The sequence below is a fragment of the Nuphar pumila genome, chromosome 3, assembly GCF_984573655.1.
Source record: "Nuphar pumila chromosome 3, dmNupPumi1.hap1.1, whole genome shotgun sequence".
NCBI classification, from domain to species: domain Eukaryota; kingdom Viridiplantae; phylum Streptophyta; class Magnoliopsida; order Nymphaeales; family Nymphaeaceae; genus Nuphar; species Nuphar pumila.
The window spans coordinates 143,150,256-143,294,434 of NC_143251.1; the positions used below are offsets into that span (position 1 = coordinate 143,150,256).

At 36.7% G+C, this 144,179-nt stretch overlaps 4 protein-coding genes across 9 annotated transcripts; 2 read left to right on the top strand and 2 right to left on the bottom strand.

Annotated features, from left to right (window-relative positions):
* Nucleotides 1–9,310: 9,310 nt before the first annotated feature.
* LOC149844202 (ABC transporter C family member 14-like) lies at nucleotides 9,311–32,908 on the top strand. 2 transcript variants are annotated; one of them, XM_090002090.1, is made up of 12 exons: nucleotides 9,311–9,338; nucleotides 10,431–12,567; nucleotides 13,916–14,236; nucleotides 14,833–14,919; nucleotides 16,001–16,642; nucleotides 17,332–17,496; nucleotides 18,201–18,495; nucleotides 19,471–19,685; nucleotides 19,821–20,126; nucleotides 21,502–21,565; nucleotides 22,039–22,278; nucleotides 32,381–32,908. In XM_090002090.1, exons 2-12 carry the CDS (start codon nucleotides 10,486–10,488, stop codon nucleotides 32,479–32,481), a joined length of 4,518 nt encoding a protein of 1,505 aa, XP_089858216.1. In that variant the 5' UTR covers nucleotides 9,311–9,338; nucleotides 10,431–10,485; the 3' UTR covers nucleotides 32,482–32,908. The 2 variants fall into 2 exon arrangements, with proteins under 2 accessions (XP_089858216.1, XP_089858215.1); XM_090002089.1 differs by lacking the exon at nucleotides 9,311–9,338 and having other exon boundaries at nucleotides 10,355–12,567.
* Nucleotides 32,909–40,185: 7,277 nt separating this feature from the next.
* Nucleotides 40,186–69,341, top strand: LOC149844203 (ubiquitin-like-specific protease ESD4). 4 transcript variants are annotated; one of them, XM_090002091.1, is made up of 10 exons: nucleotides 40,186–40,474; nucleotides 40,887–41,908; nucleotides 42,573–42,652; nucleotides 42,755–42,848; nucleotides 42,961–43,059; nucleotides 44,140–44,232; nucleotides 44,335–44,454; nucleotides 68,284–68,387; nucleotides 68,850–68,922; nucleotides 68,993–69,341. In XM_090002091.1, exons 2-10 carry the CDS (start codon nucleotides 40,916–40,918, stop codon nucleotides 69,053–69,055), a joined length of 1,719 nt encoding a protein of 572 aa, XP_089858217.1. In that variant the 5' UTR covers nucleotides 40,186–40,474; nucleotides 40,887–40,915; the 3' UTR covers nucleotides 69,056–69,341. The 4 variants fall into 4 exon arrangements, with proteins under 4 accessions (XP_089858217.1, XP_089858218.1, XP_089858219.1 ...); XM_090002094.1 differs by lacking the exon at nucleotides 40,186–40,474 and having other exon boundaries at nucleotides 41,405–41,528; nucleotides 41,615–41,908; XM_090002092.1 differs by having other exon boundaries at nucleotides 40,186–41,908; nucleotides 69,013–69,341.
* An 11,736-nt stretch (nucleotides 69,342–81,077) lies between these two features.
* LOC149844204 (kinesin-like protein KIN-13A) lies at nucleotides 81,078–109,723 on the bottom strand. Its single transcript, XM_090000401.1, has 13 exons — nucleotides 109,604–109,723; nucleotides 109,168–109,398; nucleotides 108,476–108,697; nucleotides 99,183–99,368; nucleotides 98,142–98,246; nucleotides 95,366–95,443; nucleotides 94,606–94,687; nucleotides 94,143–94,305; nucleotides 84,147–84,443; nucleotides 83,625–83,843; nucleotides 82,955–83,543; nucleotides 82,777–82,842; nucleotides 81,078–81,465 (listed from the first exon to the last, which is right to left on the bottom strand). The coding sequence occupies exons 1-13, from the start codon at nucleotides 109,604–109,606 to the stop codon at nucleotides 81,283–81,285; spliced, it is 2,424 nt and encodes an 807-aa protein (XP_089856527.1). The 5' UTR covers nucleotides 109,607–109,723; the 3' UTR covers nucleotides 81,078–81,282.
* Nucleotides 109,724–127,514: 17,791 nt separating this feature from the next.
* Nucleotides 127,515–133,618, bottom strand: LOC149844205 (putative E3 ubiquitin-protein ligase BAH1-like 1). 2 transcript variants are annotated; one of them, XM_090002096.1, is made up of 6 exons: nucleotides 133,389–133,618; nucleotides 130,547–130,791; nucleotides 130,175–130,429; nucleotides 129,048–129,185; nucleotides 127,947–128,005; nucleotides 127,515–127,870 (listed from the first exon to the last, which is right to left on the bottom strand). In XM_090002096.1, exons 1-6 carry the CDS (start codon nucleotides 133,555–133,557, stop codon nucleotides 127,765–127,767), a joined length of 972 nt encoding a protein of 323 aa, XP_089858222.1. In that variant the 5' UTR covers nucleotides 133,558–133,618; the 3' UTR covers nucleotides 127,515–127,764. The 2 variants fall into 2 exon arrangements, with proteins under 2 accessions (XP_089858222.1, XP_089858221.1); XM_090002095.1 differs by lacking the exon at nucleotides 129,048–129,185 and having other exon boundaries at nucleotides 133,389–133,590.
* Nucleotides 133,619–144,179: the final 10,561 nt, after the last annotated feature.

Here is a 144,179-nt window from a genome sequence, read left to right on the forward strand (position 1 = left end):
TTTATGTTTGACTGCTTATATAAATGAGATTCACTTTCTCCTTCAAATGAGAAAGTGAATCTCATGTTATCCAACCGAACATGGCCCAAATCACATGTGATTCCATCTCATCTGATTTGAATGAGATGCAACCAAACATACTTGATCTCCTTACCCAACTCCTCAGGTTGGGGGCAAAGATCCGTGAATTATGTGCCAAAAAAGAATATCAAAACCAGTGTTGTCAGTATGTGTATCAGCCGATATACGCATAGTATCGGCAGAAAATCGATATGCTTTGCCCTTGAATAGGCTATTTTTTAATAAATATAAAAAATATTTAAAATTAATTTTTTGAATATTATTTTAATGGTTTTAACATGTGTCACGTTCTGATTGACTCATAATATATTTCAATTATTTTTTAGATGATTCAAAACGATTCACTTGAGTATCAGTATTGGCCCATTCACGGTTGGTGAATTTTTTGAGATGGGATCAGGTCATAGTGTGGTCTTATGGTAATACCGTCAGATCTCCTTTGGATGCCGTTGGATGAACGGTATCCAAACCTGTACAAATGAGATGCCCATCACTTGGATGGGACCCACTTCTTTTCCCGATGTCATTCTTGTTTTTGGATGGATGGCGCGCATCTGAATGGTTTAAAATGAACTATTGACGATAATCCTTCTCACCTCTCTCTCTCCTAGATTTACGGGATCTCATCTCGTCTCATCCAAATGGTTACATAAAATATCTCTGTGTATCAAGACGGTTATGAAAACTGTATATCATACCGCTATGATCTTTTCAATTTAGTTATTCATTGTGTATTATAAATATTGTATCCCTAGATGATTCAATAAGAGAAAAAAGAGAGCGACAGTGTTTGCCGTGGATGTAGGTCTAATATGATTGAACCACGTTAATTCCTTCTTGTGGCAAATCATTTTTTATCCATCTGGTACACTGTATAAATCGTTACACAATGATACATGCAGATCGCTTCTGATCTTCAAATCGCTACATGGTGGTGTGAGTCGTCTCTCATAAATCGCTACAAGCTCACAAATTGCTACACAGTGGTAGTTCATAAATCGCTACTCACTTGATGGTGGTAGTTCATAAATCGCTACATGGTATCAGAGCGTAGTTGATCTTTGGCCGCTGCATCCTCGTCAAGCGTTTATGTTCTCTGTGTGTGGCTTCCTTCATGGCAAATAATTCGTCAGAACAACCCCAATCTTCATCATCAACAGAGCAAATCCTCGTTCAGGATCAGGTACCTAATACAAAAATCACATCGATATTATTGAATGGTACAAATTATCTTTCTTGGTCCAAATCGGTTTCTCTGTACCTGAGCGGTAGATCTAAGCTCGGATATATTAATAGAGAAATAACTAGGCCAAGCATAAATGATCCCAAATATCATGATTTGAAGTCGGTCAATGATCTTGTTATGTCTTGGCTTCTTAATTTGATGGAAAATCGAATTGCTGAAGGTTTCTTATTCTTAAATACCGCTCAAGAAATATGTATCACTGCTAAAGAAATGTATAGTGAGCAAAACAGTATAGCTCGTATATATCAGTTGTCCTGCGAGATCCATAATCTCAAGAAGGATACTCAAGGTGTTTCTGACTTTTTGGGGAAAATGAAGCGTCTATGGGATGAATATGAGTCATATACATCCATCTGCATGGATATGATCTCTTTCAAAAATCTTCGTGAAAAGGAAAAAGCATTCCAATTGCTCGCTGGGCTAGAGAATGAATTTGATCAAGTTCGAAGTCAGATCTCGTTATCAACCGAATTACCATCAGTTAACAATATATGCTCTACCATAATGAAGGAGGACACTCGTCGTCTAGTAATGAATGTAAAGAAGTCTCTCCTTGAAACATCTGATAGAGCTCTTTTTTCTGATGCTATAGCTTGTGCAGTAAAAAATTATGAATCATCCGGCCACAAAACAAGAAACAAAATTTCTTGTACCTTTTGTAAAAAAATTGGACATACCCAGGATAGATGCTGAAACCTTCACGGTAAACCAGAAATTGCTTCTGCTCGACGTCCCCATGAAGCCGCACCATCTAATCATGTGGCTACCACTTCCAACCCAAATGAAAGAGTTAGTTCAGAAGATTTGTCTACTCAATTGAAAAATATTGTTGAGCTGCTTAAAACCGTTTGTCAGAAAAATGATCAAGTAGCTATGACTGCCTCCACATCCTCTCCTTCAAATCCAGGTAATATTTTTTATCATCACAATGATAAAAATTGGATCATTGATTCAGGAGTAAGTGAACATATGTGTTCCACTATAACCGATAAATCCAGGCTAAAATCAATTTGTGATTGCAAGCATGTTGTCATTGCGAATTGAACAAAAGTTGAGGTAACAGGTATTAGTAGATTTCAGCCATTTGGTCGTGCAAAAGAACTGGATGCTATGGTAGTCTCAAGCTTATCGGCCAACTTATTATCTGTGTCAAAAATTACAAATGAGCTTAATTGCAATATCACTTTCTCACCATATAATGTGATTTTTCAGGACAGGGCAACGAAGAAAGTGATTGGTGAAGGAAAATTTTTTGATGGCCTTTATGTGCTTGGAAGACATGAAAGGGCTATGCTGGCTGGAAAATATGAAGGATGTTTGTGGCATAAACGCCTAGGACACCCATCAAGACAGTCATTAAACACTTTGTTTCCTGACTTACAATTTGATTGTCATTCATGTGATGTTTGTATATATGCTCGAATGACTAGACTTCCTTTTCCTAGAACAAATAATATTGCTGGAAAACCTTTTTATCTAATTCATACTGATGTATGGGGACCTTCTCTTGTGACGTCTTACTCTGGTTTTAGATATTATCTAACATTCATTGACGATTTTTCAAAGGCTACTTGGATCTATTTACTTAAAACCAAAGATGAAGTCCTTGGTAAATTTAAAGAGTTTTTCTCCATGGTAGAAAACCAATATGATACAAAAATCAATATTCCAAGATCTAACAACAGCACTGAGTATAAGAATACTCAGTTTGACGAATTTGAAAAACAAAAGGGTGTAAACCATCAATTTACCTGCGTAGGTACTCCTCAACAAAATGGAGTAGCCGAAAGGAAAAATCAATATTTGCTTGAAGTTAATAGAGCCCTGTTATTCCAAATGAATGTTCCAAAAATGTTTTGGAGTGATGTTGTTCTGACTGCTTGCTATATTATAAATTGTCTGGATAGCTAAAATTTAGAAAAACACTCTCCTCTTGAGATTCTAAAGGGACAAAAACTCAATTTAAATCACATGAGAACCTTTGGATGTGTGGTATTCACAGTCAATCAAGGGTCGGATAAACTTAGTAGTTGTACTTCCAAATGTGTCTTCTTGGGGTTTTCTACATCTCAAAAGGGATATAAATGCTATAATGTAGAAGTGCAATGCCTTTTTATCTCCAGGGATGTCGAATTCAACGAAAATATTTCATACTTTCAGCAAAATCAGTGTCAGGAGAAGACAACATCTAAAGACATATTTGAGAAAGATTACTCTTAGGAAGAAGTAGTTATGCATGCAACCGACTCATATGAGGAAACTGCAACCAGCATAGGAAGAACTTTGGACTCATCTCAAGAGGCAAACTCTGAAATAGAAAATCAGTCTTTGCTAAGAAGGTCAGAGTGTCAATTTAGAGCTCCTGCTCATCTAAATGATTATGTTACATTCTCAGTCATGTATCCTATTGAAAATTATATTGGGTAAAACAAAATTAGCAAGACTCACAAAGCCTACATCAGTCGCATCTCTCAAATTAAGGAGCCATCCACATATGAGGAAGCTAGAATTGATCCAATATGGGTTCGAGCTATGAATGAAGAGCTACAAGCTCTTTATAAAAATAAGACCTGGGAAGTTGTTCCTTTGCCTCTTGAAAAAAAGGCAGTTGGATGCCGTTGGGTATATAAGATAAAACATAACAGTGACTGGACTATAGAGAGATATAAGGCCAAGTTGGTGGCTAAAGGATATACTCAGACTCAAGGTCTTGATTACGATGAAACATTTGCTCCCGTTGCCAAAATGAATACTGTCAGAATTTTGCTTGTAATTACAATTGGCCTCTCTATCAATTAGATGTTAAAAATGCTTTCTTGCAGGGAGACTTAAAAGAAGAAGTGTATATGAAACTTTCACATGGACATTCTGAAGAAGAAAATACTAATAGAGTATGCAAATTACATAAAGCCATTTATGGCCTGAAACAATCTCCCAAGGCGTGGTACCATCGATTGAGCAGTTGTTTGGAATAACATAAATTTGTCAAAAGCAATGCTGACAATTCTATGTTTGTCAAAGGAGAAGGTAATCACTTAGTTATTATCTTGGTATATGTGGATGATATCATTGTAATAGGTACAGATGATAAAGGCATTCAAGAAACAAATAAGCTTCTGCATAACACCTTTGACATAAAAGATTTGGGCAAACTTTGCTACTTCTTAGGCATTGAAGTAGCTCATTCAAGAAAGTGTCTGTTTTTATCTCAAAGAAAATATACTTTAGATCTTCTTAAAAGTGCAAGAAAAATCGGGTGTAAGCTCGTTGAAACTCCGGTGTAGAGCGGACAAAAATCTATTATCTCCCCTGATGATGTAACCGTTAATAAGGAAGGATACCAGAGATTAGTTGGAAAACTAATCTACTTAACCATTACTCGACCAGACATTACATATGTTGTCAACCTCGCAAGCCAATGTATGCATGCTCCCTAGGAACTACATTGAAAAATCGCAAATCGAATATTGCAGTATTTGAAAGGAACGCCAGGCGAAGGATTATGGTACAAGCGGAATGAATGTCACCAAATTCGAGGGTTCATTGATGCAGACTGGGCAGGAAGTTTAGACAGAAGGTCTACCACAGGATATTATGTATTTGTTGGTGGCAATATGGTTACCTGGAAAAGCAAAAAACAAGGGGTGGTTGCCAGATCTAGTGCAGAAGCATAGTATAAGGCCATGACAACCACTATCAGTGAAATAACCTGGGTCAAAACTCTCCAAACAAAAATTAAGATGTCGATCGATCTACCTATTTTCATATTATGTGACAATCAAGCAGCAATACATATTGCGGCAAACTCAATCTTTCATGAACATACTAAACATATCGAAATCGATTACCATTATGTTCGTGAAAAGGTTCAAAGAGGAGAGATCTCTACTCCATATATTAAAAGTACAGAATAACTTGTTGATGGATTCACCAAAGGTCTGAGTCGAGATCATCATAGTGACCTTCTTGACAAGTGGGATTATGCAAACATCTACACCCCACTTGAGGGGGAGTGTTGACGATAATCCTTCTCACCTCTCTCTCTCCTAGATTTACAGGATCTGATCTCGTCTCATCCAAACGGTTACAGAAAATATCTCTGCGTATCAAGACGGTTATGAAAACTGTATATCGTACCGCTATGATCTTTTCAATTTAGTTATTCATTGTGTATTATAAATATTGTATCCCTGGATGATTCAATAAGAGAAAAAAGAGAGTGAGAGTGTTTGTCGTGGATGTAGGTCTAATATGGTTGAATCATGTTAATTCATTCTTGTGACAAATCGTTTTTGATCCATCTGGTACACTGTATAAATCGTTACACAGTGATACATGCAAATCGCTTCCGGTCTTCAAATCGCCACATGGTGGTGTGAGTCGTCTCTCATAAATCGATACAAGCTAACAAATCGCTACATAGTGGTAGTTCATAAATCGCTACTCACTTGATGGTGGTAGTTCATAAATCGCTACATGAACGGCTCACAATTAGCCTTATTCACTGTTTGATGGATGTCGTTCATTTTCAAGATCAACGGCATCTATGGCGCCTCTGCCCTGATCTTCTCTCGGATTTTTTTATAGTACACTTGATTGCCGTAAGGCGCCTCAATGAAAATTCTCATTATATGGGTGTCCAAAATATTTTCGGATTAGGTCATGGATCAAAGTGTGTTCAAGACACGATACCCACAACAGAAGCTATAGGCAGGGCTAGGAGCAGTGATCAAATTAAGTTACTAAGGGCTTGACCCATCAAAAACTCATTTGAGTTTTACTTATTAAGCTAACGATGCAAGCTCAGACAACACTGGAGCGTTTGACGCCCAGGGCACCTCATCCAGGAAGAAAGTGTCTGTACAAAAGACTGGCACAGGAGTGCAACTCTTTTGTCCTACCAAATTGGGATACAAGGGCCTTACATTTGATGGGACCCATGGGTTCACACGGGATGGGACAGAACAGTCCATGTCGAATATTGACTATCTGCTAATCAAATGCCTTCCACAGTGGTACAGCCACATACTGGCCGCCCACCTTGACCCGAAAGTTGTGCCTCCCCCAAACCCTCTCTCTCTCTCTCTCTCTCTCTCTCTCTCTCTCTCTCTATATATATATATATATATATATATATATATATATATATGAGCGTGAGCACTCAGTCTGACATTTGTGCCCACCCTAATTTGGATTTCTGGCTCGGCTTAAGGATCTTAGAACCCAAGGTCTGATCTGACATAGGGCCCACGCCAAATCCCTAGTTTTTCAAACAAAAGATCTCCAGTCCTTCATTCTGGGATCCTCAAAAGTCTCCAAGTACACAGTTTTTGGACCCAAAAAATTAAAATTTGAGATTATAAGATCTCAAATCCTAAGCTCTCATATCACATCAAATCTGAGATCCGAGGCAGCCAAACACACTCTTAATTTCTTAAGTATGGGATTATTGAGTCATTTGGTGGCTTGTAAGTCTGGTGTGAGATGATGCAACAAACTGATTTTCTCCGCTTTTGGTTCAAGAAGTTACCAAGAACCATCAAGATTTCCATTGTTAAAAGCTGGGTTTACCATAAACTCAGCTTACATGTGCAAAACTTGTTTCTTGAAAAATCATTTTGAAACCGAAACCATGTCTTTCCAAAAGTTGTGGGCGTTTTTCTTATTTGATAAACTTGTTTCTGCATTTTTTTACAAGTTGTTCTTAAATAAGAAAAAAAATTCAATAAAAAACTGAGATATATGTGTTATTCAGAATTATAATTACTTGCTTTAGTTGTAATTGATATAATCATATATTTTATAAAAAAATATATTAATATTTACTATTTATCATAATATTTGTAAAAAAGTAAAGTTTTATATAAAACTTATAATATTATTCATCCATATTGTAGACATTTACACTTTTGCTCTACACACAATATATACAGAGAGAGAGAGAAAGAAATGGGTAGATGTGAAATTGATAGGGGATAAATGGGTTTTTCTGCCTTTTTGATATTTTTTCTGCAGTTCTGACCCCATAAATGTGTTGGGCATGGTCTATTTACGAGGAATTCACACCTGGATTATGGGATTATGTGTTTTCGATGAAAAAAAATGATATTTGGAGCCTCAAAAATTTACAAAGATTTTGATCTGTTGATTTTTCAAACCTTATAAAAACCCACCCATGTGTCAGAATAGAACACTTCCAGAGCTGATTCCTATACTGTCAGAATTAAAAAAAAAAAAACTGAAAAACTTATTTTGCACCTACCCACATATCTGATCGCTAGATATTTAGAAAGTGTCCCTTTCCCTTTCGTGGCAACATTGGTTAAAAGACAAATTTATGAATGAAAGATGGTGACTAGATCAGGCAAGTCAAATTGACAGTGATGGCTATTGTTTGCAGAAAGTGAACCTGTGAAAAAAACCAATTTTTCTTGTGCCCAATTTTTCCTGGCAATTTATAACTATTGCTTGATAACATCCATGTGTCTTAAGAGAGCTTAGGCCATGCACCAACCTCCCACATGGAGCACCACATTATTTCCTTTGCTTAGTGCATATGAAAAATGTGATTAACATATTCCAATACGAGATTTGTTTCAAAGCCCTAGAACAATAGTACCAAATACTGAAGAAACTGATCCCAAACTTAGAACTCTAAATTTTCATATGGCCCCACATGATTCATTGTAGGGCTTGTTGAATAATTTTTATGCATTCTGTCATCTTCAGTTTTTACTAAAAAAAATTCAGCCAACCGTTCTCCTTTTCACCATTGTACTTCCTAGTCGAATTCATCATGATACTCTATACACACAGACAGAGAATACATTCATTAAGACACATTTCAGGTGTTTTTGCTTAATATGAAAACAGGTGTTTTCTATTAAATAAACTATAAGACATCCACATGTTCATATGAAGCAAAAAATAGTCGCAACCATAATTTTGTGATGGGTCCTAAAGAAATGAGTCTTAATAGAGAAGTCTTAATAAACTCTATATATATTATATATGTGTAGAGAGAGAGAGAGGAGAAGTTGGATGGTGTTTCTTCAAGTTATGGCGTGTGTCATGTGCTCTGTGGTGAAAAACATCCTTCTCACTCAATTTAACCTCATGGGTGTTTTAAGCACACTGTAAAAGCATGATTTTTTAAAACCTAAAATTTTGGTGTATATATTGTGAGCCATTAAATTTTGATGCCTTTGAAAATCTTTATTATACATAGCTGTGATGCGATTCAAAGTATGTTTTTAGTTAAAATAAGCTGTTTATATAACATTTATAGAGGCTTTTTTTACTGTCTGATAATTTGATTGGATGGGTTTTGGTGGAAACATACAGGAGAGCACCAAAAACTTTGAGATGCACCATCCAACTATGTGCAGTTTGAGAGAGAGAATTATAACGGATCAAGTTGGAAAGTGAACTTTGTTTGACGCGACGCCAAACATGTAGATGTAAAATCCATGAGCTCCATTGATCTCCACGTGTCACCAGTAATGCAGGTGATCATGCCACGTGGGCTTCTTTTACACCGCAGGATCAGCTTGTATATCCTCACGTGAGATACGTAAGTAAAAATGAATGGGGTCGTCGGCGTTTAACAAAAAGATTAAAGAATTTAATAATGAGCATGCAGTCAAAGGGCCTCGTGAATCGTGAGCTGTGAGGACATGCATGTCTTTTATGAATACATGAGGCTACTTTGGTGATAAGGATCATTCATGAGGGTGCAGCCAATTGAATTGGTGGAGAAACGAACTTCTTGGTCGCAAAGGAATCGTGTGGGTCCCACCACCTCTCTTCCTCTATGGACCCACAGTTCTCCCTTTTCCTTCTGACTCAGAGTCGGAAGTGGGACCCACTCTCTCACTCTGTCTCTGTGGCGTGGAGAGGGCTCGCTTACCCTCTCTCCACGTCTCCATATTTTAAATATCCACAATGTCCTTCACGCCTCTCTATTTCATGGTCTCTCTTCCTGCAACTCCTCGACCGGATGATCTTCCAGGTAGATCTCTCTCTCTCTCTCTCTCTCTCTCTCTCTCTCTCTCTCTCTCTCTCTCTCTCTCTCTTTATATATATATATATATAAATTCAAAAGTAATGAACCATCTCTTGTATAAATCAGATATGGGTGCGTGGTTGTCCATGTCTCTTTTCACTCCACTGTTTCATGTTTGTATTGGTGGGTGCAACTGTTTTGGCTTATTTTCAAGTTTTTTTAATATATCTATTTTTTATTCTATTTTATTACGTTTTTCAGTGAACCAATTTTTTTTTTCGAAGGAATTCAGCGAATGAGTTTAGTTTGTGTACGTCTTGAATTAAGTTGTTTGTTTATCTACATCTTATCAGTTTGGTTTTCCACCGGTTTACTGAAGTTTTGTACAACTTTTTTTTACCATTTTGGTATTGGTAATCTTTCGTTCGCTTGATGGTATGAGCTTCTAGTGTTATTTTTCTTTGTTGAGTTATTTGTACTAGTGACTGAGCTGTGCTTGTCAAGGTCCTTGATCTTAAGTAAATGTTTTTTTGGCTCGTGTAGTGGGGTTTGGGAGTTGGCTATCTTTTTCTTCCATTTATGACCAACTTGTTTGGTCTGTTTCATTTAAGTGTAGATATGTTTATTTATTCTATATTGAATTTCTTTGTTTTTTCTTTCCTTTCTTTCGTCTATTTAGATATTTTCTTTCGTTTTTGTTTCTGGTGCTTGTTTTGTATTTTGGTGTCCTCAAATCTGGCCTGTAATATGCAATCCTTTGTTGTTGCACTTGATCTTTTGATACTTCTGAAAAGGATTGTGTTTATGCTTAAATTGTTTGAAATTTATTGAGGAAGTTTTTTGGCAAAATCTTAAACTGCATGCACTTGTTTTATCTCATCATGCTGGAATGCTTCTTTCCGGAATTTTTATGGAGTTCCCGATGCATTGATTTATGCATTTAGCAGTACCTTGGTAGGATAGGAGAACCAATATGTTACTTTTATCATGTAGATCTCAAGGCTTTAGAATTTAGTGTTCTCTGCTTTTATAGTTTTAGTGTATTATGGTAGTTCTTTAATGGTTTTCAAGTGCCTTCTTTTTTGTAACTTTTTGCAGTGATTCAATTACCATCGAGGGAGTTGCACAAGGGTATATCCTGATATAGACAAAGATGTCTTCTTCATCTTGGATCACATCTTTGACATGCTCCCCTTCCTCTATTATGCAGAAGCCAAACGGCTTCTTTCCATTGTTATTTCAATGGTTAAGATTCATTTTCCTCTCGCCCTGTCCTCAACGGCTTCTAGTCTCCGCCATTAATCTCATTTTCCTTATCACAATTTTTGGATTTGTGCTTCGGAAGCTATGTTCTAAATTCTGGATTTCTGGTGATTCCCCTGCTAAAGCAAGTGCAAAGATTCGAGCTAAGACTGGTTTTGGATTCAAGCTCACTTTCTCATTAACATGTTTATTAGCTATAATGAATGCTGCACTCTGCATAAAATACTTCACTGAAAGGGGCCACACATCTTGGACTCTTCATGTTGCCATTTTTAGGCTGATAGAATTCATCAGTTACGTCGCAGCGTCTATGATTGTAGCCCATGAGAAGAAGTTCAAGGCATCGTATCATCCATTATCTCTTCGTAGTTGGTGGATTGCTAGTTTCCTGCTCTGTTGCTTAATGTCCATCTCTGTGGTCCTCAGGTTAAACCGGAATATCAATCAAGAATTGATAATTGAGGATATTTTCTCTGTAGTCACCCTTGTTCCGACCACAGTTCTTCTTTTGTTTGCAATCAGTGGATCAACTGGTTTAAAATTAATCGATGAAGATGAGGAAGATGAATCAACAGATAGTAAACTGAGAGAGCCCCTCCTGGATAAATCAATTGTAGGCAACACAACACCTTATGAGTCTGCTAACTTATTATCTAGATTGACATTTACATGGTTGAATCCCCTTCTTAAGAAAGGCTACAAATCTCCACTTAAACTTCAAGATGTACCTTCGCTTTCCTCCTTTGACAGAGCTGATGTAATGTACAATCTCTTCCAATCGAAATGGCCAAAAACCACTGTTAAACATTCCGTTCGAGTCACCTTGCTCAAGTGTTTTTGGCCGAATCTCTCTTTAACTGCAGGACTTGCAATCCTGAGGCTCTGTGTTATGTATGTCGGTCCAACTCTGATTCAGAGGTTTGTGGACTTCACTTCTGGTAAGCGTGAGTCTGTTTATGAAGGTTACTATCTTGTTATTATCCTCCTTGTGGCGAAATCCATTGAAGTTCTCTGTTCCCACCAGTACAATTTTCAGTGCCAGAAGTTGGGTACACTCATTCGATCAGCCCTGATTACTTCTCTCTACCAAAAGGGTCTTAGACTCTCTTGCTCAGCTCGGCAATCTCATGGAGTTGGTCAGATTGTGAATTACATGGCCGTTGACGCTCAGCAGCTTTCTGACATGATGTTTCAGCTTCACTATATATGGTTAACACCCCTTCAGATTGGAGTGGCATTGGGCCTTCTCTATGGTTACTTGGGAATGTCCATGACTTCGGCTGTCGTTGGTATAGCAGGGGTCATGGTATTTGTGATAATGGGCACTCGAAGGAATAACCGCTTTCAGTTCAGTTTGATGAAGATGAGGGATTCAAGGATGAAATCAATGAATGAGATGCTGAACTATATGAGGGTGATAAAATTTCAAGCATGGGAAGAACATTTTAACAAGAGGGTGCAGTCATTTAGGGAGTCTGAGTATGGGTGGCTGTGCAAATTTATGTATTCTATTTCAGGGAACATAGTTGTGATGTGGAGTACTCCTGTTTTGGTTGCTACATTGACCTTTGGGACCTGTGTGCTTTTAGGGGAGGAGTTGACAGCAGGGAAAGTTTTCACTGCCACTTCCTTTTTCAAGATTTTGCAAGAACCAATCAGGAGTTTTCCTCAGGCTCTGATCTCTTTATCACAGGCTATGATTTCTTTGGGACGGCTGGATAGGTATATGGCAAGTAAAGAGTTGGACAAGGAGGCAGTTGAAAGGTTGTCAATTGTAGAGATGGGGGATAATGCGGTCGAGATTGAGGATGGTACATTCAGTTGGGATGATGAAGAGAGCACTGGGGTACTCAGGAACATCAACATGGAGATCAAGAGAGGACGGCTTGCTGCTGTTGTGGGAACTGTTGGATCTGGCAAGTCGTCACTTGCGTCCTGCATACTTGGTGAGATGGCAAAGATTTCTGGAAAGGTATGATCACATACACTATTTAAGTTTAATGTTTGTCGTTTGGTTACTTGTGGGGTTGTCGTGATATGATGCATGCTGTAGGCCTTGAAAGAATCAGCATAACTGTGATCAACCATAAGGCATCAAAAGACGGTAATTTGAAGAGCAACTGAGGCCTTGATCGGTTTACTTTGAAAAATGCTCTTATATCTTTAGGGTGACTTTGGATCCAAGGAATTTAATGGGATTGTAATCCAGTTCCACTAAATTCTTTATCAACTTTCCAGCCATAAATAGGAATTTAGTAGAACTGTATTCCAATTCTAAAAATACTCTTACAGAAAATGCGCTTTTTACAGCAGGGACCTTTTATCTTGGTCCTTGACTGTATTTTTGGGATGGCTATCCTAGTGCTTATTTCATATAAGTTTAAAACTCCAACTTGAAAAGATTTAATGTTCCTTCTCATATTAATGTTAAACCAACCAGCAACACTCTGTGATCAAGGCAATGATTTTACGAACAAAATCTTTTCAGTTTCGAGGAGGAATAAATCATCTAAAATGACTTTCCCAATATTACAACATGAACGGGTCAAATCCCCTTTATTCTTGAAGTGAAAAAGAAAAAGACATGCCTATGAGATCTACATTATGTGATAGAAAGCGTTGCTTTTATATAACAATTTTTATCATCTGGGTTAGTCAATAGGTACAGTATTTTTTTTTCAATTTTATAGTAATTTTAAAATATGAAAGGACTTATTGGATTAAGGAATGAAGTGAGTTGATAATTGTTCAGATCATTTCTGTTAATGTAGCAATTTTTAGAGAATGACAAATATTAATTATGCAGCTATCAAGTCTTTTGTTCCATCAGTGACCTTTTCATATGATTTTCTGTTGGAGGTGGTTTTTACTAGACCTCTAGGAGAAACTCCCATCTCCTTGGAAATTCTTATGCTCCTTTAAAAATAGAAAATACAGAAAAGTGATAAAGCTGTATTGTAGGCATAATTTCTTTTTTCTTTACCTTTTTCTAGTGTAATATTGCTGCTTCATTTATCTATTAGGGAATAATTCTGCAGGATATGGAGCAACATATCACTTAGGTATTCATGGTCATCAAAATTTTCTTTTATGAGATACAGTGGCTGTGGATGCTTCAGCTGAATCATGAAGTCTTGTAATGTTGTAATTCTATATCAAATTTTGTGAAAATTTTCAGTTCCTTGTACATCATGCGATGAAGATTTATTTTGTAGGCTCGTTGTATCAATAGATTCAAGACACTTTGGAAGAACTCTGACCTATTTGGTTTGCTTCTCTTACATTTTCCCTTATGAGAGTCACTGGTTTAAAAAGTGCAGGTGAGAGTTAGTGGTACTACTGCTTATGTTGCTCAGACAGCTTGGATACAGAATGCAACCATCCAAGAAAATATCATCTTTGGATCATCAATGGATATTGGTAGATATAGAGAGGTGTTGAGGGTTTGCTGCTTAGAAAAGGACTTAGAGATGATGGAATTTGGAGACCAGACTGAGATTGGAGAACGTGGGATCAACCTTAGTGGAGGCCAGAAGCAGCGGATCCAGCTAGCTCGAGCTGTCTACCAAGATTCAGATATTTATATACTAGATGACATCTTCAGTGCAGTTGATGCCCACACTGGCTCAGATATCTTCAAGGTAATAAAATTTTTGTCTCTAGTCTAATATTTATGATCTCTTGTTAAACTGATCAAGTTTATGATGATCTATGATGGTGGTTAAGAACTACAAGGAATCATCAACTGTTCAAATCATAACAAATTGCATAAGATCACTGAAAGACACAGAAGACATGGATGACAAGAGATAGATTCCGGCTTTCTGAAATTGCAGCAGATGTATCTTAGTTATGGGCCGCACAGTGTTTTTCTCCTCTTTGATGAAACGGCATCTTTTGGACCATGACTGAAAAGATTGAAGTTAAAATCCCATTGGATTCATTGACTATTCTCATTAGCAAATTAGTACTTTAACTTACATGAGTTTGATGTGCCTAGATAAAATCAGGTACCTTGAATCCTGAAGAATAGGGTCCTAACTTAATGAAACAAAAATTTTATGTGGCCCAGGATATTTGAGTAATGTTCCATAAAATATAATTCCTTTAGAGTCTGTAAACCTTATATGGACTGTGCATTGTGATTGAGAACAATTAATTGTTCTTCAACATGCTACATGGTCCAGAGTTTAGTAGACATGGTTATGCTTAATATCCTCCTTTTTGGTGCTTGCAGAAATGTGTTCGAGGCGCTTTAAAGGACAAGACAGTTTTGCTCGTGACTCACCAGGTTGACTTCCTACATAATGCTGATATCATCATGGTAAGATGATACTTTGACAAATTATTTGATTAGTCCCAAACTTCCAATGCGAAAAAAACATAGCATTGGAGGGATTGAGATTGTTTCCTTTTCCATGGATGGTGAGGATAAAAAAAACTTTGGGTTTTCTGCGGTGTGCACATTGTGTGGTTGCCATTGAATTTAGAGTTGATTGGATGCAGTAATCTGCTGAGATAACTTCCAAAATATAAGAAATTATGAACTATACTACTACTTAAGTGTGTATTTATGCATTGACTAAGGGAGAAAAGCTACCTTCAGTTTGATTATCTAATATTAGCTAAAGGAACATAAAATGCCTGATTGCATTGAAAATACAAAACTCATGTCCTTGTTTTTTACCATCGAGTATGCTGTATCGAAGGTAGAAAATCTCTATGAAAACTGGTCCAAATTAAAAGCTACAGTATTTTTTAAGATGCTTTTTTATATGTGACACTCTTTTTACCTACTGAGTTACTATTTCCTGTAGGTTCTGATTTTGTTTCATTAAAGTAGAAAATTAACACAAATTTTGCAATATTCCAACCTTAGCCTGAACTGAAGCTTCTTATATTCACTTCCATGCATGAATTGCACAGCAGAATGCCCAGAGCTTGCAACTTCTGTTCTCATAGGATGAGAGAAGGATTGACTTCAGAAGTTTGAACAGATTAACAGAATTTATAAAACACTGAATAGCGAGTTAGGTTGAGAAATTGAAAGAAACTGATGGAGAGAACATTGTACCATTTAAATTGACATAGATCTACATAACACCACACATTCCACAAAGTCACAATTGATAATATGGAATAGAGAGTGATGAGTTTATCTTGAAGATAGAACAGCAAACACTATAAAGAATACCATAAGAGGTAAATTATTTTAGTCCTGATATCTTGCCAAATAACCCACATAGATAAGATGTGTTTCCTCAATGGTTTCTATCATTTACATTGGAACTTGGAAGTATATTTATCAACCTATGGTTCTCCAATGTAAGGGGAGTCTTGCATGTCAAAAGTAATTGAACAAATTAGTTTCTAAGACTTCAACCTTTTTGTCTGTTCTGTAACAGGTTATGCGCCAAGGGATGATTGTTCAATCAGGAAAGTACAATGACCTACTAGAGTCTGGGACTGAATTTAAAGCACTCGTTTCTGCTCATGACAATGCTATGGAGCTTGTGGAGAAAAGTACCACCATTATCAGTGATAATCACAGTTCAACTTCAAGTCCATCACATGTTTCATTAACAAATGGAGAAGAAACTACAAAGGAAAATGGTTCCAGGGATAACTCTGACTCTTCGAAGGCAGATAATAGAACATCTAAACTTATAGGTGATGAGCAGAGAGAGACTGGCCATGTCAGCTGGAACATATACAAGATGTATGTGACAAAAGCATATGGGTGGTATGGAATAATTGCGCTTCTCATATTTCAAGTACTGTGGCAGGGATCACTAGTAGCAGCTGACTATTGGCTTGCATTTGAGACATCAAATACCATCTCAGGTTCATTTGATTCCAGCATGTTCATTTTAGTGTACTCCATTATTGCAGCAGCTTCCTGCGTATTTGTCGTACTCAGGATCTTTTGCATGACCATCCTGGGGCTCAAAACCTCTCAGATCTTCTTCAAACAGATACTCAACAGCATACTGCATGCTCCAATGTCTTTTTTTGACACAACACCTTCTGGAAGGATTCTTACTAGGGTAATTCTTTTGGTCTTTTTGGTGTTATCTCTTGTCATATCTCATACACTGCATAAAATAGTAACGTTTCTTTATTATTATGATGTTGTTGTGTTATACTTGGTTCTATAGTGCTAGATGCTGCCATTGTTCCTTGATAAATGCTCATAAAAATACCATAAACAAATTACCATAATTTTATTTGGTATAAAGATATCCAATTCGCAAGTGTACTGATAACAGGCTATGACTCGTCAAGGCAAACCTTTCTCATGATGCATCAAGAATCTGAAAGGGAAATTGGTATTACTTCCATATTGTATGTAATCACTAATCAGGGATAGCTATTTGACTTGGTCTGTTTGGCCCTGATACAGTATACTTCGTTATATTTACTAGAAATCTGTTATCATGTTCAGTTTGCTAAAACTCTATATCCATGACATTGTTCACTTCTAAATTAGAGTGGCTAATGCTTTAAACAACACAATTCTGTTAACCTAGACTGTTTTCCTAAATTATTATTTTCATAAATGAAATGAATTGAATAAAAAGAAAAGAGAAAAAAAAAACATTGAGGTCCTCATAATAATTTGGCATCGAAATGTGAGGATTTGTATTAAATTTATAATTGGTGACTTTCTTATGTTTTTGTCGAAGATTCAAAGAATTATGGTTCTGACATCTTAGTTTTGATTGTTCTGTTGCAGGCATCTACAGACCAAACTAACATAGATCTTTTCCTTCCCTTCTTTGTGGGGATGTCAATAGCCATGTCCTTCACAGTTTTGAGCATCATTATTGTCACTTGCCAGGTTGCTTGGCCAACCATTCTAATTGTTCTTCCACTAGCTTGGATGAATTTCTGGTACAGGGTAAGGAAAATTATTAATGATTTTGCTCTCTCATTTTGTCTTTAAGTGCAAAGCACTTCTCAATTTATATAATTTTGTGAATAAAGGAATATATGTATATATACTGGAATGTACTTGCTATGCAGCAAGGCTTTTGTCTCCAGTATGAAAACTTTATTGAAACCATTCAATGCTGACATTAAGTGTAAAGTTGTTGATGCATATTTTCCTGACAATTTCCCTCTTATCTAAACTTTTCTCAGCATGCTTCAAAGTACAAAGATATCACAAAAGAAGAACTTTTTTTCTCCTGTTTAATGTTGGTTTTAATTATCATTTGCTTGTGAGAGGATGCTATTTATAACAAATTCTAGATTCAAAGTTGATTTCTTGTGTTTGATAGTGTAATTTTTGTTCTTTCTGAAATTCTTGAACATCCCATACTTTTCAGGGCTCATGCTTTCATGCATGCTCCTATCTTATTCATATCACATGCTACTGAGGATGCAACATCTCTATTGCTTTTTCCTTTTTTTGTACATGTAGCATATGTGTATTATGGCTGAAAGCTTATCATCCCTGATCAAGATGGCACATCTAACTTTCAACACTGAAGCAAGTCTTTCATTCATTAACTACCTCTTTCAGTAATTGATATCGTAGTAAATCTTGCTTTCTTTTCACTCTATCTAATTTGTTAATGAACTTTAGATTGTTCTATGCAGGGATACTATCTTTCAACATCGCGTGAATTAACTCGTCTGGACTCTATTACAAAAGCCCCTGTAATTCATCACTTCTCGGAGAGTATTGCTGGATTTATGACAATCAGATGCTTTAAGAAGAAGGGGAGCTTTTCTCTAGAGAATATCAATAGAGTTAATTCAAACTTGCGTATGGACTTCCATAACTACTCATCTAATGAATGGTTGGGGTACCGTTTAGAAATGATTGGTAGCATCATTCTTTGCCTATCCGCATTGTTCATGGTATTGCTTCCAGTCAATATAATCAAGCCAGGTGATCTTTCAAGCTTGGGTTCACTTTTCTACTTCCAAATTTGTCATAGTTTTTATCGTCGGCTATATCCATTTTTTTTTTAAACTAACATAGCCAACGATAATTTATCATCGGTATAAGAAACATAGCCGACAATTTTTTAGCCTTTGCTTTATCCATTTTTTTTTAAAATTTTGAAACTAACATAGCCAATGATAAAAATCATCGGCTATGTTTCTTATGCCGACGATAATTTATCATCGGTTTTAAGAACATAGCGGACGATATTTATCATCGGCTATGTCAACATATATAATTTTCCAAATTTAATACGATGATAATTATCATCGATTTTAATCTATCAGCGACGATATTTATTTATCGTCGGTTTTAATTAATATTGCCAATGATATTTATCATCATATTTAATTAATATTGCCAACAATATTTATCATCACTTTAAGGATGATATTACTGACGATCTCCTAGAGCCGACTGTTTTATAGCGACGATAATTATCATTGGGATTAAAGACAACGATATATAATTATCGTCGGAAATAGTAACATAAACAACCTTAAAAAGCCGATGCCAGGTGCGACGATATTCATCGTCGCTCATATTATTGTCGACCATAAATTAGATATTGCCGATGATAATTATCGTCGCCAATGACTTGCTTTATTGTAGTGGTTTAACAAATCCCTTGATTTAACTCATGTATTTTTTTAGAGAACCTGTGGTGATCTTATTTTTGCAGCCAAGCCTACAGAATATTCAATGGAGATACTAGATACTATGGTACCATATATAAATATATATAGTGCATGGGCACATATGGTGACGACCAATTACGAGTATGCTACATTTTCACTTGATTGCTTCATTCAAGCTCATCATTTTCTCCTTGAATTATGCATTTTGTTTATTATGCTGAATAAGATAATGTTTCTTTTCTGAAAATGGCCTATTATTACCATCTTGTTTTTTACGCAGAGTTTGTTGGTCTGTCTCTTTCATATGGCCTATCTCTGAATTCTGCACTTTTTTGGGCGATATTTGTAAGTTGCTTTGTGGAAAATAGAATGGTCTCTGTTGAGAGAATAAAACAATTCACCAACATCCCATCTGAAGCACCATGGGTCATCAAAAATTGCCTTCCATCTCCAGATTGGCCTACTGATGGAAGTGTGGATATCCACAGCCTGGAGGTATGTGATCATCCTTTGAGAACAGCTGCAATTTTACTCTGTCCCTTGTAGATTTGTTGCATGGTGACCATTCTGATCATGAATATGACCACTTTGAGTCGGATTATAAATTTTAGTTTTTACTTGATATTGCAGGTTCGGTACCGGCCAAATATGCCTCTGGTCCTGAAAGGCATAACTCTTAGTATTCATGGTGGTGAAAAGATAGGCATTGTGGGTCGAACTGGAAGTGGAAAATCAACACTCATCCAAGCTCTGTTTAGGATTGTAGAACCTTCAGGTGGTGATATAGTTGTGGATGGAGTAGATATATGCAAACTTGGCCTCCATGATCTCCGTTCTCGGTTTGGTATCATACCTCAGGAACCTGTTCTGTTTGAGGGAACAGTGAGAAGCAACATAGATCCAATTGGACAGTATACAGATGATGACATCTGGAAGGTATGCACACTTTCTTGATCTAATTGCCTAGAAACTAATAAACAGCAGAATTTAGTTAAGAAGGATGAATACAGCTAAATCTTCTGCTCAAGAAAAAATTAAATTATATTTTTTAGTATGGGATGATACGGTTTACTTTGTACTATAAGAAATCACTTTTAAGCAATGGTTATCTGTCTAGAATCCAACTGAAAGTTAACAATAATAAAGTGTGAATGCAGATAATTTGTTCAATCATCTCTTAGAGTATTGTATGTAAACCAGGTACCATCGAATTTAAGTTGTTTGGATGTGCTGTTTTTCCTGTTTTCCAACAGCATTGGTGTCATAATTTTTTAGTGTATTTTTTTTATGAATGATTACCATTAGAAGATATTATCACTGGAAGTTGGATCTTGATGTTTGCTAGGCCATGAGAGGGACAACTTTGTATTCTGGAAGGCTTATCATCGTTGCTAACTCATGCTCTTAATACACCAACATTTACAATTAAGTAACATGAGATTTAATTATACTGGAGAAGAGTTTGGGACATACTTCATCAGGCCATTAGCTATGGAGAGGATTTGGCATTTTCTTGTTAAACATCTGCTAGTTTATCCCATTTCGCATGCTAGCTTCTTCCAAGAATTCGTTTAGGAAATGGGCATTTTGTACCTGGAAAATGTTGGTCGTGTCAGTTTTTATTGAATTTCAAATTCACTAATGATGTTCCATTACTTGCCTTACTAGTCAAAGGTCAGCTACACTGCATTTGTTTTGCAAGCCATATAACACTATTGATTATAACATCATTTCATGCCACCATTTAGACGGCAACTTCAATGAGATCAAAGGATGAAATGCTTGACAATTAAGTGGGAATGTCAACTATTAAGTGTTCTTGCACTGTTACTTTTAGCAGCTAACTGGATTTGCAATACCCGGAGACTGTTATTTGGGAATACTTTATTAGTTGCCACAAACATGAACTTGTGAGAACATTGTCTTCCTGGAAAGTTGAAGGCTTGTAGCTACCCTGACTGTTCAAGTATATGGTCAACTGAGTAATAGGTTACATGTAGACCCCAGTGCTTTTGGCTGTTGAATCTTGGTATACCTCTGTTTGTTGCAGTGTGCAACTCCATAACCTGACTTGTATGTGTGTAAAACCGAGCCTCTTATTTCAATGCTTATTGGAGTTCATTACAACTAATTGCAGAAGGTTACTATAACTAAATCAGCACAGAAGATCATAGCAATTATGCTCTTTTTTTACCTAATTATATGTGTCCGTATTCCATGTTTTGTGCTGTTTCTAGGACAGATAAGTTTTTAACAAGGTAACCCATGTTTTTAAGAATGTGAAAAGATCACCCCTATATATTTCTTGCAGGCCCTTGAAAGATGCCAACTGAAAGATGTTGTGGCCTCGAAACCTGATAAACTTGACTCACTCGGTAATTTTTCTTCTTTTATGCTCTTAAGAATCAGGAGAGGATCTTTTTCTTCTTTTTTTATTTGTTTCTTTCCAGCATTTGTTTTGCATGCAGTTATGCACTTCCACATGCCCATGCATATCTAGACCCTCAATATGTAGGTTCCCTGTTTCTAATGGCATTTTATTGTTCCATGTGGAATAATATTTTTCGTGCGGCACTTTGAAAAAAATAAATATTTATAACAATTTCTACTTGAATATGGTGTGAATTTGACCATGTCAAATTCAATTTAAAACCAAAGTATATTATTATCATGCATTAGAATGAAAATGTATCTGCAGTTGTTATTGGGATTCAAGATTTTTTTTAACAATTAAAATTTACTACAGTTCATGTCATTTTATTCGATTTACTTGGAATAAATTCATCAAAATTTATGAGAGAGCCATATTTCTTTTCACCTTATCCCTTGTTTCATTTGGCCTTTTCAGTTGTTGATAATGGAGAAAATTGGAGTGTGGGTCAGAGGCAGCTTCTTTGCTTGGGTAGGGTCATGCTGAAGCGTAGCCGCATTCTATTCCTTGATGAAGCTACAGCTTCAGTTGACTCACAGACAGATGGTGTGATACAAAAGATAATTAGAGAAGACTTCTCTTCTTGTACAATCATCAGCATTGCCCACAGAATCCCCACAGTCATGGACTGTGATAGAGTTCTGGTCATGGATGCAGGTAAAGTTCTGAAAACCCGATATGTTTGCAGCATAATGCTTTGATCTCTCATGTTTCATCAAACATGGCCATTGTAATGAAGTGCTGAATAAGAAAAAGTGATATCTCCAAGAGCAAATAAGAAAGCACGTACATACACAAGTAGCCACTAATGGGCAAGATTACACCAAACCACAAAGGTGGCAAAACACATAAAGGAAGAGGTAAAAATATATTTCACTCAAGAGAGGCTTCAAAGAAGCATACATTGCATAGGGGAGAACCCCTTTATTTATAGACAAAATAGAGGGGCCCTTGGAAGGGCTCCTAAGGGATGTTGGAGCCCTTCCAACGGTCACATTTGTGACCGTTGGAAGCTTCAACGTCCCTTAAAGGGGCCTTCCTAAGGTGGAAAAAGAAAAGAAAAAAGAAAAAAGAAAAGAAGAAAGAAAATGAAATAAAATAAAAAAAAAAATACATTGTGCGTGAAATAGTAAAATAACTACTTTACCCCTAGTGGGTATTACAAAGGGAATACATATATATATATATATATATATATATATATATATATATATATATATATATATATATATATATATATATATATATATATAACATATTTTAACACCCCCCCTCAAACACACGGGGAGATCACCGAGAGTTTGCTAAGAAGAAGGTAAAAACAAGGTGATGGCAGCCCTGTAGGAACTCAGAACGAACATAATGGCAGTCCATCTCAATGTGCTTTGTTCGTTCATGGAAGGTGTGATTGTTGGCAATGTAGATAGAACTCTTGTTGTCGCAACACAGCTTCGAAGGAGTTGAGAATGAGACGCCCATATCTTTAAGCAAACTTCTTAACCATACAATCTCAATGGTGGTAGTGGTCATCGCACGATACTCCGCTTCGGTAGAAGAGAGAGAGACTTTATGTTGCTTCTTACACCTCCATGAAATAAGTGACTTTCCAAGGAAAACACAATAACCTATTGTGGAAATACGATCATCGGGGGGTTATCCCCTAATCAGAGTCAGTATAAGCAAGTAAAGTAAGAGGTGAAGAGGAGAGTAAGAATAATCCTTTAGTTATAGTGCTTTCCAAATATCTGATAATCCTCATGACTGTGGCCATGTGAATGGTAGAAAGTGCAGTCTGAAATTGACTTGCACTATAAACCGCATAAGAAATATCAGGCATGGTGATAGATAAATATGTTAGTGACCCAATTAACTGACGATAAGGAGTGGGATATGTTGGATCATTTTTCGGATCACACAGTTTCACAATCGTCATCATGATATAAAACACGATGTAAATCAAGAAATACAACAGTGTAGATAGCATGATCAACAGACGATCGAAACAATAACAGGGAGCAGGCATGTCGGGTTCCACCATATACCAAAATCCAGACATATGCAAATGAACAAACATATGCATAGAACATAACATAAACAGCAGAAGCATGTTAATAAAGAATAAACGGCTAAGGCGTACGAAAGTACTCCCCTTAGAGAAGATTCGCCCCCACATACAGTGCAAAACAGGGTCCGGCGTCCTTCCCCCAGGATACAATAGCCACGACGATCAGACCGGTGCACTCCGACGGATCGTCCTTCGAAAACAACCTCCTTGAACCGAAGTTGCAGAAAACCCCTTTCGGGATAACTCGGGAAAAGGAGAGAGAGCAACAGGGAAATGGAAAATCGCAGAGCTCTTCTTCAGAAACCAGAGCGTCTCTGATCTGCCAGTAACACCACCCTCACCATGCTTTTATAACCTATGAACGGTTACAAAGCGTGGAAGGAACCGTTACGAATTCTGAGGAGACGTGACCCCTTAACGGAATTCGAAGAGTCGAGGTCCGTTAAAGGAATCCGAAGAGCCATAACGAGCACAGACTACGACCGTTATCATTTCCCATAACCCGTTACAGAATCCAAATATCCAAAGAAACTTTGGGCAAAAAGGTACTTTGGTCTTGATTGGATATGGCCCTAAAGGGCCAATTACCCGAACCGAGCCCGGCTCGGCTCGGCACGACACGGCACGGCACGGCGGGCGGGCGCGCGCACGCGTGCGTGTGTGGTGGTCATCCCACCCTCTTGTTCTTAGGAACAAGTGTATGAGTTTACATGTGGCTTATAAAGCCCACAACAAACTCAAGCACAATCAATGTGGGACTATTCCACGTCATCAAAATCACCTTTTCCAAAACAGCCCAGTTTCTTCTTTGAATTCTCTCTCCCTTCTTTCTTACACCTAACATTCCTCCACAAATTCAAAGAATGAAATGGTAGGAATCCAAGATGCAAGATGAGAAAATCTACAACATGACATATCATGCTTTCAGCAATGGTACCTTCCGGTTTGAACCACTACCTTAGTTGACTAACTTTACCCCTACAGGAATGAAGTGAACTGAAGTCTTGAACTTGACCTTTGGTGTAGGAGTCCATTAGCAACAACATGATAAAGATTCTGGTTGTAATCTTTAGGGGCGGCGCGTTAAAGGCCATGCGCTCGAATCTTGTTTCATGAGTGACTTCAGGAATAACCCAATTCCTTAAATTGCGGCCACACAGTCACACTCACATAGGTGGGCTTCTCCAAATATGCAATGCTAACATCTCGCCTAGAAGGCTTTGAACCCATTCAGAGTTTTAATTCTTCATTAACTTGCAGCTACAACACCTTCCAGAGTAAACAGGGGAACAGACACAGATGCAAAGTATCTCATAAATAAGGTGTTATCCAGTTCACCCTACAGCTTGTTATTACCACATTGAACCTACTTTGTGGGATCTCCACTCAGATAGGTTGGGTTGCTACTGCAGATGAACAACTGATGGGTTTCAGTCTCATCCTCTCTCTGGATTTCAGGACTAATGACTTATCTAGTCCTTTCGTTAATGGATCAGTTGTGTTTTCTTTGGATCCAACATAGTCCACAGCAACCACTAACTGAGACATCAGTTTCCTTACAAATTTTATTCTGACTTGGATATGTCTTCTCTGCTTTTGGTTATATTTTGTGTTTTTAATCTTTGCAATAGTGGTCATATTGTCACAATGCACAGATATCGCAGGAATTGGCTTGCACATTAAGGGAAGTTCCTCAAGAAGTCCCTTTAACCATTCAGTTTCCAATCCTGTGACATCTAAAGCACAGAGTTCAGCCTCAAAAGTAGACTGAGACAAGATGGTCTGCTTTACTGATTTCCAGGCGACTGCGCCGCCACCCAAGGTAAATGCATACCCTGTTACGCCATAACTATCAGAGTTCATGGCTATCCAGCTTGCATCACTATATCCCTCAAGGACTGCAGGGAATCTCTTGTAATGCAAGCTTAAGGAAATGATTTCTTTCAGATACCGAAGTACCCTGTCCAATGCCTTTCAATGGGTGTGATTTGGACAACTGGTGTATCTACTTAATTTTGTCACGGAGAACGAAATATTCGGTCTCATGCAATTTGCAAGATACATCAAACTTCCAATAATCTGGAAATACCTCAATTGAGACACAGGAACATCAGTCGTATTTTTATGAAGAGGGATAGAAGGATCATATGGAGTTGCTACAGATCTCCCTTGGTTATAGCCAAATTTCACAAGAACTTTCTCAACAAAGTGAGATTGAGAAATGGCTATCCCCTCAGCTGAACGAGTCAACTTTAAGCCTAAGATCACATTTGCAACACCCATATCCTTCATATCAAACTTACTACTAAGAAACGACTTTGTCTTATTCACAATTCCCATATTGGAACCAAACAATAGAATATCATCTACATACAAGCATAAAATAATACAACCATCACTTTTAACTTTGCAATAAACACACTTATCAGATTCATTGACAACAAAGTCAAATGATAAAATAATATTATCAAACTTCTCATGCCATTGTTTAGGGGTTTGTTTTAGTTCATATAATGACTTAACAAGTCTACAAACTTTATCTTCATTACCAGGAGCCACATAACCCTCAGGTTGATCCATATAGATCTCTTCTTCAAGATCGCCATGCAAGAAAGCGGTCTTCATGTCCATTTGATGGACCGAGAGATCATAAATGGAAGTCAGTGCAATAAGCACCCTAATAGTGGTCATCCGGGTAACCGGAGAATAGGTATCAAAATAATATATTCCCTACATTTGTTTGAACCCCTTGGCAACCAGTCTAGCCTTGTACTTATCAATGGATCCATCTGGTTTCAACTTCTTCTTAAAGATCCATTTGCACTCAATTGTGGAACTACCACGAGGGAGGTCAACCAGTTCTCAAGTACCATTAGAGACAATGGAGTCCATTTCACTCTTTATGGCTTCTTTTTAATGTATTGCTTTAGGTGAAGCCATTGCATCTCGAAAAGTGGGAGGATCATCCTTGATAAGGTAAGTGATAAAATCACTTCCCAAATCCTTGGTAATCTGTGGTCTCTTGCTCCTTCTAGGTTCAACCACTTTCTCAGACTCAATGGGTCTAGGATGGGAACAAGATGGTTCTACCCCTACATCTGTCATCATTTCCACATGTTTGGGAATGGAACCAGAAGTTGAAGGTATATCTAAAGAAGAAAGATTCTGAGGTACACCAACTTTCATGGGAAATACATCCTTAAAAAATGTAGCTTCTCGAAGCTCAACAATAGAGTTAACATCTATGTCAGATATCTCAGACTTAATTACTAAGAACTTGTAGGCATAGTTGTTCTCTACATAACCCAAAAAGACTGCATCTACTGTTTTAGGACTCAACTTCTTCCTATTGTGCTCTGGGACAAGTACCTTAGCAAGGCACCCCCACACTTTAAGGTATTTCAAGCTAGCTTTCCTATTTCTCCAAAGTTCAAAAGGGCTACTGTCCTTATTCTTCTGAGGAACTCTATTCAGAATATGACAAGCCGTATTCAGAGCATCCCCCCACATATAGGTAGGTAATCCATAACTCCCAAGTAGAGTATTTATCATGTCAGTTAGGGTTCTATTCTTCCTTTTTTCTATCGCATTAGATTGAGGAGAATATGGAGCAGTAAATTCATGAACTATTCCAACAGACTTGCAATATTCATCGAGTTTATTGGAGGTATATTTTCTCCCTCTATCAGACCTCAATCTTTTAAGTTTTCTACCAGTTTGTGTTTCTGCTTCATTCTTAAAAATAAGAAACTTATCAAAAGCTTCATCTTTTGATTTTAGCAGATACACATAACAGTATTTAGTGTCATCATCTATAAAAGTGATAAAATACTTTTTATGATTTCAGGTTAACACTCCATTAAACTCACAGATATCTGTGTGCACCAAATCCAAAATTTTAGAATCTCTAACAATTGTATAAAAAGGTTTCTTACATTGTTTTGCTTGCATACAAATTTCACATTTCTTAGTTTTATCAATGGAATGCTCATAAATCATTTTCAAGTTCATCATGTGTTTCACAGAATTGAAATTCACATGACCTAATCTATTATGCCATAAGTTAGATGATTCTATGTTATATGCAACATTAGATAATGAATCAAAAGAAATTTCATTTTCTAATTTATCACTGCAAACATGTTCAACACGAAGTTTAAACAAACCATCATCCAAATACCCCTTGCCAATAAATGTTCCAGAATGTAAAATAACAACTTTATTACATTTAAAGTTAAATTCAAAACCCTCTCTAACAAGACATGAACCACTTAAAATATTCCTTCTAACTACAGGCACATGGTGCACTCTGTGTAAAGACAAAACTCGTCCTGAAGGAAACTTCAGATCCACGCGTCCAATCTCTAACATCTTTGCAGCCGTTGAATTGCCCATAGTCACGGATCTACCTGAAGTAGCCTGGTATGAGACAAAGACAAACTTATCAGCACAAACGTGCACATTAGTCTCAGTGTCAACCAACCACTCAGTTGACTCATAAACGTGATAGATTTGTGGGTTAAAAGAAATATACTCAGTACTGGTCCCAACGACTTCAGTCACCATGTTGACTTGAGGTGTTCCGACTGTGGTCCTATGAGCTTTGGCCTTCTTGGAAGGACATTCCTTAGCCTAGTGCCCAACCTGCCCACAGTTCCAGCATGGTTTGTTCTTTGTATTTTTCTGGATTTTGGCCTTAGGTTTAAACTGGTTTTTCATTGCAGATTTTGATTTTTGTCCTTTGCCCTTAAAAGATCCGGTCATCAGGTTCACCTTAGGCGGTTCAGTTGGCATCACGACCTGTTTCTGGCTCTTATGTTTCTCTTTAACAGCAATGGCTACCATAAGATCATCCAAGGAAATCTTCCCTCTACGGTGTTTGAGAGACATACCAAAGTCTACCCAAGACTTAGGAAATTTTTTCCATGATGGTCATAACTTGAAACTTCTCAGGAAGTTTCATTTCAGCCTCAGCCAAACTATGGAGCAACAACAGAAACTCGTGTGCCTGCTCAGTGACCGACTTGCCCTCTACCATCTGATATTTCAGAAACTTGGCAACAGAGTACTTCTCAAGACCTTGGTTTTCAGTATTGTACTTCTTGTCAAGTTGATCTCATAGAGCCTTAGCAGTGGTAGACGAGGAACAATATACATCGAACAACGCGTTGGACAAAGCCAACAGTATGCAACCACGGCATATATTGTCCTTTTCTTTCCACTCTACAGCCGCAGTGACTGCAACAGAGTCAGGGTTAGTATCAGTAACCGAAGGGCAGCCGATTTTTCAGAACATTCAATAGCCCTATCGTAGTGAACCAAATCTTCATGTGTTGCTGCCAACGCTTGAAATTCTGACCAGCAAACTTTTCTGACACACCGGACATGTCTACTTTTGGTACAAACGCAGAAGAAGACGCCATGCTTAGAATCTTCTCTAAGACTGTTGGATCATTTTTCGGATCACACAGTTTCACAATCGTCATTATGATATAAAACACGATATAAATCAAGAAATACAACAATGTAGACAGCATGATCAACAGACGATCGAAACAATAACAGGGAGCAGGCATGTCGAGTTCCACCATATACCAAAATCCAGACATATGCAAATGAACAAACATATGCATAGAACATAACATAAACAACAGAAGCATGTTAATAAAGAATAAACAACTAAGGCGTATGAAAGTACTCCCCTTATAGAAGATTTGCCCCCACATACAGTGCAAAACAGGGTCCAGCGTCCTTCCCCCAGGATACAATAGCCACGACGATCAGACCGGTGCACTCCGACGGATCGTCCTTCGAAAACAACCTCCTTAAATGAAGTTGCAGAAAACCCCTTTCGAGATAACTCGAAAAAAGGAGAGAGAGCAACAGGGAAATAGAAAATTGCAGAGCTCTTCTTCAGAAACCAGAGTGTCTCTGTTCTGCCAGTAACACCACCCTCACCACGCTTTTATAACCTATGAATGGTTACAAAGCGTGGAAGGACCCGTTACGGATTCTGAGGAGACGTGACCCCTTAACGAAATTCGAAGAGTCGAGATCCGTTAAAGGAATCCGAAGAGCCATAACGGGCACGGATTACGACCGTTATCATTTCCCATAACCCGTTACAGAATCCAAATATCCAAAGAAACTTTGGGCAAAAAGGTACTTTGGTTCTGATTGGATATGGCCCTAAAGGGCCAATTACCCGAACCCGACCCGGCTCGGCTCGGCACGACACAGCACGATGGGCGGGCGCTCGCGCGCGCGCGTGTGTGGTGGTCATCCCACCCTCTTGTTCTCAGGAACAAGTGTATGAGTTTACATGTAGCTTATAAAGCCCACAACAAACTCAAGCAGAATCAATGTGGGACTATTCCACATCATCAAAACCACCTTTTCTAAAACAATCCAGTTTCTTCTTTGAATTCTTTTTTCCTTCCTTCTTGCACCTAACAAGATATGCTAAAAGAGTGTCATCACTGGCTCTCATCTTGGCGTTGATCACTTATGGAGTCTCCACCTTCTTGTCGTTTGTTAGCCCAGACCGAGCAATGATGTCGGAAGCAAGATTCATTTGAGAGAGGACATACCCTTTGGGTGAGTATGCAACTTCAATTTCTAAAAAAGTACCTTAAAAAACCAAGGTCAGACATATCAATTTTTTTTTGTAAACATTTTTAATAAATTCAATACCCTTTTTATGATGATCATGTCATCCACATATATGAACAAAATTGTTATGTATTTATCAAAGTTTTTAACAAACAAATCAGTATCAATATAACAAGAAGAAAAACCATTATCGAGAACTATTTTGCTAAAGAGATCATATCAAGCTTTTGGTGCTTGTTTAAGACTATAGAGAGCTTTGTTTAACTTTAGGATATTCCCTTGTCCAATTTCAAGACTCGACGGAGGATCCATAAGGACTTTTTCACATAGAGTTTCATTTAAAAAAACATTTTTAACATCAAGTTGATATATCGGCCATTGTTTAATAGAAGCTAACGTAATTAATGTTCGCACACTAGATATTCTAGCTAATGGGGCAAATGTTTCTTCATAATCAATTACATATTCTTGGGTGTAGCCTTTTGCAACCAACCGAGCTTTGTATCTTTCTAGAGATCCATTGCATTTGGTTTTGACTTTATATACCCATCTACACCCAATTGCCTTTTTTTCAAAGGGTTGGCGAATAATGCTCCAAGTTTGAGCTTTGTTAAGAGCTTCTAATATAATTTTCATAGCTTCAATCCAATGTGGCTTCTTTAAATATGGTGGGATCATCTCATAAAGAAGATAGGGCACTATAATAGTCCATAATACTCATATCACCTTGCTTGGTCTCTCTTACTTTTTCTTGTAGGAAGAAGTATCTAGCAAGGTCTTTGAGTGTACATTCCTTTCATAAAGAACCAAGCTTCATTGGCCTTCTTGAACTTTGCTAGATTTGCATAAATTTTTAATTCAACATTATTCATGAACCATGCTAAAATTTTAGCATGCTCACTTTCTCAATCTTTCATTTTTTAAGAGAAGTCAAGAATGACTTTCTCTTTTTCTTCTCCATTCAATGCTTTTTCCTCATTGCCTTCAAACTTAGTTAATTTCAATTGTGGTTCCGAAATGGTTTCATACACAGAACCCCAAAGTTTTTTACCTTTGAGGCTATTTTCCACAGTGGTCGCCTACATATGATAATTGGTCCCATTCAATTTGAATGAGAGGCTGATTTTGGCATCCTTGTTGGCCATTTATAGAAAAAAGAGTTTGAAAGCAAGAGAGAGAAGAGATATTACTTGACAAGAGAGGATCCGATGAAGCTTTCACAACCAAGGCTTTGATACCATATAATGAAGTGCCGAATAAGAAAAAATGATATCTCTAAGAGCAAGTAAGAAAGCACGTACATACACAAGTAGCCACTAATGGGCAAGATTACATCAAACCACAAAAGTGGCAAAACACACAAAGGAAGAGGAAAAAATATATTTCACTCAAGAGAGGCTTTAAAGAAGCATACATTACATAGGGGAAAACCCCTTTATTTATAGACAAATGAGAGGGGCCCTTGGAAGGGCTCCTAAGGGACGTTGGAGCCCTTCCAATGGTCATAAATGTGACCGTTGGAAGCTCCAACGTCCCTTAAAGGGGCCTTCCCAAGGTGGAAAAAGGAAAAAGGAAAAAGGAAAAAGGAAAAAGAAAAGAAGAAATAAAAATAAAGTAAAATAAAAATACATTATGCGTGAAATATTAAAATGACTATTTTACCCTAGTGGGTATTACAAAGGATATATATATATATATATATATATAGAGAGAGAGAGAGAGAGAGAGAGATTATGACACATAGACATATAAAACATATATGTGTATGTGTCATAATCTCTCTCTCTATATATAACATATTTTAACAGTCATATCAATCAATACACGCTTTACTAATCTATAAATGATCTGTATTACATATGAAAAAGAAAAGAAAGAAAACATAGAGAATTTTATTACACTCTTATTCTCAATCCATGCTTATGATCGTCATCCGAAAAAAAAAAGATTGTGCTCTGTGATATCTTTTTACTGGATAAATTGCAACTAGAAGATTTTTTAAATCCTTGTTTATACAGCTTGATTATTCAGCTCATTTGTTGTGGTGAACCAAAAAACTAAAGGTGTCACTTGTTTGAGCAGGATTGGTAAAGGAATTTGATAAGCCATCTCGCTTGTTGGAAAGTCAAACACTCTTCGGGGCACTTGTTCAGGAGTATGCTAACCGGTCATCAGGCCTATAGCGCATCAGTTTTGCTGGTTTCATATTTGGATTATTGATGGTGATCAATTGATAATGCTGCCTCTATCACATTCCTTGTGGCAGTAACTACTGTTATACATACAATCCGTATCATGGATCTCTAGGAACAAACAGTGTTGTCTTTTTAGCTCCAAAAGAAAGTGAAAAATAAAAATTCAACAGTCCATCTCAACTGAGAATAATGAAACACCAAAATCTTCAGTATTTACACTAGAATTGCCATTAGTCCTGACCAAGAAAATAAAAAAAGTTCAGGTTGATTCTATTAATAGATGAAGTTAATGTACGGATATCTTATCAGGTAGAGCTTTAGAATTTACTATACTTCCTGGCTCACAGTGTTATAGCCTCAAACACATTGTATCAAAGTTATATCTGTATAAATCTCCTATGTAATTCTATTCAGCGTGAACTATCTCGGTGCTTTGTATAATTGTCATTTTGCATGCTTCTGTTTAGCTTGAACTATCTGTTGCAACACATTATGGCACTATCCAAATTCCAAACAGCACATCTGGGAAAAAAATGTTACGGGGGTAATCAGCTTTGTTACAAATATTGTTGATATTTTGAAAATATCATGATTTTATTTTTTATATATATAAAGGCTGATGTGGTACTAACAACATTGAATATTTTCAAAATATTTATTAAAATGTTTTTATTGTAATGTTGTTGCACCAAAATACTTTTTAGTACTTTTATAATATTTATATATGTTTATTTATAGTTTATATTTTACTTGTGCTGACATTTTCTCCGAGATTTTTTCAAGAAAACTAAAATTTTAAAAAATTAGAACTATCAATTACAACTTGAAGCATTCATTGCGATCCAAACAGCACCATTGGCTAAAAAGTAAGAGGGATATATTATTATTATTGTTGTTGTTGTTGTTGTTGTTATTATTATTATTATCATTTGTATGTGCAAATGACAAACTTCTTTTTTTTGTCCAAATTAATGACCACATGGATGTGATGGGTGTCTTGAAAATTTTAGATCCGTTTTGATCCATGATCTGATCTGAAAATGTTTTGGTGTCCGTATAATGAGAATTTTGGGCCGTTAGGACCAATACCAAAGCTCATCACAAACCTCTATGAGGATGCAGAGGTGGAGCCCCTGCAGTATGAACCTGTCTAATTTTGTAATTTCCCCCTTTGTACCAACTAGGGTTTTATGCCCTTCATATATATATATATATATATATATATATATATATATATATATATATATATATATATATATATATATATATATATATATATAGCCACCTCCTTTTGAGAGTTGGGTACGAGAGCTTCAGGTGAATTGAGAATCAGGGTTTTATGAGCTTTGTATCTGGCTTCTATATTTTCTCGCATCTTGCCATTGAATTTTGCTCCTCCTTTCGTCCGTGGACATGAGCCTAAGTATCGAACCACAAAAATCTTGTGTCTTCTCTTGTTTTCTTTCTTTCTCTCTATCTTATGGTTTGCTTGGTTCTTAATTATAGTTTGAATAACACTTTTTAGTGAGAATCAACTTTTGATTCGTTAGAATCCAACTTGTGTACTGGGTTTTCCAGTAATGCAAAAATGGACGATTGTACACTGATTTTTTCCAATAAAAAAAAACATAATCCAAGGGTCGTCTCCAGTGGCGAAGCCAGAAGTTTTCGTTGGGTTGGCAGTCTTCGGGTCTCGGGGACAATGCTATGGTCTTGAAGGATGATCCTGTTGAGAAGGGATCAATAAGGAACTATTTGAACGTGTTCGATTTTTCAATTCGAATTTAGTAGCATTCTCCCATTAACTAGATTTATTAGCTATGTAACTTAAATACAAGAACAAAGGATACAGAGTCCTATGGTAATACGATAAACAACAATCTGCCCCCTAATAACCAAAATGTTTAAAACTAACCTTTACTCGTTTACACCCACTAAAAGTTAACCTATTCAATTATGTGTTTTCTCTCACATACAAAGATAAAGAAACCACAATCCATATACGAGTCTTGTTCACTTATCAAAGCCCAAACATGATATGGAATTCAACCACTAAATTTGGATTTTCAATATCCAAAAACAAAAAACTATTCTCATATATGTCACAACAATATTCACATTGAAATCTCTTAAATTGTTACCCCAGAATGAACTACAAAGACAAATGGAGTGAAAAAAAGTGAGAATGGTTTACCTTGAACTCCCGGAGGTGTTTCACCATCGAAACAAGTCAAATTGCTGGTGTTGGGAAAACCAGCGACCGACATGCAGAATGCTGCGCAAAATCATCCATCTTTCTGTCCCCGCTGACGCTTGCGGACACCGTTTTAGCTACCCAATGAGGCTAGGGCTCCTCCGAGAACTCAATCGACGAAACACTCTCGGTGTTGCTCGAAGGCAAAGCCAACGACGACGTGCTCAACAGATAGTCTGGCACTTTGTAGCTCCCGAGAGGTAGGTTGTTGCTCGGCCTCCGACGAGGCGACCGGGACAGGGACCCCCCGCGTCGCTGCCTCCACGGAATGCCAGGGAGGCGGGATCATCACCGGGGAGAGCGTGTTTCCGGTCAGAGACATAATAGAGATCGACGACATGACTTCCTCTACCGCGGCGGCATCAAGGGCAGAGCGTACATGGTTGGAGGGCGTCACGAAACCAACTTTCCGCACCTTTGGATCGATGACCGCTCGCCCACCCTTCATGGCGTCCATGGAGGCCGCTCTCTTTCCACTCTTCAGTCCCCTCTCAGAACCAATCAGAATCCTTCCAAACCATCTCTACAAATCCATCAAACAACAAAACCCTAAAACCGAAACTCCAAAACTAGGGTTTTGCAGACAGAAAACACTAGCAGCACCGAGTCAAGTTGACTCGGCTGAGTCCCGAGTAGACTCGATTTCTAATTCTAGGGTTGCCCACCCATGCCCACCCCTGGTCGTCTCCCATTAAATGGTGCAAGATGGACACATCTATGAGGTTAGATTGAGTCAAAATAACTTGCATGGTGAGATTTCAACTAGATAGTACTTCAATGATTTGTATTAAATAACATAAATAATTTAGAATCAAGCCCCCCAAACCATAGCCATGTTTTGCTCAGGGGTCTGAATATATAGCAAAAAAGTGTTTCCAAAATATCAGAATGTTGTTAGATATGAAATATAAAAAACATAAAATTATATAAATGATGTGAAAAAAAATTGCAAAAAATTAGATAAAATTAAGATGGTGGTTTTTGTCGGGTATGTACATAGTAACATAGGGTTAATATCATAGTGACAAACGTTTAAAAAGGCAAAATCTCGTTTTTCAAAAACTCGCGAGAATTTGAAATTTTTTCATAAATCTCACATTTTTTTGGCAAAATCTTGGCAATAAAAAAATTAATTAAAAATTATAAAAAAAACATAAGAAAATATTAATAAAAATACACTATTTTTTCATGATAAATAACCATTTAAAACATAAATATTGTGTTTAAATCGTGGTATTTATGTTTTTCATAAATCTTGGGATATTTTGAAAATCTCACAGGAAATTGCTGTTTTAAACTTTCAGGCAATTTCCCATGATATTATTGTGAGATTTTCATAAATCTTGCTATATTTGTCACTATGGTTAATATTGCATTAAACATGAGTTGTTTTGAAATTATTGTAAATGTTTTTTTGAAATTATATTGGCATGTGAAAATATGGCGACACATATCATTGTTGCTATGTCGCGTAATAGTCTAATAGATCTATAGTTCACAGGGTCTCAGGGAGCTGGATTGGGTCAGGAAATTGTTGCTGGGTCTCCTATCCACATATGTGTTTGTGTGAAAGTGGGTTGGATCTGTTTCATGTCCAATATGGTTTGGTTTTGTTAGGTTGTAGGTATTGGGTGAACTTCCGGGGGTCGCATCACGAATGGTCTGAACTTGAACCAGATCCACCCCATATTGAAGGGCACATATGGTATATATCCAGATCCAAGTGAGATTCAGAATGTGAGCAGATCGGGATCACGTAAACAAGCAAGTTTCGGTTCTGAGTCGGAGCCAGGTCTACCGGACCTGCTGATTTGCTTTTTCACTTGAAAATTCAATACACTCTCCCGTTTTCGTCATGTCCAATACCACAATCTCATACCATAACTGGATACGAAACACAATCTGCTTTTTCAAAATCAAGATCCTGTGTGATATCGAGGTTGACTGGACCCGTACCTGACCCGATTGAGTTGGATCATGCCGAATCCTTGGACAACAAAACGAAGACCTCAGCTTTTGCCCTTCTATTTTCAAACATATTTGAACGGGTAGCGATCCAACTTACATCACAATGATGGATCCAGTTCATACGGGTATGTCAACTTTAGTTCAGGTATCTGAGACGGGTCAATGTTTGAGTCGATTGGGTCTAGACTAATGTTGTCAGAATCGTATCAGACCTGAATCGTTTTTTAAAACGTTTCAGGAATCGGCTAACTCGGATTTTGAATGAAATCCAACTGAATCGGCCAATTTTTAACTAGCAAAGGGCACACATCACAAAATTATTAAAATAATTTAAACATTTTTTAAATATATTTAAAAAGATAACTGAACATATTAGGCCCCATTTCTCGGTCTGCCCCATAAGTTTTAGGTGTTTTATGATAGATCTGAAACGTTAGATGTTTTTAGCATGCTAGATTTATTGGGAATCAACTCTTCTATCATGTTTTTTAATGAAAATACATATTTTTCTGAGATGGGAAAAACTGGTACCTTCATGGCCATTGATTTTGGATCACTGGAAAAAAACTATATAAAGGTCAGATTCAGGCGATCCAAAAGCCGGTTCCCACTAAACAAAACCTATAGATCACATCTACGGTATTAGACGTGAGAAAAAATACATAAAATTAGGGGTGGCAATCGTGTCGGGTTGGCGGGTCAGCATACCTCAACCCGAACCCGACCCGTTTATTAAACGGGTCGGCTGTGGCAAACACGAACCCGGCCCGTTTAATAACCGGGTAACCCGACACGACCCGCCAACCCATTTAATAAATGGGTTGGGTCGGGTAAACGGGTTCTCAGGTTCGCGGGTCGGGTTGGCGGGTTGGCAGACGGGTTGGCGGGTTGACCCACCCGCCTAACCCGTTTATTAAACGGGTCAGGCGGGTTGGCGGGTTGGCATACCCCTAACACGAACCCGACCCGTTTAATAAACGGGTTAGGCGGGTCGACCCGTTTATTAAACGGGTTCGTTTTTTTCCAAACCCGAACCCGCCTAAGAGGCGGGTTGGGTAGTGTCAGGTTTTGCCACCCCTACATAAAACTGTGATTTTTGAAGGGGCCTAACGAGATCTAACGAAAAAGGGAGCCTAAGGAACACATTACTCATTTAAAAATTAGCCGATTCAGCTTGTTTTCATATCGATTTTTTGCTGATATGATACAAATCAGCTGATTCACAAACGATACTAACAATATTGGTCTAGACCTAGCCTGTCTTCGCATTTTGCCAGGCTCCGTCTTGCGGAAGACTAGTTTGCCTTGTTTTTGCTGGGTTCGACTTGGGTGGGCTTCGTCTGTGCAATCCAAGTTTGGTTGGCTTGATCTGAGCACTACGGTCCACCTGGGACCATCCGGGCTCCATCCGGAAGAAGACTAGTTTGGCTATGGCCTGTCTCTGTCTGTGCACGCTAGGTCTCAGACTCAATCCAGGTGCAGTTTTCCCGCTCTAAGTTCGGAGTATGGTCCACCTGGTTAAGTTGAGCTGCGATAGGCTATTGGTACTGTTGGAAGTTTTTTTGGATAATCCAATGGAAACCCCCAACACCAACCGCACCTTGGCTGGCCTCCAGTTGGTAAAACCCTTAAGGTCCCCCCGCCCTGCCCACTGGGGATACACCAAGCTTTGACCCTGCGGCAAGGGACGCCACCCATGGGGTTCGAACTTGTGAACAGGGAGCCTTTCCTATGCTGATTGTTGAGTGCACGGTTTTATGACGTCATGTTTTGGAAAAAAGGGTAATTCCCTAATAGAGACCTAAAATTCCATGTCAATCGCAACTTGTTCTGAATTTTCTAATATAGTCCTATTTTTTTTTTCTAACAATGGTTAAATAAGGACCTTGAACTTACCAAAAAACTTTTAATGCCTTCTCTACTATAAATAGATGGTGGTCCTTCTTAAGTGTTTTTTTTGGCCCCCAACCACTCTCCCCCTTAAAAAAAAAAACAATCACACACCATACATTTCGGTGTTAGCAAAACCCTTGAGGCCCTCCCTATTCACTAAAATGGACACCTAACTTTGACCTTATGGCAAAAGACAATAGATTTTAAACCCTTGCGAGCAGCCCTTCTTAAATGTGGTGAGCTTAAGTACATGCTTGCCTTTGATGTTGATAAATGGGTTTGGATGTAACATGTTTTGACTGATCAGACATTGGCTAAATGGATTAAGATTTTAATTTGGATGAAGAAAAATGAAAAAATGTTTGTACTATACAATAAAAATAATGTGTTTCTCAAAATATTTTATAAATTTCAAAATTTGCCCAATATCCAAATTCATAAATTTTTTTGTAAAATGATTTTTTTTTACCTTTCGCATAAGCAAATTTCTTTTAGACATGAACTTTTTCCCAAATATACGAATTTTCTCTTAAAATATGTGAATTTCTTCCTAAATTTAATAATATATAGATTTCCTTTTAAATATATGATTTTTTTTTCTTGAAAGCTTTAGTAGCATTCTTAAAGAGTCATTGAAGTTTTTGTTACCTTTAGTCACACTTTTGCAAATACCAAGCACAAGACCCTTTGGACATTCGCAAATACAATACTATATTCACAAACATGAGTTGCAAATGTTCTCAAAATGTGTGAATTATTAAACGAGTGTGGAGCCTAATTTCTATCTTGATATAAATTTATATTTTTCTTAGATCCATCTTCGCAGTAAGTTAATAGGAAAGGGGGAAAGTTGCAAGAGGGTAGTGCTTCCTTGCCCATAAGGTGGGGGTTTGGAGGCATGAGCTTTAATAAATTTTGAAGGGTATTTTCTAAAAAAAAATGTATATATTTTGGGGACGTTTACAACTTATGATTGTAAATGTTCACAAAATGTGTGAGCCTCCTTTTAATCAAATAGCAGAACGGGCATGCATAGGTAGGAAAACATTCACAAATGTGTGAGAGAAAATTCACATATTTAAGAAGAATTTCACATATTTGAAAAAAAATCATATATTTAGAAGAAAGTTTACATATCTATAAGGCATCCACTTGTATAAAAGGTAAAAATATATTTTTACAACCTAAAAATTTGCAAAATTGTACATTGAGAGTGGATTTTAAAAATGGTAGGGCATTTAAAAAATGTCAATTTTGTCGTACAATGTGATAATTTAAAAAAATATCATACTATATTTGGTGTCTTTATGTGTAATCGGATTCATATATTGAATTTGATAGCAAAAAGGTCAACATCTTCAGTGTCTAAGGGAGCATATTTCAAAACCAAGGATAATCCTATTCTAAACGAGGAGTAGTAGGAAGAGCTATTTGCGAGGTTCTATTGTGGAAGACTCGATCCAGAACGGTGGGTCCGAATTTCAATTGCATCGGGCAGTGACCATGGTCCGTGGTGGTGGGTTGGGTATAAATACAAGCCTCTCAATGGGAAACCGCTACCCGTTTTCTCTGAACGCTCGTGGGTACTTTACCGTCTCGATTTGGGCGGGAAGAAGCGCTCGATTCAATCGCGATCTGGTTTTGATTTTACCCACAATTGCTCCCCCTCTTCGGATTCCTCTAGGGTTTGATCACTCCGAAGGGTTTTCGTTCGGGATTTTCTGGTCATTGACGTGTTTTTTTTTCGTGCGGCGCCTTTTCCAAGTTCGTGTTTTCCTGGAGATTTCCTTTCGTGGTTTTGTTTGTTCCGTGGATTCTAGGGTTTTCTTCCATGGGAATCGGGAGGATTATTGTTTGTAGAACGAGGTAAGTACCGTTTTTTATCTGAAATCGTGGAAAACTTACTGTTTCGTATGGATTTCTGCTTTTTGTTGGTGGTTCTGTGGTTAGGCGTTTCTAGTGCTTGACCGATTGATTGTTCGGAAAACCTTGATTTGTTTCTTTTCCTATGTGTTTTATTGCGTGTGTGCGTGTGGATTTCTCAAGAGGGTTTTCGAAAACCGCCATCTGATTTTTAGGTTAATTTTTTGTTTTGAATACCGGTGTCTTTTTTAATACCTTTCGCTATTTCGTCCGTTTTCTGAATTTAAATTTCGTCATTCTTTCTAGAAATTGAAACAGATATTGCCTATTTTGCGAGTTTTTTTTTTGAGTAAATGGGTGATTTGGGAGGAGTTGGGATTCTAAATGTTAGTTGTTAGATGAGAGGAATTTATAGGAACTGTATGGTGGTAGAGCGTATTGAGAATGGGTGCATTAACAGATAGTAGGAAGAGAGTTCTCCAAGCTTCCTTGTTCTTATTTGGTGGAAAAGGTGAGAATGGGTTTTCCCCACATCGTTCTGAGTTTGAGATTCTCGAGGATTTAACGCCCACGAAAAAGCAGAAGATTACACCTACACGACTTGTTTCAGAGCCTGTTTTTGCAGCTCAACCTTCACCACAACTATCATTTGCAACCAATACAGTTATGTCCAGAATGGCCCGATTGCCGCCACCACCTCCATTGCCACGGGAGGTTCATGGTCCCCAAATATCATTAAAGTACATGACACAAGCAAATTCATCTACTGACTCTAGGAAGCCATGGGCAGACCCAACCAAAGATTACAGAAACAGGGTTGTGCCTTCGGATAGAACAGTGAATTACATGACCAGCAAGGGTTGGTTAGTGAGATCTAGGAGCGAGGCACCTGAGTTCGTACGTTCATCAAGAAAAGATAAGGTTGTGATTGGTGATTCGGGCCTATGTTCAAAAGCTGCAGTTTCTAGATCAGATAAGGGGATCTCTTCTGCTCCTCTCTCTCCTACAGAATCTTTGGATCTTGAAGAGTATAGAAGAATGGTTGATGGTCGGTTAGGTGAGTCAAGCCGGAAATGTTCTGACATCATGATTAATGTTCATGCACCCCTTAAGTCACCTGACGCCCCGGTTGGTATGCTTCAGAAGTCCCTTGACACCTCTGTGGTGGACCTAGATGACTGTTCTCAACCTTCTCCACCAATGGTATTGGATTTGACAACTCATGATAAGATTGGTGTGTCTGAAAACATAGAGACTCCAGTTGCAAGCAGTGTTGCTGAGAAGGGCTGGAAGAAACCTGTATACAAAGAGTTGCAACAATCTATAGCTAAAAATTGGGAGACATCATTGCGCAGTCTTGATCATCAAATTAAATTAACCGAAGCAAAGTTTGCTGCTCTTGGCCTCATCAGGGAACAGATAAATATTGTGGAGGAGGTAAAAGCTTTTTATCCTCTATTTCTTTTGAGTTGCACTTAATTTTGTAACACAATTTTTTTTTATTCCTTTATCTCATATTCCTTCTCATATGCGTTTCAGTCATTTTGTTGTTATTTACACATACTGTTATTGATTGTTGGAACCTTTTAAGAAAGGTGGCTTTCTATTTCAAAATGATGTATTTGAAAGGATTGTCAAACACATAAAATTAAGATGGATATGGGTATAGATTTAGAATCAGATCTTCGTGAAAGTCCTTATATGTTTTTCCTTTTAGGTCATCTACCCATGAATAGGCAAGATTTCTGCCAGTGTGATCATCACAAAGAGCTAATCATAGATTAGTTACATCAGTGATCATCACTGCGAGGGTTATGGTCCATGTCCAATAATCTCCCTAATTGCTGTAATATTTTAGGAATACTTTCAACACTTGTTTTGTGCAATTAAAGTGTCTTGAACTAGTTCTTTGCCATTTAGAAGGTTCTTTTTCACATAATTTAGTCTTATGCGTTTCACCATTTTTTAATATTTAATTCACCATTATTTTCTTATTTAAGTCGGTGAAAAGCACTCTTATTTTGGCATGATTTCAGATAGCGATGGCCTTTTTTTCGTTCATACGTTATAACTCCATCAAGTTTAATTCATCCTATTCCAGGATGAGTTTCACAAACCTTTTGCTCCTCTTACGGATGAGGAAGAAGAAGAGGTTTCGGTTGCTTTGAATGGTCCCAACAGGTATGCACATTTACTATGGTCTTTTTGTGGGTGAGGTGGCTGCTGGCATTGGGCTTGGTGTGTACCGTTGCAATATTTATTGACAATCCCTAAATTATGCAGGCAAGAACGTTTGGTTATGCATGAAAATTCCAATATCGAGATTACCAGAAACATCTTGCAATGCTTGCTACCTGGTGCATGGTTGAATGATGAGGTCAGTATTTGTGTTTTCCTTCAAAAATGTCTTTAAGTTTTTACTAATTATGGAGCATTTTGATGTTGACTAAACCAAAACTTATCTGATCCATTACGTCTTTGTTATGTAGGTCATCAATTTATACCTTGAGCTATTGAAGGAAAGGGAGATCAGAAACCCAAAACAGTTTTTGCGTTGCCATTTTTTAAACACATTTTTCTATAAAAAGGTTTGGTCATATGAACTCTTGTATTCTATAATTTTTATTGTTTCATTACACAACTACTATTACCTGATTGGAAGGTTCTTTGTCACATTTTTCTAGTTTCCTCTAGAATCATCAGCGGCTGCTTATGCCCAAGCTTATTCCTGGTTGAGCCCCCTTTTGTAGCTGAATGTTTCACACACTTCAAGGACAAAAGTTTCCTTTGGGTTCATTTATATTCAAAGAGTCCTTATCGTACAGTTGAGATCATATTGCTTCCTAGGCATATTTTTTAAACATTATTCAAGACATGGCTTTGTCATTAACTGTGACAAGTGAGCTCTGGTATCTATGGATAGTCATGCAAAAATACATTCTGACTTACAGTTTTATAAATACATTTAACTTGCTTTGGGGAATTGCTTCACATCTACTAGGTATTTGGATCATGGTATCCTACATGTCCTCGGCTGTCAGTTACTCTCATAACTGTGGAAACTATTTTAAATGGTACTAGGTGGAAAAGTGTGTTTAAGTGCTGTTATCCTGTTTTAGGCAGACCTCTTCTCTTGCTAGCAATTTGGATTTGAAAATTTATTTCTGCTCCAACACCTGAAACCATCACCTGGGAAGAGGGAGTTGGCGTGGGGTGACCTTTTGCTATCTGTGTTTTTGCCATTTCTCTCACATCTTTCGGTTGGCCTTTGTATGATACATACTGACATATCTCATATTTATTTCTCATCTATCTTCCTTGTCCTTTCTACTTTCTAGACTTCCTACTAGGTCTTTTCTTGCTTCCTTGGCTTTGTTTTTCCTTTCCTATTCCTTACACTAATCTTTGATTCTCTTTCCCTTTTTTTTTCAGCTCGCATTCACTGCTTCACTCTAAAAAAGTATGCATGTGTGTATGCACACGAACACAAACTCAAAGGAAAAGTATAGAACAATAGGGAGCTTTCTTTTCCTATGACATTTTTTCTCATTTTCAAATGTGGCCTATATGAACAATATGTTACTTCAGAAGCCAATATATTGTGCACTATGTCTGATTTTGCTCAGGATTTTACATCATATGACTATCTTAGTGTCTCAATTATGCAGCTTGCCTGTGGGAAGAATGGTTATGATTTCAAAGCGGTTAAAAGATGGACCACCCAGAAGAAGATAGGGTACTGCCTTATTGAGTGTGACAAAGTAAAGTTGTTTCACCCTTTCTCGTGCTGTTATCTTTGTTTAATGTTTTTAGTTTCCTACTTTTCTTTATCATTATCAATATTGTTCTGCTGTGACGTGCAGATTTTTGTCCCCATACATAAAGAGATACATTGGTGCCTTGCAGTGATAAATATAAAAGACAAGAAATTCCAGTATCTTGATTCACTTGGAGGCATGGATCCCCAAGTTTTAAAAGTATTGGTATGCGCCATTGATCTTCTTTGTTCTTTGATAAGCAGTGTGTAGCACGTGCCCCCACCCCCCTCTTTCACCCAAAGCTAGCTGGTTGCAGTTGACTGGACATCTAGTAGCACTGTTTTAGTGCGGGCTACTAGAATAGTACTAATTGATGCAAGCTGTAGTACTAGACATGGCCCTCATAAAAAATAAAATGGAACAAGGTAAGCCAGTAAGATGACGAGGATAAGCTTCGTTGCTTCATATATATATATATATATATATATATATATATATATATATATATATATATATATATATATATATATATATATAGAGAGAGAGAGAGAGAGAGAGAGAGAGAGAGAGAGAGAGAGAGAGAGAGAGATGCTCTTAAACAACCTTATCTCCTATACCACTTTAAAGCACAGAAGTGTCAGGTGTTTGCTTAATCTGAATTTATAGAGCTATTCTCTATAGCTTACCTAGTAGAAAACATATATTAGATTAGACAAAATGTTTAGATGTGTTTTTAAAAATTTAATGGCTCATATTGCACCAAAAAATTGATGAAATAAAAATCAAGGCTTCTCATTAAAATGTGAAACTATGTTTTTGAAAGTGTTTAGGATGATTTAGGACATAAACGGTTTAGGAGCTTCCAATGTACCGTGGTGTATGTTGTTTGCTGATGATATTGTTTTGATTGATGAGTCTAGAGATGGGGTTAATGCTAAGTTAGAATTATGGAGACAGACATTGGAAGCTAGATGTTTTAAGTTGAGTAAGAGTAAGACTGAATATATGGAATGTCGGTTTAGTAAGCAACGAAGTAGTGATGAGAGTGTAGTGAAGCTTGGTTAGCAAGAAATACCGGTGAATGATTATTTCAAATATTTGGGATCCATCATGCAAAAGTATGGAGAAATTGATGGAGATGTAAATCATAGGATAAAGGTTGGGTGGATGAAATGGAAAAGTGCAACTGGAGTGCTGTGCGATCATAGAATGCCATTGCGGTTGAAGGGAAAGTTTTATAGGACGACTATTATACCCGCTTTACTATATGGTACAGAATGTTGGGCTGCCAAGAGACATCATATTCAAAAAATGAGTGAAGCTGAGATGCAGATGCTTAGATGGATGTGTGGAAATACAATAAAAGATAAGATTCGGAGCGAGGAGATACGTAAGAAGGTAGGTGTTGCACCCATTGAAAATAAGATGCGAGAGAATCGTTTACGGTGGTTTGGACATATTCGGCGAATGCCTAATGATGCTCCAGTTAGAAGGTTGGAGAAATGGAAAAATATATTAGTTAAAAGAGGTCGGGGTAGGCCTAGGAAGACTTGGATGGAGATGATAGGAAAGGATATGAATGCTTTGAACCTCACCGAGGACATGGCATTGGATAGAAATGATTGGAGGAAAAGGATTCATGTGGAAGACCCAAAATGATTTTCTTTTTTGGTTCATATCGCTTACCCCAATTGTTTTGGGATGAAGGCGTAGTTGTTGTTGTTGTTTGTTGTTGTATATATATATATGCACACACAAAACAATCAGATCGGACATGCCATAGCACATTGGGTGTGTAAAAAAACTCCCTTTAGTGGCGGTCGTTGACTGCCGCTAAAGACTTTGTGCTCAAATTGTGCCGTTGATTGCACACAAAGACATTCCACGTCGAACTTTTTGGGTGTTAGACTATACACCCATCTCTCTCTCTCTCTCTATATATATATATATATGTGTGTGTGTGTGTGTGTGTGTGTGTGTGTGTGGAACATCTTTGGTGCAGATGTTCATATAGTATTAATGGCTTGGAACCAGAGTTGTCAGTTGGGGAAGTGAGTGAGAAACGATTCGGGAAGCGAAAGCGATAAGCGAGGTACTTCCAATATTTCAGGAAGCGGGAAACATGGGAGGACTTAGAAGCGAACCAGAGCCTCTCTGAAGCGACCTAGGAAGCAAGGGAAAAGCGAAAAAGAGAAAAAAAAAGGAAAGCGAGCTTCCCAATTTTTTGGCGCTTCCTAGCATGTTTCGGAAGTGCCACATTTCGTGCTTTCGAAACACGTTTCGGGGAAGCGCACTTCCCCATGTCCTATGGCGCTTTCAGTAACCTTGCTTGGAACTCATATGTGCAAGTTGTTTTGACTCAATCTAATGCCATAGATGTGTTTAGTTTGCATGGTCGATTTGTTAGGGATTAACCCTTGGATCATGTTTTTTTGACAAAAAAAGCTTTCTTTTTAACTAGTGAAATTTTGGTGCATTACATCCATTGATTTTTGAACCACTAGAAAAATATGTGCACATGTTAGAATCTAGTGATTTGAAAGTTGATCCCCACTAAGCGAACCATGTAGATCACATTTGTGGAACTAGATTCACTAAAAAACATGAGCAATGAGATACTGCTCATTTCAACTCATTGATATTGTGGTTGGACAAGGCTAGATTTTGATTTTGAGGCCCAACTCATTGATCCTAGGGTGTTCATGGTGATAGAAACCCGACCCTAAGCAAGGACATTTTCTACAAATTCGGCCTCGAGAAGGCTTTGGCAAAGGAAAAGCCGGGAAAGAGAGAGATCCGTTCTTGATGTGGCTAGTCTTTGCGTCAGATAGGGCCAGCAGCAGGGCAGAGGGAGAATATCGATCCCTGTGGGTGGACTGCTGCTGAGGAAAACATGAAAAAGGAGATGGAGAAAATGTATTCCCTCTAGGACTAGGGCTAAAGAACAGGGAGAAAAAAAAAATCAATATACTAATTTCATTTATACTTAATAAAAAATAATAACACTTATTTATAGAGTCCTAAAAGAAGTAAAAAACCAAAAATAAGAATCCAAATAGAAAATGGGGTCTTTCAGTCCCTGTCAGACTGTGTCTCTTGGGCGGATCTGGATCCAAAACATCTTCTCAGGGTCGAATTCAGAACAGTTCGTAACAGTTCACCCCTATCAAACTCGTCTTGTCCTTAAAGCAAGAGTTCTTTAGAAACTGCTGCCACAACTAATCCTTGTCACTTTCAGAGTCAAACACTAGGCACGTGGTTTTCTCATGTGCCTTGATGCGATTGGATCTTAGGGACATGTAAGGTTTTGTTTCGATATTGGTTTGGATCTGGATCGGGTGGGGTTAAGGTTTGGGTTAGGTTCAAGTTTGGTTCGTGGGCTGACACTGCAAGAAAAATGCGTAATGGCGACGGATGCTATCCGTCGCTGTGCATGTTTACGACGGATTTTGCGACGGACTAGCGACGGATATCATCTGTCACATAACCCTAGTCGCTAAATTGCGACAGAATTTATCTGTCACCAATCCGTCGCTATGCTACGACAACTTAACGACGGATCATGTACGTCGCGAATTCATTGTTAAACGATGGCCGATTTGGTTAAGCGACGAAATTTAATCTGTCGCTACCATTCATCGACGGATGAATATCCGTCGCTAATGTCCGTCGCTAATTGGCGACGGTCATTAGCGACGACTTAAATTCCGCCGCAAACTGACGACTACCTCAAATTGGCGACAGAGTAGCGACGGATAATATCCGTCGCTAATTTGTAATACAAATTTTATTTTATTTTTTAAAATATTTTAAAAATCGAGAAAAAATTCTCGTACAATTCATATATCCTGCTTATAAAAAAATAGTACAAATAAAAAATACATACAAATTAAACAAAAATGCTAAGTTAAGCAAACTTTAACTACCAAGTACAGTCCTTGCGAAGTTATAATTAATTATAAGTTTGTCAAACAAATTAAACAAAAAAATCTAATCCTCGCCAAGATTTTGGGCATCATCCTCTTCATTTTCTCGATCTGCCCTTTCCTCCATGACTCCATCAGTTCTTCTATGCTGATCATCTCCATCATCCTACAAAAGAGAACCAAAATGTTAGTATTTATAAACAAAACATAATGAAATAAATTATATGCAATCCATCTAATTTAATGCAACAAAGTAAATGGCTGAATGACAAATAGACTAGTAATAAACTGAAGGACATTAACAAAATTATAAGGAAAAATTTATAGCAATTCAATAATGCATACCTAACGGGTACCTGAGCTCATGTTGAATGCAGATGAAGTTCTTCTGTCCTGAAAAAAGTTGCACAACTCATTACAGACAAGGTTGTGAATGACTTTATTTAAAAAGTGTTGCATTTTGTCCTCAAGACGCTGATAAACACCATCTCAAGACATAGCAGGGTCAATAGGACGTTGGGAGTTGATGCTGGCGGAAGAACTCTGTGAGTTTGGGCTGCAGGAGGCAACGACTGGTGTGATGTTCATGTTACTCCCAAACCCGAACACACGACCCTTTTTGGGTTCACCTGTAGTAGTCACCCATGCTGCAGGATCAAAAGACAGATGCTGAGTGGAGTCATCGCCATATCGTTGTATTATTTGCTGCTTGTATGACTCTTATAAAGTAATAATTAGAATATGAATTAATAATTAAGAATTGCAATGTTTATGATAACATAATTCAAAGTAACTTGTATATTATAATGTTTATTAATACAATAAATACATACCGTTGTCGCTCTCGCCTTCTCGTAATTTCTCGTATTACTTCTTGCTGCTCAAACCTCGCACTGCACATCAAAAGATACACATTAACAATCGACCGTCAATATACATTTTTTATAAGTTAAATATTGAACAAATGACAATGAAATACTTACGGTCGACCGTCGATATACACTATTTGAATTACTTGTCGTGGGTCACACGGAGAAGACCTTGCAACCGGTGTATGTGGGTCATGTGTAGGCGAAACAGTACCTACAGAACAATGAGTTAGAAATTCATATAATGTAAATTTCAACTAATCAAATATACAATTATTTAACTAATATACCTATCGAAGGAGCCTGTGAAGATGAAGGCACATACTGTGTCCTCCACGAACCATATTCTAACAAATTAAAATGTACTGTCAATACATTCAAACATTGCGTTACATTTCAATATATTCAAATCATTCAGATCAAATTGAAAAAACCTTCATGCAAGACATTCAAACATTGCAACACATTTCAATATATTCAAATCAATACAATACATTTCAATACATTCAGATCAAATTGAAAAAAACTTCATGCAAGACATTCAAACATTGCAACACATTTCAATATATTCAAATCAATACAATACATTTCAATACATTAAAATCATTCACATCAAATTGAAAAAAACTTCATGCAAGACATTCAAACATTGCAACACATTTCAATATATTCAAATCAATATAATGCATTTCAATACATTCTAATCATTCAGATCATTCATATCAAATTAAGAAAAACTTAATGCAAGACATTCAAACATTGCAACATATTTCAATATATTCAAATCAATATAATACATTTCAATACATTCAAATCATTCTAATCACTCAGATCAAATTGAAAAAACCTTCATGCAAGACATTCAAACATTGCAATACATTTCAATATATTCAAATCATTCTAATCATTCATATCAAATTGGAAAAACTTCATGCAAGACGTTCAAACATTGCAACACATTTCAATATATTCAAATCAATACAATACATTTCAATACATTCAAATCATTTAGATCAAATTGAAAAAAACTTCATGCAAGACATTCAAACATTGCAACACATTTCAATATATTCAAATCATTCTAATCATTCTAATTGTTGAAGTCGACTCCCATAGAAACACACGAAAATAACTTACTTCATATTAGGTTTAATCTCTACTTAAATAAAGATTAACCATCTGTGTCAAATTACAAAAAAGACCCACAATATATAAGAGAATAACGTATAAGGAGACAATAATATAAAAAACCCCAAAAGGCCCTTATAAACACTTCTCAACACTCCCCCTCAAGCTGGAGCAAAGATATCAATCATGCTCAGCTTGTCACAACAACGAGAAAAACTAGCACTCTTCAGAGCCTTGGTGAAGACATCAGCTACTTGATCTTCGGAAGATATATGATCTGTGCAAATATAACCAGTCTGAACCAAGTCACGTACATAGTGACAGTCAACTTCAATATGTTTAGTCATTTCATGAAATACTGGATTATTGACAATTTATGTAGCAGCCCTATTATCACACACCATCGACATAGGTAGGGATACTTTCACCTGAAGATCGGTTAGAAGTGATTTTACCCACATCATCTCAGCTGCAGTTTGAGCCATAGCTCGATATTCAGATTCAACACTCGACCTGGCTACAACAGTTTGTTTCTTACTTCTCCAGGTAATTAGATTTCCTCCCACAAAAACACAAAATCCAGTTGTTGACTTTCTATCTTCAATTGACCCTGCATAATCCGCGTCAGTGTAAGCAACAACATCCAATGATGCATTTTGTTTAAACAAGTCATTTACCAGGAGATGACTTTAAGTACTTGAGAACCAGCATAGCTGCATCCCAATGAACTTTAGTGGGTTTATCCATGAATTGACTAATTTTACTCACTGCTAATGAAATGTTAGGTCTAGTAACAGTGACATATAACAACTTACCCACCAAGGATCTAAAACTGGCACTATCCACATATTCAGACTCCTTATCAAACAAATGAGTTTTGGGATCCATAGGAATGTTAGCTGGCTTCGTTCCTAGCATTCCAGTCTCTTTTAATAAATCCAAAACGTACTTCTTTTGCGACAAAACTAAGCCCTCTTTGTTTCTTGCCACCTCAATACCCAGGAAATATTTGAGGGGACCAAGATCTTTAGTAACAAAATGTTTCTGAAGATGAGCCTTTGTTGCATAAATATCTTGGGCACTGCTCCATGTCAATATGATATCATCGACATATACCACCATAACAACAATTTCAGCACTAGTTTTCTTAATAAACGAGGAATTGTCTGAGGTTGATCTGACAAAGCAAAAAATCGATATTACCTCAAATAATTTGTGAAACCATGCCTGAGGACTCTGTTTCAGGCCATAAATAGCCTTCTTCAACTTGCACACCTTCTGACACTCCCCCTGAACCTCAAAACCTGGAGGTTGTTGCATGTATACTGTTTCGTGCAAATCCCCGTACAAAAAGGCATTATTTACATCCAACTGACATAAGTGCCATCCATAGTGCATAACGATTGAAAGAACAAGACGAATAGTGCCAAGACGAGCAACAGGGAAAAAAGTTTCAAAGAAGTCGACACTATAAGTCTGAGTATAGCCTTTGACAACCAATCGAGCTTTGTAGCGTTCAATGGATCCATCTGAGTTATATTTAATGGTATAAACCCATTTGCAGCCAACAATATCTGCATCAGCAAGTGGATCAACCAAGTCCCATGTGCCCTGAGAGCAAAAGGCATCTATCTCATCCCGCATAGCCTGTAACCATTTAGGGTCAAAAAGAGCCTGACTGTGATGAAGCAGATCAGAGGAGACAAACAACAAAAATGAAATTCTTCATGGATGCACCGAGATTAACTTCTGAGACAAACTGAGAAATGGGATGAAGGATGCACTGTCTCTTTCCCTTGCGCAGAGCAATAGGAAGATCATCATCAAGAACATGAACTTCTGTATGTTCATGAATACTCACCTCAGGAGAAGTAGATAATGGAGGCATTGAGGTTGGTGGCAACCTGTGAGAGTAAACGATAGGAGGGTTTTGGTAACGAGACACAACAGAGGATGAAGCCAAAGACTGAGAGGGAAAAGACTCTAACGGAAAAGGAGGGACCGGAAGAGGAAGGATATCGCCCTGACTCTCCTGTAGCCTTGGAGTAGTACTTGAAAAATAGGGAATAGTCTCAAAGAAGGTAACGTCTACATTGACATATTTTGTATGGGATGTAGGGTCATAGCAGCGATATCTTTTTTTATTCTTAGGATATCCAAGGAAAACACATTTAATAGACTGCGAAGCAACTTTATCTCGATTAGGACCCAACTTATGCACAAAGCACACACATCCAAAAACTTTAGGAGAGATCGGAAAAAGCGGAACCTCTGGACGAAGAATTTGAATAGGAATCTGATCTTCTACCGAGGTTGAGGGCATGCGATTTATGAGAAAGCCAACAGTTAAAACATCATCACCCCAGCCTGATGCAGGCATATTGGATTGAATCATTAAGCAACGAGCAACATTCAAGATTTGTCTATGTTTTCTCTCAGTCACACCATTTTGCTGGGATGCATGAGGACAGGTAAATTGAGGTTGAATCCCATTTGCAGAATAGAATTGAAATAAATCTTTGAAAATCTTTGGATTTGAACTCAGAAGCATTATCAGTGCGAACAACTTTAACACACACATCAAATTGAGTCTTTATTTCAACAATTAAAGATTTGAGAATAACAAGAACTTGAGACCGATCTTTTAACAGGAACACCCACGATAACCTTGAGAAATCATCAACAATAACCAAATAATAACGACATTGAGATCTACTATGAATCCTACTTGGACCCCACACATCAACAAGAAAAAGATCAAACAATCTTTGACTCGACAGACTCTGACTGGAGGGAAAAGAGCTCCGGTGATGTTTTCCCAATTGACATGTTTCACATTGGAAAAAAACTGAAGAGGATATATGAGGAATGACACGACGAAGTTTTGACACGGGAAGGTGACCCAGACGATGATGCCACAACAAAGGGCTTGAGGATGATGCCACAACAGAATAGACTGAACCCACTGGTTGATGTAGATAATAAACACCACCTTCCTCATAGCCGCCACCAATCCTCTTCCCCCATCAGCAAGTCCTGAAACATGCAACACATGGGATAAAAAATCACCCTACAGTTCAACTCTTTAGTTTTTCGACTGACAGATAATAAATTCTGTGGAAAAGAAGGGGCATGGAGAACATTTGATAATTGAAGAGTAGGGAAAATAGACATGTTTCCCTGTCCTACAATTGAGGAAGAACTGCCATCAGCAAGGACTACCCTCTTTTGATTAGAAACATGCTTTAAACTTAAAAAAATACACGAATTTCTACACAAGTGTCCAGATGCTTCGGAATCAATAATCCACCTACCACCTGGACCAGGTAGGCCATCACCTGTAGAGCACGCAACATCAACTACTGGAGAGCTGGAAGTAGATGGCTGTAAGGCTAGAAGCTCGTCATATTCAGTCTTGCTAAGAGTCACTGAATCATTGGTAAAATTAATATTAGAATAATCTGTATCTAATTTGACCACTTGAGCCGTGAGAGCAGTTTTAGTCGTTGAAGGAGGAGGCCTGCCATGTTTGTCAAAACATCTATCTTCTAAATGACCAAATCTGCCACAAAAGGAGCATTGAAACTTGCCCCTGCCTCCAGTACCACGACCACGACCCCTTCCTCTGAAATTCGGGACAATTCCTCGACCATGACCAAATGAAACAAATAGAGCAGAGGACTGGGTTTCCGATTGAGAATTAGGAAGAGACATAGCATGCCTGCTCAACCGATTATATGCATCACCAAGTGTAGGAACATCTGATCATGTCAACATCTGAACTTTAGCTACTGAATACTCTGATGATAGCCCAGTAAGAAATCGAGTTACCATGGTCTGCTCCTGATGGATCTTCTGTTGGTTGCAGCACAAAGGTCTATGAGCATTCAACCTCTCAAACGCAACCTTTACTGATGCGTAGTATTGTGCCAATGTTTGATCCCTTTGCTGCAGTTGATAGATTTCTTGTTCTACCTGAAGAATACGACTCACATTCGTTTCTTGTGAGTACGTATCCCTCAAGTTATCCCACATTTGCTTGGCGGAAGAATAATAAATAAGACCATCGACAATATGTGGCTGCACACTATTCATAATCCAGGACATAACTGTATCATTGTCCTCTTTCCACGTTACGTATTGTCCAACTTTTTCTTTAGGTTCAGACTCCAACAAAATATGTTTCCTGCGATGACCTGAAACTGACATCATAAATGTTCGAGACCATCTTGCATAGTTAGTCTCATCTAATTTTACTGATGTGCCATACGAAAACGGATTTGCGAAGGCTTTATAATCTGTCAAACCCTCTGTTTTCTGCTCCCCTTTTTGTGATTCAGCCATTACAGCAATAGTTAAAATATCACAACAGTCACTTGACCTTCACACGGTCTGAGATCAGATTTCAGATCAGATATAACAAATTTTTTTTTGCTATAAGCAGATGTCACAAAAAAAAACTGATGCACTAATAAAGACCAAGGTTTTAAAACCCGTGACTCGGAACTCGACTCGTTCTTTATTGACTCGTGACTCGGCGGGTCAACTCGGTGACTCGGACCGGGTTTTGTTAACTTTTGATTTTAAAACAAAGACAATATATAAATTGTCATTTAAACATGTAAAGGTTTGTAGAATGACTTAATTACTAGTTTAATTGATTAATAAGTAAAATAACATCAAGTAAAACTGCTCTTAATTCAAATCTCACATTTACTAAAGAAACTACACAAGCATGAGCAAGTCTTTCAAGACAATATATTAAGAATGACTTAATTACTAGCTTCAAGAACTTTAATAGCCATGCTCGATCATGGTTTACATCCTGAATATATGGTCATAGTTGTTGTGTTGCAGGGCCTCAGAAAATCCTTGCAAAATTTTGGGAACATTGAACTTTATCTTGATATTTGTAAGTGTGTTTCTGATGTAGAGTTGATTGGACCATGCCTTATATATCTGCACATAAATGCATATAAGCTTTGGATAATGAGAATGTTGTGATGTATATGTATTATAATGATAAATGTGGGCATTTTATGTTGTTGGTTTTGAACAGGCTGGCTGCCAACTATTGTGTAGGTCTCAGAGATGGTTGCATGAGGGATCAGTTATGTTAGCTGGATTAGTAGATTCACTCTATGTTCATTGTGTTAAAATGTACACTCAAAATCAATATTGTAAGTATAAATATATATACTTATATACATAGAGATACGTATACATATTTTATATGTATACGTATCTCTATATATAAGTATATATATTTATACATTTTTATCTTTTTTTACCCGAAAGGGTATTTTTGTCATTTTACATTTTGCGCATATTCCATTTGGAATATGCTGTAATTTTTCCATTACTTTTGTAATTCTTTTAATTTATATTTTTTCTTTTTTGCACTCTCAAAAAGTGCATTGGGGGTCTCCCCAATAGAGTCGTTGGGGAGCCCCCAACGGTCACAATTGTGACCGTTGGGAGCTCCCCAACGACTCCTTTGGGGAGCCCCCTCTTGCCTCCTTCCTTCTTGTATAAATAGGGGTGTTCCCCCTTTGTATTTTCTTAAGCTTGAGAGTCTCAAGCATTTGCTTTTATATATTGAAATACATGCATTATTGCATGTTTATTATTTATACACTTTTTGTGTATTTTGTTCAAGTGTTGTGAGAGTGCTTTCGTGCACTTCTTTTATAAGGTTTTTATGCTTGTTTATGTATTGTCTCTTCGTAGACAATTTCACATGGTATCAAAGCTCGGTTGTTGATTGGAGATCGTGAGATCCGCCTTTGTTCGAGTGCCTCGAAAACCGTGCCTTCGGATTTTTTGAGATTGAAGTGGTGGATCTTGCTTCTCAAATATTTTAGAAGGATCTTGTGCCAAGAAGAAGTGGAAACATCGTATTGGTACGCCTTTTTTCTTCTTCTCTCTACGTCTTAATGGGTGAGAAAGAGTCTCACTTTGCCCTTGGCTTCAAGTTGAATGGGTCCAACTATCATATTTGGGCCGGGAATATGGAGGCCCACATAAAAGGAAAAGGATTGTGGGGTTATGTGCAAGGAACAATTCCGGAACCGGAACCCAAGATAACCATAATGGACGGAAGTGAAATCAAGATTCTTGAGGGAGAGGAAAGGATCAAAGCTCTTGAAGAATACTCAAAGAAACACGACGAATGGGAAATGAAGAATTTCAAGATTCTTTCTTGGTTCTTCGCATCCGTCGAAACGAAGATTAATGCCAACATTATCAAATTCAAAAAGGCATCGGAAGCTTGGCATTATCTCGAGAAGATGTATACATCAAGAGACCCATCTCATAAGTATTACCTTCAAAAGAAGGCCCTCTCCCTTACTCAAGGTGAAATGTCTATTAGGGAATATTTTGCCGATCTTTCCTCTATTTGGGATGAGCTCTCTATGCTTGAACCAAAATGGAGTGGAGAGGCAATTGAACTCCGCCACAAGCAACTTGAAGAAGATCGTTTCTTCAATTTTTTGAATGGGTTGAGACCGGAATTTGAGCAAATAAGGTCATCACTTCTATCCTCATTTACTCCTCCCTCTCTTGAAGATGTTCTCACCAAATTAAGTGGTGAGGAGACTCGTATGAATTTATGTAAACAAGGACCAAGTGTTCTTATGGTTCCTTGTAATTATGAAGAAAATAATGAGGTTAATGCCGTATCAAGACCCGGAAATAATGTAAAGACCTATCGTCCTCCTCACTTTAAATTCCAAAATCAAGGAGGAGATGGTGGACAAAGAGGGAAGCGGGACTATAGCAAGACTATATGTCACTTTTGTAAAGAACCGGGGCATATCAAGCCGGTATGTCCCAAATGGAAGAAGCTCCTTGCTATGGCCACCACCGGCGCACCACAAAAGGAAGAGGCATCATCAAGTGGGTCACTCTCGTTGAATCAAATAATGGAAGCCCTTCAACCTCTTCTCAAAGGAGCTACATCCGGTGCCGCCGTGTCTACTTCTTCCATTCCAGGTAAAGTCCCTTGGCTTTTGGACTCAGGTGCATCCTTTCATATGTCCCCAAACATGTTTTCACTTTCCGATTATTCAAAAAATGCTTCTCCATCCTTCGTTTCCACTGCGGATGGAACTTCTCTTGAAATTAAAGGAATAGGTAATTTTGAAACTCAAGACTTTTTTATTCCAAAAATTAGATTTATACCTAAACTTAATTTAAATCTTCTTTCTGTTTCTCAACTCTCGGATCATGGTTGTGATATTAAATTTTCATGTGATAAATGTTTAATACAGGATCGCTTGTCCGGGAAATTGATTGGGGAAGGCTTTAGAAAAGGCGATTTATACTACATGGAATCTCTTCGAGTTCCAAAATCTTTTTGTAATGTTGCCCGAAACAAAGATATAAACATGTGGCACAAAAGACTTGGTCATCCTAATATCACCAAGTTGTCTTACTTACATTTTGCAAAAGACCTATGTAAAAGTTCCTTTTCTTGTAATGACTGTATTCTCGGAAAAATGAAAAGTTTACCTTTTGAGCAAAGAACTATGTTCTCATCAAAACCCTTTGAAATTGTTCATTCCGATGTTTGGGGACCGGCACCTGTTGTCTCAAAAGGAGGTTTTTCTTATTATGTTATTTTTGTGGATGATTTCTCTAGATATTCATGGATCTTTTTTCTTAAATTCAAACATGAAGTCTTTTCATGCTTTAGAACTTTCCATTCGATGATCAAGAATCAATTTAATAGTAACATAAAGATTTTTAGAAGTGATTCTGGAGGAGAATATCTCTCCAACCAATTTAAAATATATCTTGAAGATCAAGGAATCATTCACCAAAGATCTTGTCCTAAAACCCCCCAACAGAATGGGTTGGCCGAAAGAAAACATAGACATATTATTGAGACCACTAGAACCCTTCTTATTTCCCAAAACATACCAAAAAATTTTTGGGCTGAAGCTGCTCTTGCTTCTGTTTATCTGATAAATCGTTTGCCTTCTAGATTATTAGGAAAAATATCCCCTTTTGAGATTTTATATAAACTTGAACCAGATTATAATAGATTACGAGTCTTCGGGTGTAAGTGTTTCATACTTACGGATAAGAATGACAAACTCTCTCCCAAGGCTATCCCCTGCGCTTTTCTTGGCTATTCTGAAACTCAAAAGGGATTTCGGTGTTATGATCTTCGAGAAGATAAGTTATATGTCTCTAGAAATGTAACTTTTTTGGAAAATGAAAGTGGATTTGAAAAAAATGTTTTGCAACAAGAAAATTTTGATTATTCCTTCCTTTTTGACTTATTGTCTAGTAATGATGATGTATCTAGTGATGATGATGTATCATCAAACCATGATGAGGACATTGAGGGTAATATCGAAGAGCATAACCAACAAGAAGGCAGGAGTTCAAGTGATCCAATAACATACTCACGTAGAAACCAAGACACCTTTAGAAGTGCTATTGATCAATATAGTGAACTTGTTCCTGTTCTTGATCACCGTAGATCTGAGAGGAATAGGAGACCTCCAACTCGTTTTGTCTCCTTTGATTCCTTTTCACCCCGATATAGGACTTGTCTTAGTGCCATTCATTCTTATTTTGAACCTAGAAACTTTGAAGAAGCTAAAAAATGTATAGAATGGCAAGAAGCTATGCAAAATTAACTTAATGCTCTTAAAAGGGCTGAAACTTGGGATTTCGAAACTCTACCCATAGGAAAGAAAACTATAGGTTGTCGATGGGTTTTTAAGGTTAAAACTAAGAGTGACGGATCCCTTGAAAGGTATAAAGCTCGCTTAGTTGCAAAAGGGTATGGGCAAGAGTATGGAATTGATTATGAAGAAACTTTTGCTCCTGTAGCCCGAATGGTTACAGTTAGATGTCTCATTACTATTGCATCTATTAAAAATTGGAACATTTTTCAAATGGATGTGAAAAATGCTTTTTTAAATGGTGATCTTAACGAAGAAGTATATATGGACGCCCCACCAGGCATGAAGATTCCTGAAAATAAAGTTCTTCGTCTTCGAAAGGCTCTTTATGGATTGAAACAGGCTCCCAAAGCCTGGTATGATAGATTTACCAGTGTAATGTTGGAAAATGGTTTCTTCTCATGCTATACTGACACTGCTCTATTTACTAAGAAATCTAAAGCAGGGATTGTAATATTATTGCTCTATGTTGATGATATGTTAATTACAGGTGATGATGTTCAAGGAGTCAAGGGTATTAAGTCCGTCTTGACTTCAAAATTTGAGATGTCAGACTTGGGTTTTCTGACATATTTTCTTGGAATTGAGGTTGCTTATTCGCAACGTGGTTATTTTTTATCTCAGTCTAAACTTGCTTGTGAGATTATTGACAGATCCGGGATTTCTGATGACAAAGTATGCGAAACTCCTGAAGTTGTGGGAGCAAAAATGAAAATTGACGATGGTGTCCCTTTAACCGATCCTACTCCTTACAGGCAGCTGGTAGGTTCGTTAATGTATCTTAGTATTACTAGACCTGACTTATCACATGCTATACACATCGCCAGTCAGTTTCAGCACGCTCCCACAACCGTTCATATGAGTGCTGTTCTTCGCATCGTCAGATACTTGAAGGGCACAATAAATAAGGGAGTATTTCTATCTTCTTCTTCTGATTTAAAATTACTTGCTTATACTGACTCAGATTGGGGAGGTGACCCTAGTAACCGTCACTCCACCACTGGTTTTTGTGTTTTTCTAGGTGAATCTTTGATTTCATGGCGATGTAAAAAGCAACAGAAAGTCTCTTTGTCATCCACTGAAGCCGAATACAGAGCCATGGCATCCACTACCATGGAAATTGTATGGATTCGACAACTTTTGGAAGATATGGGAGTACCTATCCGAGAACCAACAAAGCTGTGTTGTGACAATAAAAGTGCAATCTATATTGCCAAAAATCACACCTTTCACGAGCGAACAAAGCATATAGAAATGGACTGCCATTATGTCAGAGAAGAATACTTGAAGAAGGTCATTGATCTACCATACGTGACGTCTGAGTATCAACTTGCGGACTTCTTCACAAAAGCTCTTTGTTCGCCTAGATTTCATTTCCTTCTGGACAAACTTGCGGTTATCACACCGTAAGTTTGAGGGGGGGTGTTAAAATGTACACTCAAAATCAATATTGTAAGTATAAATATATATACTTATATACATAGAGATACGTATACATATTTTATATGTATACGTATCTCTATATATAAGTATATATATTTATACATTTTTATCTTTTTTTACCCGAAAGGGTATTTTTGCCATTTTACATTTTGCGCATATTCCATTTGGAATATGCTGTAATTTTTCCATTACTTTTGTAATTCTTTTAATTTTTATTTTTTCTTTTTTGCACTCTCAAAAAGTGCATTGGGGGTCTCCCCAATAGAGTCGTTGGGGAGCCCCCAACGGTCACAATTGTGACCGTTGGGAGCTCCCCAACGACTCCTTTGGGGAGCCCCCTCTTGCCTCCTTCCTTCTTGTATAAATAGGGGTGTTCCCCCTTTGTATTTTCTTAAGCTTGAGAGTCTCAAGCATTTGCTTTTATATATTGAAATACATGCATTATTGCATGTTTATTATTTATACACTTTTTGTGTATTTTGTTCAAGTGTTGTGAGAGTGCTTTCGTGCACTTCTTTTATAAGGTTTTTATGCTTGTTTATGTATTGTCTCTTCGTAGACAATTTCACATGGTATCAAAGCTCGGTTGTTGATTGGAGATCGTGAGATCCGCCTTTGTTCGAGTGCCTCGAAAACCGTGCCTTCGGATTTTTTGAGATTGAAGTGGTGGATCTTGCTTCTCAAATATTTTAGAAGGATCTTGTGCCAAGAAGAAGTGGAAACATCGTATTGGTACGCCTTTTTTCTTCTTCTCTCTACGTCTTAATGGGTGAGAAAGAGTCTCACTTTGCCCTTGGCTTCAAGTTGAATGGGTCCAACTATCATATTTGGGCCGGGAATATGGAGGCCCACATAAAAGGAAAAGGATTGTGGGGTTATGTGCAAGGAACAATTCCGGAACCGGAACCCAAGATAACCATAATGGACGGAAGTGAAATCAAGATTCTTGAGGGAGAGGAAAGGATCAAAGCTCTTGAAGAATACTCAAAGAAACACGACGAATGGGAAATGAAGAATTTCAAGATTCTTTCTTGGTTCTTCGCATCCGTCGAAACGAAGATTAATGCCAACATTATCAAATTCAAAAAGGCATCGGAAGCTTGGCATTATCTCGAGAAGATGTATACATCAAGAGACCCATCTCATAAGTATTACCTTCAAAAGAAGGCCCTCTCCCTTACTCAAGGTGAAATGTCTATTAGGGAATATTTTGCCGATCTTTCCTCTATTTGGGATGAGCTCTCTATGCTTGAACCAAAATGGAGTGGAGAGGCAATTGAACTCCGCCACAAGCAACTTGAAGAAGATCGTTTCTTCAATTTTTTGAATGGGTTGAGACCGGAATTTGAGCAAATAAGGTCATCACTTCTATCCTCATTTACTCCTCCCTCTCTTGAAGATGTTCTCACCAAATTAAGTGGTGAGGAGACTCGTATGAATTTATGTAAACAAGGACCAAGTGTTCTTATGGTTCCTTGTAATTATGAAGAAAATAATGAGGTTAATGCCGTATCAAGACCCGGAAATAATGTAAAGACCTATCGTCCTCCTCACTTTAAATTCCAAAATCAAGGAGGAGATGGTGGACAAAGAGGGAAGCGGGACTATAGCAAGACTATATGTCACTTTTGTAAAGAACCGGGGCATATCAAGCCGGTATGTCCCAAATGGAAGAAGCTCCTTGCTATGGCCACCACCGGCGCACCACAAAAGGAAGAGGCATCATCAAGTGGGTCACTCTCGTTGAATCAAATAATGGAAGCCCTTCAACCTCTTCTCAAAGGAGCTACATCCGGTGCCGCCGTGTCTACTTCTTCCATTCCAGGTAAAGTCCCTTGGCTTTTGGACTCAGGTGCATCCTTTCATATGTCCCCAAACATGTTTTCACTTTCCGATTATTCAAAAAATGCTTCTCCATCCTTCGTTTCCACTGCGGATGGAACTTCTCTTGAAATTAAAGGAATAGGTAATTTTGAAACTCAAGACTTTTTTATTCCAAAAATTAGATTTATACCTAAACTTAATTTAAATCTTCTTTCTGTTTCTCAACTCTCGGATCATGGTTGTGATATTAAATTTTCATGTGATAAATGTTTAATACAGGATCGCTTGTCCGGGAAATTGATTGGGGAAGGCTTTAGAAAAGGCGATTTATACTACATGGAATCTCTTCGAGTTCCAAAATCTTTTTGTAATGTTGCCCGAAACAAAGATATAAACATGTGGCACAAAAGACTTGGTCATCCTAATATCACCAAGTTGTCTTACTTACATTTTGCAAAAGACCTATGTAAAAGTTCCTTTTCTTGTAATGACTGTATTCTCGGAAAAATGAAAAGTTTACCTTTTGAGCAAAGAACTATGTTCTCATCAAAACCCTTTGAAATTGTTCATTCCGATGTTTGGGGACCGGCACCTGTTGTCTCAAAAGGAGGTTTTTCTTATTATGTTATTTTTGTGGATGATTTCTCTAGATATTCATGGATCTTTTTTCTTAAATTCAAACATGAAGTCTTTTCATGCTTTAGAACTTTCCATTCGATGATCAAGAATCAATTTAATAGTAACATAAAGATTTTTAGAAGTGATTCTGGAGGAGAATATCTCTCCAACCAATTTAAAATATATCTTGAAGATCAAGGAATCATTCACCAAAGATCTTGTCCTAAAACCCCCCAACAGAATGGGTTGGCCGAAAGAAAACATAGACATATTATTGAGACCACTAGAACCCTTCTTATTTCCCAAAACATACCAAAAAATTTTTGGGCTGAAGCTGCTCTTGCTTCTGTTTATCTGATAAATCGTTTGCCTTCTAGATTATTAGGAAAAATATCCCCTTTTGAGATTTTATATAAACTTGAACCAGATTATAATAGATTACGAGTCTTCGGGTGTAAGTGTTTCATACTTACGGATAAGAATGACAAACTCTCTCCCAAGGCTATCCCCTGCGCTTTTCTTGGCTATTCTGAAACTCAAAAGGGATTTCGGTGTTATGATCTTCGAGAAGATAAGTTATATGTCTCTAGAAATGTAACTTTTTTGGAAAATGAAAGTGGATTTGAAAAAAATGTTTTGCAACAAGAAAATTTTGATTATTCCTTCCTTTTTGACTTATTGTCTAGTAATGATGATGTATCTAGTGATGATGATGTATCATCAAACCATGATGAGGACATTGAGGGTAATATCGAAGAGCATAACCAACAAGAAGGCAGGAGTTCAAGTGATCCAATAACATACTCACGTAGAAACCAAGACACCTTTAGAAGTGCTATTGATCAATATAGTGAACTTGTTCCTGTTCTTGATCACCGTAGATCTGAGAGGAATAGGAGACCTCCAACTCGTTTTGTCTCCTTTGATTCCTTTTCACCCCGATATAGGACTTGTCTTAGTGCCATTCATTCTTATTTTGAACCTAGAAACTTTGAAGAAGCTAAAAAATGTATAGAATGGCAAGAAGCTATGCAAAATTAACTTAATGCTCTTAAAAGGGCTGAAACTTGGGATTTCGAAACTCTACCCATAGGAAAGAAAACTATAGGTTGTCGATGGGTTTTTAAGGTTAAAACTAAGAGTGACGGATCCCTTGAAAGGTATAAAGCTCGCTTAGTTGCAAAAGGGTATGGGCAAGAGTATGGAATTGATTATGAAGAAACTTTTGCTCCTGTAGCCCGAATGGTTACAGTTAGATGTCTCATTACTATTGCATCTATTAAAAATTGGAACATTTTTCAAATGGATGTGAAAAATGCTTTTTTAAATGGTGATCTTAACGAAGAAGTATATATGGACGCCCCACCAGGCATGAAGATTCCTGAAAATAAAGTTCTTCGTCTTCGAAAGGCTCTTTATGGATTGAAACAGGCTCCCAAAGCCTGGTATGATAGATTTACCAGTGTAATGTTGGAAAATGGTTTCTTCTCATGCTATACTGACACTGCTCTATTTACTAAGAAATCTAAAGCAGGGATTGTAATATTATTGCTCTATGTTGATGATATGTTAATTACAGGTGATGATGTTCAAGGAGTCAAGGGTATTAAGTCCGTCTTGACTTCAAAATTTGAGATGTCAGACTTGGGTTTTCTGACATATTTTCTTGGAATTGAGGTTGCTTATTCGCAACGTGGTTATTTTTTATCTCAGTCTAAACTTGCTTGTGAGATTATTGACAGATCCGGGATTTCTGATGACAAAGTATGCGAAACTCCTGAAGTTGTGGGAGCAAAAATGAAAATTGACGATGGTGTCCCTTTAACCGATCCTACTCCTTACAGGCAGCTGGTAGGTTCGTTAATGTATCTTAGTATTACTAGACCTGACTTATCACATGCTATACACATCGCCAGTCAGTTTCAGCACGCTCCCACAACCGTTCATATGAGTGCTGTTCTTCGCATCGTCAGATACTTGAAGGGCACAATAAATAAGGGAGTATTTCTATCTTCTTCTTCTGATTTAAAATTACTTGCTTATACTGACTCAGATTGGGGAGGTGACCCTAGTAACCGTCACTCCACCACTGGTTTTTGTGTTTTTCTAGGTGAATCTTTGATTTCATGGCGATGTAAAAAGCAACAGAAAGTCTCTTTGTCATCCACTGAAGCCGAATACAGAGCCATGGCATCCACTACCATGGAAATTGTATGGATTCGACAACTTTTGGAAGATATGGGAGTACCTATCCGAGAACCAACAAAGCTGTGTTGTGACAATAAAAGTGCAATCTATATTGCCAAAAATCACACCTTTCACGAGCGAACAAAGCATATAGAAATGGACTGCCATTATGTCAGAGAAGAATACTTGAAGAAGGTCATTGATCTACCATACGTGACGTCTGAGTATCAACTTGCGGACTTCTTCACAAAAGCTCTTTGTTCGCCTAGATTTCATTTCCTTCTGGACAAACTTGCGGTTATCACACCGTAAGTTTGAGGGGGGGTGTTAAAATGTACACTCAAAATCAATATTGTAAGTATAAATATATATACTTATATACATAGAGATACGTATACATATTTTATATGTATACGTATCTCTATATATAAGTATATATATTTATACATTTTTATCTTTTTTTACCCGAAAGGGTATTTTTGCCATTTTACATTTTGCGCATATTCCATTTGGAATATGCTGTAATTTTTCCATTACTTTTGTAATTCTTTTAATTTTTATTTTTTCTTTTTTGCACTCTCAAAAAGTGCATTGGGGGTCTCCCCAATAGAGTCGTTGGGGAGCCCCCAACGGTCACAATTGTGACCGTTGGGAGCTCCCCAACGACTCCTTTGGGGAGCCCCCTCTTGCCTCCTTCCTTCTTGTATAAATAGGGGTGTTCCCCCTTTGTATTTTCTTAAGCTTGAGAGTCTCAAGCATTTGCTTTTATATATTGAAATACATGCATTATTGCATGTTTATTATTTATACACTTTTTGTGTATTTTGTTCAAGTGTTGTGAGAGTGCTTTCGTGCACTTCTTTTATAAGGTTTTTATGCTTGTTTATGTATTGTCTCTTCGTAGACAATTTCACACATTGAGGGGTACTAGGTTTGATTCCTTACCTGGAGCTACCAAAAGGAATGAATGATTGACAATTGGACATGTGAAATTTGATTGACTTTTACTAATTTTGTGATTTTATATTAAGTTGGTAAGCCTATTGTTATTATGCTATTTGTTCTTTGAAAAATGAACACTTACATATGAAAAAAAATGCCCATAGCCTTTGAAAAATGAAAAAAGAAAAAAGTGCCCAAAACTCGCCCGAGTCAACCCGAGTCAGGCCGAGTCAAGGCCGAGTTTTCGCAGAACGAGTTTAGCTTACCGAGTTGACTCGTTGGAGGGCCGAGCCGAGCCGAGTCACCGAGTTGACTCGGCGAGTTTTAAAACCATGATAAAGACTGATGAACAAATTAAAATTTCGTGAGTACAATCTACCTCGTCCTTCAAAATCCAGGTTCTGATCTCGTGATAAGAAGGCGGTTTGAACCCTCGCCCATAATTTGCAATAGTTTCTACCATTGCACCAAAATATGGATTGTTGCAAAGATTAAATGATATGGCATTTGCATAAAAAAATCTACCAATGACACGACATACATTTTTTCTTTCATCCATTTTGAAAGCAGTGTTTATTGTGGTTTGTCATACTTCTTTGTTCACAAAGAGGTCCATAGAATCACCTGTACTTGTTTTTGCATCACTACATGATCCACTGATTTCTTTGTTCACATTATTGCCTGTTAATGATCCAAAATAAACACTTCTCCTGATATCCAACTTGTTTTGTTCTTCCTCTTGTTTCTTTTGCTTCTGATCCTTTAGATGATTCTGAAAAAATCTTTTCACATTAGGTAGAACTGCTTCGCACATACAGCTAAGTGATTCTTTAACCTATAGATGCCTCCTGTAGTCTGTTTATGACAGTAATTGCAAATTACATGTCCTACGAGTTTGAGATCTTTAGTGGGATTTAGAACTTTAACTCCATGATCCCATCCTACATCTTTTCCCATTGTTCAACTACAAAAATACATATAACAAAATATATATTAACACAAAAAATTAGATTCATATTGAATAAGAATCAATATATATAAATTGAAAACTAATGGAAACACAAACACATGAAGTCAGAGATGATCAAATACATGTCGAAGTTGACTTCTTACTATAAAAACAAGTTCAAAAGGAGCATAACACATGACAGACTGCTAAATATTCTAGCTTGCAGTCGACAGGGACACCAAATGTAGGACCAACATGATGAGTTGTGGAGCCTGATTCACAGTTTTTGCCCTTGCAGGAAGGGGGGTCCCCCCCCCCCTCGGTGCGGGTCAAAAATTTTTCTTGGGCCTTACTTTAAACAATAAATGGTTGGGGCCTTAGCCCCTGCCTGACAGGGACCACAATCGGCAGGGGCCAAGGGCCTTGCCTGCCAGAATAAATCGCACGGTAGGGGTCGTGCCCCTGCTTGATGGAGAGATTGAAGAGAGGGAGGCAGACACAAAGGAAAAAAAAAATGAAGGGGGTTGGGGTTACCTGGGGTCTGGCAAGGGCTGCCAGCATCGCGGCTGCTTCTGGCGAGAAGGAGGCCGAGAAGGGCGAGACTCTGAGAGACGAGAGAGAAGAACTGCGAGAGACGAGAGAGAAAGGTGGGAGAGACCGAGATGAGAGGTGAGAGTCTGGGAGAGACGAGAGAGAGATATAGGGGCTGCGAGAGACGAGAGAGGGAGGGAGAGACTTTGAGAGACGAGAGAGAGGGTCTGTGATGGAGAGATTGAAGAGAGGGAGGCAGACACGAAGGAAAAAAAAATGAAGGGGGTCGGGGTTACCTGGGGTCTGGCAAGGGCCGTCGGCGTCGCGGCTGCTTCTAGATGAGAGAGAGACGAGAGAGAGAGGGACTGCGAGAGACGAGAGAGAGAGGTGGGAGAGACCGAGATGAGAGAGAGAGAGAGAGAGAGAGAGAGAGGTTGTGAGAGACTAGAGAGAGAGGGAGAGACTCTGAGAGACGAGAGAGAGGGTTTGCGAGAGACAAATTAAGGCCCCCGACCCTCGTTAGGGTCGGGGGTAACATTTTAATGTTGGTCAAATGAGGGCTTTGACCTTCATTTGACCAACAACATGAGGCATGTGTGCCTCGCCTCGAGGCGTACACCTCGATGCTTTTACGCTTCATGACTGTGCCTCAAGGCACAAAGGCCCTCGCCTTGAGGCGCGTTTTTAATAACATTGGTGTGTTGTATTGATTTGCAGTTGCATTAATGATAAAATCATTTCTGGTTCTGGTTGAATCAAACACTGGTCTGACAGAACCAAAAAGTACTTGGATTATTGTTAGCGTCCTTGATTGAGTTGGTATTGAAAACCATTACTTTGTTGATGTTGTTCCTTTCTCATGAGAATGTCCATTTCCAATTTCTTGAAGCAACATGCTTCTCCGTTTGATAACCTTTTCTTTTCATATGTGGCAGGCCAGATACCTTGAAGATGAAGTGAAGGATAAGAGTGATAAGGTCATGGACTTTACTTCATGGGAACAAGAATTTATGGAAGGCCTGCCTGAACAACAGAATGGGTAAAGGCTTGTGTGGTTTTGGGTGCTGGTATAGCACTTCAATTTCATTTGGTTTGCCAGCAGGTTCTGTACTGGCAGGGTCCTCTTCATATATATGTTTTCAGTTCCAGCTTTGTCGGCTATCTGTGTGTGTGTGTGTGTGTGCACTGAGCCAGCCTATTCGACAGGCTACAGGGCTTTTGGGCATGAGGATGTGAACCAAGTCTGGCAGATAAATCAGGCTTGCAAGGTTTCCAATCTTTCACGGTGCATTTGAATCCCTTCAATCTCAAAACAAATTTGAGAACTGTGGATTAGAGATACGTGGACTTCAACTGGGATCTCAGATCCCATTTTTTCTTTTTTCCTATTTTTTTTCCACCCTTAGTGACCAGAGAGGGATTCTTGCCCTTTGTCAAATGTATTTATTGGTTTAGAATGGATGCTTTTTACTTGCTTCCGCTGACACAAATTTATTGGCAGATGGGACTGTGGCATGTTCGTGATCAAGTACACCGATTTCTATAGCCGAGGCCTGGGACTCTCTTTCAGCCAGGTAAATCTTTAAAAGTTTTTCCTTTACTTTCAAAGTTTAATTTGTTTTTTCTTCACATCTTGCTCCACAGGAGCATATGCCCTATTTCAGAAAGAGAACAGCCAAGGAGATTCTTCATTTGAGAGCCGACTGATCCCTGGTGGATTTTGAGTTGTGAATTGCTCTTTTTACCTGTTCAGTGCTCAGAAAGAAGGGATGCCTTTATGTGGTTAGTAGTATAAGAGCTATTGCAGATCAGTTTGTGCCTGGCGACGTACATCTCAGATTCTGATTGGTCAAGCTACTGCTTCATGCAAATCATGTGCACTACTGTCCCAACTGCTGGATGATATGATGGCGTAGCCATGAGAACCATTATCTCCTGCAGCCCAGCATATTTTTGTAGAGTGGAGTTTTGGTATTGAAGTGAATTGTATTTTTTGCAGCAAGTCCTCAAGTCCTTCTTTAACTGGCTGTTCTATTCGAGGATTCATTTTTCGCAACTTCTGTTCAACTGGTTTATCATCGGGTTTCAAAACGAGACGATGTTTTACCAATTTAGAGTCTAAACTTGGCGTATCCTCATAAGTCCATGTGAACACTTCTTGGTATTGTTTGAGAAAATCGATGAGTCGTACTTCAATAACAGGTCAAACCCTTTCTTGGCTTTTACAAACTGTGGGAAAAGATGATGGTCTTTAAAAGTGTTGTAATAGAAGATGACCTTCGATCTTAAAGAAATGTGGCCCTTGCCATCAGATAATTGCTGTAGTATGCTTTGTTTCTGGTGTTGCCTCTAGCTTCAATATCTCGAGGTTTTTACTGAGAATAACCTCTTCACTTTCTCTGATGATAGGGATGTCAGCAGTATAGGTCGGCCTGAGAATTATAGGCTGAGGCAACCTCTCTTTTGGGTCTTCACCCAAGACAGTGGTAATTATGCTGTCCTTGGACCATTTAATGCATTAATGTAAAGTAGATGACACTGCATTTGCGTTTTGAATTCACGTTCGCCCTAATAAAAGGTTATATGTCGATGGGACATTGACAACGTGAAAACAAACAGTATGAACAGAGTAGTTTATGAAGATTTTTAGAAAAATCTTTCCCTTTGTTGTCTGTCCGTGATTGTCAAATTTATAAATAGTGATCGGATTCGGCCTATACTCTTTTTCTTTTATACCCAGATTTTTGACAGTCATCTCGGGGCAAATGTTGAGGCTACTGCCTCCATCGATGAGCACGTAGGGTACTGTCATCCCCTTAGTTTAGATTATAATATACAAAGCATTATTATGAAATGTATGAGGCTTGGGCAAATCTTCACCTGAGAATGTGATCGGAGCATTGATCATGGCCTGATTGACGATTTGGGCCATGTCTTCTAGAGTGGTACCGAGCTTGACCTTGATTTTTTGCAGCAAGTCATCCAGGACTTGCTGATGTTTGGGAGAGGCGCGTGCCAACTCAAGGATTGGGATATTGGATAGGGTCGTGATTGGTCTCTGCACCACATCCGCCTTTTCTTCTGATGCCTTGCCTTTTTCTGGCAAGGGTTTGATAAAACTCCTGGGGAACCATGGCATTCTTTTAGCAACTTCAGGGGATGCCTCGACAGGCTCTTTTAGGACATTCAGCTTGTTGAGAGCTGAAGCGAGGTCTATCTTTTGAGCATTACATTGGGTCTTATGCAATACTAATACCTGATATTGAATATTAATATCACTACTAGGGCACGACTTGATATGCTCCTGTGGTTGAAATGGATGGTCATATATCACTACAGTCGAGTGCTGAAGGAAAGACTGATTTAATATTTCCATTTTCTCGTCTTCGGCACCTTCTACCAGCAGATTTTTATTAATATAGTTTTGTATGATGCTTTTGAGAACGAAACAGTTCTCAGTGTCATGTCCTACTGTTCGGTGAAACATGCAGAATCTTTCTTTCATTTTCCTCATGACCACTGGTGGATTGGCTACTCTTGAGAGTTTTATCATATCACTACCAAGCATATACTCTAGTACTGTCTCAAGAGACTGATCCAAGGGAGTAAACTTGCGATTATAACTCCACCCATCACGCTTTGGTTTTTCTTGAGGTTTCGACCTTTGCTCGAGAGTCTGTTGTGGCTGTCTGTCATACTGAGGGATTGTTTTGCCCTTTTGGTCATTTTTGCTGGGGTTTGATCCCCTTGAACCATAACTATGATTCTTCATGTTTCCCTGATGCTGGTTCTTACTGTTGCTGGCCGAGTAAGTGAAATGAGTTTTCTTTTTGGACTCTGATTGACTGTTGTTCTTGGTGAACGTGAAACCCTCGTAAGATCCATTTTTCATACTCAACTCGAGTCATTTGGCTTGTTCTATCAGCTCAATGAAAGTTTTTGATGGAAAGGTGGCGATCAATCCCCTTAGGGGTTGTGCAAAGTTACTCAGGATCAAGGATAGTGCGTGTCTTTCTGATATTGGATTCCACATTTTGTTACAAGCGGATGCCCACCTGTGGACAAAACCCTGACTTTCTCATTTTCCTTGTGCTTCAGACTACTGAGGTGGTTGAGAGTTGGGAGTGCCTCAGCATTGAATAAGAAGCGCTCAATAAATAAATTGACCACTTTGGCAAGTTTCTTCAGCTCTATAGGGTTAATGTGCTTCGAATACTATTTCGCTGCAATTCCCTCCAGACTGTGAGGTAAACAAATGAATAAAGCTTGATTGTTTCTCCTGAACCCGGAACATTCTGCGAAGAAAAGGGCGAGATGAGCCATAAAACTTGATAAATTTCCTAAGGAGATTGTCGAGATTGTCATCCCCATCTAGTCCGTCATAAAAATTTTCACTTGTAAAGACCTTCTTGCCCTTATCACGAGCTTGTAGGTCTTTGACCATATTAACCACATCTCTGAGTTGTGGCTGATCAGGGTCATTAACAGACTGGTTCTTGGACTTGTAAGTTGACCCCTGCCCTTGAGTTGACTTTTAAAATGCCTGCTAGGTTTTATATTCTTCGTCAGTATCTCCCACTGATTCTACTTCATCAGAAGTTTGCTCGTGATGACTCTGCCTTTTGGATATTTTCATATTCTTTTTCACTGTTTGACCTTTAACCTTCTTCTTAGTATGAGCTCTTCCTGAAGCGGCCCCTGTCTCTTTGGACATCTTGCTCATCATTCTCTGAAATAGTAAGTATATCTGAGGGTCAATGTCATCATTGACCTGTTGGTTTTCATTCCCGGCAAACCGTGGAGAGGTCATTTCTTGCACTGAGGCTGAAGAGTAACTGATATGCTGAACTCGTGCGGTTTTCTTGTCGGACCTTGTCTGAACCATGTAAGGATGCAAGTGCTCTCTGTAGGGCAAAACTGAGGGTTAGCTATTGAAAATGGTTTTGAATAAGAAATATTTGTTGGATATTTTGGTAAACAATTGGAAGGATATCTCATTACTAAGGACTGAGTCGTCGCTGGAGTCACGACAATTGCACTGCTATTCTTTACAAAATAAACAACTAGAAATATGTCTTGTTACCTAGGCGAGGTCGTCAAACCAAAATAGGATGAAAATTTAAAAGAATTTTATTGAAGGAAAAACATGATTTTATTAATAATAAACTTGGCAAAGACGAGGGAGACAGACAATTTTCCACCACTCCTGATAATCAGCAGTCACTCGAGGACAAAGAAAAATAGTAAGAGTAACAAAAGAATCCCAGCCATATTCGGCAGAATGGTATGCTTCAGACCACTGATCTGATGTGAGATCGAACTCTGGCATGATTCCTGATAGTAGACGAGCTTCTATGCGCTTATGTCTCTGGGAAAATTGCTTGACATATCGTTCTAGATGGTAGTAGGTGCAAAAGAATGAGTCAAGTAGCCTAAACCACTTGCCGTATGTATAAGTATATCTGGGAGGTGATTCCTGACGATCGAAGTAATCCCACACGACTTCTTTCTCTTGAAGGTTGTCGATCAAAAACCAGTATCGTGCAATTGGAAGAAGTTTTTCACCATTATATTTGAATGAGCTGGCTCTAGTTGGCACATGGCGGAAGAACCAGGACTGCAATGCGTATGTGCACCCTTCGACTAAAATTGATTTTCCAAGTGTGAAATGGGTCAACCCTCGATACAAGAAAGCCAATGCGGCCATGGCTATAGAGAGATGGCTAGTCTGTCGACTTTCCCACCTTCGCAGAAGCTGAACTATCCTGATGTCTTCATAACTTCGTCCATCTTGAAAGAAAACCAATCCCACAGTGCATAGGACCATCACATGCTGGATTCTCTCTTGTGTTGTTCGGGATAAGGAGTTGACTTCTACAAATGCTTCATACTGTCTGCAGATTCACATATTCACTTCCATCTTCTTCGATCAACGACCAAGAGTTACACCCTGTCATGCGAGCTAATACATCTCGGGGATCCAGACCCTTGACATTGATCAAGAACTGCTGCTCTAATGGATCTCCAAGCTGACCGGCTGACTCGGGCAATCCCATGATCTTTGAAAACTCATCCATTAACAAAGTCATTTCTCTCCATGGGAACCAGAAGGTACAAGTACGCGAATTCCACCGTTCTTCCAGTGCATAGATTAAATTGTCGTTGACTGTCTGTTTTCCCACTGTGAATGTCAGTTTTAACCCACAATCATTCAGATGGTTCAGAAACATACGAGAGAAATTTTTGAGCCAGAAATAGTACCACTCGGGAATAAAGGATCTGGTGCTGAGGACTCGATGCTTGGGAAGACCTTGCCGCACCTCGTAGGATATGTGACCCTCAGAAAAACTACATCGAGTTGACTGGATGCCATCACGATAAACTGGAAAATACAAAAGGAGTAGGGACAGGTTTGAGAAAAACTACACCATTTTTGAAGAAATTGCAGGCATGATAAAAATGAGCTGGAAATTTGAGATTCAGAAGAACGAAAGGATGGAAAATCGCCTGGAGTTTTGAAGAAAAAGGTGGATAATTTGAAAAAATTGCCCAGGGTTTGAAAATAAGGAAAATATGCTAGGTAGTGCATGAAAACAGATGGAAATAGGGGATTTTAGAAATCGTCCAATATTTTTGGAAAACTTGTGGAAAATATAAGAAAATGGAGTAAAAGAAGTTGTCATTCAATCACATCATATACAAACAAGTATGCACACACAACATTCCCTAAAAGCTGACTATAGATGCACACGTTTTAAAATAGTTGTAGGAGCTTAATCCTAACTCTAAGGTTCAGATCATCTGTATTCAATCATGTTATGCTTATATACTTGAGACGAGGCCCGATGTACTTTGCATAAAATCAATTTCTTCGGTTTTAGGTTCATGTTTTCCAACATCCTTGAGCGTTTGTCGATATACTTTGAACTATGGCCCTTGGTACGTGGTAGGGGTTTTTTAACCCAAATAGGTGACCTAGTTGTGAGGCTTTGTCCCGAACTATGGTTCTAAAAGAAAGCCCAGCAACGTGAAGACCGGGTAGAGATAGGTGGGATAGTTTTTGAAAACATGAGCACATGCAAGCAAACTGAGGGCTCTAAATCCTAAGTAGAGTTTTTTTTTTAATTTTGAAGAAACAAACATTGTTTTCAATTAGATCTTAGATTGAGGAGGATTGTATTAGACCTAAGGCTAAGTGAGCATGAATAATGCCTCCTCAATCAGTCCTACCAAACCATGCTTAAGTCTATATGAATTCCATGTCAGCTGGGTTTGAATCTAGGCTCCTAGGTTCACATGATATCATAAAATAAAAGCTAACATTTATAGAACACGATTTTGATAACTTGAACAAAGAAGAGCATTAGATTGATCAGGCAAAGACAGGTCCCATCTCGGTCACCAAACTTGTTATCATTGCAAAATTTTACTTTTGCAAGTCAAACTGACATTTGAAAAATATTTTTAAAATAACTCGCCTCCGTTTTAAAATGCGGGAAAATTCTGTAGAATGGTACTCGCCTGTCAGTACGAAGTTCAACTGTTCCTAGCGTCTCTAGAAGGGATAATTGAACAAAGGATCAATCTAGTGTTTTGCTTTGCTCAATTTGTCTAAACCGATGTTCTAATTTCTAAATGCATAAAGAATCAGGCATGTGCTATGAATTTCTGAAAATGCCAGTTTGAAAATATGATGTTTACTTCAGAGTTGGAAAATACTTAGAGAATTCTTAGAAAAGATAACACTTTGAAAATTGTGTGCCTTGTTGAGAGAACATTTCTAAATAAATGCAAATCCTTTATGAAAATCGATTTCTGAGGAATTTCAAATAACTTTGGAAAAACTTGATTTCTCTGAATTCAAACTTTGAAATTGAAGATATTATGGCTTGAAAAATCGTGGATTGAGCTTGAAAAATACTTGAAATACCATTTGAAGGCTCAGAGTTTTGAGAAAATCAATTTCTGAGTAAGACTTAGGAAATTTTGAGAAAATCGATTTCTCTGAATTGGAATTGGAATTGGAATTTGCAAATTGAATGAAATAAATGAATAGGGATTTGAAAGACATTGTTTTGAAGAATTGAGAAAATCTTTTTGTATTTTTGAGAAATGCAGTGCATTTTGAAGTTAGCCTAAGAATGTAGGCTAAATGTGGCTAATACAAAGATCACAAATCTGGGTCTAATTCGTATTCTGACTATGACCATGAATACAAATTTCATTGAGCTTGTCAACTCCCTAAGAGCTTGTGCATGTGTCATTCGTGTAGACCATGGTAGATTTATAAAAAAAATGCATGAATTGGCATATATCAGATATTAAAATTTGCAAAATTAAACTATATGCAATGCAGTCCTGTTCTAAGCAAAGAATGTAAATCTTATTCCAAATATTACAACTTTGATATTACATTGAATTGAACAAAGAAAAATAAAGAAAAGTCTTCTTCTTGAATGATCCTGCAAAACTAGAAAACAAGTTAGCACAGAAATGTAGGTTTATCTAGCTTTATCCAAAAATATTAAGAAATTATCGGATATTATCCAAATATAAACCCAATTCATATTTTCCTGATATAAACATAAATGATGAAATTTGATTAGAAATATGAAAATGAGATTTGAAAATTTGAAATTGAGATCAAAATGACCCTAATAGCAAGACTATGGCCTTGAAATCAGGGTTTTCATAAAGATATTTGTTAAAATGCAAATTTTGAAATTCAAATGAGAATAAATCAAACACAAGATGATATGATATGATTTAAAATAAGAAAATCCAAGTTAAGAATTTCGAAAATGAGGTCAAATGACCAAAATGCCCCTAATAGCAAGACTATAGCCTTGAAATAAGGGTTTTCAGAAAATATTTTGGTAAAACTTTGGATTTTGGGTTTGAATGAAATCAAATAAACATAAAATTGGATGGAAAACACCCTAACATGATTAAAAACATACAAAAACCCTAAAAACATGAACTTCTATAAAAAAAATCTAAAATATCATGAAAATCATGATTTTGTCAATGTTTTGGGATCCTACGGGCATCGTGTTTTGCAATTTAACTCATTCAGGCATCAAATTATATCCAAAATCAGTAAAAATTGACATCTTCACTTCTTATAACCTTAAAATTAGATTGGAATCATAAAAACCTATTTTTGGCATAATTAAAATATGAAAATTACACAAAACCCTAAAATATGCTATTTTTACCCGTGAAATATGCTATTTTTACCCACGGGAATGTATCTGTTTCGGTGTTAGACCCAGATCAGGGGTCAAACCACCATGAAAATTCATAAAATTCTATAGAGATATAATAAATATAAAAACAAAGATTCTCCCTTTTACAGATCGAAAAAATCATCTCCGGTTAGGGAGATATCATTCCTGCAATCTGTACTTGAATATAACAAATATAAAATCTATCAAAATAGACACTTCCGGTTGCAAATACATGGAAAAATAGCATACTTCATCAAACAATTCTAAAATTTTGGCAGTGAATAGCAGATAAACAGATAAGAAGCTTCCCTTTTTACAGATCATTGATCGGATCTCCGGTTAGGGAGATACGATCAACACAAGTTGAATTAGGGTTTTAACAAAGCATAACAAGTTATAAAAAGTTGACTTAACTTTTTGACAAAGTAAAAATAGCAAACAGTGACAGAAAATTATGAAAATTTTATAATAAACAATAGACTCTAATATGAAGCTACTGCAATTTACGGATCCTGAATCGGATCTTATATGACAAAAATAACACAACTGCAAGTTATACTTGAATATAAATAACAATTTTAACCAACAGGAATCACAATTCGACTTTATATTTTTCTAACAGGGTTCCCAAATCCCAAAACTTCTGATTTTTTTACAAGGACACACTGACATATCCGTGGACTATGTATAAAAAAATCAAAATTTTTTAACAAAAATTAAAATTCGAAATAGCATGATTTCTATGGATCTAAAATCAAAATACACGAAAATACAATAAAACACCAAAACAACTAATCTAAACATGGAAACAAATAAAAAATACATAAAAAGCATAACAAAACTTGGTTTGATGCTAGAATATATAAAATAAATAGTAATATGACAGAAAATACAAAAAAATACAGGGAATCCATGATGGAAATTGATTCTACCATTGAAATGATGAATTTAGCCCATTTAACGGGTAAATCGCAGCTTTCGTCGGTTAAGAACATAGAAAATAGTGATATGAATGATTCTAACGGATTAGAATCTCAAAAAAATAACATTAAACAGGATTAGATCATCTTCTTGGGTCGACTTTAGGGTTCTTAATGATGAACCATGGTTAAAAACCATGAAAAAGGGGGCGGCAAGGAGGAAATACATGTATTTTAATGAAAATATTAAAAAAACTTTGAAATAAGGCTAAGGGAATTTACCTTGGGGGCTGCAGCTGCAATGGAGAAGGAGGTGCTGGAGAGGAGAGAGAAGCTCCAAGAATTGAATGGGAGAAGAATAGGGGTCGATCCCCCCTCTTGCCTCTTTAAATAAAAAAAAAAAAGGTTTTAATTAGGATTTTTCTTAATTCCAAATGTACCCCTTTTAAAACCTATCCAAAGTAATTAGTGGGGGGCAATTTTTCTGAAATTTCCTAACCTATGTGGACCCTAGCTAACCTAACTAGACTCATAACTAACTTAAAAGACCCCAAATGTGGCGCCACCTAGTGTGGGCCCACATTGGGTTTTTAAAGCTTTATTTTAAAACTTTTAAAAACCAATGGTTTAAAACCTAAATAAAATGAATTTTCAAAATTGTTTTTGACTCTTCTAAACCCCTAACCTAACTAGGACACTGACTAACCCTAGTCTAACCCTGACTTCTGTAAATGTGGCGCCACCCCAAGTGGGCCCCATTTAATTTTTCAAAAAACAATTGATTTTAAAACTTGAAAATGAGAGGTTTTTTAAAAGAGATTCAAAAGTGGACTTGAAAATAAAGATTTTGAAATGACACAGAGTTCTGACTGGGTCAGAACTCCTCCAGATATGGCGCCAACTCAGTGGGCCTCATACCAGAGTTTTAAAAAAATTGAAATAAAGATTAAAAATAGCTTTGAAAAGTGGTTAAAATCAATAAATGAAATTCAAAGGCTTGAAAATAGAGTCCTAAGCGAACTGAAACTCTGGGCTAGAGTCCTGAAATTTTAGGACTCTCAGATTTTAGGATTTTGAAAACCAAATAAAGGAGTTTTTGAAAGATTTCATCATAACTGGTAAAATAAGTCACAAAATGCAATCAGGGTTAGAGTCTTAATTCAACCGAAACTCCGAAATAGAGTCCTGAATGAACAAGACTCTGTAAAATAACCTAATTTTTTAAAAACAATTAAAAATGAATGAAAATGGAAGTAAAAACAAACTTCAAAACAAACCCCTAACTGGATTAGGACTCTAGGACAGAGTCCTGATCGGAAAGAAAATCTAAATTTTTTTAGTATTTTCTGAAAAACAGATGAAAGAATTTGTGAAAATAGCAACAAGTATTGAAATCAGAACAAAGTTCTGATCCAACTGGGACTCTGGGGACAGAGTCCTAATTGAACTAGGGCTCTCAGAATTTTAGATTTTCTGAGAAAACAAATGAAAGGATTTTGAACAAGTGAAAACAAGATAGAATTGAAGTCTGGTTCAGAGTCCTGATCTGACTAGGACTCTGAGGAAGAGTCCTAATTCGACAAGGATTCTGAGAAATTTTGGTTTTCTAGAAAACAAATGATGAGACTTTAAAAAGAACTTCTGAAAAACAGTGAAAATGAAATGAGAAAATGAACTCAGGATAGAGTCCTGATTCGATAAGGACTCTAGGATAAAATCCCAAAATTTTGACACTCTATGATAGAAATGCAACAATTTTGAAATTTGAAAAAATAAATGAAGAGATTTTGAAAAGATTCTCTTAAAATTGAAATCAGGGTCAGAGTCATGATTCAACTAAAACTATGAGTTTTTGACTTCTCTTTGCAAGGTTTTGAAAGATTTGGTTAAAAACAGGCAGAATAGCGATGAAAGATAGAGTCCTAATCCAACTGAAACTCTGAAGAAAAGTCTTAATTCGGTTAGAACTCTAAAATTTTGGCTAGAACGAAAGATTTTGAAAATCAGATGAGAAGGTTTTGAAAACAAGTGAAGAACAGGAGTAAAGGTTGAAATCAGGATAGAGTCCTGATTCGATTAGGACTCTGAGAAAGAGTTCTAATTTGACTTGGCCTCTAGAATTTTGACCAAAATGAAGGATTTTTGAAAGATTTTCTCAAAAACAGGTAAAATGGTAGTAAAAGGTAAAATTCTAATCCGACTGGGACTCTGAAAAGAGTCTTGATCCAACTAAGACTTTAGAAAAAGAGTCCTAATTGGATTGAGATTCTGAGATTTTGACAAAAAATGACAAGAATGGGCAAGTGATATGACTACATCTGGTTTAGAATCAAAACGGAGTTTTAAAAAGATGAAAAGACAGAGTGCTGATCCAATTAGGACTCTGAAATTTTTGAAAATTTTTGATAAATAAAGGAATCTAGAAGCGACACCACCTAAGTGGGTCTCATCTGAGGATTGAAATCAATTGAAATTAAGTTTAAAACAAATCCATATTATTTTTTTCTGAAGAAAACAAGATTCTAGGAGTTAACAATTAAAAAAATATTGATGCAAAAACCCAGGTTTGTGAAATTGATCTTGAAAAGAAAGTTTTAAAATCAAATCTAAATTAAATGATTTTGAAAACAGGAGTACTGAATCTCGATAATGAGATGTGATGACATGCGATGCAATAAAATGATATACAATGACACATAAAATGCAAACACTAAATAAGGGTGAAAATTTGGAGTGTTTACAGTATGACAGGTTAAGCAAGCACAACCAGGTCTTCATGTCGATGTGGTTTCTTATTATAAAAAAAAAAATGCAATGCTGAAACCTTGCCAGGCATGTATGAAAATGAGTCTATAAAGCTCAATTGAGCCAGAGTTGTCTATATAATGCTGGCAGATATATGCCCTTCTGAACTCACCCGGAGAAAATTCAAATGCTCGACAGGTAAGGTGAACGTTGATCACTACAGTTGGATAGGTAGTGTTCTATTTCATTGTCGTTGTCTGACAATGGATGACTCTTAATAGATATTTTCAATTCACACTAATATTGGATTGATTAGTGTCCTCAACAAAATGAATTTGATACTCTACGTTTTGACTCTTTATGAAACAACCGTAGCATCATGTGCCGTAGGGAAAAAACGAAAAACAAATGGAGTGCAATTCAGATTTTACACTTGTGCTACGAGGTTTCCTTTTAGTCACCGAGGCTCCACTTGTTTGGTAAGAGCTATTAGTGCACGCCACCTTGTGTTGGGAAGTTGCAAGTTCAAATCCCAATGGTATGATGTGTAACTGGTGGAGGTCTGCTTAAACCCAGCTGGTTTATATATATATATATATAAAAAAGAGGTTTCCTTTTAGTCATTCATTAAGAAGCAAGCGTATATGTGTCAGTTGTATTGTTCAAAAGAATTTAAGTATGCCCCACAGCAAATGCAGAAGATGCTGTCATTGTTTGAAATAGATCTTATCCTTTTTCTCATTAACAAAATGAGTCTCTGAAAGAGTTTAGATAATGTTTCGCTTGTTGCACTGAATAGGTAAGATGTTCAAAGCTTCAAGTCAGACATACAAATCTCATCAGGGGTGTGTGCATATTTATATTGAACGTATATAAAACTTGATCATGTCTGCAAAAGCCAAAAGGCACATAAAAAACAATTGAAGTATATGGTAGAAGGAAAAAGAGCAACTGGACAAATAACCGCTATTAAATTGCCAATATGCAATGAGCAACAGATTGCCATGGCATAATGAGAACAATACTGCACATATATCAATCATCGAGGACCTTTCTTTCTGCTAAGTATCTCCTGTTCTTTTAGACGGTGCTGAAATCTTGCCAGACGTGCCTGAAGACTAACCAGGCCAGCTGCTTTCCGTGATAGCACAAAGCTTAATTGCATCACGTAGTTCTCGATAAGACTGCCTGGTTGGTCCACCTCTGCTAACAGCTTCATCTCCTGAATCCACAGATAAATTATAATGTGGCTTAACATTTGGATGACAACTATGATAAGTAAAGAGCATCCAGACATTGTATGATGACCCAACGAGTAAATCACAATAAAAAGCAATGGAACATATTTCAAGATCAGTTAACAGTTTATTGAATTTACAAGATTCAACAATGAACATTGTCAGATTACTTCCCTGTAAGCGAGATGGATTACATGCCAAATTGTGCCAATAGTGAAGCCAGAAGCTTCTGCTACTCCCCAAGACAAGGAAGCATGCACACCATCACACACACACGCAGATGCATGCACACAGTAAAAAAAGGACAGCTTTCTATCCACAGTAGGATACCATTTTCGGGAGATGCCTGAACAGTTACTACAACAGAAGTGACGTATACCTAGCAAGCGACTAAAATTTTCAACATGAGCAAACAATACTCATTCAGCAGGGTTGCAGGGTGTTTCTTTAAGCTTGGATAGGGTCTTCATAATATTTGACAAAGACGAGTTTATGCGTTTGAAAAGTGGATGAAATATAAAATGCATAACTCATGACAAACATAACACCAATTTTGTTGAATGTGAACGAGTCACAATAGACAAGCATGCCCTCCATTTTTAAGGAGATGCCATGAACTACACACAGGAATTGGATAATCTTACAAGTAAAAACTTATGAACAAAAAACTTGAGGAGAGAACCTGCTCCAAATCTGTAAAGGAATTTGCATAAGTGTAGCTAGGTGCAGAAGTAGAGTTATGCAGGACTTTGAGATACAACCAGCAATCTCTGGGCTTTGCATGTACATTGCATGCAATGATGGCGGTAGAAAATCATGAAATCAGGCACATTTTTGTTGTGACATAGTACTCATGCATAAGCACATAGGTGACATTGCTCAAAGTGTACAGTGTGAATAATGCACATTGAGGCTTTGTTGCACAAACATACAAAAGTATCAGACAGCATACAAGGTGAAGTGCTTTCGGAAAAGAAGACAATAAAAAAATAGAGAAGCCAGTTATGAAATTAGAGACTAGCATTTCAAGTGCTCATTAATTAAGCTCCTTTTTATATGGAAGGATGGTCCACAACATCAGAACACATTAAAGGTTAAGTGAAACCATAAACAGCAAAGCAAAACTGAACATAAAGCAATTGGACAATGTACACACTCCCAAGAGCTGTAAGTAGACATAATCAAACAGAATGAACATCAAAGTGTCTAGCAGGGAAAAACTAAAAGCAACATAAACAATATGAAGCGAAAACTCTCAAAGGAAAATACAAAAAGAATGCGTGCAAAAAACTTACTTCACGAACTAGCTCCATTGTATCTTCAATTTCTTTCCTATGGGCAGATATAAGAGCCTCCTCTTCCTGCACATGTTAATATAGCAAGTTATGCTACCAAAAGGCACAGGCAAAATGTGGCAAAATAAATAGATGGAAAAAAATGAAAACAAGATTTTCAATACCTAACAAGGCATACCTCTAATAATGCATTGATCTCCCCATCCTGACCTGTGGGGTCATTGTCATATTTCTTTGTCGTGATTGTATTTGGATTAGAATCATACTGATGTTGCTGCTTATAACTCATGGATGAAAAGTCAGCCCGAGCATCCTTTCTAGGCCAGTTGCTTTGCTTTTCAGGCCTATCTTCTCTCATAACTTTTGGACGAGTGGGGGAAACCTTGTGAACTCTCTCCTCCTCCATTGAGTCAGAGTTAACTGAGGATTTATGTCTAGTACTGGCAACAGAACCACCAAAATCTTCCCTAGCATCAGGCCTATCCCTGACCATGGAACCAGATGGCAATCCACCTTCTTCCCTTACATTAAGGGCATAGTTTATAGGCAAGTTGGAAGAATATCTATCAATCTCTACATTAGAGTTATAGAAGCTTTCTGTTGCCTTTCTTACTGTTTCAACTGTTTTCACATCTTGATTTTGCTCATAAAGTTCCTCAATCTCAGTGGAAACAGGAAATGTCGACGACAATGAAGGATCCTTGGCAGTAGGAAAATAATTAGATTGCTCTTTTCTAGCATTACCTCCCTTTGAGAGACTCTTAACCCTGATAAATCATTAAAAAAAAAAAAGATTACCAATATGTAAAATTGCTCTCCAATTCTCCACATGAATGAGCATGGCCTACCTATCTGCATAACGAAGTGTATTCAGTGTGTGCTCACAAGAACCTGCATTTGGAGATATACAAGAGATCATTACAGTCCTTGAATTGCCAACAAAAGAATCACGAAGCACTTCCGTAAGCTTGCTCCCTCGAAATGGAATATGAATTTGATCATTGTCAAGTGCACGAATACACTCCTTTAGGGCCAAAAGGCTCTTGTTAATCTCTGCTCCTTCAATCCTGCAGTGAGAAAACTAAAATATAGTGGGATGATGAATCTGATGAGTAATATTCATATCAGTTAGCAACCCTCTTCGCCTATGACCTAACATGTTCTACTTATTTCTGTGTTGTGACAAACAGTTTGTTCCATTTCTGCAAGTTACCCTTACAAGTTATTGTATTGTAATTTAACATTCTGTGATGAACAGGCAGTACATAATATTTCTCAAAAACTTATAGATTGTATTGAAAAACTCATGCTTCTCAGGAACTATCGTTTTGCTTTAATTATAATACACAGTAAGAGTATAGGACATGCACCTTGTTTGGCGATCATTATCTGTTGTGTCAGCACCACGCTCGCTACCAGCAAGATCAATAAAGGAAATCTTCCCTACAAGCTTTCCTCCCTTGGATTCATTTCTGTGCCTTTTAATTGCCAGCTGCAATATAGCATGGGACCGCGAAGATTCCTCATTGGCGCCTGTAGAGCCAGTGCTTCTGGAAGCATTGCCTTTCTCAATATATTCTCTAACAATTTGCACATCGGAGACTTCAAATTCCTGCAATCCAACAATACAAACTTGTTGTCGACCATCTTCTCTCATGCACAATTTCCTAGAGGAAAGCATCAAGGAAAGAGTTAGATGTATTAAAGTCTACACAATCTACAGGGTTCAACTAATTTATTAGTAATTTACCCACATTAACTACATTCCTCAAGAAGATATATCTGGTAGTTATTAAAGAAAACTGCAGGAATAATAAAATCAAATGTTTGTTAACTTATGATTTGAACATGCTCAAAGGAAAGACAACTTTGTCTTGTTCTGCAAAGCAACCATGAATAAATATGAAAATTGTTTGATTGCATTATTAAGAACTTCATGGGTTATATAATGCATAACATTGTGTAGAGGGGTGGGCTACTTTGAGTGGCTTATCCCCTTTCCAAACAAGCTGGCTTGGCCTCACCTCGGGGTCATGGTAAGCCTAGACCCTCAAGCTTGTATTGGACCAAGGCAAGCCAAGCCTGGCCAAGGCAAACTTGGCTCGCTGAGTGTGTTTACTAATCCTAAGATTCATCAGAGGCACTGTTGATCATCTTAGAAAGATCAAAGATAAAATAAATCAGAACAAGTATGATAAAGATCATTCTTTTGCCAAATAAGATAGCCAGACGGGTTAGCTTGCACTATCATAACCAGGAGGCTAAGCGACACAGATACTCCATTTTGACCCCCGTTCTGAATCCCCTTGTATAGTTGTATATTAGTTACATTGAAAACTTCATAAAAATAGTTGTATCCCCGTATCTTCAGCCGTATCCATGTGACATAGCCAGGGGGTCCTGGTTTTGAATCCCACAAGGTTATCCCTCAGCTTGTATATAAAAAAACAAATTAATTTGTTTGATTTTGTCCAAACTCAATATTATGCATGAAAACAAAAAATTCTGATTATAAGATTTTACAGAATAGGAAACTCACAAAATTGTATGCATTGCATGTGTAAGCTATCACAAAAATGGAATTTCTGTGGCTGAGAAATTGGGTGACACCCAAAACCAGGGTGAAAACCTGGGTTGGGCAAAACTGGGTTTTCAATCTAGTTTTGCAACTTGGCTTCCCCACTCTTGCTTCAGCCCAGCTTATCGGGAGGAGTGGAGAGTAACTCCTACCACCCACCTTCCCTCCCACCTGTCACATGGATGCCGATGTGGGCATGGAATACGATGCGGATTCACTTAGTACGATATGGCAATTTTCAAAAATTAGGATTCAGGGACACGACCGTGCATATATTACATATATTTATATAATTATATATAATAACAATATATTATTCATTAAAATTTTAAAATATATATATATTTATAAGCATTCTTTTTACCATGTTGGGCACCATATTTAACATGTCTGATACATGTCATATATCGTGTCGTCGTGTTGACAATGTCCTATTAAAATGTAACATGTGAATACATATATAATATTATATATATATATTGCTTTTATAATAGGTTGGGTGGATGAAATTGAAAAGTGCAACTGGAGTGTTGTGCGATCGTAGAATGCCATTGCGGTTGAAGGAAAAGTTTTATAGGACGACTATTAGACCTGCTTTACTATATGGTACGGAATGTTGGGCTGCTAAGAGACCATATTCAAAAAATGAGTGTATCTGAGATGCGTATGCTGAGATGGATGTGTGGAAATACAATAAAAGATAAGATTCAGAACGAGGAGATACGTAAGAAGGTAGGCGTTGCACCCATTGAAAATAAGATGAGAGAGAATCGTTTACGATGGTTTGGACATATTCGACGAAGGCCTAATGATGCTCCAGTTAGAAGGATGGATAAATGAGAAAATATATTAGTTAAAAGAGGTCGGGGTAGGCCTAGGAAGACATGGATGGAGATGACAGGAAAGGATATGAATGCCTTGAACCTCACCGAGGACATGGCATTGGATAGAAATGATTGGAGGAGAAGGATTCATGTGGAAGACCCAAAATGATTTTCTTTTTTGGTTCATATCACTGACCCCAATTGTTTTGGGATGAAGGCGTAGTTGTTGTTGTTGTTGTATATTGTTTTTATAATATATATTATATATTTTTATTTCTTTTTATTCTTTCTTTTTCATTTTCTTTATTTCTATTTTTTTCTAGTTCACTTTGAACTAGATGGTCAAGATCTCGTTAGATCTTGACCATTCCTATAGCCGTTGGACCTAGTCCAGTGGCTACAAATAGAGTTGTTGGACTAGGTCCAACGACTCTTAGGAAGAGCTCTTCCTCTCCTCCTCTACTTATTGTATAAATAGGGGTGAACCCCTCCCTTGTAAAGCAATGCTTCTTAAGCATTTTTAGTGTTTGAATAAATTATTATTTATTTCAAGTGTTCTTCCATTTATACCCTTTCAAGGGTCATGCTTGTAGTGTCTCCAATAGACACATATTTATGAGTTGTTTGCGCATTTATGGAAGACCACAATTTCATTACATGTCCTACGCAAATCTCACCCTATGTAGTCAAAAGTGCGGACTAGGAACCGACTAGCAGCCTAGGCATAAGTAAAACGCCTAGGCTTTGCAATTCCTAGGTGGGTACCTTAAAAGGTAACAATTTTGTCGACTAGACACTGACTAGGGTACCCAGTCAACGACTATGCTGCCCTACCAAAGCGCGAGGGCAGTTCAATCATCTATTATTATTATATATATGTTATTCTTTTGTATACATATGTATGTGTGTGTGTGCGTGTTACTTTGTTTCTGAATTCTTTTATAAAAGGCTGAAAGCACATTTAGAATTATGAATTATGTAATATGTTATTTATACATGTATGTGTTATTATGCTTTTGTGAACGGCTGAAAGCATATTTTATTGATTATACTTAATATGTTATTAAATAATTATATATATATATATATAGGTTATGTATTTTAGTATATTTTGAGAAATCGTGTGTACTTTTGTACTTGTGTGATGAAAAAAATTAAACATGTTTTTATGTATATTTTTTATACTTTTTTATATTTTAATTTGACTACCGACCAGTCCGATTAGTCCCGCCTAGTTCTCGATTAGTCTTTTTAAGGGTCTACCGACTAGGCACCGCCTAGTCCTTTTAAGTTTTAACTGCATAGACTGCATTGAATCCCATGAGCGGATCTGTGTCATACCAACATGAGATTCACCCCTTGAGAGGTTGTCCCTGTGACATAGCCTCCCACCATGTGACCCCTTCTCTCCAACCTTTCTTTAAGACAAATGGAATCTGGTTGCCTTTTTTAAATCTCATGACCAGCCGACCATTTTACGACTGATGGCTAGCTGGAAAATGGCCACTTCTCTTTTTTTTTAACTTTTGGGCATGGACGGCCATTTCCCGGCCGATGTCTAGCCGAAAAATGGCTAACCATATTTCTTTTTTTAAGTTTTTCCTTTTTCCAGTTTTGGGCTAGCTCGCCATTTTCCGGCCAGCCACTGGATGAAAAACAGCCAGGCTGGTTCCACCCAACAAGGGTGACATGGACCCAACCATTTCCCATCTGGTGGCTGGCCCGAAAAAGGGTGTCCTTATTTTTCCTTTCCTTTTTAATTTTTGGTGACCACAAACCTGAAAACCAAGTTTTCATCACCCAAACAACCTTAAAAGGATGGTTTTTTGGCAAACCAAGCTTGCTAAAAAAACTGGTTTTTAGGCAAAACCTGGTTTGCCAAAAACCAAGTTTTGTCCTTGTCATCCAAACAGGGCCTAAGAGATTGATATACGACTACTGTTATGGCTAGTAGTAGCACTAGTACCAATACCACCACCATCAATAGCAGTACTAGCCTTTGTTGTCAAAGGCAGCACCTACGTGCAGCCCCACCTGGGTGATTGGTTTGGGCGATGGAGCCCTATTTAAACGCGTAGGCACCACCTAGACTGGGACCGCCTGGGCGGTGGTTTTATTTTTAGGTTCTTTTTTACACCTTGGTATAAAAAGGGGAAAGGCGTAACGCCTCTCTCTCTCTCTCTCTCTCTCTCTCTCTCTCTCTCTCATTGCAACAACAACAACAAGAAAACCAGCTAGGTATGAATCTCTCTCTCTCTCGGTTTCTCTCACTCGCTCTCTACCTCTCTCTCGGTTTCTTCCTCAATTTCTCTCTCTATCTCTTGGTTTCTCACTCTCACTCTCTAGGTTTTCTTCCTCTCTTCTATTAAGATGTACATGTATATATATATATATATTATTTATAATAATGTAATAGGTAAATATTCTTTAGGGGTATTTTCATCATTTTACTCATGTAATAGGAACTGTTCATTAGGAACAATTTTTTTTTTCCTTTTTTGTAATTTGCCCTTTTAGCCAAGGGTTCTATGATCTTTTATTTTTGACTATAGAATCGTTGGAGGCTCTCCATCATAAATATGACCGTTGGGAGCTCACAACGAGTCTATTGGGAGCACCCATTTGGTTTTTCTTTCCCTTGTAATGTGTACATAAAGGGGCTTTGTTCCCCCTCATTTGTTTGTTTTAAGCATTTATGCTCAATACAACAACAACAACAACGCCTTCATCCCAAAACAATTGAGGTCGGCGATATGAACCAAAAAAGAAAATCATTCTAGCATTTATGCTCAATAAAGATGAATATTTTTTATATTTCGTGTTTTTCTATTTAGTTCCTTAATGTTTTATAGGCACTTAGTGTTGTTGCCCCTTGTTGGCTATTGTTTTGTCCTATAGTGGACTTGCGCTTGTGCTCATTGTGATTGTGAACTTGTAAGATCTTAATGGCATTGGTTTGTGCCTATGTACTTTTGTGATTGTAATCTTGTAAAGCCCTTAGTGGCATTGTTTTTGTATTTTCCGCTACTTCACTACATCGTATCAGAACCAATAAATTCTTCTCGGCATTTTGCCTCTTTGGGTCTTGGGATTCTTTGGGTCAAATTCGTGCTTTGTGAAGGATTCATGATCGTTGTGTGGCTTGGATTCAAGAGAAATATAGACCCAGTATGTATCGTATATCTTTAAATATTTATTGTGTTATCTATTCCATACATTATGCATGAGAAAACACATATTTTCTTTATCGTTAAAATATAAATAATATACATTTGTTATTATTATTAAAACAAAAAAATCTTTTTAAATAGTTTTTTAATCATCGTCGGACTTGTTTTTATTAAATATCTTATAAGACTTATTTTTTTTATTTTGAGAAATTAGATACATATATATGCTTTGAAATCATGTTTGAATCTTAATTTTTCAAAACTTTCTTTATTTGATATATAAGTATCCAATCGTGTATGCTTGAACATGCATTGTTGGCATTTAGATGATTTATTTGAAAAAAGTCATGATTATAAAATCATGTTCATATCATTGAACTTGGTTTTATTCTTTTTTTGATAAATTGTTATATATTTTAAAATAATTTGAGATATTTCAAAATAATGATGTGTGTATTTCACAAGTATAATTTTATGAAATTTCTTGGTGTATTAAAAGTAGCATATGAAGTAATGAAAATTATGATCTAGGTTATAAAATAATTTTTATTAATATTTGATCATTATGCACTTATGATTGCCTTACATGATGAATAAGATTATTTGTTCGTGCACAAGGTATTGAGCATAATTTCTTATGGGAAGTCATTCACTTTAATAAATGTCTTTTATGGGTCTTTTGTGGGACAATAATTATAATATTAGGTGTTTATATTGTTCATCCTTTTTCTGATAATTATGACTATGTTATTAGTCTCATGGCATTATTTTACATGCTTTGCATGTGATTTAAATATTGTGTTGCATACTTAGTTTTTAATAAAATATTAAGTTGAGAATCATAAGAATATTCTATGTTATGTGTTTCTCTCGTGATTCACTTTAGTACTTATCCATTATTGATGGATGTATTTGTCCACTTAGATCTTTGAGGGACATGTGTGTTCTTGATTAAAAACTCTTGATTCATTGAATACTTGTTATTTATAAAATATAAATTGTTATATTGTGCCCTTAGTGTCTTAAATCTATCATTCGCATATATGCTTAAATTTGTTCTTATGCATTTCTTTTATATAAGATTAGTCATTGATACACTTATTTTTAAGTATCATTATACATAGACAAGAGATGTTTATACACACCTTCATATATCTTTGGCCCTTTAGTACCATAATGATTATGCTCTTGTTCTAGTTGCTGATACACTTGATGTTTGAGATTTGGAGGCCTAGTGATGCGATTGTTTGTGGTGGTCAAACTATTATTGAAATTTGCAAAATATTATTTATTGATATTTGTGAAAATTTAAATCTCTTTATATTTTTGCAAATATTATGCTCTTTGTTATGTGGTTTTTTTTAAATCTCTCCTTGAAATTTCTAATTTTTTACTACTTATTTTTCCTTGTATGGAAGATGTTTATGGATAAAAATTTCAAGAATTTTTTGCATACTTATGACGTTTAATAAAATCTTATTCTTTATATTGTGAGTCTTCTTGCGTGTGCCCCTTTGCGGGTATTGAGAGTGTGTTCCTTATAAAAACACTTGTGTATTGTCCACTTGATATTGATGGATACTTTTGTTCGTAATTGAAGGCTATTTGATTCTTTACAATAAAATCATGCATTTTATTGATAAAAATAGTTATTTTTATTGTCATCTTATGTGCATTAAATTTGTTTTAATTGCATGTCGGATATATATGTGTGTTTCATATTAATTATCTTGTTCACGTTATTGTATGCATGAAGTTAATTAGCTCTTTTTTTAGATCTCTTTTTTTATTATATGTATGATTGAAATGCTTAGGATATTATTTATGCATAATTGTTTATCTCTTCTTAATGAATTATGTGTCATTTAATGATCAAATTTTCTTATGGTAAATGTTATGTTTTCTTGAAAAATATGTTGATTTTGTGATTATGGTTCGATTTTGTAAAAATCCATCCTTGAGGAATACTCCTCTTGTCTTTCTTAATGGTTATCTAATGTTTCTAAAAATTATTACTACTTTGTTTGAAAATTCTATTCTAGTTTTAAAATATATTGGTTTTAAAACTTTATAACTATTGAGTAGGATATTTTTCGTGTAGTTGGAATCTTTTGGTTTGTTCTCTCTACAGGCTCTTAAAGATACGATGGATTGAGAAAGAACATCTTTGATGCATCATGTCGTGAAGATAGAGAGAGTCGATACATGTGTTTGGGGATGATCACCAATAAAGGCATTTGAAGACCTAGATCCTTCCCATTGATTCTTTGTTGTATTTTCAAACTTTCGGTACATCACTGTAAGTTTGAAGGAGAGTGTTAAGATGTACATGTATGTATATGTACGTATTGTACATATATAAATATATATATATATATATGTATATATTATTTATAATCATGTAATAGGTAAATATCTTTTAGAGGTGTTCTCGTCATTTTACTCATGTAATAGGGATTGTTCATTAGAAACAAATTTTTTCTTTTTTCTTTTCTTTTTTTTGGTAATTTGCCCTTTTTAAGCAAGGGCTCTATGGTCTTTTGACCATAGATTCGTTGGAAGCTCTCCAACAGTAATAAATATAACCGTTGGGAGCTCCCAACAACTCTATTGGGAGCTCCCATTTGGTCTCTCTCTCCCTTGTATGTGTATATAAAGGGGGCATTGTTCTCTCTCATTTGTTAATGCTTCTTTTAAGCATTTATGTTCAATAAAGATGAATATTTTTTACATTTTGTGTTTTTTTATTTAGTTCATTAATGTTTTATATGCACTTAGTGCTTGTGTTGTTGGCCCTTGTAAGCTATTGTTTTGTCCTATAGTGGACTTGTGCTTATGCATATTGTGATTGTGAACTTGTAAGCCCTTATGGCATTGGTTTGTGCCTATGCACTTTTGTTATCGTAATCTTGTAAAGCCCTTAGAGGCATTGTTTTTGTATTTTCCGTTATTTCATTACATCTTCTCCCCCTTTTTTTGGCTTATCTTTTATTTTTTTATCATAATATATATTTTTGTAAAACTGTATTTGTGTATATTTCATTTATATATAAACAGATCATATATGAATTTCACACAGATATATAACTCAGAAACATAACTCAAAAGCAGTCAACCAGAAATATAACTCACAAAACATAACAACCAGAATTATAACTTAGAAACAGTCAAACTTATTATATATAAATTACATTGCATACACACACACAAGCACACACACACAGCTGCTGATGCACACATATCTGTTTGTTTTCTGTGTAAATATATATAATTATATATTATTAATATATCATAAGCACATATTAGAATATTCTGTATTTCAATTATATATTATGTGTTATGTCACACAAACACTCCATTTTGCCCTCTGTACCCGTGTCAACACCTAGACACACCATTTTACCATCCGTACAAACAAGTTTGTATTCAATTTATAATTTATAATTATGTTTTCAGTATATAATATATATTTTAGATATAGCATATATATTTAGATTACATACAATTTAATTTGTATTTATGTGATATTTAATATATATAGGGTACCTAAAATATGTAAACCACCAAAACATGTAAGCTGGTATGCACCAAGATTTTTAAATGGTAACCGAAATATGTGATCTAGAATCTAATTGCTTGGTTTTATAAAAACAGACTCTTAGATCATCTGATTATGATGTATAAGAAGGATCTTTTAACGCTTAAAAATCAATGGCTCAAAACTTTTGTAAATATTCAAGCATGCAAAATCACATTTCTTGAACCGATTACGATGATCCAATAGTCAATTCCAAGCAAATGGACCACGCCGAATGCATCTGCAGGGTTAGATTTGAAAAAAAATCCTATGAAAATCTCAGTTCATACTAGTTTACATATTTTGTTGATATATATGTATATATACCCGTGTCCACATAGCCACATTTTTTGAAATTGTCGTGTCGTACCCTCCGTACCTGTAGCCAGGTGACAGATTTTGTGATTCATTTATATATATATATATATAATTTGCTTGACTGTTTTTGGGTTATGTTTCTAAGTTATAGTTTTGGTTGATTGTTTATGAGTTTTATATATATATATATATATATATATATATATGTATGTGTGTGTGTGTGTGATTTATAGTATATCTATTGTTGTTAGTTTTTTTGTATATTGTTTATTCACATTGTTAGTTATATAGTTTGTTTATTTAATTGTTCATTTATTCTTAATTTTTTTTAGTAGGTTATCAATTGCATGGCTTGTTTATTTTTCATGTTCATTTCTTCTTCTTATTTGTCTATTGCTTATTTTATGTCTATTGTTATTAAATTTTTTTATACATGATTTTATTTTTTTTATATTGTTCATTAATATTGTTAGTTGTATGGTTTGTTTGTTCAATTTTTCATTTATTCTTAATTGTTTTGAGCAGGTTATTTACTATAATTGTTTTATAGTATTCGACCACATGTATTTTGTCTATTGTTTATTATTGATTGATTTTATGTTGTATACATGCTTGTTATTTAGTTTTAGCAGTTTGTTTATATATTTTTTGTGTTTTTTATTTTTTAATTGGGGTACCTACTAGTCCGCCGAGGCCCCACCTAGTTTTTTTAGGGCCTCACTGCCTAGTGCCTTTGATAACTAAGGTACTAGCAGCAATAGCAATAGCAATAGTAGTACCAACAAAGTTCTGACCATAAAAATGCACTGCAAAATATAAATTGCACCTAAATAGCAAATTTATCAGAAAACTAAGCAAATAGTGCATTATTTCCAAACTAATGCAGCCAAAATGCTAACCTTCTATCACTAAGAAGATCATAGAGTTTTCCACCATAAATTTCAAAGAAACTGAGCCACAATTTGAACTGCTGATTAAGGTACACAGGCTGATGCAATAATCTAACAATATCCCCAGACGCTTTAAGAGGCAAAGGCTGCATAGTGAATGTCTTACCACTACCTGGAGAGAAAAATTAAAGTATTTGACATGTCATACTGCGAACAATTGGAGAAGAAAAATATATTCCAATGAAGGATAGCCAATGTTGCAGGTCTATATAAATGTTTACCATGACATGATGAAGTTCAAACAAATAAGTAAAAAACGAGGAAATATCTCTTCTTTAAAAATGGAAAGTTTGATTAAAAGCCCGGCAATGATTTGTGGCACTGTTAAAATATTCAACTTCTACAAAACACGCTGCACACATAATTCAAAAATGCAATACAACAATATTTAGAACTCCAACTCTTTGTTTACCTGTTTGACCATACGCAAAGCATGTTGCTTTTGTACGTTCAAAAATGGTGGGGATGATCGGCTCCACTGTAACACGATATACCTAACCATCAAAAGTCAAAGAGACTCAAACATCAATAAATGTGCAGACCTTCACACAGAGGTACAGAGGCAAGCTAAAATTCAGGATGACTGTGGGACCAACAACAAAGCAACCAGACCAAGGAAACTCCAAAGCAGACAAGGCATTAGGAGGGCAGGGGAATAACAGGGAAGGCAGGGTTGCAGAGTATAGTCACCTATATAGTTCAGGGTATTTTCTCGGTGAGGGTATTTCTCAGAGAGATTTTTAGAAGTTGGAAAATCTTGAGAAAAATTTGTAAGTATTAAATATACAAAAAATATGAAAAATAATAAGAAATATAAGAAAATATAGGCATTATTGGAAAAAGTATAAAGAAATAACTTTGAAAAGCTTTTAAAATACAAAAAAGAAACCAAAGAATACAAAAATTGGGCTTAAAATATATATATATATATAATAAGATTTTTTTTCATAAATTTCGCTTTAATATCGCAATATTTTTGTTCCTGATGATATTTTGCCAATATTATAGGCTGACCTAATGCTGATAATATCGCAATATTTTAAAAATATCAGCGATATCGGTGACAGTGTTGCGGAGATAGGAATAAATATCAGACAAACAAAATTGTAATGACAGACGCCTCCACACCCAAAGATCTAGCATGCCAAAAACCTTTAGAAACTGGACATTACCTCATCATTAGTCACACACTCATCCAAAACCGCATCAAAACAGAATTCATGCTTTTCCACATATGCTGTCAAGTCCACCTTTTGATATTCACAACAGTAGTCAGTACTTCATACCAAGGAGGGAAAACATAAGTAGATATTTGCAAATCATACGCCAGGCCACCATCGTTTCCACTTCCTACCCTCAACAAACATCATACTTCATTGAAGATCCACTTTATTAATACCATAGCAAAGAATTTCAAGAATCAAAAGGCATAGTGGCAGGCATGATCAATGGATGCACAATGAGGATTCCAAAACTTTCAAGACTAAAAGTGTAAAGCTTTTTAATATATCATCCACATCAGAATGAATAAAATTAAGTACTGCCAACCAAAAGTAAAAAGCATAATGAACATATATTGATGAGTGCAATCCTTTAACTTCAATTATTGAAAGCATCAGACTCTATTGAGATTCATTTTACAGTTTTTGCACCCATTAGTTGCAGAAATCACATGCTGCAGTCAAAGATATCCCCCAACCTATGTCACATAGGTGCGGGTTTGTGTGTGTTTATATATAATATAGATAAAACTGGACTTGGTTAGGGTCAACCGAATCTACTTTTGGACAGAAATGGACCTCAGTGTGGTTGACTTTATCTGACACAAAGGAAGCCATGTCCACGTGTCGCACCAGCATCAGTGCAGGTGCATTGCCCTGTTAGAAGAGTTTGTGCTACATAGCCCTCAACAAGTCAAGATCTGGATATCCAAAACTTCCAGCACCAGGGAAATAAGATTGTTTCCCTGTCATGTCCATGACATTAAGTGATTGGTCCACTTACATAGTACCATGCTTTTGTTAGTTACACAGTTAAAGTTGTGAACCATAGGTCCATATACATGGAACCAAAAGCTTTATAGAAGCGGCAGTCATTTTGGACAGCATAATAATAACTGCAAACTACACTGCACACAAAGGGGAATGATGCATGTTTAATAGGTCCTTATTGATGTCCTGTGCCAAGCCTGACATGATAACAATCTGAGATTAGGATGGAGAGCTATGTCACATGGGTGCGGGTGTGGGTGCGGCACTTTCAAAAAACTTGGGTGCGGGGGTGCGGGGGTGCGGCAATATATATATATATATATATATATATATATATATATATATATATATATATATATATATATATATATATATACAACATAAACACTAATGAATGTTCATCTTGGGCATGACCGAGTTGAGCTAGGTCAATTCGGGTTGGGTCAGGTCTACCCAACCCCACTTTCATCCCTACACTGCAGCGTAAAACATAAATGGACATGATATTTTACCGGTCAAAGCAATTAACTTTTCTAATGCATTTATTGATTACTTATATATATATATATAGAGAGAGAGTAATTAATGGGAACTGAGCAGTCTGTTCCTTTGTTAAATCTCCACCCCTCGTCTGTTACGTCTTTGCTAGCCTCTAAGAAGTTTCTTCACAAGATAAAAGTAACTAAAAATCATGTAGAATTAATTCTTCTTTCATTTTCCATGAAACCCCTTTAAGTAACCATTAGTGGTAACGTCCTTGTTTTTTCCATGATGCCTAGGAACATGTATCGGCTAGTATTTACCAACCAAACACAAGTTACAAGAAGCAAACAAATACTCCATCAATCAGCCATTTTTTTGTCCAAAAATTGGACACAAATGACCCTGGGTGTGTTGACTGCACCGGGTGCCGCACCCGCGTTGCGTCGCATCGACGCAGGTGCGGCACCCGGTTGGCCGAATCCCTGTGACTTAGATGAGAGAATGAGTCGCCTAGAAACAATAGCTAGCGAGAAAGAAAGGAAAGAATGACCCAACAAGATGATTTTGTATTTGATGATTATCCATTTCCTCCACCCACGTGAGTGAAAACAACCATAATATAAACTGTAGTATGCAGAATAGTCTACTGTTTAACTTCTACAGAACCACATAAAATTCAATGGTAAGAATAAGAAAAGAAAATAGCATATAGAAGTAAAACTTTAAAATTATGAATCTCGAATTTGGGATAACAATGGACACCTAAAATTGGAAGGAAAAGATATAGAAGAGACAACAAAGTTGAACTATCAACAGACTACTAAATACTAACTCTTAAGAAATGTGAAATAAGAAAAAAACAAATTGGAAATCTAGGATTGAGCTAAAAGATGTGTCTTCAAAGTTTTTTCTTATTTCACATATTTACTATAATGAAAAATATGTTACTTTTGGAGTGAAAATACAAGTTTATTGCCTCAAAGTATTCCTTAATAACTTCTTGTTAGATAAAAGTTTATCTTTAACATCAAGTTAAATATCAAATCCAGCGAAGTCATATTACCAGAAGACAGTCTCAATTGCTGCATTAATAACAGAAAAGCCACATGTTTTCCACAAAAGATATCAAATAATATGAAGCAACCTAAAAGAAGACTTTTCAATTGTAGCTCATTGTAATTCAATTCATAAAAGAAAAATGGTGTTACAGAAAAAGGCACCATCAAATTATGCTTCAATATAGAAAAGAGTGCACCATGTTGTTACTATTTCCTTGTGCATAAACAAAAGAGTCCAAAGACATACTGACATGCAAGTGCAAACTACTATAGGCACAGATGTAAACTTCTTCCAAAGCAGTTCTGTCATATATATGAAACCAGTACAATACATAATGTGTTGAATCAGTTAATTTTGAGACAAGAAAAATAATGGAGGCCTTAAGCAGGAAATGAGGAAGAAGAATAACATCAACCTTTAGCTTGGGTTCATGAACTATTAAGCAAGAATTGTCAGACACTGTAACAACATCCTCCTCCTTTCTAGCGATCTCCTTCTTGTTCAAAGGCCTTTTCCGAACCTGGCACATATGATAGCATGTATACCGAGGTTAAAATGGATAAACAGACTATATATTTTTCAAAAAATTTAGGGGAGGTAGAAAGGTGATGCAATCAATGTGGAATGGGTTTGTCCTCATCATCAAGGGTAAACTGGGCCCTTTATGGAAGCCAAACACCTTAAATTCTTGTGGCTAATCAACTAAATAAATAAACCAATAGAAAAAGAGAGAAATATATATATATATGTGTGTGTGTGTGTGTTGTCATGTCATTAATACATGCAATCTAGTAGACCCAGTCCTTTAAAATTTTTTTTTATTTGCATACTTTCTGCATCAAGATCTTTATAACTTGTTTAGGAAAAGAAAAAACATATCTTGGATTGTGCCATTACAATGGGCAAACACGTTTTTCAAGAGCTTCAAAAATCAACACCCAAAATGCATCTAAATTTCATGATTATAGGTTCAGGAATACGTTGAATGCTTCTATGGTGTCAGATTGAGCAAATAAAGCTTTCACTTATGATTTTCCACTAGATAGTTAAGTATTAATGATATGACCAAATATTATTCCTCTATATGCTGCCCAAGGCAACCAGAAATATGAATTGAATGGATTTAGCTATTTTTGGCCTTGCACAACAATTTGCTGAGGAAGAGGGAAACATTTTCACTAAATCTTTGCTGTTAAACTTTTTGGCTGACTAACAATCACAAAATTTTCAGGTACCGAATATATGGTATGCCAGAAACACAGAAAAAAAAATAGGAACCAAAAAGAACTTTAGGTTGAATCTCTCCCAAATTAAACACATTCACCTGAATTCTGACAGCTATTGTTGCAGTCAGCCATTGAGAAAAGCTATTAAATCCACAACCCTTGACAGGATAATCAAGGGATGAGAAAACAAGCAGATCATGTTGAATATGATCAATAGTTCAATACCATACCACAACTTTAATCTTCGCAATGTTGCTCTCCTTAGCATTGTTATCTTTCTCATTGCTTGATAGTTTAAAAGAAGCATCAGGCTGTCCATTTTGTGGCTTGCTGACCACAGGGTCAAAATCATTGTCATATCCCCTTGCGACAGCAGGCATGAAAGGTGATGACTCAAAAGGCTCAGATAGTACATGCTGCCAACATGAAGAAACAATGTGAACAATGTTATGAACACCAAGCGTTTTCGAGGAAATAAACCCCACATGTTTTAGTTACCAAAGCATCTCATACAACTAATCAACCCAAAAGTCCAATCCTTACAATCTATGGCCCTGATCATCTAACCACCTCTCACCATTATCACCAGAATAAATTAATGAAATAAAGCATGACAAAAGAATTTCAGATTGAAAGCTAATATTATTAAAAAGATATTTTATTCACTTACTGACCACCATAAAACAAAATCCAAACGGCAGCAACTGAATGAAAGTAAGATATAAGGAAAAAGAAAACATCAATTCATCATTGCTAGCAATCGCCAAATTAGACTGCATCACACAACTAATCCTTTGCTCATCCTAATTTACTTATTGCTTCGCCATCCAAGCAGAGATGTCACAAAGCACCTAAACAAGATAAGGAAATAAGACCAACAGACAGACAGACTCTTTCTCTTACCATGGTTCAAGCCTTCAAGGAAACCAATAATTAAGAATCTATTTAGCCATATCATAATGATGTCCCGCAAATAAATATGGAAAGAATATTGGAATGTATTGTCGTTCCTCTATGAGTTCACTTCATAATTACCCATGAGGTTGTAATGAAAAGAGGCGGAAGCACCAATAGAACAAAAGCACTCTTTAAGAGTGACCACAAGAGCGAAGAACACAAACACCAAAGGTGTGCACACAAAACTCACAAAAGTAGAAAATGACTTAAAGTCATAAGTTGAATATTATTGAAGAAAGGAAGAGAAGGGTGAAAACCCAATGCATTACAAGAGGAAAGACCTCCTCTATTTATAGAGGAGGGAGACATAAGAAGGGGACCACAAGGGGCTCCCATGTAGTCGTTGGGAGCCCCAACGGTCATAAATCTGACCGTTGGGGCCCCAACGACTACATGTGTGGGGCCCTTGTGGTCTTACAAAAAGCAAAAAAGAAAAAAGTAAAAAGAAAAAGGAAGAAAAGAAAAAAAGAAAAAAGATTACATGTGGTTTTACCCAAATACCCCTATCGGGTATTTTGAGGAAAGAAAGAGAAAGAACTGTATATATATACATATATGTATATATATACTTATATATATACGTATGTATATATATAAGTATATGTATATATATAGAGGTTTCAAAAGAGATAATATTAATCACCACTATGTTAAAATGTAAACCGTAATACATATATATAATATTATTATTATTTAATATTTTTATTATATATATTTTCTTTTTATTATTTTTTATTTTTTCTTTTATTTTCCTTTTAGCATCTAGTTCAATAGGAACTAGATAATTCATCCAGTCAAGTTTCTGTTGGAACTTGACTGAGCTATAGCTAGAGTCCAACGACTCTTTTGGAGAGCTCAAAATGAGCTCTCCTCTCACTTCCACTATTTTGTATATATAAGGGTGAACCCCTTCAATGTAAATCAACAATGTTTCTTAAGCATTTTGTGCATGAATAAAATATTGTTTATTTTTCAAGTGTTCTTTCATTTATACCCTTTCAAGGGTTATGCTTATAGTGTTTCCAATAGACACTTGTTTGTGAGTTGTTCGTGCACTTATGGAAGACCACCATTTCATTACATAGTATCAAAGCTATGGAAACCTTAGATCTTGAAGTGTTTTCGCCTCGATTTTCGTGCCTCTTTTGCAAAAGGTGTTTAATTACCTTGTTCTTAGCTCAAGAGGATTTGTTTGAAGAAAAGAGGACTTGTGCTACAAAAATTGACTCTGTATCATCTCTCTTATTCACTTGTCTACTATATTTTCTTTTTCTTTTCTCTCTCTCCTCCTATCTATTCCTCTCTTACCCTTGTAAAAGATGGATGACAATTATAAGATCACCATCACACCCATAAAGTTAAATGATACTAACTATATAATATGGGCTTCGATTTTGAAGCACCACATTTGGGGAAAAGATTTATGGGGTATAGTGGATGGTTCCGATTCGAAACCTAAACTATCTCTTATCAAGAAAGAGGGTGATAAAGATCTCCTTCTAACGGACGAAGAGAAGAGTAAGGCGTTAGCCACTTATGAAAAGAAATAGAAAGAATGGAGGATAGGGCATGCAAAAATTATGTGATGGCTAATTAATAGCGTAGACATTAAAAAATACTCTAGTCTAGCTAAGTTTGAGTATGTCGATAAGGCTTGGGAATACCTTAAAAACATGCATTCCCTTAAATATATTGCACGTGTGCAATTTATAAGACAAAGTTCGGACAATGACTCAAAAAGATAAAACTATTCGAGAATATTACAATGAGTTGTCCGAACTTTGGGAAGAGTTGGCTCTTTTTTAGCCCAAATGGCATTGTGTTGAAGATATCGAGTTTCGCCAAAAGCAACTCGATATGGAACATTTCTATCAATTTATGAATGGTCTAAGGCCAAAATTTGAATCCACCAAATCGGCCATTTTACATCGTAGAAAAATTTCTTCTATTGTTGATACTATAGAAAAGTTCACTATGAAAGAAAATATACTTAGAAAAAGTACTCCAAAAGTTGATGATGACTCAGTTCTAGCTGTGTCTAGACCGAAGAATCATACTCGCACTTACAAGCCGCATCATTTTAGAAGGCAAAACGGTGACTTTGATAAAAGAAAAATCATTTGTCATCATTGTCATGAACCGGGGCATTATAGGCCTCAATGTCCAAAATTAAAAAGAAAAGAAGAAAAAAGAGTCAAAAGATAAAGATGCACCTGTATCTATGGCTGAACTGATGGAAATCCTTTAATTTCTTCTCAAAGGGGTATCCTCCTCAACTAAAGCCTCAACTGGAGTGGTTGTTGCATCTTTCTCCGGTCCAGGTAACTTTCCTTGGCTTTTATATTTTGGTGCTTCTTTTCACATGACCCCAAATATCAATAGTCTATCCAAATGTCTTAAAAATAACTCAAGTGTGTCAAAGGTTTTTACATTTGATGGCACATCTCTTTAAATAAAAGGAGTAACATGTTTTGAAAATTTTTAAAAATCCAAAAATAAAATTATCTCAGAAGTTAGATATATTCCTAAACTTAATTTGAATCTCTTATTTGTTTCGCAAATATCTGACTATGGATGTAATACCTCATACTCTTTTCATGGTTGTTGGGTACAACATCACCAGTCAGGAAAGCTAATTGGGGAGGGCCATAGAAAAGGAGGACTCTATTAAATGAACTTTTTGAAATTACCCAAGAATGCATTTTGTTATAGTGTTCAGAAATTAGAATTGGAATTATGGCACAAAAGACTTGGCCATCCTCATATGTCTAAAATTCAATATTTTCCAAGTTTGGAAAAAAATTGTAATTCTGAAAATTTTCTTGTAAAGACTGCATTCTTGGCAAAATGAAAAGATTATCATTTCTTAGTAGAACTTTTGTTTCTTCACGACCACTTGAGTTAATATATTCGGATGTTTGGGGCTCCGCACCAGTTATTTTCAAAGGTGGTTATGCATATTATGTCATTTTTGTTGATGACTTTTCTAAACATAGCCGGATATATTTTCTTAAACATAAATCAGAAGTTTTTGCTAACTTCAAAATATTTCATAAAATGGTTAAAAATAAGTTTTATAATGATATTTTCATTTTTCGTACTGATTCAGGAGGAGAGTTTATGTCCAAAGAATTCAAAGACTATCTCAATTTACATGGTATTACACATCAAAGATCATGTCCACACACTCCACAGCAAAATGGCCTAGCCGAACGCAAACATCGGCACATTATGGAAACTACTACGACCTTGCTAATTGCAAATCAAGTTCCAACAAGTTTTTTGGTTGAGGCGGTCCTAACTGCCACCTACCTCATCAATAGGATGCCATCTTCCTCATTACAGAATATAACTCTAATAGAAAAAATTGTTAATTTAGCTTCGGATTATTCTAGATTAAGAGTCTTTGGATGTAAATGTTTTGTTTTCACCAATAAAAATGGCAAACTCTTTCCATGCAATCTCACGTGTCTTTTTAGGATATGCTGATAATTAAAAAGGCTACAGGTGTTTCGATTTTCAAAATGACAAATTATATGTGTCAAGAAATGTATCTTTTTGAAAAAAGAAAGCTTCTTTGAATTCGAAAAATCCAAAGATGTCACCGAATACTCGTTTTTAATTGATCTAACTTCAAAATCCAATGAATGTGATTTTGAATGTAACCTTGACAATGATCAAAGTCCTATTGTTATTGAAAATGATGATAATGAAGAGCAAATCCATAGGGATATTAGTCTACAATATTCAAGAAGTATAAAGCAAAATCTTTTATGTGCATTAGAAAAATACTCTGAAGTTCCACCCAGAAGGACGTCTAGAATTTCTAGAACTCCTGGAAAATTTGTTTCTTATGATCTTTTTCACCCACGTATAGGGCAGTCATTGCATTAATACAATCATATGTTGAGTCATCATCCTATTCTCAAGCCAAAAATAATATAGAATGGATAGAAGCCATGAAAACATAATTGGATGCATTAGAAAAGGCCAACACCTGGACTATCCAAGATATCCCTCCAGGTAAGAAACCTATAGGTTGTAAGTGGGTATACAAAGTCAAAACCAAAAGTGATGGAACCTGGAAAGGTATAAGGTCTGTTAGTGGCAAAAGGATATGCCCAAGGGTACGACATCGATTATGAAGAAACATTTGCTCATGTGGCCCGTATGACTAGTGTCAAAACTTTAATAGCCTTGTCCTCTATTAGAAAATGATTTATCTTTTAATTGAATGTCAAAAATGTTTTCCTTAATGGAAATCTCATTGAAGAAGTATACATAAAAACCCCGTCTGTTATTAGTATCCCTAAGGGTAAAGCTCTTCGTTTAGAAAAAACTCTTTATGGCCTTAAACAGACACCAAATGCTTGGTATGACCGATTTAGTCATGTTATGCTTGATATTGATTTTCAACCTTGTTTAACTGACACTGTTTTGTTTGTTAAGAAATTTGATGCAGGCATCATTATTCTCCTTCTCTATGTGGATGATACGATCATCACCGGAGGTGACAAACGAGGAGTTGCAAATATCAAAACTCTTCTTAAAACTCACTTTGAAATGACTGACTTAGGTTTATTAAGATATTTTTTAGGCATTGAAGTTGCTTATTCCCCTCAGGGGTATTTGATAACTCAATATAAATTTGCTCTTGATATTGTTTCCAGGTCTGGAATTACAGATGATAAAAAAGTGGACACTCCAGAAGTTATCAACGTTAAAATGAAAATTGATTATGGAGAACTTCTTGATGATCCTACACTTTACAGACATCTTATTAGAGCGCTTTCTTATCTTTTCATTATTAGGCCAGATATAGCTCATGTTGTTCATACAGTTAGTCAGTTTCAACATGTTCCCACCTCTATGCATATGGAAACAATTTTGCGTATTATTAGATACTTAAAATCCTCTTTTTCACGAGGACTCTTCTTGCTTGCTTCATCTTCATTAAATTTAATTGCATATACTGATGCGGACTGAGGAGGTGATCCCAATAATAGGCACTCAACTACTGGTTTTGTGTGTTCTTAGGTGAAGCCTTAATTTCGTGAAAGTGCAAGAAGCAGCAGAAAGTCTCTCTTTCCTTCATCGAAGTTGAATACAGAGTCATGGCAACCACCATTATAGAGGTTGTTTAGCTCAGATGATTGCTAGCAGATATGGGAGCTGAAACAATGCAAGCTTCAAAGATTTGTTGTGGCAACAAAAATGCGATCTACATTGCAAGCAACTGAGCATTCCATGAGCGCACCAAACACATTGAGATGGACTGTCACTATGTCAGAAAGGAATACTTACATTAAACCATTGATCTGCCATATGTTACATCATAATATCAATTCGCAGATCTCTTCACCAAGCCTCTCGTTGCTCCTAGATTTCACTTCCTCATACCGTAAGTTTGAAAGAGAGTGTTAAAATGTAAATTGTAATACATATATATGTAATATTATTATTATTTAATATTATTATTATTATTTAATATTATTATTATATATGTTTTTTCTTTTATTATTTTTTATTTTTTCCTTTATTTTTCTTTTAGCATCTAGTTCAATAGGAACTAGATAATTCATTTAGTCAAGTTCCTGTTGGAACTTGACTGAGCTATAGTCGTTGGACTCTAGTCCAACGACTCTTTTGGAGAACTCAAAATGAGTGCTCCTCTCTTCCATTATTTTGTATATATAAGGGTGAACCCCTTCAATGTAAATCAACAATGCTTCTTAAGCATTTTGTGCATGAATAAAATATTGTTTATTTTTTAAGTGTTCTTCCATTTATACCATTTCAAGGGTCATGCTTATAGTGTCTCCAATAGACACTTGTTTGTGAGTTGTTCGTGCATTTATGGAAGACCACCATTTCATTACACACTAGATTGTATCAAGAAATAGATATTACTCAAATTTAAATGTTGCCGCCTGAGCTAAACCAAGCAAGGTGATGGAGTAGCTGATACCTAATAGACTTGGAGACCTGTATAAACTGGTCAACCCAACGTTGGTCAATTAGCATATAGAAGAAGCAAAAGCTGACCAGTAAATTGCCCAAGCAGTAGCTGATTGCACCTCAGCTAGTTCTCAACCAGACAACTACTACCTACAATAATAAAAGAAAAGGTGCTTTTATATTATTGGATGTGTTTATTTTCATCTCATATTTATGTGATGTAATTTATCATTTACCTTTCCTTTCTTGATATAATTTTTTTTTCCAATAATGGGCGACACAAATTAGCTAGTCCTTTACTTGCACACATATTAGAATCCTTGTTACCTTCTCATGGCTTCAAAATCCTAAGGACGATTACTGTCAAAAAGCTTTTTTACATCACTTGATGGTGACAAGAACAACCAGCTTGATGAGCACAAGGTGATTGTTAAGTTGTGTGTGTGTATATATATATATATATATATGATACATATGTTCATATCATTATAATAGGTAATACCCAATAGCAGTATTTCAGTCTTTTCACTGTATAGGTTGTGCCCACTAGGGCACTAGTGTCTTTGTATATTTTTTGTTCCCTTTAATTTTTTCAGTTTTGTAAATTCCTGGTTTTGTAATGGGCAATATTGTCATTGCCCAAATATAGTTGTTGGGAGATCCCAATAGTTATGTTTATAACTGTTGGGACGGTCCCAACAACTATATTGGCTCTCCTTTGTGTATATATAGGGGTGCTTCCCTTTATATGGGTATTGCTTTCTCAAGCACCCAATCTCTCAATAATATTCACTGTCACATGGGTGCGGGGGTGCAGAAGGGCAAAAATATAAAAAATTATATATATATATATATATGTATACCTTCATATCATATCGCTGACCCCAATTGTTTTGGGATGAAGGTGTAGTTGTTGTTGTTGTTGTATATATACCTTCATACTTCATAGCCATTGATTTTGATTCTTGAATAACCGGAAAAAAACCTGTATACAGGTCAGATTCCGGTGATCCAAAAGCCGGTTCCCAATAAACAAAACCTATATATCACATCTATGGTGTTGAATGTGAGAAAAAACACCAAAAGACTGATTTTGAGCTGAGAACAAGAAAGTGGGCAGAACCAGCATATTACGGGGAGAGAGAGATTGAGAGACGAGGTGAGAGAGAGAGATTGAAGGAGAGAATGAGAGAGACAAAATACGCACCAGACTTCAGTGGTAGCTCGAGGTCGTCGGGAGACGGGTCGCAGTGTCGGGGTCGGGAGGATTAGGGCAAAAAAAATCGCCCTAATCCTCCTCTCCTTAGCCCATTTCATCGGGCGATTTTTTTTTAAGTCCAAAAGTTGGACATATATGACCCTGAGTGCGTTGACCACACCCAGGGTTGGGTTGACTGCACCGGGTGCCGCACCCGCACGATCGACGTGGGTGCAGCACCGGGTTGGCCAAATCCCTGTGACATAGAATATTCATTATTTTTACTTGTGATTCAAGCCCATAAGTGGCTTATGTGTATGACTTTTGTATCGAGCCATAAGTGGTCATTGTCTTATTGTAAGCCCATAAAAGGCATCTATTTGTATTTTTTGCTTTTCATTACAGTGACTACATAAAAGGAAGTTTTCATTGGATCAACTCAACTAGCACCAAACACAGAATCATATTATTGTTAAATGTACTGATTGAGAACTATGAAATGAAATATTAACTTGATGAATGCCAGATAGGACCTACTACATAGACTTTTCAACTAGCACAAACAAAATCATCTGAAAAACGTGCTCAAACAGAACGTGTTAGTTCTCAAGAACTTCACCTAGTCTTTGTGTATTTGTGTAGAATTTTGCTCTTCTATTTCAGAAATAAAATAACAGACACATAATATATGGATCACGTCAAGATCCAGCATATTGACTTGAAAAATGACTGGAACTTCCAAATAGACATGTTTTAAAGGGAAATGTTGCAGAGGCATTGTCCATATACTAAGGGTCAGCCAGACAGTCTACCCACAGCCATTGCAGCAAGGTCCGAACCTTAGTCCATTCCATGATGGTTGCTGATACCGAAATCAGCCACAAAAGGTCAACCTTGGTAACAGAAACCAACACTGGCAATTAAACAAGCCTGGTCTACTCATTCCCTTCAGGCCTTCAGGTAGACTCATTAATCATAAATGGTTTGAAGTACTGCTATGTAGTATCATTTGAACAAGAAAAGGGTAAGTGTTGACACGTATGATTAATCCTTGAGCCAAAATAAAATGTAATGTCTACCAATGACTTGTAATACGATTAGTTGCATAACCAACAGGACTTTGCCATGATTCCACCATCGGCTGCAGAGACAATATATGAAAGGACAATGAAAATAACATGCACTCTGTTAATTTTCATGCTTACACTGGTTGATATTAAAATTTGCATGAATTCTCCTAGCACCTCTATAAAGAAAACATCAGGCATGGTCCATATCTTATTTAAATGAGAATTACAAAGTTCCCACATTCATTCAATTCGTCATACATGCTTAAGTCAGCTTCTCATTAAGAAAATCACAATTTTCTGCTCCTAAAGCAAAACAGTATGTATCTGATCAACCACATACCTCGGAAAGCAGTTCTGTGTCGTCCACAGCATGAAGATCCAAAAGCCCAGCTCCAAATTCTCCTCGCAGTTCAGGAGAATAAAATTCGTTCATCGTGGAAGCCACTCCAGAGCTTGGTGCAGGTGGTGTATAAGGCTCAGACACATGGTCCCCATTCAGATTCAGGTTCCTTGAAAACTTATACAACCTCTGCTTTTCCTCACTAGATTGTGCCCCATATCCCTAAGAATACAAATTTGCATAATGAAAGTCACAATTTGCAATTCGCTCAATCAAAATTAATTAAACTTCAGGGAGTGAAGACAAACGAAACGAAATAGGGCAAACATGCAATCACAAATATTTCAATGCTGATTCATTAACATTCAATAATCAAAATCTACAGTTCATTCTCATGATATATTGAAACTATAATTCAGTTGTAAACCCATTGCCTACATAACTCAAATTCCTATTGCTTATTGTCATGTATCCGTCGATTTAATTTCCACCGACATTGGTCTTTTAGAAGCAGAATCTTTCCGAATTAGTAAGTGGCAATGCAAGTGTTTCTACGACGTCAATATGCATGCATTCATATAATTCTTTCCATCAACTTATTAGCAACAAAAAGCATAATCAAGAGACTGTTTCTGCACCAAGCAACACAATCATCTGAGGAAGAAGGTACGAGGCCAGGAAACGACAGAGACCTGCATAAGAAGACTCGGGAGGGTACGATGATCGACGCCCGTCGAAGCTAAGGGAGAAGCGAGGTGTTGCAAACCGGCAGACTGCAGCCAACGCGCCATGACCGCGTCCCCAGCATCGCTCGCTGTCCCCACCTGCTCGTACAGAGCTGCATTTCCCTGGTGCATCTGGCCACCCATGTGGCGCTGGGCTCGGCGTTGGGGCGCCAACTTCAGCGACCGGAAATCTACACTCTGAGTCGATCAATACAGACCCACCACAATCATCAAACAAATTTCAACTAAATACCCAAAAATCAACAAACAACGCTACCGAAATCCATCATACTTCTTGCAAATTACGCAAACCCAAAAACGAAATCATAAGAAAACGAACAAAAAAATGAATGTGCGAACCCTGCATTGCTCAAAAAATGGAGAAATAGGCAAGAAAACCGACCATTCGAAGTCAGAAGCAAGCTCTAAAACATCAGAACTCGTTGCGTCAATGAATGAAATCAATCAGAAATGATCACCGACACAAGAACCGTCCAAATCGTTTAATTCCAGGATGAACGAATGCGGCGGAAGGAACTCACGATTGTGTGGACGGATCAGGCTCCGAGCATTCGAATATCATAAGATTCGGACGCGATTCGCAGATCGGGAGGGGTAGTGGCGAGAGATTGGAGGGGCGGATCCTAGTGAGTGCTTCCGTCTGTGACTCCTCAACTCTTCACAGACACGACGAGATCAACGAGGGATTGGTGGTGAATCGTCAACACAAGTTTTGGGTGGGAAGCGACGCAACTCTCTCTCTCTCTCTCTCTCTCTCTCTCTCTCTCTCTCTCTCTCTCTCTCTCTCTCTCTCTCTCTCTCTCCGTGTCCTGCGAGACCATCCGAGATCGGAGACCGCCCTCCCGACGCAGATCTGGCCGAGAGAGACAGAGAGAAACCCAACGCTTGTGTGTGTGTGTAAGCTGCAAAAGCAAGAAGAAGAAAGAACAAGGCGGTAGAGAGAGAGATGATGGCAAGGGACTGCACGCGGGAGCACAAATCTTCACTAAAAACTTTTTAAACAAAATCTTTATACACAATACTTGCACCTTTTTTTAAAAAATTTGGTATTTGAACTTTGAACTTTGAACTGTGTGTATTACCATGATTAACCTCATGTTTGGGTCCGGGTCCGGGTCCGGGTCCGGGTCCAGATCCGAACCACTTGAAAGAGCATGAACTATGAAGCAGGGTAGGAGCTTAAGGATGTAGGAATGTTGACACATCCTGCTACAATATATGGTCCCAGTTCCTTTGATGTCTTTCATCCATGTGATAAATGGCATACCAGCCCCATTGTTTTGGTTTGTTTTCAGCTATCCATTCTGCAAGATGGGTGGCTGTGGAGACTATGCATTTTATGTGAACACTTGTGGATGATGAACATACTCGTATGTAAATAGCCATTAATGCATTTTTTATGTATAAAAAATAAAAATATTTACCCTTTTTTGTAAAAACATGTATTTGTATCCTTTTGTATTGTATTCATACCTATGGATCCCATGTCACATGGACACTGCTAATCCGACATCAGATTCTTGTATCGTACCACCATGGGGTCGCCCGCGTGGTCAGCAGAGTGGTTGCGAGGGTGCTGAGATAAACGCACTAGTTCAAACCCTGCTGGCGCACCGGTGTGTCTGCATCTTTCAGAGATGGGTCCTTGGTTGGCGAGGGTTTCTAATCATAAAAGAAAAGTTTTCTATGTCACTCATAATTAAGAAATACAGGACATGACATGAAAGTAAAATGCAGTATCCATGTGACATAGTAATATAATATAGATTGAATGTTGTAAGAATTCATGACACTTGACTTAGGCTTAGGGATGTACAAGGTTCAGATTCCTACAGGATGTGATCAACATTATATTAGACTAATCGGACACTGGCTAAACAGATTTGAATTTGGATTCCAATGGTTAAAAGCTCATACCAGATTAGTTTTTTTATCATAAATGAATTAGGATATTCACCGGATTCAATGGCAAAAATCAAAACCATATCCCCATCTGATTATAATTGGGCATGGTTTTGGCTTCTCACGACAAGAAATTGACTATTTAACGGGTGGACCACCCCCTTTTATATATATATATATATATATATATATATATATAAATATAAATAGACCATCACGGTCGCCAAACCTGTTATCGTCGCAAAATTTTTCCTTGTCTTCCCTTCCTTGCGAAAGAGAGAGGGAAATGCTTTCGTGATTCAAACTTGACTGGATTTTGGAAATTTTTTTGAAATACTCATCTCCGTTTTTTAAAATTGCGGGAAAATCCATGGGATGGGGCTCGACCTGTCGGTACGAGGTTCGATCGTTCATGCCGCCTTTAACAGGGGTAATCGAACCAAGGACCCAAAATTGTGCTTGACTTAGTGAAATTGCCGAAATTTCGTTCTATCCTAAATGCACATAGAATTCAGGCATGTGCTATGAGAATTTTGGAAAATATAATTTGGAAAATATGATGTATGATTAGAAAACATTTGAAGTTGAAAAGCATTTCTCAGGAAAAGATGGAAATCAATTTCTCAGAAAAACTCAGACGAAGAAGGTTTGAAATCTCGAGAAAGTTTATAAAGATTTGGAAAATCTTGAAGAAGGGAGAATCTCGAGAAAATCTTGAGAAAGTTTATAAAGTCTTTGGAAAACCATGAAGAAATGAGAATCTCAAGAAAATTTTGAGAAAGTTTAGAAAGACTTGGAAAACCATGAGGAAATAAGAATCTCAGGAAAATCTTAAGAAAGCTTAGAAAGACTTGAAAAACCATGAGGAAATAAGAATCTCAGGAAAATCTTAAGAAAGCTTAGAAAGACTTGAAAAATCGTGAGGAAATAAGAATCTCAGGAAAATTTTGAGAAAGTTTATAAAACTTAGAAAACCGTGAAGAAGTGAGAATCTCAGGAAAAATGGAAGGAATTCTTGAGAAAGGATGAATATTTGAAAAGGAAAGCACTTGTCAGGAAAAACTCGGATTTTGAGAGTTTTCTTAGGAAAATGATAGAAAATTTTGTAGGAAAACTCATTGGAGAAGGAAATTCAAAATTCAGAAAATTGAATTCCTGAGAATCTGGTTTTTTGAAATATCTGAAAATCAACTTGGATTCTTGAGAAAATGAGAAATTCCTTTGAAAAGAATCTTAAGGAAATAACTTTTTAAGGAAAATCACAGGAAAACATTTGATTCGGGAAATCCAACTCCGAATATCATCATAGTTTCTTGAGAAAATCGATTCCATGAAGTGAAAATCTTTTGAGAAAATCATGAGAAAAACAAATGATGCAGATGATATGAATGAATGAATGCACTTTTGAAAATATTTCTGAAAATTTTATTGGAAAAATGTGGATTAAGCCAAAGTAAATCCTTCATATATTCTGACTGTGGCCATGAATATATTCAGGGTTTATTTGAGTTAATTCACAATATTTGGAAAACATTGGAAATATGAGATGCGTTTTCAAGATAGCCTAAGAGTGTAGGCTCAATGTGACTGATAGAGAGATGATGGATCTGGGTTTCGTCCATATTCCGACTAGGGCCGTGAATATGGACTCCACCGAGTTCATCAACTCTCTAAGAGTTGGTGCTCGTGCCATTCGTGTTCATCCACAGTGGGTTTTGAAAATTAAGATGTATGTATCATAAAATCAGGATATTACTGAAATCAAACTATATGAGATGCGGCCTAATCTAAGCAGTAAAAGTAAATCTTATTCCAAGGTTTACCTCGGATTGTTACATTGCATAACATAAAATAAAAGAAAATTGAAATGGAGCCAAGGAATCAACTTCTTCTAGATTTTCCTGCAAAATGAGAGTCAGTACAAAATAAACAAGAAAATGGACATATATATATAATATATACAACGAAGAGACATATACAAATATCAAAATGCTAAAATAGGTGCTAAATGTCATGTAACAATGGAGGTGTAACTATATGAGAAAATATATGGATGTTCATACATGGAAATAAGAGCACATGAAGAGATATATATATATGTATATATATATATATATAAGTACATATCTATGTATATATATATATATACATATACATATAGATAAATATATATAGATATACATATATATATATAGATATATATATACATATAATGAGAAAATATGCACATACTAATGGAAATTACGTATAATAAGTAAAACCAGAAATTACAGGTATATACAGTTTCTGTAGGTGATTTCACACAACCATACTTCTCAAATTATAATGCAATTTCCAGTGAAAATGGGTATGGAGCCTCCCTATATATCCATAATGAAGCATGCCAAAGATGGTTGGGAGATCACGATTGGATATAGAGATATCCGTTCATGAATATGGCCAAATATCAAGATTGCACACTTGCAGCAGAAAATGAATATGTGCAGGAAATGGGTTGTGGAAGCATCATGGGCTATTTCAAGGATATCATGGAAAGGATATGAAAAGCTTGGTGAATAGGTGAAAATGTCATGGAAAATGATGAAATAATATGTATAATTGGTGCTGCAAATGGGGTGACATAGCAAACAAGAATTTAGCACTAAGCTAAGCAAAATTTCATAAAACCAAGGGTGATGTTCCAGCCATAGCTTCATAAAACAGGGATTTTAGCTATCAAGCTAAGCAAAATTTCATAAATCAAATAATGAAGTTCCAACCCATAGCTTCATAAAACAGAAATTGTAACATCAATCTCATGAATCGAATGATGAAGTTCCAGCCCATAGCTTCATAAAACAGAATTTTAGCTATCAAGCTAAGCAAAATTTCATAAATCAAATGATGAAAGTTCAACCCATAGCTTCATAAAACAGAAATTGTAACATCAATCTCATGAATCAAATGATGAAGTTCCAGCCCATAGCTTCATAAAACAGAATTTTAGCTATCAAGCTAAGCAAAATGTCATAAATCAAATGATGAAGTTCCAACCCATAGCTTCATAAAACAGAAATTGTAACATCAATCTCATGAATCAAATGATGATGTATTTACAAGAGTAAGAGAAAAGAAAAATACATGTAATAGCAAATACTCATGAAGGGATATATATATATATAAGTATATATATACATATATATATATCCATATATACATATACACGTATACATATAGGTAGATATACAATAGATATACATATATATAGATACATATATACATATAATGAGAAGACATATATGTTTAATGGAAATTCCACATAATGGGTAAAACCAGAAAATATATGTATATACAGTTTCTGTAAGGGATTTTACACAGCCATATTTCCCAAATTACAACATATTTTGCAACAAAATCGGGTATAGAGCTTTTCTATATATCAATAAAGAAGCATGCAAAATATGGTTTATAGACAATGAATGGATATAAAAATATCCATCCGCAAACATGACTGATTATCAAGACTGCACATTTGCAGAAAAGTGAATGGGTAAATGCATAACATGCAAAATGTGCAGGAAATATGCTGCAATCACCCTTGATCCTTCTTCATGTTGCCTCAATATCCATTGGTACAGTATCTCCTGATGAATATTTAACAAACATAAGCACAAAGATAAATGAAAATAATAACAAAACAACAACCACATAATAGTGATGTCTCCCCATCGCAGAAATCAACCGACTTAAAAAGCATTTGTTGCATTCCTCAGCTATTGTTCTACTCGCATGGGAAGATGAAGCCTCTTGCCATGAGACAATGTTCTTCTCTACATATGCTCCTCAGTGAAAAAGAATCAGATTTCTTTGTTTAATCGATAACATGTACTCCAGCATGCCTAGTTTGTTGAAAACATAGGCCTGTAAATAAATTTTGCTTCCTGAAACTCCTATCTTTTTCTACATAATACAGATTGGTGATGGCAACCAAAGCATCGATTGGATACAGATAAACATGCTACATAATCCAGCTTTGCTAGTGTTTAGCTCTAGGGCCCTCGACTTTGATCCTTGAACAACTTAAGCTAAGTCGTCTAAGGCTACGCAACACACAAGATTACCATTGATTCCCTTTAAACATACACTCTGAACATAGCAATCAACATCTAAAATTCAGTTTATAGAAGAGACCCCAATTAAACAAATGACAGTACAGCCATCTCCATTGGCTTCTATCATCAACACACAAAAGACTTAGAAGAAACCAATCAACACTCTGGAACTCCAAACTATACAGCTCGAGATAAACATAAATCGGGAATTTAAAATACCCACAATCTATAAACAATAAATCTAGCACAAAACCCAAAAGAATAAGAACACATCCAGACAAACAAGCAAAACAACGTATAATCTCTTCAATAAATAAATAAAAAACGCAGAATATTGTTGTACCAAATGATGGGTAGATAGCAGTAAAAGAGTGATTCTTGGTTGCTGGGCTAAATGAAAATGGAGAAAGGAATCGGCTGGATCTCCTGTAACCGACGATGAAGAGGCCTGATCCTCTTCTACTGGGCTGAAGGGAATGAGCAGCCGCCTGTTGGATCCTCTGCACCCTACAACATGCCACCCAACCCACCAAGAGTTTGAAGGATTGGAAACTTCTTCTTGCTGGATGGAGGAGACCTGCGATGGGCACCTTGTAGATCCCCTGTTCCAAAACCTGCAGAAGGCAGATGAGGGTCGATTTTATATTGTTGGGCTGAAGGAAGATGGGCAGCTGTTGGAGGTCCTGCGGCTGAAGTGAGGATGGCAATCGGCTCGGGTTCCTGTTGGCTGGAGAAGATGGGAAGCAGCAGTTAGGCTGGAGTTTCTTTTATTGATGGGCTGAAGGTGGGTGACGGCTGGGCTGAAGAGGAGGTCCACACGCTGTGCTGAAGGATGTGCGGCTGGCTTGAAGAGGAGGTCCACACGCTGTGCTGAAGGATGTGCGGCTGGCTTGAAGGAAAGAGGGCTGAAGGAAAATGGGTAGCCGGCTGGATGGAGTTTCCTGCAGCTTGGAGGTGGATGACCCCTGCGGCTGGGCTGTAGTGGCTGAAGATAAGTAGGAGGTTGAAGAAGGTGTAGAGGTTGAATCCCTGCATCTTTTGCTGCTGGGAAGAAAGCCCCTGCAAAACCCAACAAAACCCAAAAAAAATCACAAATTTTTCCTCCTTCATCGGCCAGGCTCCCCCTCCCCCTAAGATGTTCAGCCTCTTCCTTTTTTCAAAAGATCGCAGCTTCCCTTTTTTGAAAATCTGTTACCTTCGTTGAAGATTTTGAAACTGAAACATTAAAGTAGCCGTTTTTCAAAAGGGAGCTGCTGTATTTTTTTCAAAAATGTGTTTCATTTACCTAAGTTTTGGGTAAAATGAAATTTTTTTGAAAATATGGCTGTGGCGCCGTTTGGGCCGTTTCCTTTTAAGATTTTAGGTAAGCAAATTAATGAAAAGAAGTAAAAGAAATAAAAAAAAATGAATAATGACATAAATGAGAGGCTTTTATGGAAATGCCATCTCATTCTACTTTTAAAATCCTTTTGAAAATAAAGTTTTTTTTTGTTTTTCAATTGGTGTGCCACATGTGTGTGGGCCCACTAGCTAAAAATAAATAAATAAATATTGAGAAATGAAGAAAAATTTGCAAATTGGTATGAACTTCGGGTGGGTCCCGCTTGAGAATAAGAAGCTTACCTGGGAGTCTGAGTATGACGCTAGTTCAAAGGCGGGTCCCACTCCATTTATTTGAAAATACGAGATAAAACATTATTTATTTTCAAGAATTTGGAAAAATTGGGTTTTCAGGGCAAAAAAATATGGATAAATGTAAAAAAAAATAAAAAATTTTGTAAAGAGATTTAAAATCTTTTGCAAAAAGCTTTGAGATAAAATCTTTAAAATCAATATCCAAATATCCAGATTGTTTTCTTGAGAAAATTTTTGTAATTCAAAGTCCTGGGGGTAAAATGGGAAAATTTGGTAATTTTGAATACCCAGGGTTTTAAAAATCAATTTGAAAAAGTTTAAAAATCAAATCTGGATTGACAATTTTGAAAATCAAGAGTTCTGGATCTCAAAATGACATGCTGTGCAGTGAAATGATGCAATGCTATGCAAAGACATGTTCTATGAAATATCACTCTGATCTCGGACTTGGAAATTTTAGCTTTTTGTCCAAAGAAAGGATTTTGAAATTTTGCAATTTGAAGATGTCTCTGAACCTAAATATAGAAATTTTGAGGCTCAAGAATGAAATTTAGGACTTTCTGCAAGGTTTAAACTCAGAAAATGACCATTTTGCCCTTTATTGCTTCCGGAGAACTGAAATGTGTCGACTGAGGGCGATGTCAAGAAGGTGAGTGAAAATTTGGGGTGTTTACAGATGCCCCTCTTTGCTACTAAGCCGGCTCATGGCCGAGCTTAGTGGCAAAGAAAAACACTCCAAATTTGAGCTATATATAAAAAAAATGCCTCAGTTAGAAGGATCTGCCTGGGTATGAAAAAAATTAGCCCGAGGAAGATGGTAGATATAAAATGGAGAAATGAAGAGGAAAGACTTACTCTGTGAGAGTGAAATTCAGGTTTATGCCCTTAACCTGGGTGGGACAGAAAATGCTCCGTATGGAACGAAGCTCAGGCTTTGACCCTTAACCTGATCGGGTAGAAAATGGAATACCTCATTGAAGGAGGCTCAGGCTTATACCCTTATCCTGATTGGGCGGAAAATGAATTGGTATGATGGAACCTTCGGATTTTGCACAATAAATCCAACAGGGGTTTTGCAAAAGGAAGGAAAATGGGGTCCCTAAAGCTTGAAAAGGGGGTTGATCTTGGACGTCTCATTGCTGAGACTAAAATCAACTTTTGAAATTGCCTCTTGCGGGAAATGATTGTTGGTTCGACCTCGAACCGAAATGGGACTGTCCATGGTGGGACAGTGGGGACACAGGGAAGTGTGCAAATCTGAGAGTTCATGCTCTCAAAGAAGGGAAGGAATCAAGTCCTTAAGAGGGATTTAAAATTGGTGTCAGGATGTATCAAAGACGGATATCAAGCTCTCACTTCACGTCAGGATAGCTAGAAAATATTGTCAAAATATTGAGAATTCTGTTGTTGATTCAAAGTTTTTGCACATTGTTGCAAAGATATTCCTTATTTTCTACCCAAAGCATTACCTCCAAACAAGGTTCACTTCGTAGAATCGAGACTTGAAATCCAGATTGCTTGCAATTGACCTTCTTCAAGGAAGCTATCAATTTCCTTGATATGAACAGGAAAGAGAATTTGATATTATGAAAGCCATTGATGAAAGAGGATTGATAATAGAATTTCATAAATTTAAAGAAGATTTTTGATAGATCTGGCAGTTTGATATCCTGGGAGCTTCTCTCATGATAATCTTTCTGCACTCTTTTGGCTCTCTTGTGTTTTGGCTACATTCTCCTTCATTTTGGAGATGTTCTGACTTTTCCTCTCTTTCTTTTTCCTCTATTTCTCTCTTTTTTTGAAGGGTACGTTACAAACTCCTTCAACTTGGAGATGTTTCGATCCTTCTTTGACGATATTGGCTCATGGGTTAGAGATCTTAGAATGATAGCGGAAATTAAATATCTTTTGGGGATTGTCGGGAGGTTCATCGCATCTGCCTTCATCTCGACAGTGCTTTGGACTTTCCCTGGAAGGATCCGTCGCAAACTCCGTCATCTTGGAGATGTTTCAAATCTTCTTTGGCCCCGGGGGTCTACTCGCTTAATTCGCCTTCATCTTAACGACAAGTGAGAGATCCCTTTTGCGGATATTTAATTGCAGCTTAGGTGATTTTGAGGAGACAGGGCTTGGGTGAATGCTTTCTTTTCTAGCGCTCAGGATATTTCCACTGCCTCTTTTTACAAGAATACTCTTTAAAGATGTGCCATTTGACTGTGATCAATATCAATCATCTTATGGCTTTTCAATAACATTGAATCTTCTTTTCCGGCCATATCGAGGATTTATCCTTCATCCTTTTGGTTGGCCAATAGAAAGAATTTGAAGTTTGAATATCTTTTCGTAAAAGCTTCACTCTCTTGGGAGTAATGCTGAAGGTGAAATAAGGTAAATATTTACGCAATAAAAATTCCAAAATCAACAAATAATTTGATTGACAAATTGACACTTTTTGTATGTTAGATATGTTTTTGACAAATCTGACTAGATGGAAGCATATGGTTAGTCTCTTTGATAAAAGTTTTCGATAGGCAAGATTTTATAACATGGAAATTTTCAAAAATTTAAGAACCATTGGTTTTTTTATCGTTGTAAAAGTTATACCCATACAAAAAAAAACTTGATTCAAGAGTTTATTAATATATTTTTAACCATGAAAACATTCATACAGTCAGATTTGCCATTATATATATATATATATATATATATATATATATATATATATATATATATATATATATATATGATGTATAAAATTTAAAATGGAGGACAAGGGGTGGACCACCCCCTTCTCATATATGAGAACAAGACTGTGAACCAAATTTTTTATGAGTTATTTTATTTTTTATTAAATCTGACCGCATTGATGTGATCTACATGATTGGTTTTAAAGGAGCCATCACTTGAACCATCCTATTGCAATGCATGAGCAAAGTTTGAAAATCGATCGCTTGGAATTTTTGTAATTATTCAAGAATCATTTCTTTTTGTCGAAAAAGCATGATCCATCAGCTGGTACCTAACAAATGAACCATGTTAAACACATTTGTAGGTCAGGTTTGCAAAAAAGTATTAGAAATGCCCCAGTTCATACCAATGTTAAAATATATTAACCTGGTGAATCAGTATTTAGAAAATACCCTGAATCAAAACGAATCGTTTGCAAATTGACAACTTTTAACAAGCAAATGACATGTGTTATTATACAATAAAAATACTAAAAAATTAAATTATGTTTTTAACCCCCTAAAGTATTCAAAATTTTGAATTGAAATGAGAGGTGAATCAGCCCCTTCTAAATTGGCTAAGGACTGATTTGATTTGAGTTGGCGGATTCAAACCGTTCTAAAAAAACATTGGTCCATACACCATATATATATATATATATATATATATATAGAGAGAGAGAGAGAGAGAGAGAGAGAGAGAGAGAGAGTAATGCGCTGGTTCTGCCCTACTTTCTCATTCCGCCCGGTTAGGCCCCTTTAAAATCGTAGGTTTTGTTCAGTGGGAACCATCATTTGGATCTCCAGATTCTGACCTGTATACAGTTTTTTTTGGTGATCCAAAATCAATGGCTAAGAAAGTATCAATTTTTTTCGGCTCATAGAAATATATTTTTTCCTCAAATAAAAGATCCAAGAGTCAATTGCCACTAAATCGAGCATGCTAAACACATCCAACCGTTCAAATCTATCACAAAACACTTCAAACTACGAGTAATGCATTCCTTAGGCTCCCTTTTTCCTTAGGTCTTGTTAGGCCCCTTAAAAAATCATAGTTTTAAGTATTTTTTCTCACATCTAACACTGATAGGTTATGTTTACTTTTGGATCCCCAGAATCTGACTTGTATACAGATTTTTTCAGTGATCCAAAATCAATGGCTATGAAGGTACCTGTTTTTTCTTACTCATAAAAATATATTTTTTCATCAAAAAAACTTGATCCAAGAATTGATTCTCACTAAATTGAGCATGCTAAACACATCTAATGGTTCAGATCTTTCATAAAACACTTAAAACCTATTGGGCAGAAGGGGGAAAAAAGAGAAATGGGACCTAATATGTTCAGTTCTCACATAATATAATATATATATCCAGTTTCAATAAGCCTAAAAACAGACTCTTTTCATGTTTCCGTTTCTTAAGAAATTTCCTGTTCTAATTCCCTTTGGCAAACTTTATTCCCAATCATAGTGACAAATATTGCGAGATTTATGAAAATCTTGCTATAATATCACGAGAAATTGCTTGAAAGTTTAAAACGGCAATTTCTTGCGAGATTTTCAAAATATCGTGAGATTTATGAAAAAAACATAAATACCCCGATTTAAACATGATATTTATGTTTTAAACGGTTATTTGTCACGAAAAAATCATGTAATTTTATTTTTAAATAAATTTTATTAATATTTTCTTATAAAAAATAATTTTTATAATTTTAATTTATTTCTTTATTGCCAAGATTTTGCCAAAAAATGCAAGATTTATGAAATTTTTTCAATTTCTCGCAAGTTTTTGAAAAATGAGAATGTTTTTCACTATGTTCCCAATGTTGTCAGTATTGGTATTGGGCCTGTATTGTTTGCCCAACGATTCAGGTGAATTGACCGAACCATACTCAAGTGAATTGTTCCGAATTGGCCAAAAAATATTTAAAAAATATTACATGTCAATCAGAACGTGACATGTGTTAAAGTCATTAAAATAATATTTAAAACAATAATTATTTTTATATTTATTAAAAAACTGCCAATTGAAAGGTAAAACGTATCTATTTTCTGCCGATACCCTACGTATCGTCTGATACAGGCCAATACGCACCACCGATACTGACTCATCAAACTTGGTTCAACTAGTGCATAGGGCTCAGCCTTATTCAAGTATAAGGAAACCTTGTTGGACATATAATTCTTTGACCACATGCGGTTTAGAAGCAGTCAAAGGGTAAACCTTGCCTATCTTAAATTGAACAGCTCTGTTGTTATCTCATAGTTTGGCCATTAATCTTTCCATCAAATATAGAATATAGCAACCAATAAAGGAAGACATGCATGTATTCCACCGGTTGTTCTTAAGTGTATGTTTGTGTGTCACGGAAAATGGGTGTTTTTCGCTTAAATGCATCGGTGTGCATTTTCACGAGGCCCACAGTGATGACACAAACAGTGAAAACCGCAGTTTCCGTGGAAAACCCTGTACGGGCATGACAAAATACACGCTGCCTCTGAGTTTTTCACAGAAATGGTTCCCGTGGGGGTGTGGGGGTTCCGATTTCGTTTCCACGGAAGGGGGTGCCGAGGCACCCCTTCAGTGACATTCAAACGCCCCCGAGAAAGGATACCTTTTCCTTTCAAACATGGCTGACTGTCAGGTATGCCCCTAATCTTTTCATCAAATGACTATCAGTTCTCTGCACACTCACCAAATAAAATAGTGACAATAAAATCACCAAGGCGTTTGGCTCAGTGGGAGAGGCCTTGGCCTCTAGGGGGGCAGTCTAGGTTTCATTCTCATTGGCGTCACCCCTTGCATTATGTCGAATCAAGTCAACTTCTTGGGGGCAAGAGAGGCGTTATAGAGATCAAGGGGTTTGGCATAGTGGGATGGGGCCTAGACCGTTTAGGTTCAAATCTCATGGGTGTGATCCCCTTGTGTAAGCCGAAGCTTGGCGACTCCCTGACATCGAGGGGTAAGCCCTCGGAGTTTTACGCTGACATGAAAAGAGATCATAAGTGCGACAGGCTGAGCCAATGCGGCTAGGTTTCTACGAGTAAAAAAAAAAAAAGAGCGCTATAGGTTTAGAACAATGACCATATGAAATGTACGCATAGAAAATAACTAATATTCTGCAATCACACTTGTGATTCTAATTAATTAAATAAATGACAACCTTAAGCGCCATGGTGATAAGATCCTTCTTTTATTTATGTGAAAATGCAATGTTAAGTGGTTGTATACAATGTAAGCATAATGATGCCACGTCATATCAATAAAAACAAAGGTATAACTGACTTTGTTTGTTTGAACATAGAAAAACTGACCCAACTCAACTATACAAGATTTGGTTTTTGAATTCAAATTTCATGATATATTTGGTTTTTGAATTCAAATTTCATGATAAAGAACCCCTTAAAAGGAAGATAAACCAATTACAAACTCATAAAACCACCCCCCATTGTTAAAAAAAGGTTGATGGTGACAATGATTATGGTCCCTAATTTCTGACATTGAAATTTGAGAAACAAGGTTTGACAAAAGAAACCAAATATTCTTTATAAGGTTGAAGCAAAAGAGTACACTGACATTTTATGAATATTAGATGTGTCATTGATTGGTTCTGTTTTGGTGAGAAAGGTGATTGACTGACTAGTTTAGCTGGTTTAAATAACAGCTTCTAGTGCTGTCATGCTAAACTAGGGGCCGCAATAGGGTAGGGTTGGCGGGTCAGTATACCTCAACCCCCCATTTAATAAACGGGTGGGCTGTGGCAAACACGATCCGACCCGTTAAACGGTTAACCCGACACAACCCGCCAACCCGTTTAATAAACGGGTTGGGTCGGGTAAACGGGTTGGTGGGTCGGGTTGGCGGGTGGGTCGGGGTCGGGTAAACGGGTTGGCGGGTGGGTTGGGGTAAACGGGTTGACCCGCCCTCCTAACCCGTTTATTAAACGGGTCAGCCGGATTGGCATACCCCTAACACGAACCCGACCCGTTTAATAAACGGGTTAGGCGGGTCGACCCGTTTATTAAACGGGTTAGGCGGGTCGACCCGTTTATTAAATTGGTTAGTTTAAGTCAAACCCGAACCCGCCTAAGAGGCGGGCTGGCGGGTCGTGTCAGGTTTTGTCATCCCTACTCTCTTTCTCTCTCTCTCTCTCTCTATATATATATATATATATATATATATAGGAAAAGTGGTAGGTGCTTGAACATTAGGTACTTGATGGACGACCAACGTAAAAAAAAAACTTTAACATAAAAAACAAAGCGGCGACAAAAGTCACCGCTATTGACCTTTAACCGCAATTTTTGTTGTTGCTATTGACCTTCAGCAGTGACTTTTGAGGTCGATTGCTTGTTTGTTGGAAAAACTCGTTTTTTATGCTGGCCGTTCATCAAATGCGCGATGGACGACCAACATGTTTAAGTACATGTCAATATCACTTTTTGAGCCTACCATCAGTAAATAGGTATTTTCAGCTTGTTTTTTTGCAAATCTGACCCTGCAAGTGTGTTCAGGATGATTGATTTGATAAAAAATGAGACTTGGATCATGTTTTTTTACAAGAAAATAAGATTTTAAAATCATTAAATATTTTTTAAAATTATATACGCTGATTTTTAAATCTTATAAAAACCTACATGCATGTCAGAATTGGAACGATCCAAGAGTGGATTCCTATAAAAATCAAGCATGTAGATCACATTTGTATTTGTCAGATTAAAAAACATAGAAAAAACCCTTTCAAAGCCTGGTAAGCTGGGGTAAGCACAAATATGAAGTAGGCAGCTACCAGCTAGTCATATATATATATGAGAAAACATATTAGGCCCCATTTCTCGTTATGCCTCATGGGTTTTAAGTGTTTTATGATAGATCTGAGCCATTATATGTGTTTAGCATGCTCGATTGAGTAGGAATCGACTCTTGTATCATGGTTTTTTGATGAAAAAATATATTTTTATCAGCCCAGAAAAACTGGTACCTTCATAGCCATTGATTTTGGATCACTGAAAAACCTGTATATAGGTCAGATTGGGGCGATCCAAAAGCTGCTTCCCACTAAACAAAACTTATAGATCACATCGTTAGACGTGAGAAAAAATACTTAAAACTATGATTTTTTAATGGGCCTAACGAGACCTAACTAAAAAGGAGGCTTAAAGAACCCATTATATATATATATATATATATAGAGAGAGAGAGAGAGAGAGAGAGAGATGCAAACATGTGAAATGAAATATGCTAAATGAGTTTCTATGAGGAAGCAAAGCCAGTCAAAATTATACACCTGACCATTCACAGAGACATCCTCATTTGGATGAAGCTTAAGTGCAACTTGTCTGACATTAACTCTCACCTGTTGCGAACATTTCTTCAGTCCAATGTGACACAGGTTCTATCTTCTATATCTTATTTTGTTCTTCAGTCCAATGTGACACTCTCTTCATTTCTTAATGCAACACTTCTCATTCCTCTTAAAAAAAATAAGGGGCGGGACATGGGCATAGGTACGGATATAAACAGTTCATACTTGGGTCGGATGTGGCCAGTACCAGATCCAACTAACCGCACTCAGATTCAAAAAGCGAAAAGCTCATACTCAAGATCGTTTCGGTAGTGAAACTGAAAATCAAATCAGAATCCGATTATTAATCAGGTTCGATTTGGCTTACCAAATCTAACTAATTGGAGTTGGATTTAGATGGATATTGGCTAAATTCCGATCTGTTGACTTCTCTACGCAGGCCACCATGGTACAACGGCTAGTGGGGATAGATGGATCAGGTTGAACCAAAACGTTTATGACTTGGACCATAAATTCCAAACTTGGCTTTGAATCAAGCTTTTGCTTAACCGTTAAGTGTGTCTAAGAAGGTTGAGATTAAGCCATTAAATCACTAATTCACCAATGAAAGCATTCGAGAGTATTACTTGCTGACGTGTCAAGTATAGACAGGTCACCTTGATCGGGCCCAGACATGGACCCACCCGAGTTAAGTCCTTCATCTTATGGGCCGACCAAATCAGGTTGGTGGGTCGGAACAGGTTTTGGTACCTGTTCAGTGTGCAATTTGAATTTAAGAAAAAGCAGGTGGTTAAATGTTGGGCAGCTTTTCTGTAAATAACTTATAAGATGGTGGCTTTTTTTTCTCCAAGAAAGTGGTTGAATGTAATAACAAAACATTGGGTGGGTTTTCCTAAAATAGCTGATACATTGGGCCACTTCTTGTAATTTATTCTTTAGCATGATAGAGTTTAAGGCCAATATTAGACTAAATCAGTCCAATAGGACTGGATCATAGTTGCATTGGTACTCTATACACCCTAGCATTACCAGATATTAATACAAAACTTGTTTTGAAAACCATAAATGCATACTCACTATAGTAGAAACTTTTCCAATGAACTCTCTAGTATAGTAGAAACTTGCTTCTATTGTATTACAAATAAGTATGAAATTTGTTTAATATCTATAAGTGGAAATAACAATGCCACTTACAAAGATGTTATTTTTATTAAGCCCTTGAAAATTTATGACTTGCAAAGAACTTTAGTATGGATTAGATATGCATGTTTAGCTATAGGCCTTATACATGTGTGTGTAGTATTTTTGGAAAACTCAAGAAAATTCTTTTAAAAACCATATTAATGTTTAGAAGAAACTCACAAGAGTAAACCTGATTTTTTTTAATCCTTAACATACCATTATCAATCCCTAGTACATTTACCCATTGCTGGCAACTATGGACTAGATCTCTGAGGAGCACGTTACTGAATTTCAAATACAACTGTTTTTTCTTTTATTTTTGCCTTTTGTTTTTTGACAAACTAGCAGAAACCAATGCATCGTTTCTTGTACTGTTCTATTGAGACTCAAGACTTGAGAATCCTACGTTTCTTTGGGTGTTCTTATGAGAGACACTTCCCTTTTCCTTGGTTCTTTGTATTAACAATGAGCCCATTCTTGAAATGCGCTAAAAGGCCAGGGAGCCAACAGTTCGAAATCTCAGATTAAAAAAAAAACATTTTATAAGCTTTGAAATTTATGAAATTTTGGATCGTTGATTTTTGAAACCTTATAAAAACCTGTTCACACGTCATATTGGGATGATCCAAAAGTCTATTCCTGCTAAAACAAACCATGCAGATCACATGCACAAGGTCAGATTAAAAAGAATAACCAAGAAATGAAAATTTTAGAAAATCAAAACTGTTCAATGTGTTCATTCCTTCCTATCCGGTTAGGAAGAACCAATCACTATATATATATATATATATATATATATATATATATATATATATATATATATATATATATACACCCTAAAAAAAGGTTTGATAGTCATTAAGTCTTCATTTTTGGACATTTAACAAGGGAAAACCCCTGTTCGGGTGGTGCACCCAGGAAAGATTGATGCCCTGCTGTATGAGTCAACCCCAAGTGGTTAAAACCTCTCAGCCTACCTTAGTTGAGGCTTCTTAATATGTTGGCATTCATAAAATAAATCTTCAAAACTAACTTCCCATATGAATTTCTGCAAGTAATTATCTGCCTACAAGAAGTTAAACACTTGAGATTTGAAAGAAATTGGCTGGATAAAGTCTCTCCCAATCACCTAGAGGGGAACAGAGTATTGCTGTTGCTTTCATGAGCAACTATTTTGCACATTGGTAATAGAGATGCTTTCATGCGTTGACACCATTACGTGCTGATGGCTTAATCCAACATTCAGATTGCAAGTGCTGGATGGGAGGATGGTTTTAAGGCCTCGACTGTACAAAATTGTCATAGGATAATGGCAGCAACCACTAAGAAGTTTCGTAATACTACCATTTACTGAAAACTGTTAGTGCAGCACTGCCAAAGAAGAATAAAAAACCTTTTTCATCATCTGTTAGGCAAGTCCAAGGTTGAAGCTTAACATCCGATAGTTAAAGATGCAAAAATTCATTCATCATTTGAACAAAGGAACAAAAAAAGTGTAGCATACTTGCATACAACACAGTAATATAAACAAACAGACCAAAAAGAACCAACAAATTACTATGTACAACGAACAACATATCCACGTACCACCTGAATGCAGATCTGCAGAAACACTGGAGTCCTATCCTCTTTGTTTAATTTTGTTGAATGATCACAACTCCGTTAATCCATTGCAACCAAGACTAACCAACAAGTACTTATACACCCAAGAATGTGTGGCACTGTGTCTCCCAGTGTCTCTTTGCTTGTTGAATGCGTTCTACTCTTTCACTCTTAAGACGCTCCACCCAGTACTCAGGGCAGCTGCCACATGAAGAAAACAGTTGGTCTACAATTCAATACAACGAAACAAGTCCGCAATAATATCACCAAAACATACCTCCTACTTAGTAAAATGTTTAGCTCATCCAAGTGCACAGCACCTTCGTAGACTCCTCCCTGAGAACATTAAATATTTATGTCAAGCGCATTTTTGATACCTACCTCTGTGACAAGTTACATTCTTGTGTTCTCTTTTTAGAATGAAGTAGCCTAAGGAACATGTTGTACATGACAAACATCTTGGTTTGGAATGCATCCACCAATAAAACCACAATGCACTGAGTTTACTGATAAAATTCGAAAAAATACTTTATGCAATTGGTAAACAAAAAAAAAATCAGATACTCTACAACAAGAATTCATAAATCAGAATACCTATGAGATGGGAGCCAAAGCCATTTAATACGGTTATAAACAATTATATTTTGCTCAAATGATGCGGATAGGAGGCCAGTGTGAGGGGCGGAGACATCCCCACATTCAAAACCCACCATGGCCATCTCTTATGTGTAAGCCAAAGCAGCAGGCTCCCTGAGAGCAAGGGGTCAGCAGAGAGGAGGAGAAGAATGGCCAATGGCTATGGGGTTTTACATGCCGGCATGTTGACTGCAGCTTTGACTAGTCTCCTGGCCTGGCACCAGTTTCCCCATGTCATAAATTAAAAAACAGAAAAACACTCACAAGTACATAATATGCACTAGTAATGATCATATCAATCATTCACAGGTACATAAGATACAGTACTGACTAATCATATCATGATGCAGTCATAGAAGAAGTATGCTGTGTCCATGTAAATATTTCTGTAGGCACTTGGCTGAAGCACACATACATGCATCAAATGATGTACGTTTCATATCATTATGCAGTAAGTACAGATGTGGGAGGTTATAAACAATCCCTTTGAAATAACAAGTACAATCAGTTTATCCAACCTTGCACAGAGGGTAGTTTTGAGTTTTTTTCCTTTTCTAGCATGGAAGAAAAAGCGATCTGACACACTCTGTGTGCAGTGTGCATATGTGCAAGCTTAAAGTTGCCCATTTAAACAAAATGTATGTGTTTTCATTAAGCCCTTATCAAAAGTTTAGAAACAAGAAGAATAAAAAGAACATACCATAAAGAAAACAAAGAGGAAAAAATGTGACAAGAGACATGCCTTTCGACACAGAGGGCACCTTGCTTTTGGATTAGCTGCCTTTAAGCCATCAACTATGGTGACAGATGCAGCTGAGCAAGCACACATGTAGCATAAGATATGGCCACATGTGAGGGAGACTGAATCAAATACTGTATCCTGAAATATAGATAAAATAATTTGCTTAAGATCATAACTAGGATGGAAAATGTACCATACAGTATCCAGTTACTGCCACCATATCATTTATCTCTACTTCGAAAATTGAATCTAGTTTTCTAACAGAACTCTTCAGACCAAACAGTAGAAGGAAAATTAAGATTACAATAAAACCGCAGACCGAAAAAGGTCTATAGTATCCCCTTTAAACATGCTAGAAGTCTTAAAATTTAGATTGTTAATGCTATAGTAAGCATAGAATCCCTGATTCTGTTGCTAATCCCAGGACCATAAACTGCCTACTTGAAAATCAAGATCATGACCGATAACCAATTACAGAAAATGATTCTATCACATTCCATGATAGTTTTATTTTATTCACTTTTGCCTATTATTGTCAAGTTGCAGACTACTAGTTAATGGTTCAGTGGCACTTGTCAGTTGTCAATGACTCTCAAGCTATGCCACACGGACTCTTCTATCAGGGCACCACACCCGCATCGCACCCACACCCAGGCGGGTGCGACACTTGGACACAGCTTCCTTTGTGTTAGGTAAAGTCAACCACACCGAGGTCCATTTCTATCCAAAAGTAGATTCAGTTAACCCTAATCAAGTCTATTTTTATCTATATTATATATATAAATACATAAATGCACACAAATACACGTAGTGTTAACTTAAAACTGTTAAAAATAATATATATATATATATATATATATATATATATCCTCCCCGCACCCTCGCACCCAAGTTTTTTTAAAGTGCCGCATCCGCACCCGCACCTGCACCTATGTGACATAGCTCTCAAGTGTTCCTCTGAGACAACCAACCACAAGCTTGGTTGCAGCTGACTCTCAAGTATGATCATTTATTTCACAACTCACTTGTGTACATGACATAATGATGATGATGATGATAAGATGGTGATAATGAAATGATAGAGAGCCATGCCAAAGAAGCTTGTAAAATCAAATTCATCAGCTTACCAAGCATATAGAGCAAGTCAGGTCGATCTCAAGCCGCACAGAATCAAACAGTACACATGAAAGAGAAGGTTTTCCATCATCAAACTTGACTGAACACTCGTCCAGCAATCCAGGAATTGTCCTTACACAGGACTTGGTTTCCCTCAAGTTTATATAAAAAGCAATAAGCTCATTAAGCCATGGAGAATGAAGGATCTCAATTGACATACTCTGAGCTTGCAATTTGAAAGCTTGCCCTTGCTTAGATTGGTGAATCTGCAGCAAGATTTGTTTGGGATATTCAACACCTCAATACACACTCTTTTATAGCAGTACTCTAATTTTATCTTCAGATTATGTATGAATTTAAGTATTTAACTGTATTATCCTTACCTTATCATATTTCTTAAGAATCTTTCTGAAGGCAATGGCATTAACTGTAGCATAGGTTACCAAGTCTTTCCCTTCTTCTACCAGCTCTATACGCTTCCCTTGGAACTTATTTTTGAACAATATCAAATACTTCCGAAATCCTGTGGCCAAGTGAAACTCAAGTAGCTTTTGAGCTCGGCTATTAAAACAACATGCTATTGCAGACATTTCCTTCAGAAGGGTTGGGAAGAAAGTGCCATCACAAACTGCAAATGGTTCAGAAAAAGTTTCATTATTATTTATCACAGAGTTAAACAGATCATAGATGCTAAAAGATGACCAGCAATAAAGACTCTTATTCACATCTGAATCAAATGTTCGAAATCTAAAGTCTAAACATATAAACATTATAATATTTAAAGATATAATGCAGATCATCGTCCAAACTGAATGCTTATCTGCCACCTAATTACATAAAACACAACATGTGGGCTCCAACTACAGGCTACTGAGTATGTTTAGTCATTGGCTCAAAAAACTTGCTGACTGAATAAAGGTGGGCCACTGCTTAAGGAGGAGGAACTCCAAAGTGACCAGGTTAATTAATTGCCTAGTAAAATCAAACTAAACACCACCAATTGACTGCATAGATGTAGTCAAACTATTGACAAATAATCTACCAAGTTCTTTAACTAATACTCATGACCCTGATGACCATGAACTGTGTGTGTGTGTTTCAATTTCTATGTATCAGATCAGTTATTAACTTAAACTCATAGTCACAAATATCGGTATCGGCTATATTTTGGCAAGGCTATTTCTTGCGATATTATAGGTTTGGTGGTAAATCTTGGGAAAATATTGGGGCTTAAAAAATATAAAAAATAACAAACCAGGACAACAACCATAATTACGGCAGGGCCAGCGCAACTAGGTCTCTGATCCTGGGGGTGGTTTCTCCGTGTAAATACAAAAAAATGTAAGAAAATATTATGTTTAGACAAAAATTAAATAAATAATAAAAGAAATAAGTAAAAAATCTAAAAGAATGGAGAAAAACATATTTAAAATGTAAAAAACATACAAAAACAATAAAACTAATTGATAATATCATGATATTATTATGAGAATATCGTGGTATTCTTGTGATAATATCATAATATTATCAAATTGGCAATATTTTCAAAATATCATGATATTTTACCTATTTTATTGTTTGATGAATTTACAGCGATAATATCACGATATTTTGAAAATATTGCTGGCATCTGTGACTATGCTTAAACTTCAGCAACTTATTATGAATATAGAGATCGGGGTGAATCAATGTCAATTGTTTATTTTTTCTTTGTTATTAGCATTTACCTTTTCTTTTTGGTATGCAATCTCCAGGGTTTTGAACTCAAGGCTTTTTGCTAAAGATGGAAAGATTCTACCAGATCCGCTAATAAGTTCAACCTCATTACCCTTTTGTCTTTATTATTATTATCAAAGATCTCTGTTTTAGGTATTTGCATATATTTTCTAATGTATGCATCTTTTCTATATTAAAATAATACAGAAAGATCATGACCATACCTCACTGATATACCAGAGTTACGACCTGTTGTTAATAAGAAAGTCACGAGATAACAGGAATACTCATGCATTTAACCAGATTGCAAATGATTTAGTTTTGATTACTCTGAAACACATCCGTATCAGTACAACTAAATCTTCACATCTACCAGTTAAGTCTCGTTTTCGAAGGAAAATGAGCATGACTATCCGAGCCAAAGACAACAAAATTGAATTGATGACTACACTGAGATATGATATGGTAAGTTGATTAAGGCCTAGAATTGCCTAAGGTTGAAGGCCATGGAACAAAATTGTAGGAACCCTTGTTTAATCAAAACAAAGCAAGCAGAAATGAAATACATTAACTGAAATACTTTAAAAGAAAAAAAAAAGAGATAATTTTCAACATATTCCAGGTTTTCCCAGAGATCCATCTCTTTGGGTTATTCAATCGTGACAGAATAATAATCAGATAGAAAGGAAGGATGTTTCTTAAATGACCATTAAAACAAACAAGTACATTGCCTGAAACAAGGCAAGACCAGTGAATCATGACCCGGAAAAGTGAAGAGTAAAAAAACCACACCAAGTAGAAATTAGCAAGTGGATTTTAACATAAAAGTGCAATCATTCATAAAATAAAACAGCATGATATAGAAAATATTATAAATTATGAAACAAGAACACAAACTATATTTTCTTCTCTAATCAAATTGCAAACGAAAAAAAAACGCAGCATCAATAAATAAGGCAATAAACAGGAGATGATACAGATGCTCTGAACAAAATGATATAACGATAATCAGAAACAAATCACAGGTCTGAATACCAAAAATAAATCAGATAATAAAAAACAAAATTAGGTGTATTTTCTCGCTTCTTCGACTCTGTTTCCAGCATAATCTCATTCCATAATATGAAAAAATCGGGATAAAACGACAACCAATTTCCTTCAAGAAAAAGAAAAAGAACAACCAATGCAGATTTAACATAACCAAAAAGGCACCATAATGATCAAAACCGAATTACTGAAGTTCCTTATTCCTGCATCCATCGGTGAATGAAAAAACATCCTTTTTTCAGATTTTCCTTCTCTACCATAGAATCCCACAAATAAGAATTTGGTATTCCAATCACCAAGAATTGTTTTTCCAACCAAAACAAACAGAGAGAGAGAGAGAGGCAATTGACATGCACGGCTCCACAATTAACATGCAGAACCAAATTGGTCTCATCAGATTGGCTTCTTTTGACATCAAAACATCAATCAGCATACACAATGAGAAAGAAAACAAAGGCGCACCAGGGCAACTAGAGGAAGAAGAGGTGGAAACAACGGGACCATCCTTGTTAATCTGGTGCTCCTCCCTGCATTTTTTGAGAATCTTCTTGAATCTCTTGAACCCAACTCCTGGAAGGTGCTGGATTTCCTGCTTTTGCATGTATTCTTGGTATTTCTTACAGAACTTCATCTCTCCTCTGAACGGTATACGATCCAATAACAAACCAAGAAACAATGACAATAGAGAGAGAGACCCAACTGACCAGCAACGGGCAGTTGTTTATTCAAGCGAGACGATGACGTTTTTGTCACGAAGCTCTTCGCCAAATCCATCCATCCCAACACTTTCTCTCTCTAAAAACAAATTGATAATAATGATCTTAGTGGCTACGGGAAATCTTTCTAAAATATTTTTGCATGAAAATACGAGAACACCCTTCTCGTTATAATGAAAATTCAACAACCCGATTCCGTGGTACGCCTCGGACTTAGGAATACGAATCCGACTTAATCGGTGACAACTCTTTTCAGGGCGTCGTTGCTTTAATACAGCTAGGACATATATATGGATGGCCTAAATAATGCATATTAGAGGATAAGTTTGCTTTGACAATTATAAAATATAATCATCATGCTTAGTAAGCTTATTAAGTTTAAATATGGTTTACCTCACTTTCATCAAAGTGATTTCAATGTCAACGCCTCAAGTTGATTGAGGATCTTGGCCTAGTTGGTCATTCGGATCTCGGACAGATCCAATTGATTGATGACTCGACCCAGAGAATCCAAAAAAAAAGTCAAAGTCAAAGATGCAATTTAAATTGTTAGCTGACTGCAATTAAATATACAATCTGTGAGCCAAAAGATAAGTGTGGTGAACCACATAGAGTAAGTTTATGTCCTAGACAATCCTGAATCGGACCCAGTTGGTGAATTGGTCCAATTGAATTGAGGGTATTATGGTAATTACCAGTAGAAGTTATTCTAGTATGGTGGCTTGGAGCCCAGGTCCCATTTGATAGGCTCTCATATCTTTCACGCCAATGCATTGGAAAAGTTTTTCATGGGCCCACTTTTCTGTTTTGGATTTATAACCGGAAAAATCGCCCTGGCTCAGCCTGCCATAGTTATGTCGTAAAACTTCAAGATTAGGACCCTTGCCCCGGAGCTTATGCTAAGTGTTGGCTTGCGCAGAGGGATGCCCATGAGAATTGAATCTTGACTGCCCCGTCTAGCAGCCAAAGTCCCACCCCACTATGCCAACCCCCCTTGAGGCGGGCTCCCTTTTATTTTAAGAAGTGTATTTATTATGCTTATAAGAAAATGTTTAATTATGTCGTTTTCCTGAAAATGTCTTGCACGTAGGAAAAAGGGTGTCTCATTATATTTGCAGGCATAAAAATATTTGGAAAATATATATTAAAATATTAAAATATCAAAAATAATTTTTATTGGATAACAATAAGAAACCCGTGTCCTGTTTTTTTTAAAAAAAATCGAACTCTGCATTAACGGGTATTTTGTGTCAGCTCGTAGTGACAAAGATCGGTGGCTTGATTTTCCTGAAAATGTCTTGCACGTAGAAAATGGTGACAATATCACAATAAATAGAAATAATGGTATTGAATTTCTCAAAAATTTATTTGTGTTTCCATGACTTTGTGAATTTTTTGCAAAATAAAAATAAATTCAAAATCTGGTCGAACTTTTTGTGAATAAACTCAAGAAATGTGCATTATAGTTTTCAAATGTTTTAAGATTTACCTAGGCAGACAGGCGGTCTAGGTTCAAATCCCATGGGCATCATCCCTTGCCCAAGCCAAAGCGTGGCAACTCTCTGGGGGGAAGGGGTAAGCCCACAGAGTTCTACGTTGTCAGGACAGTGATCGTAAGTATGACAAGCAGAATTAGTGCGACTAAGTCTGATTGTGAGAGGGTTTTTTGTGTAAATATAAAAAAAGGGACGTCCTCCCTCGCCCGTTCTCCCTCTGTCGCCCCTTTTCCTTCGGTGAGCCCTCTCTCCCACTCGCCGTATTCCGGCCACCCAACACAGGTGACCCCCACTCGTGTTCGGCCCTCTCAGGTGATCTCTTCCCCCCTCTCTGTTGTCTTCTTCTTCATTTTCTTTCTTCTCGTCTCTCTTCTTCTTCTCCGATCGTTTGTGGCAGAGGGGAGGGCGCCCCTGCTAGGTCAAGCTCAGGCAAACCCACCCCCTCGCTTTCTCCCTCTTCTCGTTTGACAGGGGAGGGGCTCAGCCCCCTCCCTGTTTTCCCTCTCCTTTGGCACCGACCGGAGGGCATTGGCCCTCTGACCTCCCTTTTCTCTCTCCTCCCCCCCGGTTTGGCAGGGTTAGGCTCGAGTTGGGCTCAGCCAAGTTGTCGAGCCCACCCCAGCTCCGGGCCCCCTTGCTTGCTATGGGTCGGGCTTAGGCAAGCCCACCCCCCTTGCTTTCTCCCTCTTCTCATTTGACAGGGGAGGGGCTCGGGTCCCTCTCTATTTTCTCTCTCTTTTGGCACTGCCTCCCTTTTCTCCTCCCCCCCCCCCCCCCCTGGCAAGGTCAGGCTCGGGTTGGGCTCAGCCAGGTTGCCGAGCCCACCCCAACTCCATGCTCCCTTGGTTGCTCTGGCTCAGGCAAGCCCACCCCCTCGCTTTCTTTCTTTTCTCGTTTGACAGAGGAGGGTTTCGACCCCCTCCCTATTTTCCCTCTCTTTTGGCATCGATCAAAGGGCATTGGCCCTCCAGGCTCCCTTTTCTCCCTTCCTCTCGTTTGGCAGGGTCAGGCTCAGGCTGAGCTCGGCCTAGTTGTCGAATCCACCCCAACCCTTGGATTTGGGTACATGTTTTAGAATGTTATTCATGTTATATGATAGTAATCTAAATGCTAGATATTATATTGTATTGCTGATATAAATGTGCTTTCCAGGTGCGTAGCTGAGCTAATTGCACGATGCTTAATGCTAAGCATCACATGCGGCTTAAAATGTCATACGAAAAGAAACAAGAAAAATGCAAATGCAAAAGCATGCAAATCGGGTAAATACCCGTGGTGAATAAGTGATGCAAGCACATCACATGTTATTTACTTTCTTGGATGCAACATTTTCCTGCTCACACACTCACTTAGTTGTGGATATGTAGGACTGTTTTGTTGGAGTTTGGAGATCATGCTGAGTATGATTAAAATGTATGAGAATAAAAGTGCTCTTATTTTTGTAGTTTGGATTCCATGCTAGTCATGGTTGTAGTTAGCGGGATATTAGAGTGTATTTGTTGCAGGTACATGTCTGACATTGTTGTGATATGAATGATTGAATGTATTGTAATGTTTGACATGACTATCCATGCTTGCATGAAGTTATTTTTATTTGATTATGCATTTTATGTGAAATTGTATCATAAAAATATGCTTAAAATGAATGTATCGTGTTTGTGAATGTGATTTCATCTTTCTAAATATCCTTGTGATGTGTGTAAATATGATGTGATAGTGTTACACACGAAAATATTGAATTATCAATGCATGCATAATAGTTTATGAAATTATATTTTATATTAAACATATTTGTGGTAGAGAGAGGAAGAAAATTTACGCATTAACTGAAACAAAAAAATTGCTCACCAACAATCACCAAACAAAAATTTCTAACAGATTTGTAAACTACAACAAAGTGTTAATCAACTCAACATAAGCAACAAGCAAAATGAAGACTTTATGACCTACAATATGCAAATTATAGCAAACCAATAAGGAGAAATCAATCATTTCATTCTCATAAACTTGGAAAAATGGAACCTACTTTGTAATTTCATTCGAATGTGTACAAAACTACTTTTGCTTTACAGTAGTTTTCTTGGAGGTGAATGACATCATATATATATATATATATATATATATATATATATATATATATATATATATATATATATATATATATATATATATCTGTGTGTGTGTGATATATATCAAATCATTACATCCACCATCAATGCATGATAAATTAGATATTTTCTTCATCATAGCATTATTATGATTCTCTTTTAACTGGTTAAAATAATATCCATAATATCATAGGGCAAAATGGCTGCAAACCGTGAATGGATGTATCGTAGGATAGTTGATAATGAGGTGTCGCTTGAATATATGAATGGTGTTGACAATTTTATTGAATTTGCAACGGCAAGTGTCAGTACAATGAATCCCACCAGTCGGATCAGGTGCCTCTGCACGATGTGTAAGAATAATCGATTTGTATAACCTCATGGCATTAAACATCACCTATACAGGAAGAATTTTGTTAGTGGTTATCATAATTGGATGCTTCATGGTAAAGAATTTTAGAATAATTTTGACACACGGGTGGATGTGGTGCACGATAATCCATATGTGGATTTGATATTTGATGCCGCAGGACTAGAACTGAATTCTGCTATGGGTCCTAGTGACGTACCAACTGAGGTAGAGAAAGAAGTAACAAATGATGCAGCTAGTAGATTTTATAACTTACTTAGAGATGTTGATGAGCCACTGTGGAATGGTTGCGAGAGTCACACTATCTTGTCTGCAGTTCTTCAACTACTAAATTTGAAGTCAGAGTATAATTTGAGTCAATCATGTTTTGACCGTCTATGCTCTATTGTGAAGAGTATGTTGCTCAAAGATGAGAAATTGCCACAAAATTTTTACCGTGCGAAGGTTATGGTCAACACTCTAGGTATGGGGTATCAAAAGATAGATGCTTATTCAAATCATTGCATGTTGTATTTCAAATATCAAGAAAATAGCAGATCATGTCCGTCATGTGGGCATCCTCGGTTCAAGCCAAAGGCAAGGAGGAATGCTAGCACGAGGTCAAAAGAAGTGTCATACAAGTCACTCCACTACTTCCCTCTCACCCCTATATTGCAACGACTGTATATGTCTTTGAGGACAGCTAAACACATGAGATGACATACAAATAAAGTTCGACATGATGAAGACAAGATCACGCATCCTGTTGATGCAGAAGCTTAGAAGCACTTTGATTGTACTCATCCGACCTTCACAATGAAAGTGATAAATGTTAGGCTCGGTTTATGTACAGATGGATTTAATCCATTTGGGGTAGATTAACCCAATACTCGTGTTGGTCGGTATTTGTCACCCCATACAACCTTCCTCCAAGCTTTTGTATGAAGCATCAAATTTTTTTATTGTCTCTATTGATCCCTAGTCCGACGTCTCAAGGACAAAATCTTGATGTATATTTAAGGCCATTGATTGATGAACTGAAAATATTGTGGGATGACGGTGTTCTCACGCACGATGCCCACAAAAACCAAACTTTAATATGAAGATTGTTGTTCTATGGACAATTAGTGACTTCCCTGCATATGGTATGTTATCTGGTTGAAGCACACATGGGAGGTTGGCATGTTCGTACTGCATGGAAGATATAAAATCTTTTAGATTGACGCATGAAAGGAAGCCATGTTAGTTTGATTGTCACCGTCAATTTCTACCCAGTGACCATCTGTTCTAACGATAAAGAAATGCATTCTGAGCAAACACAACTGAAATAGAAGGTCCACCTACACGGTTGTTTGACATAGAGATTTTAAGACGATTAGATACTTTTCATATGGACTGACAGATGCCCGTAGTGCGACGCCCTTCCTTGGATTTGGGAAGGATCACAATTGGACAAAAAAATTATATTTTGGAAACTACCATGTTGGCCGACCTTATTGATACGACATAATTTGGATGTGATGCATGTAGAGAAAAATGTTTTTGATAATGTGTTCAATATGATAATGAATGTCAAAGGGAAAATGAAGGATAATCCGAAGGCCCATATAAATTTAAAAGTAATATGTAAAATACCAGAATTGAAACTCCAAGAGTATAATGACAAATTACTGAAACCAAAGGCAAGGTATGTGCTTGAACTAGATCAAGTAAAGCAGGTATGTCAGTAGTTGAGACAATTAAGATTTTCAGATGAATACATCTCTAACATTGCTCGGGCTGTGAAGATAGATGAGGGACAATTATATGGGTTGAAGAACCATGATTATCATGTCATCATGCAACGGTTGATTCCCCTAACATTCCATAATATGTTAGACAAACCTATATGGGGGGTATTATCCGAGTTGAGTCAATTTTTTAGAACATTGTGTGCATCAGAAGTTGTAGTAACTAAGGTAAAGAATTTCAAGGATTCTGTCATCACTACTATTTGTCAGCTAGAGTAGATATTTCTGTCAGCATTTTTCAACGTTATGGAACATGTGATCATACACTTGCCATATGAACTTATGGTTGGTGGCCCTGTGCAATATCGATGGATGTACCCATTTGAAAGGTATATTTTTATTTATATTTTTCTCTCTAATGCTATTGAGAATTTATTGTATTATGAGATGTATATTGTTGACAGATGCATGTTTAACTTAAAAAAAAAGGTTCGGAATAAAGCAAGAGTGGAGGGTTCAATTTATGAGGCATACACTTTAGAAGAGATTTCAAATTTCTCATTTGTGTACTTTGAGCCTCACATTCTAATATATTACACTTGCCCACCTCGTAATGATGATGGAGAACAAGTTATTGTGGCTGACAAACTATCGATATTTAAATCACTTGGGAATGCCTTTGGCAATTGCCGATCAAGACTCTTGGAAGATCGAGAGCAAGATGCAACACAAATCTATATCTTTTTTAATTGCTCAAAGATCGACCTCTATGTCAAGTAAGTATACATAATATGCTACACTAAGTTCTCTACATACATGGTTCAGTAATATAATTATTTGTTAAGTGCAGACAATTTGATCTGGAGTTACGAAGAGAACTTCCATATCTCATTGATTCAGAAGTTAAAAAAGAACGTAAAAATAAGTTTGAGGCATGGTTGAAAGAGTTGGTAAGGACAATGACATGCATTCTTTCCGTGTAAATAATAATATATTACTTAATTGATCGTATTTACAGTCATTGTTTATGATTGTAGGTCCGCCATGGTGATGTTAATGACTAAGGAATATGTGATTTATAAAATGTTCCGACCAAAGTTGTGCAATGTTACAATGGGTACATCATAAATGATTATCGATTCTATACAAAAGACTATGGTGTAAACAAGTCAATGATGAATAGTGACGTGTGTGTTAAGGGTAGCAGTTACGGTAAAAATAAATTTGACTACTACGGTGTTATTGAAGAAATAATGGAGTTGACTTATTTAGGCATAAATAACACGGTAACTTTATTCAAGTGTCATTGTTTTGATCCCACAACAATAAGAGTCGACAAAGCCTCAGACATTATGGAGGTGAATCATAAATCAAGGTTTGGAACATATGAACCATTCATATTAGCATCACAAGCTCAACAAGTTTACTATACTTCATATCTGAATACAAGGAAGTCAGATAGAAATAAATGGTGGGCGGTTTGCAAGGTAAAGTCTAAATTATACCCCGAGTATGATCAGTTATAGGAAAACAAGATTGTTGAAGAGGGTGATTACTATCAATCAGATGATATATATGGCTTCCCTTATGGTTACGATGTCACACATGGTCTGCATGTCACATCTTCATTATCCGATGACACACGTATGGAGATATGTGATCCAAATGATATACCAAGTGGGTGGCCGCCCAATGAAGAAGAAGACAAAGAGGAGGAGGAAGAAGAAGAAAAATATGAAAGCCAAACAAGTGATGAGAAAACATACTCGAGCTAGTGAAATACATCTTGTAATATATACCACATTATTTTCTCATATGCACCATCTATTTTAACATTATATCTTACATATCATGTTACATTTCATGCATACTTAGCATGTACATGCATAGTTCATGTATAATTATAAAACTGATTCATGTAGGACCTTTGAATTTTTATATTTCATGCATATGTCATGTCCATGCTAAGATCAAGAGTTATGTAACTGATCCAAATAACATCTTTATTTGTTAGAATATGGTTCATGGAGGTCACAGAGGTCGAGCACCCAGTGGTCGAGGACCAAGTGGAGACTGTGTAACAACATTAGGTAGATGTCTTTATGTTATACTTAAATATAGGCATTCATTATGTTTTGCTTATATGTTGATATAAAAATTGTTATTAATTGTCTTTATAGGATCTCAGCTCAGTAATAGTCAGTCTCAGCCTTCGTCTTCATGTAATGCTTCGATAGGCATATTATTTAAATAATTATATACTTGATTAGTTTAAATATACATTGTGTGAATTTCTAACTCATTGTTCTATATATGATGTTTCGCTTGCACATGACCCACCTATACCAGCTACTCATATACATCACGAGACAACGTCGGATGCTGGGTCTTCTCAGTCTGACACACGATGACTCATTCAAATAGTGTATATCGATAGTCGATCGTAAGTATTTTATTGTCAGATGTCCAATACTTATCTTATAAATAGTGTATATCGATAGTCGATTGTTAATGCGTACCAATTTATATGCAGCACGAGGTTCGAGCCACAAGAAGAGATTCGAGAAATTAGGAAGTCACTAGTTCAGCATCTTCCAGGACCGGTCGCTCAATAGAAAGAATACCCGAAGGAGGTGTTGGACAGATTATGATTCTCATTCATGGTATATAATCGTTAATCATAGCTAATGTGTTTCATATTTAATTTTTTGTTATAGTTATGTGTACTAACTTTATGAAATTATTTTTAGGCTTTGAATCGCTTCGCGACTGCGAAAGAGGAGCAGAACGCGAGGCTACTGTGACAGAAGGTGGCTGTCAGTCGATTTGCTGATATGGTTCACAATATGAAGACTGTAACAATAAAAGTAGATGGTAGGATAGATGATCCACTGCAGTGGAAGAGCCATGACCCTTCTACTATCAGGTCAGATTATTGGGATGCAATGTGCGACAAGTGGGCGAGTCATGAATTTCGAAACCACTCAGCAAAGGCTGCACAAAACTGAGAGAAGATGCCCGATGCCCATCTACATACATGTAGTTGTAGGACTTTTGGGAGCTACCAAAAGAAAATGGTAACTCATCGATATATATATATATAGTCAAATTTATAAATATTTCTGCATACTTTCTAATTGATTTTTTTATCATTTAACCTTACAGGAAACCGAAAAAGGAGGCCTTGTGCCTTACAAGGATGTGTTTATTGAAACACATAAACATAAGAGCACGAAAGAGATAGTATCAGAGAAGGCAAGAGCGACAACGATATGTATTTAATATATTAATAAACATTGTAATATATAAGTTACTATGAATTACATTATCATAAACATTCTAATTCTTAATTATTAATTCATACTGTAATCATTACTTTGTAGGAGTCATACGAGCAACAGATGGTAGAGCAATATGACGATGACTCTACTCAGCATCCACCTTTTGATCCTGCAGTATGGGTGACTGCAACCGGTGAACCCAAAAAAGGTCGTGTGTTCGGGTTTGAGAGTAATATGAACACCATACCAGTCGTTGCCTTTTGCAGCCAGGGCTCTCAGAGTTCTCCCACTAGCATCAACTCCCACTGTTCGATTGACCCTGCTATTTCTTGGGATGGTGTCCGCCAGCTTCTTCAGGATACAATGTGTAACTTTTTATATGAAGTCATTCCCAACCTTATCCATAATGAGTTGTGCAACTTTTTTTGGGATAGGAGAACTTTATCTGCCTTCAACGTGAGCTCCGGTGCCCGTCAGGTATGTATGACGTTTATTTCAATACATATCTAAAGTTTCATGTCATTAGTTTCATGTTGTTAGATTTCAATACGTATATGCATGATTGAATACAAATATGCATGATTGAATCACTATGAAATTTTATTAATAGCATTAGAACACATGTATGCATGATTGAATCACTATAAATATTTTTTGACATCCTTAGAACACATATAAATGATTGAATCAGTATGAAATTTTGTTGACAACCTTAGAACACATATATGCATGATTAAATCACTATGAAATTTTTTGACTGCCTTATAATTCATATATGCATGATTGAATCACTGTGAAAGTTTTTTGACAACCTTAGAACATATATAAGCATGATTTCATCACTATGAAATTTTTTTGACAACCTTAGAACACATATATGCATGATTGAATCACTATAAAATTTTTTTATAACCTTAAAACACATATATGCATGATTGAATCACTATAAAAAAAATTTGATAACCCTAGAACACATATATGCATGATTGAATCACTATGATTTTTTGTTAACAACCTTAAACCACATATATGTATGATTGAATCACTATAAATCTTATTTGACAACCTTAGAACACATATATACATGATTGAATCACTATAAATTTTTTTGACACCTTTAAAACACATATATGCATGATTGAATCACTATACAATTTTTATGACAGCCTTAGAACACATATATGCATGATTGAATCACTATAAATTTTTTTTGACAACCTTAGAACACATATATGCATGATTGAATCACTATGATTTTTTTTCGACAACCTTAGACCACATATATGTATGATTCAATCACTATAAATTTTATTTGACAACCTTAGAACACATATATGCATGATTGAATCACTATAATTTTTTTTGACACCTTTAGAACACATATATGCATGATTGAATCACTATACAATTTTTATGACAGCCTTAGAACACATATATGCATGATTGAATCACTATGGATTTTATTTGACTGCCTTATAACACATATATGCATGATTGAATCACTATAAAAATTTTTTGACAACCTTAGAACATATATAAGCATGATTTTATCACTATGAAATTTTTTTGATAA

Excerpts from the sequence above, each read along its gene's own strand:
- LOC149844202 (XM_090002090.1), top strand. The coding sequence starts at position 10,486 with ATGTCTTCTTCATCTTGGATCACATCTTTGACATGCTCCCCTTCCTCT. Across the intron at positions 18,496-19,470 it reads AGTCAATATAATCAAGCCAG|AGTTTGTTGGTCTGTCTCTT; the intron begins GTGATCTTTCAA and ends TTTTTTACGCAG. Across the intron at positions 19,686-19,820 it reads TGGATATCCACAGCCTGGAG|GTTCGGTACCGGCCAAATAT; the intron begins GTATGTGATCAT and ends TTGATATTGCAG.
- LOC149844203 (XM_090002091.1), top strand. The coding sequence starts at position 40,916 with ATGGGTGCATTAACAGATAGTAGGAAGAGAGTTCTCCAAGCTTCCTTG. Across the intron at positions 43,060-44,139 it reads ACACATTTTTCTATAAAAAG|CTTGCCTGTGGGAAGAATGG; the intron begins GTTTGGTCATAT and ends TCAATTATGCAG. Across the intron at positions 44,233-44,334 it reads GCCTTATTGAGTGTGACAAA|ATTTTTGTCCCCATACATAA; the intron begins GTAAAGTTGTTT and ends TGTGACGTGCAG.
- LOC149844204 (XM_090000401.1), bottom strand. Across the intron at positions 99,369-108,475 it reads ACACAGAACTGCTTTCCGAG|CATGTACTATCTGAGCCTTT; the intron begins GTATGTGGTTGA and ends TCATGTTGGCAG. Across the intron at positions 94,688-95,365 it reads AGTGTGTGACTAATGATGAG|GTATATCGTGTTACAGTGGA; the intron begins GTAATGTCCAGT and ends TTTGATGGTTAG.
- LOC149844205 (XM_090002096.1), bottom strand. The coding sequence starts at position 133,557 with ATGAAGTTCTGTAAGAAATACCAAGAATACATGCAAAAGCAGGAAATC. Across the intron at positions 130,792-133,388 it reads TTCTTCCTCTAGTTGCCCTG|TTTGTGATGGCACTTTCTTC; the intron begins GTGCGCCTTTGT and ends AACCATTTGCAG. Across the intron at positions 129,186-130,174 it reads TGACTTGCTCTATATGCTTG|GATACAGTATTTGATTCAGT; the intron begins GTAAGCTGATGA and ends TCTATATTTCAG.